General features: G+C 40.2%; 1 protein-coding gene across 4 annotated transcripts; it reads right to left on the reverse strand.

Annotated features, from left to right (window-relative positions):
• Nucleotides 1-3,508: 3,508 nt before the first annotated feature.
• On the reverse strand, nucleotides 3,509-89,331 carry Nfat5 (nuclear factor of activated T cells 5). Of its 4 annotated transcripts, XM_059264046.1 has the most exons (15): nucleotides 88,907-89,331; nucleotides 87,127-87,180; nucleotides 55,920-56,045; nucleotides 41,528-42,086; nucleotides 36,321-36,513; nucleotides 32,944-33,134; nucleotides 31,467-31,639; nucleotides 27,652-27,786; nucleotides 27,474-27,526; nucleotides 25,041-25,173; nucleotides 20,368-20,451; nucleotides 11,866-12,014; nucleotides 8,452-10,948; nucleotides 7,354-7,597; nucleotides 3,509-6,780 (listed from the first exon to the last, which is right to left on the reverse strand). In XM_059264046.1, the coding sequence occupies exons 1-14, from the start codon at nucleotides 88,977-88,979 to the stop codon at nucleotides 7,362-7,364; spliced, it is 4,656 nt and encodes a 1,551-aa protein (XP_059120029.1). In that variant the 5' UTR covers nucleotides 88,980-89,331; the 3' UTR covers nucleotides 3,509-6,780; nucleotides 7,354-7,361. The 4 variants fall into 4 exon arrangements, with proteins under 4 accessions (XP_059120029.1, XP_059120030.1, XP_059120031.1 ...); XM_059264047.1 differs by lacking the exon at nucleotides 87,127-87,180; XM_059264048.1 differs by lacking the exons at nucleotides 87,127-87,180; nucleotides 88,907-89,331 and adding an exon at nucleotides 42,536-42,597 and having other exon boundaries at nucleotides 55,920-56,028.
• Nucleotides 89,332-131,267: the final 41,936 nt, after the last annotated feature.

The raw sequence follows: 131,267 nt of genomic DNA on the forward strand, positions 1-131,267 counted from the left end.
CAGTGGAAGGAAGATTAATGATGGAAGTGCTGAATTATAAAGGAAAAATATGAATAAATATGCTTATTTGTTAGGATGCACACAACTGAGAAGGGAAAAATAGCCAAGTTATAAAATGCACTGTCTTGTTATTAAGTACTTCACCTGAAGCATGAGTTCCAAAGAGAACCATCACTCTACTGCAGCATTCAAATGCCAAGTAAGCTACTTGAAAAGAATCCTTATCAACTAAGAGAAGAAATCAGCTAAGAGGTGTTATGTTGGCCTGGCCAGCCATCTGATTTACTATCTCAGATACAAGAAAAATGATACGGAATGGTAATTCTGTTCTGAGAGCTGGTCCAGCCAGAGCAAAACCGTGGTCTGCTGGTAAAGTAAGAGGAAATGAAGAGAAAGCTTGTATTACACTGCCCACAATGTACCCATATTATGCATAAACAGGAAACTGTAGCACCCATCAATTATTTTAGCTAAGTAAATGTCACACCAATTAAAGAAATACAGAACATTGCACCTATATATTGAAATCAGTCAGTTAATGTAAACTTTTTAGTCAGTGGTAGGAAAATGCCAAACTAAGTTAAATTAATTATTAGCAACTACACTGTATATAAGACATATGCATTTCTTAGGCAGTACTGAGAATAAATTACCATTGTTGATAAATGATCACAGATTACTAAGTAAGGCTGAATATACATAAAGAAGGAATATCTAAGAGTGGGGAAGGAAAGTCTCTCACTTTCACTAGGCTCTGAAACTCAGGTGCATCGGACTCACCTGAAGGCTTGGGTCAGACAGACTGCTGGGCCCAACTTCAGATCTAATTCAGCAAGGTTGGGCTATTGCCCAAGAATGCACACCTCTAACTAGTTTCCTGCTCATACTGATGCTAGCTGCTGGGGTGGAGGACCATACCGGTTTACATAAACCACACAGATAGAAACTATACATTATAGCGTTCTTCTATAAGGACATAAAACACACAAGAAGGGGATGGTTCTAAGTAGCTCTCCAATACACTCATCAGCCAGTCAATCACTTTACCATTCTAAAACAATCTGCTACAATGTAGTCATTTCCTTACACTAAGTTTCCAAGTCTTAAAAGTCCTTTAGAAAATAGCAACTTCACACTTATTCCGAGTTACTTTAAAAAGCAGTCATCAAACACACCAAGCCAGCTATCCAAAATAAAAATGGATGCAGTACTCTGAATTTGGGATGATTAAAGTGCACAATAGGGTATTAAGAATATTGCATAAAAGTTTGCCATCTTCTGTCCAACGGTCACAAAAATACTGCCACGGGGAACATAGCTCCACGGCCCAGTGTTTAAGTTACCACTGTCCTTAGTTTATGGCTGATGGCCCTTTCTTCAGGTACCACCATTTGGTACGGAGCTAGAACAGCAACAAAATGGGCAAAACCAGGACACTCAATCCAACTGCATCTAACACTAAAGAAATTACCTTAGCTCTCTCAGGACTCAAATGACTTCTTCCTAATTTTTTTTCTGATACTAAGCTTTCCAAGGCCAATTAACTAAAGTTTAATAAAAAAAAAAAAAAAAAAAAAAAATCAACATTATCCCCAGGCCTTACAAAACCTATGTTTTAATGACTGCTTTTCACCCAGCTAATTTGGACCAGAGAAGATGCTATGAGTAGTGTCTTCATAACATTTAACAAACACTTGTGTGCATGGAATTTCGCACACAGCCAAATTTTCATTACTGTTCTAGTAAGACCCAGCTCTAATTTGTTGGGATGAGAAAATTAAGAGTTGATTCATGTAAGCCTCAACAGCATACACTTACTCTCCAAGCAATTTTGCCAAAGAACTTTCTCTGTTATTTTAGTCAAAGGAACTGACAAAGTTTTCTTCTATTGTGACCAAGAAATGGAGAAAAGAATGGCCAAATGAGAAAGTCTAGGTTGGGACCTGTTAAGACCAGTTGTTCATATATTTCTGGCAACAGTGGAAGGTGGAATTATAAGAAGGGTACACTGGCATGGTAAAAAGGCACTTTTCCATACACATGTAATCGCTATATAAAATACTAATGTAAAAAGTTGCCTGAAAGAACAAGAGCAGTAAAAACAGAATTTTATTAACATACAAGGCTTAGCATGGCATGAAAACAGAGCTCAAAAGTAATTAGGGCACCAAGACAATTTACTAATGATACTGTAGAGTCAATCTCCTGCACAGTTTAGCTCTAGTAACAAAAGCAGGCAGGCAGGGAAAGCTCTCAGTGTGTGTAATGGACCAGTGCTCATCCTCTTGCTAGTGTGTATACCCAGGTTCTTTTTCTCTCCCTTTTGGTGGTGCTGGGGATCAAATTCAGGACCTTGCACATGACCCCTGAACCACACCCCCAGGCCTGAGTTATTTCTCTAATACATATGCTGAATTAATTTTTCTTTTTCATTGAGTCCCTCCACATAACCAAAAGCATGCATCTATAAAAAGGAAATCTTGATTAGAGATAGAACCTATGCTTCAGATGCAGAGTAAAGCTGCAAGGTCTCCCATAACTTTTAACTAATTAAAAATCAGGAAACAGGGATACAGAAAATTTTACTAGAAAAATTCTCAGGCTAACCCTGGAGAATATGTACTACTATGCTGAGTTTAAGAATCAGTCAGTCATTTTTCACTGTGGTTCTTATTTGCTGATAGATTCCATTTTTCGCAAACAAACGTTGGCAATGGCTTAAAAAGGCCAAAGGGGCCCAGGTAAGGTGCTTCAATCCCTCCAGGCCCAGTACTTGGGCAGCGTAGTGCAACCTCATTGAAAACAAATATTGAAAATAAATAAAAACAAACATTCAAAAAGGTCAAAAGGAATTATTTTCATTCTAAATGGACATGTGCACAATTTCTTCCTTCTATTTTTTTCTGGGTAGATTAGCCAAAACTCTGGTAGGCAATAAACCTATGAGAATGAGATTCTAAACTATAACTTACAATATCATATAAAGGTGGGGAGCAAGGAAGGATGGGAGAATGGGAGGGAGGGAAAGAGGCCACTCATTAATACTGCTTTGATAATAAACAAAGCCCTTTAAACACTTGTTCTAAGGAGATGGAGTAGACATACCAAAATTGGCTAAATAACAAATAACATGATGTTAGAATTAGAAAAGCCTATAGCAAATCTTAGAAACAAATTATCTAAGCTGGGCAGTGGTGGCACACGCCTTTAAACCCAGCACTCAGGAGGCAGTGGCAGGCGGATCGCTTGAGTTCAAGGCCAGCCTGGTCTACAGAGTGAATTCTAGGACAGCCAGGCTACACAGAGAAACTCTGCCTCAAAATGAAACAAAACAAAATGAAACAAATTATCTAATTGTCTTCTCCCTGGTGTGGAATGACAATAAGAAATAACAAGCACACATACATGCATGCACGCATGCTCACCCACAGAAGAGAGAGAGAGAGAGAGATAAGCTCCAAGCATTTCTATGAGTTGCTGAAAGCAAGAACTGAATGTAACAAAGGAATAAAATGTAGTTCACAGTTTATTTAGGTCCTTCTGCCAGATATAAATTTAATAAATCCTGATTCCCAAGGTCTTTACTGGCTCACTGAGTCTTCCCACAGGCAGTTGTAACTGTAACAGGAACTGAGAAGCTGCATTCTTAGCACAAGTATCAACCACTGAGCTAACTCTTCAATAAGAAGACAAAGACTTCTTGTAACCAAATCATATATTCAGAACATTGTACTTAACACGGACCTTTAGGGGCAAGGAACATTTAACAATGTAAGAAAACAAATAAACTTCCATCATTACTGAACAGGAATATGGTAGCACAGCACAGCCCTTGTATAAATAACCACAGAAGTGATGAGACTAAAAATGAGGGGGTTTGCCTCCATCCACTCAAACCACTACAGTTCAGGTGATGTTCTGTTCTAAACTCAGACATTATAAAACAGAAATTGGTCCCAGTGACTTGGCATTGCCAATCAGCATTTTATAAGGATAAGCTTCTAGTACAGAACAAACAGAAGTCACCACACAAGCCAGACTTCTTGCTGCACTTCATCCATGGTGCGGTAGTAACATTCTAATTTGATCTTGGTGAACAATCAGATTTCCTGAGTCTCCTACATGATCTCAGAAAGTAACTCTAAAAACTCAGAAATAAATGTAGTTTTAAACACTGACTCCTGTCTCTTCTAAGACACGCTAGTGTCTGTTGTACATCTGAAAGCTGAAGCACTGAATTGTGTGGCTGACTCTTATCGTAACCTGAACTATGCTGGGTGACTCTTCCCTGTAGGGAGTGGGGGAGAAGGGAGACAATGAGGAAAATACTTTTGGTTTAGAGAATTTATAAAGTAGTTCTGGATATTAAAAGATGGGAAAATGTTATTAAAATTACAAACATGGTATTTTTAGTGTCTTTATAAATAAAAGGCATAGGATACAGAAAGCCAATTAATAACAACAACAATAATAAAATATTAAATATATAGTGAACAAAGACAGAGTGGCTCATTCTTGTCAAACACCATTTGACACTACCTCAATAAGATTCCTTGCTCTTTAACACCTTGCTGAGTGGAGATCCAGCAAACACACAGTCGTTGCCTTTAGCTCACTAGTAACATCAAGGAACTGCCTGATGGAATGGCTACAGATAAACAGGCCATTTGTTTCAAAAGGTACTTAAATACTCAATAAAGACATAACAAACCCCTCACTGTTATCAGACGCCACGTTGTGGTAGAACATCAGACAAACTCACAAATTTACCACAAAAATGTGTGGCAAAAAGAATAGTTTATATATGTATATATATATATATATATAAATTTCTATATTTATGCCAATGTACTCACTCAGTACAAATAGCAAAATAGTATACCATTTCCTAAATATAAAATATAGCTTTCCAAAAAAATGAAACACACATTAGATATAAACCATCCAAAACTTGAACGATTGAAAACTGTTTTCAAAATTAAATGACCAGAGTAGGTCTCTTTCTGGAAAGTTCCCTTCATATCGGCAAGAAGCCTGTACTACTGAAAACGTAATCCAATGCCTCTCAGAAAGAGAAAGGAAGGGTCAGGGCAGAGGAAGAAGAACAAAGAGAAAGCAAATGACAAGAACAATAGTCAAAGAACAAATGAAGATCACAAAAGGGGGAATCTGACCATATGAACAAACCAACACCACAGCTCCACACAGTTCAACAATTGTGTAGGACAGGGAGAGAAAAAATGGAAAGAAAACTAAGGCTAAGGAAAAGAAACTACAAACTGGCTAATTTTTAGACACTTAAAGTAAGTAAAAGAAACAAATAGGATACCAAAACATATCAACACACAGAAGCCACACATGTTGGCCTCATGCTGCATTGAAACTTTCCACATGCCAAAGATAAATGAGACATAAGCATGTGTCCAGATGTAGGTGGGAGTGAGAAGCAGGCACCACACAGGCGGCAAGAACACCCAAAACTCTACAACTAATGCTACAAATGCAAGTTCTGGAGTGTGTAATTTTGCTCTCTGTAGATGTAACGTAAGTTAACTCTTCTTTTTACATCAATGTGGTGACCCTGTAAAGCCTAAGGCTTGTGGGACCCATCGATTAAGTGACCACTTCGACTGTAAAGCACTGAGGTGACAAGTGAATTATCGTCACTGCAGCTCAGGGAGAAATAACAGTTCGAGAAATGTTTGTTTGCCTCATTTGTAAAGTGAAATTTTATACTGTTTTTCATTAGAGGGAAAAATTTGAAGACTTCAGAACAGCACCGTTCACGGAAGAAAAAAAATAAGAGAGAGAGAGAGAATTGTTTTTTTTTTCAGGAATCAATTCCCAATAATTCCTAAGAGTATTCCTGGCCCAGTGCTGCAGACTGCCAGGTCACTGGATCAATGTGGCTGCCTTCTCTAAACTACTACAGGGTCATAAAGCCAGGGGTATATTAACAGCTGTCTAAAACTGAAGAGGAAAACAATACAGATGCATATAAAATGGGAACACTAGCCTAACGCTGGGTTAGAGGAAAACAGACTCAAATGACTCTGTCAGTTTAAACTACTGAAGGTGAATATGAGAACATAATGTCATATATTACTCCCTTCATTTTCATAGAACAAAATATTTTTATGCAGTTATGGCTAAATCCCGTAGCATAAATACGGAGAACTAAAAACTCTCTACAAAATGACCTCAGTAATATTCCAGCTGTACCCAGTTTGAAAGCATGTCATCTGCATGTGTGTGATGAGGAGTCCTCTTATCTACAGAGTTCTCAATACAGCTTTTTTGTAAGTTATACCTTCCAGCTTCTCCATGAAAACTGAAAGAAACTCCTTCACTTTGGCCAACATCCACGCTTTTTACATCAACAAAATCACAGCCTTAGTCATTACTATACTTTACTTTGTCCTAAGCCATTACTTGACTAAAATAATGTAGGAAAAAAAATAAGAATGTAAGTAAACATGACAAATATGATTTTCTAATAGCAATAATAACTGAGAGGCCCAGCCTTGCATTTAAAAAACTAGGACAAAAGCAACAATTCTGTCAGCTGGAAAAATCAAACAGATTCTCAGTCATCACTGTTACTAGAAACAAAAAGCACATTGGTGGCGCATTACTGCAACAGGCAGCATGGGTGTGTTCTCACAGTCAGGAAATCTACCCATTTACTCCAATATAGTTTTCACAATAGTTCAATGATCTTCACAGAACCACAATTTCTCAGGACATCTTGGAATCATCATTACTTTCTTCATGGAATTTCTGGGGGGAAAAAAAATCACTATTTCACTAGGGAAGAAAGGCATTTGTGAAGTGTCTGTCACCTGAAATGACCCCAAAGGACACTGTACATATAGGGAAACTTATCTATCATCTTCAGTCTCTCTTACTTTTTTGGTGGTGCTGGGTATTGAACCTATGGTCTCAAGTATGCTAGGCACGTGCCCAACTTAGATATACCCAGCTTATTCTTATTCTATAGAATTTCCTCTGTCTTACTCTCTTTTCTCTATTATGATTGAGTCTAGGGCCTTGTGCTAGCTGGATATTCTAAAGCAAAGAAGCTTCCAGCCAGAAGGAATGGCCAGTATTTCCTACATAACCTAAGCTATCATTCAGAGTGATTTGCTCAAAGTAATGTCCTATTTTAAAAGGGTAGACTCGGGGTTGGGGAGTTAGCTCAGTGGTAGAGCGCTTGCCTAGCGCTCCTGGGTTCGTTCCTCAGCTCCAGGAAAAAAAAAAAAAAAAAGGGTAAAGTCTAAGCAGTGCTATTAACTCAAATCTGTTATGAACAAATTAATGCTTTTCACTAAGAAGCCAAAACGTAATACTTACGCATCTCATTAAAAGGAGCCGGTTAAATTGTTCCCTTGGCTTTGCAATGAAACAAGCAAATCAATCTTCTCCATGTTCTGACTGCTGTTCACAGAGGAGGCCAGTGGGGAAGTCTCTGGCATTTGCTGAGAAAGAAGTGTTGTCACAGAAGCCTGGCCCTCATTTTGTGTCTGGCCTGGCTGATTTATGGCCATCAGCTGATCTGGCAAGGTACCTGGTCCAGAGGTTAAAAGCTGACTGCAATCTGTAGAGACAATGAAATCAGAAACATCTGATTAGATAAGATTCATGAAAAAATACCTTTTCGTTGACAGAGGAAATTCACTCCTACGCTGATCTAGTACATTACTTAAGCCTAAGAAAATGGTTTTCACAAGATGACACTGGAGTTTATCTTGAGATTCCTCTAATTTATATAAAAATACTACTTAGGCTGGGTGTGGTGGAGCACACCTTTAATCTCAGCATTTGGGAAGCAGAGTAGGTAAACTTTTAGGTTCAAGGCCATCCTGGCCTACACAGCGAGTTCCAGCATAACCACAGCTACATAGTAAGAACCTAATTCTAAATAAATAAAAATAATACTACTTAGGTGTATCATCCAACTCCTATGTAATTACTTGACATAACGTGAAAAACGGGTGTCTACCTACTTCTTTTAAAAAAATTAATTGGCTGAGATATTATCTGTTCTTATTTCATTTTCCTTTCAATAGCTTAAAATGGCAAATGTATTTTTATACACCACTACATTTACCCCTCCTAATCTTTGTGAGATATAAAAAATTATCACCGTTTTTTGGTTTCTGTTTCTGAGACAAGGTCTCATGTATCCTAGGCTGTCCTCAAACACACTACCAAGCCAGATGATTTTGAATTACTGATCTTCCTGCCTCTACCTCTGAAAGGCTAGGACTACAGGCATGTACCATCATGACTAGTCTAAAATGATCACTTTTGAAAATATGGCAATTTAGGCCCATGAAGTCCTCAGTCTTCAGTTGGTGGAATTCTACTCTGCTCTTAAAATACTGTGCTTTGTGCTTCCTTATAATAATCTGAACATCTCAACTGAGTACTGAGAAATTTGTTTCTTACTATTTTGAATGCCAAATAAGAACATTCCCGAAGTCTGTTGAGATGAGCCAGGAGAATTCTGTAGTTGGTTCATTGTGCCTCCTGTAGTGTTGTGAAATAAAGTAGCCTGTGACTGGGGTGAAGAAGTGGCTCCTTGGATTCCAGGTATGTTGTTCTGAGGAGAATAAAGAGGAGACTGTTGCATGTCCTGTTGGTTTATACTGGTCTGCAGTGCTGACATGGATGCCGGAGAGAGGAAGAGTGTTACTTGCTGCTCTTGAGAACTAGGTGACCCTTGTACCAACTGGATCTGAGGAGAACTATGAAACAAGGAGGTCTGTGGTGACTCAGACTGTGTAGGACCTGGGTTCTGAAGTGAAGAAACCGTAGGCTGATTCTGAAATTGCATGGGCTGCTGCTCTTGGTTCATTGGGGCCATATTACTTTGCTGGTGAAAAATTGACTGGTTCTGCTGCTCCTGACTTGCCATTGGGTTTTGGTTTGGGCTAAATATCATGTTTGGTGGTGGCTGCTTCTGAGATGCCATTGTAGCCATGGCATTCTGATTACTGAATAAAATGCTCTGCTGCTGCTGCTGTTGTTGTTGCTGCTGCTGCTGCTGCTGCTGTTGCTGCTCCTGAGATGGAGAGTTACTCTGCATGCCAACGATTGAGCGCTGTGTTTGGAACATTGCTCCTTGCTGGCTTTGAGGCATTGGATTAGATGGAAGGGAGCCCAGGGCCACCTGAGGCTGAAATAAACCTTGCTGAGTGGATTGTGCCTGTTCTTGGGAAAGAATAGGGGTTGAGATGTGTGAGATTGGAGGCTGCTGTTGAAAAGCAGCTTGCTGCTCAGTGTTTGATGTTGACTGAAGTGGAGAAATTGAGTTCTGTGCTGCAAAAAATGAAATCTGTTCTTCTTGGGCTACTGTATTAGTTTGTAGATTATTCATAGAACTTTGGGAAAGAAATATGTTGGGTGATTGCTGGTCTTGTGGAACTGAAGAGCCTTGTAATACAGTGATGGTATTCTGTGAGTGAAACATTGAAGGCTGCAATTGTTCAGAGGACGCTGTGGAAGTCTGACTGTGGACAATAGGATTTGGACTGTGAAAAATTGAACCTTGAGTTTCCTGGGAAAGGTTCTGAGCATCAGCAATAGGATTTTGAGGATGAAAGAGTTGAGCCTGTGAATGAGAAGACTGCTGCAAAAAGTTCCCAGACTGAAGTGATATCATCTCGTTCCCTTGCTGGAACAAGCTATTCCCTTGTTGCTGGGTACCACTATTCTGAACACTCATTATATTTTTTGTAGATGAAAAGAGGTTTACTTGAGGTTGGCTGTCTCCACTGTGCTGCATTTGAACCATGGTCTGAAAGACACTGTTCTGAATTTGTTTCGCCTGTGCTCCAGTTTCTTCTCCATCTCCCGAACTTGGCGCCTGAAACATAGTGGAGCCAGGGGTTGTAACCTGTGGCGTGGTGGTTGTGGAAGTTTCATTTCCAGAAACTGCAGGGGAAGAAGAGAACAACTCACACTGCATTTGCATGTCCTCGTTGGTAGGCAGTGCACTCATCATGTGAGAAGGCTGCTGGTAAACTGGGGACTGCTGAAGGCTTCCATTTGCTGAAGCAGCTGAAGGAAATAGTTCAGCAGCTGCTTGGCAAATGCTCTGCTGCATCTCCATCACCATTGCAGCCGATGACTCCATCACTTGCTGTTGTTGCTGCTGCTGCTGCTGCTGCTGATTAGATAGTGTGTTTTCAGTCGGTTGATGGACACTGTCAGCCCTCCCAGGTAGTAAGTTATCTGGTCTGGTGTGAACTACAGGCTCTGTTGAGGAAAACATTCCAGGGCTTACACTACTTTGAATTTGACTGACTTGGAAAATGTCTGCATTAAGCTGTTCTTGAACATTCTCATTACCATCTGGAGCAGAAAACAGAACAGAAGATAACTGCTGTTGTGCCTCTAAAACCTGCTGGACCAAGTCAACACTTCCACTGCTGCCACCAGCAGTGCCCCCTGTAAAACTTCCTGCTTGCAGATGCTGAATGGTACTCTGAAGCTGGCTCACACTATTTGGCGGTGGAAAAATATTTGATGAGATCTGCTGCTGTAACGTCTGTGCTTGTTCTTGCAGCGGGGACTGCTGCTGCTGCTGCTGCTGCTGTGATGCCTCAGTCAACTGTGACAAATTAACCACTGTGCCATCTGACTGTAATGTATCTCTGGACTGAGCTTCTCTTGTCTGAAACTGTGTAGCCTGCTGCAGTAGTGCATCGTTGCTGGGCAGCTGACTAGAAGCAGAAACTGCTGGAAAAGTCCCAGGCTGTGAGATATCCTGTGTTTGGATAGTTGTCAGGGTCTCTGGGTTGTATGCCTTGGGCTGAAGCTGCTGCTGATTTTCATTTTCAGAAGGTAAGTGGGAAGATGATGGTGACGAAAAAGACGCGTTTCCTGCTATGTTAGGAATAGTTTCTAAAGCTTGCTGAGTCGAACCAACTGTCTTTGTAGTCTAAAAAAGAAAAAGTCACAAACAGTATGTACATATAAACATTAAGTAATCACAGTTATTACTTCAAAAATTATTTCTACGAATGCACACAGAATAAATTTTCTACTCTACGCTATCAACTAGAAGTTGGTGTTAAGACTGATTTTTTGTGAGATAATTAATGTCTGGCATTCAGTATCATAATCAGTTTTTGGTATGTTTAACAAAATTAAGAATAATAAGAGAACATTAATCCTATTAATCCTATGGTTTGTGTGTAATCAAGTTTAAAACACTTCCACATAGTGGATCATCAGTAACATTGCAATGGGGAAAAACAAGTGAAAGGAGGAATTAAAAAGATAGTAGAGAAGAAACCATAATCAAAATGTTTCTACCTCTGAAAATGCTAAAAATCAATCAATTTTTGGGGCAGGGTCTTTCTATGTAGCCAGGTTGGCCTTGAACTTACAGCCTTGGTTCCTTAGCCCCAAGACCAACTTACAATACCTTTATAAAAGTCCCTCATCTCACAAGTATTAATTCCTCCTCTTGTCAAAATGTGTATTGGAAGTTACTTTGCAAACAATTTTACTGACATATAAAGCATTTGCTCCGAAGAACAGAATTTATTAAGTATATCCAATGGGAAACAAATGTCAACGAAATAAGAAAGGTGTATATAGCAGTTTTCATATGTGAGATAAAGATATGGAGCACTGGGCTGGAGAGATGGCTCAGAGGTTAAGAGCACTGACTGCTCTTTCAGAGGTCCTGAGTTCAATTCCCAGCAACCACATGGTGACTCACAACCACTTATAATGAGATCTGGTGCCCTCTTCTGGCCTGTAGTCATACATGCTGTATACATAATAAATAAATCTAAAAAAAAAAAAAAAAAAAAAAAAAAAAAAGGAGCACTAATTAATATAACTCACCTGAAAAATAGGGGAAGATCTTTTCTCTGCTGTTACTTCCATTGGAGTAACATCTTCAGTCTTAATCATACTGCTTGACATGAGTGGAGTGATCAGGGCATTAGGAAGAATGTTTACTTTATCTAGGTTACATCCAGACGTTTTCATTGCTACACACATAAAAAAAATTGTAAATCATCAAAATAACCATAAAAACAATCTGTTTACTATAAGCCATTGTTTATATCTATTTTTTTCGTTTGAAGTAGTCTCTATACAGTCTAGACTGGCCTCAAACTTGTCATCTTCCTGCTTCAGCCCCCAAGAGCTCAAAGTATGGGTGTGCTGTATCACCATATCTGGCTTAAATGCCTATTATATTTACTTATTTACTTAAATGTCTATTTTTTGATGCTATAATGTATGATACATTTATCCCATTTTTGAGAGACTCTTGTGTAGTCTAGGCTGGCCTCAAACTAGATATGGAGTCTAGGATGACCTCAAACTTCTGATCCTCCTGCCTTTACTTGGCACTGCATGTATAGGTCACTATGTTTGATAAATGCAAAGCCAATTATTGAGCCCAGGGTTAATGCATCATAGGTAGGCACTCTGCCTCCTCTGCTATATCCCCACCCCTACCTGGCTTGAAGATCCTTGGTATGGGCTGAGAAGGCATGCCAGGTAATCAAACCTAGGGACACCTGCTAGCTAGAGAGCGCCACCACTCAAGAAATGCCCCTGATTGTAGGCTAAATAATAAACTGAAATGGTTCAACTATTAAGCTGTATCCCACAAGCCACATCTAAGTGTCCTGAGTTATACACAATGCAACAAGGATCACATTTAGCTTCTTTTAGCATACAGACTGGCAATCTCCAAGCGTTCCAACCTTGTAAAGGCTAAGACTATTGAAGTATCTCTCAAAAATTTAAGAAAATATAAAGTAATTTATAAATTTTTATTCACTGAATCAATGCTTTAGGAACTTGAACAATTCAAGGTGGTACATTACTAAATGCATTTCTCAACTACTTTTTACCTCTATCACCCTCCACTTCCAACAGCTATCCATTTACAGCTAGGAGAGGCAATTACTACCTTCTCACTCTGTTTTTACCACCACCCCCTCCCACCCCAACCCACCCCCGTCTTTTGATTCTTTCTTTTCACTTTTACTTGAGTTTGACATTGGTACTTTATGGAGGCTACTGTTATTGCTAATGGCAGTCTCTGAATTGATCATGCAGCGCTAAAGCCCAATCAACAAGTTTGAGACTCTGGAAAAGAAATACAGTTTTTTTGTTTGTTTGTTTGTTTTTTTCAAGACAGGGTTTCTCTGTGTAGCCCTGGCTGGCCTTGAACTCACAGAGATCTGACTGCTTCTGCCTCCAAGAGTGCTGGTACTAAAGCGTGCGCCACCACTAGCCCAGCAGAAATATTGATTATTAAGATGGGTTTTACTAATATGCAGCTCATGCTGATCTCAAACATTTCATCTTCCCTTCTCAGCCTCAGGGTGCTAGCATTACAGGTCACATGCCACTATGCCTAGCAGCTCACAAACTTCCAAATGTCATTATTTATATTTTTATTCAGTTTATTTTTCAATTTCCTTTTGATATCCCTGCTCTTAAAAAATATTTATTTTTACATAAGTGTATGAGTGTTCTGCCTGTTTGCGAGTATGTGTACCATGTACCCCTGAAGATCAGAGGAGGGCACTGGATCCTTGGGACCAGAGTTGTCATCTCTCTGGCTCCCTGCACTTATTATTTTTTTTTTTTTGAGACAGTCTCATGTTTCCCACGGTGGCTTAAACTCAAAGCCAAAGATCTGAACTTCTTTTTTTGTTTTGTTTTTTCGAGACAGGGTTTCTCTGTGTAGCTTTACGCCTTTCCTGGAATTCACGCTGTAGCCCAGGCTGGGCTCAAACTCACAAAGATCCGCCTGCCTCCACCTCCCGAGTGCTGGGATTAAAGGCGCCACCACCGCCCAGCTTGTTTTCGTTTTTGAGACAGGGTTTCCGTGTATAGCCCTGGCTGTACTGGAATTCACTTTCTTTATTAAAATTTTCTATTTTTACTCAGAATTACTTGTTGTATTAATTTAATGGTCTAACTTTTTGTTAGAGAGTTCCAATACTTATCTTAATATTCACATCACTTATCTTTTCTAATTTAAGTTGTGAGTTTTCTTGGTTCATAATATGACAAATGACTTAAAAAATTATTTCAAGGCCACTTTGGATTTTGTTAGGAGACCTGACTCCCTTAACTGACTTGAGCAGATTTAACTTGCTCAGTCAGGTTCTGGTTTACCTAAGTAACAGTGACAACTTAGTTCTATTTTGGGTTATCTGGTCTGGCCATTCCTAACTCTAGGTGCTGTCTACCTAGTGGAAGGTGCTTCCCTGGGCTATTGGTGTCTTTGGAGAAGTAAGGAAAGCATTTCTCCTGCATGTTTTCTTTCTTTTTTCTTTTCTTTCCTTTTAAAGCATAATTATGAGTTCTAGGTCAAAAACAGTATAACCTAAGTTTTCCCTGCTTCTCTCCTAAATACTACTAAATAGCTTATAAATAAGTTACCTATCATAAAAGTATTTGAAAAAGAAAGAAGTCATTGGAGTGACCAGGAACTTTGAAATGACTTATCTGCTCAACAAGCACACTAGGAAAGTTTAGGAGCCAAGTACCTCTACCACACATGCTGCAGCAACAGCAGAACCTGAAGGGGCCAGTAACCTAGTACCTCCACCTGTCAGCAGCACTGAGCTCACTGACAGTAGACCTCAGGAGAGCTAGTGTATACCAAGCTATGCATATGAAGCAGCAAGTCAGTCTGCCTTCCAGAAATGACAACAATGGATCCCAGTGCGTCCCTTGTGCCATGCCACACAAGAGCAAGGCAGTCCTCTCCATACTGATGATACATGCAAGCTCAGTATTTCCTTAACCTTAGGAAGCCCCAATGGCCGCTAGCACTCCACCCAAGTAGAACATCTAAGCTAGGAATCTTCTAATCCTCTACCTAGTGACAAAAGTCAGTGTCAGCTGACTAGAGCTGGGTGTGGCCCATGCTTTTAATCCCAGCACTTGGGAGGCAGAGGCAGGTGGATCTTTGTTGAGTTCTAGGCTGGCCTGGTCTACATAGTAAGTTCTAGGACAGCCAGGGCTATGTAGAGAGACCCTGTCTCAAAAAAACAAAAATGTCAGCTTGGTATCAGAAAGCCAACCAGACATGGGGTTCCATCCCAGTTTGTCACATGTACCCAGATGGAGCAGAGGCAACCCACATAGATGACTCTTACCCTAGCAACACCAGCAGTGATAGATTAGAAAGCCTTCTGTAACTGTGATACCAATCTATCTATCTCTCTATCTCTCTCTCTCTCTCACACAATTTTTTTTCAATTAAAAGGCTTCAATTATTACTAGTATTTTTCCTTTTCCCATTTCCAAAGTGCATGTACTGAGTTCTATAATATTCTAGGCACTATTCTATGTTCTGAGGGTCCAGTGATGATTAGGATAAAAAATGTCTCCATTTCCTGAAAATTTTATTTCAGTGAGGAATAAAAAACTCAAAACATAAAGTCTGTGTGTTACCTAATGCTAATGGCTAGTAAGGTATCTTTTAAAACAACTCAGAAAAGCTAGACGGTAGATAATAAAGACATACTTCATTATTCCCATAATGAGGTAAACTTGTGAAGAACATTGCTATTGTCATTTATATGAAACAACTTTAGAAAATCAAGAAAAATAATTTTTCTAAAAGTATGTTGCCAGCAAGTAGAATTCACATCAAATATAAATTTTATCTGAAGTATGAGTTAACCAATTCCAGAAGTCTGATGCCTCCATTGGCACCAGGCATGCAAGTGGTGTACATACATACATTCAGGCAAAATACTCATACATATAAATCTAAAAAAATATAAATAAGTATATATTTAAATAATAAGTATGAGTGGAGATTTACAAGAAAGCTGATGTGGTGGCATATGCTTGCAAACTAAGCTACTGGGAGGTTGGGGCAGAAAGATCACAAGTTTGAGGTTAGTTTGGGCTACAGAGCAAGACTCAAAATTATGAGGTGGTTGAATAGAGGCGCAGGCCTGTAATTACATTTAAGAGGCTGAGGCAGGGGGACTGTCATCAATTTTGGCCCACGTGAGCTATAATGTGAGACTCTGTCTCAAAATTCAAATCAAACCAGCCAGACAGTGGTGGTGTATACCTTTAATCCCAGCACTTGGGAGGCAGAGGCAAGGGGAATCTCTGTGAGTTCGAGGCTACCCTAGTCTACAAATCAAGTTCCAGGACAGCCAGGACTGTTATAGAGAAAAACCCTGTCTCAAAAAAGAAAAAAAAAAAAAAATTTTTTTTTTTCAAATTAAACCAAAATGCTGAGGACATCTTGCTTAAATTTCAACTTCTGTCATTTACTAATTTTCACTTAATCTTTCTTAGCCTTGGTTTATTTGCTTATATAAATGATATTGCTTTTTTGAGACAGGCTCTCTCTACAGATCTCTGGCTGTCTGAGAACTCGCTATGTAGACTAGACTGGCCTCCAACTCAAGAGACCTGCCTGCCTCTGCCTCCTAAGTGCTGGGATAAAAAAAAAAAAAAAGGTGTGTGCCACCATACCTGTATAAGTTTTTTGTTTTGTTTTGTTTTGTTTTTTAAAGGGATCAAAGCTAGGCCCGCATGTACATGAAAGGCCAGCACTTTACCACTGAGGCTAGATCTCCAGCCTTTCACCTACAAAATGAGATTGTACTAGATTATTTTCACAGTTCTTTCAAGCCTACACAATTACAACCAGTTAAAGAAAATTATATGCTCTCAACTCTTGTTTAAACTCATCACATTAACCACACCCTACAAGCAGGGTGATACAAAGATGACAGAAAGATATAAGGCAGAGATGAAAAATTTATTACATTAGTACTTTATCCCTTGGTCCTAAACATGACCCATTGAACAGTCTGTTTATACTCAAATCTACCTGCACTGAAAAACATCTAGAAATATTCTCAGGAGGAGCTGGCAAGAGGCTTGGTGGATAAACGCACTGATGGCTCTTTCAGAGGATGTGGATTTGATACTTATTAGCATCCACATTGCTGACAACAACAAGCTGCAGCTCCAGTCCTAGAAGACAGACACCTTCAGGCCTCCAAAGGCACCCCCTACATACATGGGGACTGGGGAAGAAGCCTACTTTAGAGAGCTTTCAATATGTAGCCACAGTATTATTTTTGAGGCTCAAGATCTAAACATTATTGCAAATCATGGCTATTTTTAAGAATGATCCTTAAAGGATTATTGCTGCAACAGGAATTTGTATCATTCAAGTATTGCTGATTAAATTTCCACTTAGCGGGCTGCAGAGATGGCTCAGAGGTTAAGAGCACTGCTTGTTCTTTCAAAGGTCCTGAGTTCAATTCCCAGCAACCACATGGTGGCTCACAACTATCTGTAATGAGATCTGGTGCCCTCTTCTGGCCTGCAGGGATATGTGCAGGCAGAATACTGTATACATAATAAATGAATCTTTAAACATAAATAAATAAATAAATTTCCACTTAGCATTCTGGCACAGTACTAAAGCTTTGATTTCAAGGAATCGTTAAATATAAGCTATTTGTTATGGAAAAGTCCTAGTTCTGAAGCTATTATTTTCTTTTAATATAGAACAGGAATTGCTACTTATTTTATGGTAACAAATTTATAGTTTAAATCTATAAGACAGTTTAGAAGTCAGTTTAGTTTACATCTTCATAAAATTATTTTACCCTACTTTTTTTTAAGCTTATTTATTTTTATTTTTTGTGTATTGGTGTTTTGCCATGAGTGTCAGGTTCTCTGGAACTGGAATTATAGATAGTTGTGAGCTGCCATGTTGGTGCTGGGAATTGAACTAGATCCTCTGAAAAGCAGTCAGTGCTCTTAACCACTGAGCCATCTCTCCAGCTCCTCTACTTTACTCTACTTTTAATTGATAAGGTTTTTATCAAAAATAAGGTCTGAATTGTCCGTTTCATATCCAGTTACTTATTTATTTATTCATTTATTTATTTATTTTTGGCTAGTAAGATTTATTTAAAGGACTAAATTTTTTACCACTAAAGACAAAACCAAACCATGGCTTTTTAAACATTCGATGCATGTCCTTTTATATGATATTCCATATAGGATGGGGTTGTGATCTACTGGACCTGACTCTCTATGAACACAGGATTAAGGGATGAACTAAAGTCAAGCACCATGGCTCACACTTGTAATCCCAACATGCTGGCGGCTGAGACAAGAGACTGCCAGGAGTTCCAGGCCAGCCTGGTTAACAGAGTGAGATTCTGCCTCAAAACAAACAGGACAGATTATAAACACACCTGATGTTCTTTAGTAATTAGAGTATTCATCTAACAAAGATGAATTAATTAATTTCTTTTTCCCTTTGGTTCTTTTTGAGACAGAGTTTCTCTGTAGCCCTGGCTATCCTCAGACTCAGAGACTCACCTGCCTCTGGGTGCTGGGTTGGGATTAAGGGCATATGCCACCACCGCCTGACTGAATTTATTTTAATGGCTGACACAGATCCTACAAGTAAATGCTCAATAAACAGTAGTTAAATGGGTCTCTTTAGTTGAGTCTGACAAGCTTCCCAGTCTATTTGCAAATGCATAGTTTTTTTACTAATCTACTCTGGAAAATGTTCGTGGTCACAATTACAACAGCAAGCTGTAAGGAACTGTTCTACATGTGAACACTCTGTTTTACTACAGAAAAGTTTCATTGTAACTGGTAAGATTTATCAAGCTCCTTATGTCCCTTTATATAATTTAATCCACATGAATTAAAAGGTAGAAAATTGAAGAAAAAAAAAAAGAATTACAGAACTGTGCCATAATGCAATCTGTACCTTCATAGGTAAAGGCATAAAAGCATCATCACAACATACTATAAATTGTGGAGCAGTAATCTGCCCTTCCACTTTGTAACAGACTTGACTTAAATCACTTTATATTCATGGTTTCCTTTGTCCTTGGGTTTTTTGAGACAGTTTTATTATGTAGGCTAGCAAGGCCTTGAGATCATGAAATTCCTGTCTCAGATACCCCAGCACTGGGACTGTGGGCATGTACCATCATACTTGTTTCTGTTGTTCTTTGTTTTACATTGATAGGGAAGGGCAGTGGTGGTTATTTGCCTTCAATCCAAGCACTGAGGAGGCAGAGGCAGGCGGATCTCTGAGTTGGAGTTGGAGTTCCAGGACAGCCAGGGCTGTTACAATCTCAAAAAACAAACAAACAAACAAACAAACAAAACTCTTAAGTTGGTAGGTCAGTAAATAAACATGTCAGAAGGAAATAATGGTTAGATCCAAGGCAACTTTTCATATACCTACAGTTCAGATTTCAGTATCAGTATCAGTATCAGTATCTTCCTTTAAGAAGAAAGATTCAAAATTGCTGCTTTACATTTTTTTTTTTTTTTTTTTTTGAGCAGGGGGGTGGGGCTAGGGTTTGAGACAAGGTATCTCTGTGTAACAGCTCTGGCTGTCCTGGAACTTGCTCTGCAAACCAGGCAGAGATCAGAGATCAGCCTGCCTCTACCCCTTGAGTACTGGGATCAAAGGTGTGCACCACTGCCAGCAGGCTTCTGTTTTACCTTTTTGTGTGATTTATACACATTACTTTTAAGAGGCTTGGGTTTTTTTTTTTCCCTATTTATGTATTTATCTGTGTGTATGTATGGGTACCCAAGTGCCATAGTATGTGTGAAGGTCAGAGGACAACATTTAAGAGTTGGTTCTCTTCTTTCACCATGTGTGTTTGGGGGATTTAACCCAAGTCATTGGCCTACTGGCAAGTGCCTTTATCCACTGAGCCATCCTGAAGGCCCTTAAGGGTTTTTCTTTTTCTTTTTTTTTTTTTATGTACATTGGTGTTTTGCCTACATGTATGTCTGTGTGAGGGAGTCTGATCCCTGGGAACAGGGATTAGACAGTTATGAACTGCCATGTGGGTGCTGGGAACGGAATCAGGTCCTCTGGAAGTAGAGTCAGTGCTCTAAAGGGCTGAACCATCTCTCCAGTCCCCTTTGAAGGTATTGTTTTTTGTTTTTTTCTAAACTGAAGAATTTAAAAACAAACTCCTCTACTCTAACATATTTGTTGTCATTTGATATAAGGTCTTGCTACATAGCCTATGGTGGTCTTGAACTTATGATTCCTTTGCCTCCCAAGTGTTAGGATTATAAACATGCACCATTATGTTTGGTCTATTATGTTTTGTTTTGTTTTTAAAGTATATCAATATGCTAAATGAAGGAAAATATCAAGTTGAAAAATAAGTCTCTGCATCAGTGAAGTTAAACATATTTATTTTATAATTTGGAAAACACCTTGCTAAGTACCGCAATACATCAGAGAAAACAAAGCACTAAGGTTTACCAGTGAACACATAGGATGGCCAAATTAATATCTGAGAAATATCAACTTGGTACCTTTCATGGCTTCTTCAAAAGAGCAAGGTCTTGCTGGACTAGATATCTCCTTTTTCACATTTACATTCAAAGCACCAGCTGCTGCTATTGAAAATAAAAGTCATATATTTATTTCAATTTATTGATCCTGGTAAAATACATATTCTAATACTCTTTAACTGGAATATTTTCCCAGCACATCACTGACTTATTTACTATAAATCCAAGGTTGAGGTAATTTTTTTTATTGCCAGCAGACTACCCTCTAAAATATACTCATCTCCAAGTAGATAGAACATATGATCACTTAACAAAACAGAAAAATTTAAGAATTCTTTTAACACTGTACATGTTGGTAACGCGAGATGAATGGAAGACTGACACCAAATATCAGACATTTAAAACTTAACACCTATATTAGAGCACTAGCAAGAAAAAAATTTATCATTTACCTATATGAAAAAACATTTGTCAATATTTAAAGTAAATTAAAATATGCAAGATGAACACACTACATCTCGTTACTAGCATTAACAGAGAACTCCAAGGCTACTATTAAATCTTCTGTAACAGCTTTTAATTTAATGCGCTGAAGAACAAAGGTCATTTCTAAATAATAATGTTGAACTGCAAATGAGTAGGTTTGGCTTCAAATGGTAATTATTCTATGTTTTATAGATTCCCTTCCACCTTTTTTTGAGACAAGGGTTCCTTTCCTAGTGGTGTGTTCTCTCCTCCCCACCCCCATCTCTTTTGGTTTTCCCAGACAGGATTTCTCTGTAGCTTTGGAGTCTATCCTAGAACTCACTCTGTAGACCAGACTGGCCTTGAACTCACAGAGATCCACCTGCCTCAGCCTCCTGAGTGCTGGGATTAAAGGGTGTGCCACCTCTGCCTGGCCTTCCCAGTGGTTCTCAACTTGTGGGTCACGACCTCACGGGGGTCACTTATCAGATATCCTGCATTCCAGATATTTATGATTCATAACAGTAGCAAAATTACAATTATTAAGTATCAAAGAAGTAATTTTATGGGGGGGGGGGGTCACCACCACCTGAGGAACTGTATTAAAGGACCAAAGCATTAGGAAGTTTGAGAACTACTGTCCTAGTTAAACCAGGAGGTCATGGATTTAGCTAGACTGGCTGGCTACCACCCCACAGATCTTCCTGCCTCCACCTCCCCAGTGCATATGGGTGCTGGGAACTGAACCTGGGATCTCCGCAAGAGCAACAAGTGCTCATATCCACTGTGCTGGCTAGTCTGATGTCAACTTGACACACAACCTAGAGTTATCTGAAAGAAGGGAACCTCAATTGAGAAGAGGCCTCCATAACATCCAGTTATAAGGCATGTTATTAATTAGTGACTGATGGGAGAGGCCCAGCCCATTGTGAGTAGTTCCATCCCTGGGCTGATGGTCCAAGAGAAACAAGTCAGTAAGAAGCACCCCTCCATGGCCTCTGCATCAGGTCCTGCCTCCAGGTTTCTGCCCTGTTTGAGTTCCTGTCCTGACTTCCTGACTTCCTTCAGTGATGAATAGTGACACTGAAGTATAAGCCAAATAAAACCCTTTCCTCCCCAACTTCTGTTTTGGTCATGGTGTTTTGTTGTAGCAATAGAAACCCTAACTAAAGAACCATCAACCCCTCTTCTCCAGCATGCACCGCTGTAGTCAGCTTTTTGTTGTGTGGGCCCTGGTCATGGAACTCAGGTCCTTACCTGTGTGCAGCAAGTACTTCACTGATTGAACCACCTCCCTAGCCCATATTTTTTTTTAATTCCCTTTCTTATATGGATGTGTGTGTTCAAGTATGTGTAGATACATGTGCACATGTGTGCCCATTTGTGTAAGAGGCCAGAGGTAAACCTCAGGTATCTGTCCCTAGGAACTACTGATTTTGTCTATTAAGACAGGGTCTCTCATTGGCCTGGAGCTTACTAATTAGGGTAGTTTGGCTGGCCAACAAGTCTCAGGGACTCTCCTATCTCCAACTCACTGGCTCTGGTACTTACAAAGTACCATCACAGCTGGAAAATGTGTTCAGGGAGCAGGGAGCAAACTCAGGGTTTCATGCCCAAGCACTTTAACACTACAGACTGAACTCTCAAACCTATTAAAAATGTTTTTAACGCAGAGGCAGAGACAGGTGGATCTCTGAGAATCCTGCCTTAAAAAATCAAAAGTTAAAAAAATTATTTATTTACTGTTTATATGCACGCATACACATGTACAACAGCACATATATGGAGGTCAAAGGACAACTTGTGGGAAGTGGTTCTCTTCTACCACATGGGTCTCAGGGACCGAAGTTGGGCTGCTAGGCCGTTACGCACTGAGCAAGCTTGCTGGACCCAGTTATTTTTATCTAAAACACATTCTAATTTCTATTTGTCAAGGCTTGTTTGTTTGGTTTTGAAGTACAGTATTCCTATGTCGCTCAGGTTGGACTCAACTGGCAATCTTAATGCATTATAGTCTCCTGAGTGCTGAGACTACAAACTGGAATCACACACCCTGGCTTTCAGTGCTTTAAGCATTTTTAAAAAAATTATTATTAGTGCCGGGCGGTGGTGTGGTGCACGCCTTGAATCCCAGCACTTGGGAGGCAGAGGCAGGCGGGTCTCTGTGATTTCGAGGCCAGCCTGGTCTACAGAGTGAGATACAGGACAGGCACCAAAACTACACAGAGAAACCCTGTCTCGGGGGGAAAAAAAATTATTATTAGTATGGGGGAGGTGGGCATGTCATGACTCTCAATTAATTTATTTTATATTTATAAACATATCCAAAATGAGATTTGAATTGGTTTACTTTTAATGAATTATTTCTCACAACAACATCAAAAGTTATTTCTAACTGAATAAAAAGACAAAATTGGGGACTGGAGAGATGGCTCACTGATTAAGAGCACTTGCTACTCTCATAGGGGACTCAAAGTCAGTTCCCAGAATCCACATGGCAGCTCCCAACTGACTATGTAACTCCAGTTCCAGGGGTCCCAACACCCAGGCCAGCAAGCTCCAATGATCTACTTGTCTTGTCTCCCCAGAGCTGGGATCACAAGAGTGTGTCCGGCTTTTTATGGGTTCTGGCAATCAATTCAGATCCCCATGCTCGCAAGGCAAGCACTTTACTGACTGAACTATCTCCTCAGCTCTGCTTTGATTTTTTTGGAGCAGGAGCTTTCTTTCTCTATCACTTTTCCTCACCTTCTATCTCACTGGGTCCCGAAGTATGTGGGAATAACATTATCAATAAAAACTGCAGATGCAGAACTACATTCTGAAATAGTACTCATTAGAACAAACTGAGCCAATAATAACTACAGCAGAAACTGAGCCCCCAGGCAATGCAACAAACCAGTAATTTTCATTTCCAAAAAGCTCTTCTCATTTCTATCAGAGGCTTTAATTCTTCAGGTAACTAAATAAAATAGGCAAATAACTCATAAGTCATGTTTCAGCTAAATATCGTCTATACTTTAAACATTTCAGTTGCTTTTGTGCTCTGATGTTGGAGCCTTCTAGGTTTCCTGGTGGCTATACTCAGCATGACAGCGTAAGAGGGTCTACACTTGGCTGTACCTAGCTAGAGGGAGGTCCTTTGCCCCTCCCCTTGGCACTGTTATAAAAAGCCCTTTGGAATAAAGCTCTGGGCCGGTGGATAAGGATCTAGGCCCACTTGAGGCTATCCTGAGTTTCTCTCCCCTCTTTATTTCTAACTAAGTCTCTTATCCCTCACTGCTCAAGAGTCTCTGGGATAAATAAACGTGGGGGTTGGTCTCCCACACTCTGATTTCTTCCCCCCTCTCCCCCCCTAGATCGGGATTCTCGGTTTCTGTAACTGTTCTGGCTATCCTGGAATGCACAGAGATCCACCTGCTGGGATTAAAGGCACATGCCACCCTGATTTCTAAACCATGAAGTGCTTAAAATTATATTTGAAACATTATTACGGGAGGTGGTGGCTCATGCCTTTAATCCTAACATTCGGAAGACAGAGGCAGACAGCCTGGTCTACATAGACTTCTAGGACAGCCAGGGCTGTTACACATAGAAACCCTGTCTCAAAAAACCAAACCAAACCAACCAACCAACCAACCAACCAAACAAACAAACAAAAAAACCCCACCAAAATATTTATCATCAGTCTGATAGTTTTTGTGTTGTTAATTATCATTTCAAGTTTCTCCTTTTCACCTTCTCAGAATGCACACTAGGACCAGAGGTATATAGTTTAGTGGTCAAGCATGTGATTAGGATACTAAGGCCCTGGAATCAAACCCAGTGTGATCAGGAGGAGAAAAAGAAAAGGCCTCATAATCCAGACAAACTAAAGTATTAGCAACTTCCAGTTGTGAGTTTCACCTTTTGCGTTTAAAAGACACTCAATGACTAGTGAGGGATCTTCACTAAGATGCAAGTTGTGACTAACTCTGGAGCACCTGAGCTCAAGCACTGTCAGCTCTTTCATTATTGAGAATAGGTAGAAATGATTCTAAGAGTAGCAGCAGTATCTTATAGCTGTATTTTTAGAAAATACTACCCAACTCCAAATCAAATTAGTAAAAATTCATACTTATAGTCCCCCCCCCCTTTTTTTTTCTTTTTGGTTGTCTGGACTTCAAACTTTTTCAAAGGACTAAAAATTAATTATTCATTTTAGTTTAGAATTTTTCATTTTGACATACCTGGGTCTGGAGTGTAAGTAAATGGCTGAACATCATGAGATCTTCCAGCATTGGTCACAACATATATTCCCACTGATACAGGCAAAGTTATATGTTGGTCATGATATGGGGGAACTTTCACAATAAGATGGTTCTAATTAAAGAAAAGTGTAAGAGTCAGAAAGGAAGCCAATGTTTAAAAGAAAAAAATAAGTATATTACCTGTTACCTGTACAGTTTTTAAAAGTTTGATTAGAAAAAAAATGCACTAGATTTTTACAGCCAGGTCTTTGCTATGGAGCTCAAAGTTGCCTCAATCTGTAGATCTTCCTGCTTCATTCAAAGCCTACATTCAGGGACTACAGGTATAGGCCACTACACCAAGCAAAAAATGATGATTTAAAGGTTGATAGGCACCATGTCATTCATCTTAATATTTCTTTCATGGTAAAGCCCAAATGTTTTACAACACATCACAAGGTCCCCGCTTGATCAACTTCATTTCATTCCTACTTTCCCAATGGCTTAATACACTATAGCTAATTGACCTTTTTTAAACTTAAATGTTGTCTATCCTTTTAATTATTAAACTCAGCTTTATCTCAGACTTGTTCTCTCCAACTGTAGCATTTTCATCTTCTCAGATGGCAAGTTCCATACCCATACTCAGGTCTTACATATAAACGCCACCTCCTCAGAAGTCTTCCCTTCCCTGCCCATTCTTTAGAAGCAGTATTCTTCCCCAACCCAATCACATTTATTTTCCTAACAGTACTTTTTAACTATCTCAAACAACAAAAGTAGAAGGTCCACAAAGATCTAGGGTGTTCTGCCCACAGTCTGTCAGGTAATAGTACCTACCATACACAAAATGCACTCATGTCATTTGAAACATCTTGCCAGCCTGGCCTGTAAGTCTTACTCCTCCCTGCTCAACCTCTAAATGCTGGGTCTTACAGGTGTGTGTGCGCCACCATGCCCAGCTCCAAAGTTCTGTTTATTTCAACACCTCTTTCTCTCTCTAATACTTCATTTTTGTTCTCCATTTAATATGAGTTATAGGTCAATTCTCTAGGATACCAGATCTTACTCTATTCTAAGAAAATGTTTCCCAGAAAGGCACTTATCTCTCTCTCTCTCTGAAAGAAATTTTTTTTTTAAAAAATGAGCAAAACCACAGAACCAATGACCTATCATTGTTATGATTTAGTTTGTTTATAAACTCATTTGCAGAAAGTCCAAGACAGGGCCGGGGAGATGACTCACCAGGTAAAAATGCTTGCTGAAAAAGCCTAATGACCTAGTTTGATCCTGGAACCCACAGAAATGTGGAAGGAACAGAGTTGTCCTCTGACTACCACATGCACAACCCCCCCCCCCATACAATAGTAAAACAACAATAAATTCACAACCCTCTAAAGACCGCTGCATTCCACCTGCCACACAAACCTGATAACCTGGATTTGATACCTGGATCATATGGAAGGACAGAGCCAAGTCCATAAATCTGTCCTGACTTACACACACACACTATATGCTATGCATGCTCCCATATACATCATATATATTTTTAAATGTAAATTTAATTATTGGGCTGAGGATGGACATGGCTCAATTGGTAGAGTGCTTGCCTAGCACACGTGAAGCCCTGGGTTCCACCCCCCGGTTCTGTAGAAACCAGGCATGTTTGTGATCCCAGCACTTGGGAAGCAGAGGCAGCAAAGTTCACGGTTATCCTCGGCTATATAGCGAGTTCACAACCAGCCTAGACTACATAAGGAAAAAAAAGGGTGGGTGGGTAACACCCCATTTCTCAGAAGGGAAGGAAAAATAAACAAATGGATGGAAGAGGAGGAGAGAAAAACGATACAAATGAGAGAGAAGAGGATGAGGAAAGGATGATAAAAGGGGAGAGAGGGAGGGTAAAGTGGAGAGAGAGTACTAAAATAAAGAGAGATTACATTAATCTAACCAGTATGTCAAAACCCAAAACACGTACATAGTGAGACCCTGTCTAAATTAGTAACAATAACAACAGAAAAACAAAACACGTTCACAGCACAAGAAAGTATTCTATGGATTAATAAGACTTCAATTACTAGTAAAACTAGGTACATAACAATTAAATTAGAACAAGGGGTTGAAGTGCCCTCAGAAAAAGCAGACTTTAGATCAAAGTTCACTTTTCCTTCAGGGACAATGAAATGAACTGACAAGTCTTCCATGGGTATCTATTACAAGCTTGGTATGGCAAGGATCCTACTTGATCCTGTCAATAGTGCTCTGGAGGACATTACTGCTGGTCATGGAGAGTGGGGGTTACCTGATTATGTGACAGAAGAAATAAAATGTCAGAACTGGAAAGAACCTCCAATAATTGAGTGAAGCTTTTCAAATAAAAATGAATTGCTCAGAATAAACAACAAAAATATTTAAAAAGTTTAAGTTATATACCTGATGAAACAATTCCATGTCTATTTCAGCTTCTGATTTCCAAGAGTTTTCATCTGATGGAAATAATAACAGTGATTTAAAATTTTTTGAACTTTCTCACTCTGTAGCTTTAGCTTTAACTGTATTTTTATAACAAGTGAAACATGGAACACTATCGACCAGTTATATGCCTACTTACCAGAAACATTTTCCTGAAAAATAACTTTAGTTCCTTTTAGAAAGTTCTTCCCAATTAAAAACACTTCTTCCTCTCCTTTTACTGAACAGCTATGCAAGCTTTTCTTTAAGATTTCAGGAACTCCTGCTGGCTGAGCTGTGGACATACACACATAAACACTCCATAAAAACAGCCATCAACACTTAATTCTTATCTACAAACAACTTATACCATGAATCCAGTTTTATTAATTGTTTCTGTTGATCACGAACTTTTTAATTACATTTTATTTATTTTAGACTGTGTGTTCACCTGTGTCTCTCTCTGTACATGCATGCATGTACACATGCCACAGTGGGTGGGTAGTCTGAGAACAACCTATACAGGAGTCAGTTCTTTACTTCTGCCATGTGGGTCCAGACTATCAAACTCAAGTTGTCAGGCTCAATTCCCAGCACCTACATGGCTCCAGTTCCAGGGGATCTGTTATCTTCTTCTGGCCTTTGTGGGCATCAGGCACAATGTGGTAAACAGATATGCAGGCAAAAACAGCCATTCACACTAAGTAAAAATCTATTTTTTAAAAAAGATTTATGTATTATTTATAGAGGTCCTCCTCCATATATACCTGCTGGCTAGAAGAGGGCACCAGATCTCATTATAGATGGTTGTCAGGCAACATGTAGTTGCAGGGAATTGAACTCACAACCTCTGGAAGAGCAGTCAGTGTTAACCTCTGAGCCATCTCACCAGTCCCTAAAAATCTATTTTTTAAAAAATTAGTGTGTTTGGGTTAGTGCCATGGCTCTGAAGACTTGATAAGAGTGCCAGAATCCACATGGCAGAAGCAGAGAATCCATTCCTACAAGCAGTCTTCTGACCTTGAGTGTGCACCGTGGCACACATACATCTAAACACATAATACATACATACATACATACATACATACATACACAAACATACAATAAATAATAGATGTAAAATTTGTGTGTTTGCTAAGTTAAAGAATAGCTGTGGTAATTATTTGACAAAATTAGTACAATAAAAACAAAACAAAACAAAAAACCCAAAAAGAAAACAGGTCATAATATCTATAATAAGCTAACAGGAAATTCAACAACACGTTTTTCTGTTTGAAGTCAAATATGAGTTATAAAAAAGCAATGCCAAGTCAGGCCTATAATCCCAGCACTTAAGAGACTGAGGTAAAGCTGGAAAGATGCTCAGTCGGTAAAGTGCCTACCACTCACATAAAAGCCAGTGAGGCAGCACATGCTGGAAGGTGGAGAAAGGAAGTTCCCTGGAACTCACTGGCCAGCCGCCCTAGACAAATCTATGAGCTTCCGGTTCTGTGAGAGGCCCAGTCTCAAAATAAGGTGGAGAGTGACTAAGGAAGACACAAGCTGTGCACATGCACATGTTCTTGTATCCACACTTGTCCATACCAACACAAACACATTCACACACACAAAACAAACAAACAAACAAACAGAGTCTGGATGATCTCCACACAGAGATAGGGTTTCTCTGTGTAGCCATGGTTAACCTGGAACTCTGTAGACCAGGTCGGCCTGAAACTCAAGAGATATACCTGCCTCTGCCTCCCGAGTGCTGGGATTATTGCCCCAGTATGAATGACCTTTAATTATAGGCCCCTTATCAAGATCCTACCCCCACCCCCCAAAAAGCCAAGGAAAATAATCCAAGTAATCCACAGTAAAAACCTCAAGAAATAATATTAAAAATTCTCAGAGCTGGAAAGATGGCTAAACAGTTAAAAGCACTAGCTGCTCTTGCATAGGTCTAGGTTTGGTTCCCAGTACCATATGGTGACTCATAATTGTAATTGCAGTTTATAGGGGATCTGATGTCCTCTTCTGACCTCCTCAGGCACCAGGCAGTAACATAATGTACAAACAAACATGCAGGCAAAACACATATGCACATAATATAAAATAAATTGATCTGTAATGATTAAACAAGGAAGAAATTTATCTATTGGTGTAATAATTAAAACTATAACAATAGTAAAAGCCACATAATACTATCATTGAACTTAAAGGCACACTTTCACATGTTTTCTGTTTTATTTTAATTTATTTTTTTGGTTTTTCTGTGTAGCCCTGGCTGTCCTGGAACTCTCTCTGTAGACCAGGCTGGTCTCAAACTCAGAGATCCGCCTGTCTCTGCCTCCTAAGTGCTGGGACTAAAGGCGTGTGCTGCACCACCACCACCACCACCACCACCACCACCACCACCACCACCACCACCACCACCACCACCCAGCTTCACTTGTTTTCGTTCTATACTAAAGTTAGAGGTAAGAGTTTCATTTCTCATTCACAAGCACTGTGCTGTACCACCACTACTTGTAACAAGAAATGTGACCTGCCATTATTTACAAAGTTTTTACAAAGCTTGTTTCACTTTAATGTTCTAACACATGGTAAAGATGCCTGGAAATCATGGAGGTTGGCAACTGCCTTCTGGCATCCTATTTAAGTGACTTATTAGGGGGACATTGCTGGGAAATATTTTAAAAACTACATTATCATTTATTTATTGTGTATCACAACTTGTGGGAGTCCTCTTGCCATGTGGGTTCCAGGGACCCGACTCATATCACAAGGCTTGACAACAAGTACTTTCACCTGCTGAGCCATCTTGACAGCCCTCAAATTACTTAAAACATTTTTTTAATTTACTTTAATTTTATGTGTAAGTCTGTGTACCACATGCATGCACTCACTGCCCATGGAGATGGAATGGGGCATCAGATTCCTGGGACTAGAATTACAGACAGTTGTGAGCTACCCTGTGGGTGTTAGAAATCAAATCAAGGTCTTCTGGAAGAGCAACCAGCACTCTTACCTTCTGAGCCATCTCTCCAGCCTTTTTACATTTTTTTTAAAGATTTATTTATTTTATGTATGAGTGCCCTACCTGCATGTATACCTTTATGCCAGAAAGGCATTAGATCCCACTAGAGACGGTTGTGAACCACCACATGGTTGCTAGGAATTGAACTCAGAACCTCTGGAAGAGCAGCCAGTCCTCACAGCCGCTGAGCCATCTCTCCAGCTCTTTTTAAGATCAGTATATATGATGATAACAGGAACCTATAAATAGCTAAGTACCTTTCCAATGTATTTTAATATTTTTATATTCTGAGATGGATTTCCAGTAGCTCAGGCTGTCCTTAACCTCACTAAGGAGCTAAGGATGACTTGCAATCTGAGACATATCTTGTCTTTCAGAACAGGCTGGCCTATACTTATGGCAGTCTTCTTGCTTCTACTCCTAGTTACTAGGATTACAGCTTGTGCCATATCCAGCTTACAACTGTTATTTTGGTTTTCTTTTGTTTTTTGGTCAAAGAGACAGTGACTTGTTATTTTCTCTGTCTGGATTTTTTAAAAAATATTTATTTATTATGTACACAGTGTTCTGCCAGTGTTCTGCCTGCATGTATCCCCGCATGCCAGAAGACTCCAGATCTCATTATAGAGGTTGTGAGCCACCATGTGGTTTGCTGGGAATTGAACCCGGGTCCTCTGGAAGAACAGCCAGGGAGTCCTAACCTCTGAGCAATCTCTCCAGCCCCTCCAGTCTAGATTTTAACTCCTGGGTTCAAGCTGTCTTCCTGTGTCAGCTTCCCAAATGGCTAGGAGCATAAGTGCTTGCCATTGTGTTCTCTTGACTACAGCTTTAAAATGTTTGAAGTTTGACATGTTCATGGGCTGAAGTATAAAACATTAAAATTTACAGATACCTGAAAAATTGACAAAACTTAAGAACTCTTCATGTATCTAGCATCTCCACATTTTCTTACTTACTACACAAAATGGGAGAAGAGGGTGTCTGCAATGTCAGAGTGGAGCCATCTTTCCTTGTGATATTAACTCGAAAAACCAATCTGGCACGAGTGCTCTTTTTCTTGGAACCAGCAATTCCTATTCTGGCTTCAACATCAGCATTCCTCAGCTTCAAGATTCCTACGCAGTCCACCCTAAAAACAGGGAAAAAAATGTACCAAGTGGCACTGTTATTGTCTAAATAGTACAATTTTTTGGGGGTGGAGGGGACAGTTTGAGACAGGATTTTTTTCTGTGTATCCCTGGCTGTCCTGGAATTAGGTCTGGCCCAGAACTCAGAGATCCTCCTGCCTCTGCCTCCTGAGTGCTGGGATTAAAAGTGAGTGGCACCACTGCCCAGCAATAGTACATTATAAAACAAGTTTCCTTTTTTAAAAAGGCTGATTCTTTGCTAATTCTTTGAATATGTAATAGTCATAAGGCCCCAAACTCACAAAATATGAAGGGATAAATTTTAAATATTCAAAGCTCTTAATCTTATCAATCTTCATTTTAAAATGGAAAAAACAGTAAAAAAAATAAAATTATTCTTTAAATGTGAACATAAGTAATGGCCTACAAGAGATTTATTCTGTGCTTTTAAGAAATATAGCCAGGCGGTGGTGGCGCATGCCTTTAGTCCCAGCATTCCAGAGGCAGAGGCAGAGACAGAAGCAGAGAGGCAGAGAGGCAGAGAGGCAGAGAGGCAGAGAGGCAGAGACAGAGGAAGAGGCAGAGGCAGAGGCAGAAGGAGTTCTCTGAGTTCCAGGCCAGCCAGGTCTACAGAGTGAGTTCCAGGAACAGCTAGGGCTACACAGAGAAACACTGTCTTGAAAAACCAAAGAGAAAGAGAGACCCTCAAAATCTTCTATTTTCTGGAACTAGAAATATTTTCTTGATTATCATAAAAGTATAATATATAATAAAATAAAAAATTTCGTAGGAGCTAGAAAGATGGCTGAGAGGTTAAGTTAAGAGCACTTGCTACTCTTACAGAGGACTTGGGTTTGGTTTCCAGCAGCCATATAGGTTGGCTCACAACTCTCTGTCATTCTAATTCCAGGAGACCCAACATCCTCTTCTCATCTCTGTGGGCAACTGCACACACATAATGCACATAAACTCACACAGGCATACACACATACCCATAATTTTAAAACTCTGCCAAGAGCCAGTCCCAGCCTGGACTACACAGTAGTTCCAGGACAGCCAGGGCTATGTAGACAGATCCTGTCTCCAAAAAGAATAAAACCAAAACTAAAACAAAAAACCTAACCAAACAAAAAAAAATAAAAAAAATAAAAATAAAAACTTGCCATGCATAGTGGCACGGCAGACTTCTGTGAGTTTGAGGCCAGCCTGGTCTGTATAGAGGGTTCCAGGCCAGTCAGTGTGACATACTACAACCTTACACAAGAAAAAAAAAAAAAAAAAAAAAAAAAAGGAAAAAAGTACTCACGCCAGCGTCATGTTGTTGCTAGGATCAAGGCCAACTTCTATAACAGTGGTACCTTCAATGTCCACTTCTTTGCAGGGAGTCGTATTTCGTCCAGTTACCCTACAGGCTTGATAAAATCCATGTGGTTTCACTCGACCAGAATCATTGCCCACAAACACCTGCAACACTACTGGTTCATTATGACCTTCCAGCTGGAACCAGATAACATGAAGAATAAGCACTAGTTAGCATTTCAAAGAAACTCATTATAAACTAAACATTCAAAATCAAATCCTGCCTGGGCACTGGTGGCGCATGCCTTTAACCCCAGCACTTGAGAGGCAGAGGCTGGCAGATCTTTGTGAGTTCAAGGCCAGTCTGGTCTACAGAGTAAGTTCCAGGACAGCTTGGGCTACACAGAGAAACCTTGTCTCAAAAATCAAAATCAAGCCAGGTGGTGGTGGCACATACCTTTAATCCCAGCACTCGGGAGGCAGAGGCAGGGGGATCTCTGTGAGTTCGAGGACAGCCTGGGCTACCAAGTGAGTTCTAGGAAAGGCACAAAGCTACACAGAGAAACCCTGTCTCAAAAAAAAAAAACCAAATCAAAATCAAATCCTATATTTAAAACTAGATGAAGAAACTGCACTTGGGAGGCAAAGGCAAGCAGATCTCTGTGAGTTCATCTAAAGAGCAGATTCCAAAGCTACACAGAGAAACCCTGTCTCGAAAAACAACAATAACAAAAAACTAGATGAAGAAATAATAAGAAAAATAGGTAAAATCTTTTTGGAGTACTGAAGACTGAACCCAGGTGCTCACCCCTGAGCCACACCCAGTCCAAAAATTTTCTAATAAAAGAACTGGAATCAGGCATGGTGGCACACACCTCTAATCACAGCAGAGACAGGTGGATCTCTGAGTTCCAGGACAGCCAGGACTATATAGACAGTCTTGTCTCAAAAAAATAAAGCTAGCAGAGGGAGCTGAAATAAAGGCCAGGCTCAAAACGAAAAATAAAGAAAAATATTGCAGTGGTTCTACAATAACCACATTTTAATTATTTTAGATGCCTAAGCTAAACCATCACATAATCTATTTGTATAAGTGAATGGGAATACATACACAATTGCTCAGATAGTATATCTACTACTCAGGATCTGCTACTACCACTAAATTGTGTTAATGGCAACATCTTCATCACCAAATGAGAATATATATGATAAATTTTTACTACTTAAGCAGTTAAGGAGAAAAGTATTTGAAATGCAGCCACACAAATGACAGGAAAATGAAGTTCATTTTCAAAGACTGGACCATGAAATCCCGGGCCAGAACATCTATGGTCAGCTATATGGTCACTATCGACCTCTAGCAAAACTCTCATAAATAAATGACAGTTCATATATAGAAGTTTTATAGTAAAAACACTGAAGCTGTTGATAAAGTATGCAAGAAGAAATTACAAAAATGTCACATCTTTATATCTCATTATATGAGCATCTCTGGGCAGTGACTATCATTATCAGGGAAATAATTAAAGAAATGAGGAAGTGTGTATCCATTCTGATCTCCTTTTACAGATGGATTATGTAATTATTTAGTAGAGAACAGAGAACATGTCAAGTTTTTTGGGTTTTTTGTTTGTTTGTTTTTGGAGTGTCTGTTGAGTGAGTGAGTAAATGAACTGTTTAGGGCAGTCAGTTCATTCCCTATCATAGTGAGGCAATAACACATGTAGCTGTGTAAGTACTTAGACCAAGCAGAACCTAAAGATAGATAATCAGATTAAGAATACTGACAAAACAATTAAAATATCCAGCTAAACACACACAAAGAAAACCTTGAATTTCCTTCTTGCCTGTTATGTGTCCTGGACTTGAGGGATTGGTCACAGATCGATTAGAGCGGTAACACTGGTATAAACAAATGATCATAGACAAGTTTCCTAATCCTGAGTCTTAATCATGATTTCATTCAAATATAAAATGAATGACAGTTCATGTTTTCAACGATAATATTCTTTATAATAAATATACCAAGTGATAAAATTTTACTTAAGTCAAAGTTCTTAAAAGCTAATGCTGACAACTTTAAAAATCTTTTTTTTTTTTTTTTTTTTGAGACAGGTAGTCCTGGCTGGCCTGGAACTCTCTATGGAGATATGCTTGTCTCTGACTCTTAAATGCTGGAATTAAAAGCATGTGCTATTAGGGGCTGGAGAGATGGCTCAGAGATTAATTTTGTGGAATATTAGTTTAAGATGTGTTGTATTTGTTTATGCTGTGGAATTCTTTTAATGATACAAAGATGTGCTGCATTTTTATGTTGCATTTGCTTAACTCTGTGAAGCTTTGTTACTATGCCTGTCTAAAACACATAACTGGTCTAATAAAGAGCTGAATGGCCAATCGCTAAGCAGGAGAGGGACAGGTGGGGCTGGCAGGCAGAGAGAATGAATAAAACAGAAGAGAGGAGAGAGGAACAAGGAAAGGAGAAGAGGACGACAGAGGCTAGCCACACAGCCAGCAACAGAGTAAGAAGGAAAGAGAGGTATATAGAATTGAGAAAGGTAAAAGCCCAGAGGCAAAAGGTATACAGGATAATTTAAATTAAGAAAAGCAGACAAGAAACAAGCCAGTCTAAGGCTGAGCACTCATAAGTGTATTTATCTGGGAGCTGGGTAGTGGGCCCCCAAAGGGGAAAGAATTAAAAAAACAAAACAAAAACAAAAAAATCCCACCAACTACAGTTAAGAGTACTCGCTGTTCTACTGCTCATCCAGAGGTCCTTAGTTCAATTTCCAGCACCGACATGATGGCTCACAACCATCTATAATAACAGGATCTGATGCTCTCTTCTGGCATGCATTTGTACATGTGGACAGAACACTCATATATTAAGGGGAAAAAAAAAAGCTATAAATAAAATCATGTTCCATCATGTCTGGTTAAGTTCTTAGTAATTTCTACTATGTTTCTTTGCATTCACTTTAAAATTTCTTCTTGAGTCGGGCGGTGGTGGCGCACGCCTTTAGTCCCAGCACTCGGGAGGCAGAGCCAGGCGGATCTCTGAGTTCGAGGCCAGCCTGGGCTACCAAGTGAGTTCCAGGAAAGGCGCAAAGCTACACAGAGAAACCCTGTCTCGAAAAACCAAAATAAATAAATAAATAAATAAAAATTGAAGGAAATTCATCACATACACATGCATTATTTTTACAATTATTTGATGGCTGTGTGTAGGGAGCATGTATGTGGGCATGTGTGTGCCATGGCATGGGTGTGTGGAGGTCAGGACAACTATGTAGAGCCAGTTCTCTTTGGGTTCTGGGAATAAACCTTTACCCGAGAAGCCATCTCATCAGTCAGTCTCCACACATTACTAAATAAAATGAGTACCTTCACTGTCGGAAAGCCTTGCTGTGTTCTGTCTTTTACTGAGCCTCGGCTGCCCTCTGTCAGGTACCGAGCTCGGTGCTGGGTTTCAGGCTGTACAACTATCTTCAGTTCCTTCCCCTCACTTTTAACCGGATACTGTCCACACAACATAGGGCTCTTCTTTACTCCAGTTCCCTTTTGGTTGTCCAATGTTCTGAGAAAACCAAAGCACAACATGGGAAGAAAACATCAAAAACAGTTTTCTACAAAAGCTGTCAATAAAGGAAGAAACAGAAAGATGAAAACACTGAAAATAACTGCTTAGATTATTGATAAAATAGAACACAGCCTAAAAGAAGAAACATCCTATATAACCAAAGTATCTTTAAAATACTTTTGAACCAAGTATAACTATATGCCATGAAAAAGAAAGCTGGACAGGGAAAAGAAATAAAAATAGTTGGGTGGAAGAAGGAAAACAATGCAATAATTTATGAAGTTTTCACACTGCAATTCAGTTAAAATAAAATGTAAAAATCACTTGAGTCTTATATGAAGCTAAAAGACCATGATCACATTTTAATCAGACTTGCAAAGCAAAAGAAAAAAAGAGAATGGCAAGAACTACTTACTAAGCCAGCACACAAAAGGCCTAAAGATCCAACAATGAAAGTATATGTAGTATATCCTTTTGGATTTCTTTCTCAAAGTAAGAAATTTATAATGAAAACAAAATCAGTGGCTCGATTTTTACTGGGAAATGAAGTTTACTTTAAATAATAAGTGTGATTTTTTTTCCAGATTATTTTTATCTGTGACTGGTTAAATGAAAAAAGCTCAATAAAAATCTTATAATCTGAGCTCTATAGCAAAGGTAATTGTACTTAGTTTAACTGTGGAAGCTTTTGAGTTTTTTGGAGACAGGGTCTCATATACCCCAGGCAGTCTTCAAGCTGCTGTCTAGCTGAGGATGGATGGCCTTATAGTGTCACCCCACCTACCTCGGCACATGCCTGGCTCTAAGACTATGTTTTAAGCATTTGTTTATAATATCCAAAATTGTTTATAATATCCAAAATCTATAAAATAGCTAATGTAATACAAATACCTGATGAAAATATGCAGAATAAAATCATACCCCCCCCCCAACAACATGAAATAGATTTAAAATTATCCATTTTTGTTCTTGAAAAGTCAGGCCTATCAAGCTTTTTTACTCACAACAAAGTAACTGGATCCTCAGAAGAATACCATGATTTTTAGAAGAACAGCTTTAAACCTGGCTCTAAACTTTACCGATACAGATGTAACCAAGCTGTTGCCGCAATAAGAACGACTCCCTAGAAAAGGGCCAGAAGTGTGGCGGAAAGGGTAACACTGACACAGAATTCAGTAGTACTGACAGGGCAAGTTCACATGAGATGTTTGCTGATGAAGGCAAACAGGAAGAAAAGAAAAAAAGACAAGGAAAGCAAAGAGGAAAAGGAGCTTCTATAATAGAAAATGGGCAAGACCAGACCCTAATGCCATTTACCTAAGTCTGACACGATTGAGTCAAAGATTACCTGTATGTGTGAGTCACTTTAAAGGCCCTAGAGGAATGAATCTATGAACAAAAGTACTAGGCTGAAGCTGGAACAATTTGTGACAAATAATGTGTTTGTTTTTTTAGAGTTCTGAATGAATCCAAATGTTTGGTTTGAAGAGTGTACAATTTCTTAAACATGAGATTCTATAATGATCTCTTTGTATTCATCTTATTACCAAAGAGGTGAAAAAGATATATTGAAACTATGCAAAAATCTCTCTCATATGTGTGTGTGTGTGTATACATATACATATATATACATACATACATAAGAACTAAAATAAATTATAGCATAGTGATAATAGCAGTTTACATGAGTGACTAGATTATGGGTTATTTACTTACTTTCTTGTATTTTTCAAATATTTATAGTTCATATGTATTAGTCATAATAGAAAATGAAAAATTTTAGATTCAAGTACTAAAAAAACTTGAATGATATGACAACTAATTTTGTCAGGTGTGCTTTTTATATTTATACTAGTCAAGCTAGCATTTTGAAAGTAAATGAAAATGATTCCTATAATACAAGTATCTTGTTTGGAATGAACATCTGTTGAATAAGTTGATATAAATGCTAAAAAATATGTATCTGATACATATATGATATATATGTATCAAATATCAAATATATATTTATATACACACACTAAAAAGATCACAAAGAATTAAATAATATCTAAAAAACTGAAAATAGTTCTGCTTTTTTTTATTTTTTTGAGAAAGAGCTCTTATCACACAGCCCAAATGGCCTTGAACTCACTATAAGCCAGGCTTGTCAACCTCTCACAAGCCCATGGCCTCAGCCTCCCATGTGCTGAGCTTACACAAATTTACCACCTACCATGCCTATTCTTGCAACTATGTTCTAAAATTCCCTAGGTTTAAATGTAAAAATGGAAAACATGTATATTTACATCTACAGACATGTAAAACAATGAAAACATCAACTACTTCTTAGAAAAGCAGCAATTCAATTTATAAATTGTTAAGGTAAAACAGTTTAGAAAAAGGAAGCAAGTAGCAATTCATTACATGGGGAGTGGTTGATTGATTTTTGCAGGGCTGGGCATCAAAGCCAGGGCTTTCCTCATTTTAGGAAGGGACTCCATCACTGGAGTCTTACATCTAAACGACAACCTACCATAGACAATGTGATGTGGCATGTTCTACTTAGAATGACATTCAGGTTCTGTGCTAGATATTCTTTCAGGTTGTCTATGTCATCAAAATAATTTTTACTACAAAACGGCCTAATATGACTTTCATATCCACATGATATCACATCTAAACTTATAGAACTTTAGAAGAAACAGGGCTGCTAAGTCTCCGGACATTAGCTGAAGAATTTAAGAATGATACAGTCAGCAATATTTACATATAAGCAGCTTTTTAAAAAAGATGTTTCCTTAATAAGCTCTAACTTTTTAGTTGTAAAAGTAACTGTTTTTCTGTCCATCAGTTATCAAGACTTCTGGCATCATGAAGATAAATGAACTGCTATATGCAACACACTCATTTAATAAATATTTAGCTTTATATAAACTTCAAATTATGTCACCTCATATTGAAGACTATATTACTTATCTCTCAAAACATTTCAAAATTTCATGTTTCTAACATCTTTCTCATCATTGGAAAAAAAAACCCAGGCAATTAGCTAGAACTACAGATTAAGAATGGTTGTCCGTGTATTTTACATTTGGTTTCATCCTTTCCTCAATATATTTCTCATAAATTCAAATTTTAAACTTCTTCATCATTTCCATATACTATTGTCAAATAATTTTCCATTACCTAAGAAGATGGGCATTTCTTCTGCTGCTTGATGGAGTTTCTGCTTCATGAATTATTTCATGAAAGTTTTGTCTTGACCAATGTCATTATACTTTCCCTGGTAACCTCAAATCATTTCTAAGATATATCTATCATACAAAAGCAGAAGCAGAAAAGATGTAGGTCAAGAAATCTTTTCAATCAGCAACAGTAAATCACTGTTTGACTTTGACTATCCGTAAGTCAAAATTTTACTGTTCTTAACTGGAAACTTTAATAACTATTTCATTACAAATAGAAAAATATCTTTCTCTGAAACTTTATTAAGACCTTTTCCACCGCAGCCCAAAAAGCACACATTTATTGACATCCACACACCTTTCAGATCTGTACTATCAGTCACACTTCCTTAGAGGACTTGGGGTGTTCATTGTGTTTCAGAGCCTTAACCTACATTTTATAGTTGAATAAATTACTCCTTTTTCAATTTCTGGACTATTAAACTGTGACATATTAGGAAAGGCTGTATATCATGTTTTCTTTTGGAAATTGCCTAATGTAGACTTTTTGAAACTGTAAAGCATTTAAATTATTTAACTATATCATTCTAAAGGAATTTATTTATTTATTTAAATAAAAGTATAAAGGAAAAAAAGTAGGCTAATTTTTTTCAAATTAATTTTTAGGTTAGAAATATAAGGAAATGAGTTTCATTATGGCATTTCAAACTTGTGAGTATAGACTTAACTAATTCTTGCTTAAATGACTGCTACTAATTTTAAAATGTACCTAGGGGATCATTTATGGACATATTTAATATTTATTATGGCCAATATATTACTGAGTTGGATTTTTAATGTAACAGATCAAAGATGTCATCATGGAGTACACCAATCTAAGCTTTTTTCTGGGCAACAAGTGAGAATTGCAAGCGATCCTGGGTTACCTAAAGAACCATATTCTACCTCCTTAAAAACTAATTCTCAAAATCTAATGAGTTAAATTTTACTGAATATACTGTAGAAAATTTACTTTCAAAAGTCCAGCAACTAAATATTACAATTACAATACTAAAGGAATCCTAAACTAAATCATGTTAATCTGTATTATAGCATGGAATATTCTGTAACATAACCATTGAAATGGATTTGGTGAGTAGTATACCAAGGGCACAGATGGAACAGAAAGCTTGAATATGCACCCACGATCCTGTTTCATCATCCTTCAAGTAAGAAACAGAATCAGAGGGGGGCGGGGAACGGGGGGATTAAAAAGAATAACAATTTTTAAAAAAATTCCTAAACTGGAACTATGTATCAAAGGAAAAAAAAATTCAAACAAAGGAACCTATATGAGAATAGAGTCATCTTTGTTTTTTTCTTGTTTTCATCAAATAAAGATGAAAAACAAAAATAAAACATAAAATTCTTTAAAAAAATATAATGGAATGAACCATATGAAATAAACTGCTAAAAGAACAAATTAACTTCTGGAGAACATTTAAGTGTTTTAGCTAGCATTACCATACTATTACTTATTTCTGCAGGTAAATATATTTTTAAATCCTTTTAAAATAAGTCCATTTGAAGTTTAAAAGTTATTTCAAAACAGATTATCTTTTCTACTACACCTACTACTAAACATACCCATAATAAAATTCCTTTGCTATAATCTACTTTGCTATTTTAAAATTATTTTTCTAGTAAAATTTGATTTTAAGTTGAAAATTTCATGTACTTCAAGGATAAAATTAGCATTTTTGCTTTATATGCAAATTTGAACTGAGAATTAAGAAAATTTGGGAATGATTTACGTTTTTGCTTTGCATAATGGTGATAGAACTTTAAAAAATGTGGATACCAACCCATTTCCAGCTTTTGAGTTGCCTTTGTTGTCCGTGGTAAGCTGAGAAAGCACATAGTGAGGTGCTTTGGCACTGTCGGCATCAAATATATCCATATTAGATTCTTCACAATCTCGTCGTTTGACCCCCGGCCTCTGCTTTGGATTTCGTTTTCGTGATTTACGAGGTACCTCAGTGTTATCATTGTAGGAACTGGTGCTCATGTTACTGAAGTTGGAGGGGGAATCCTCCATCCACATACTGCAGCTCTGCTCAGATTCCAATCCACACCCCTCATCCTGGCAGGACATCCGACTGTTATCCAGCAAGTCCTCAGGTGGTGGTGAGATGTACAAAACTGTGTGCCTCTTCGGGGTTGATGGATGCTGCTGAACTGTGTTACCGGTTAACTGCTTTTCACTTACCCCTCTGTTACTTACCCCCACGGCTGAGGAGCAGCTCTCCACTTGCATAGCCTTGCTGTCGGTGACTGAGGTAGAATAAATGGTAGGGCTGGAAGAGGTGGTAAAGGAGCTGCAAGCACCGCCCATGGAGGAAGAGGAGGGAGCTGAAGAAGCATCTGCAGTGTACAATCCAAGAGTAAATACACTATACATGTTTTCACCTATGCTGGCTAGCAGTCCCAATGAAAATGTGATTTGTGAACTGATTGTTTTCCCCAAAACAAATAATTGGAATTTGGTTAAGTTTTAGAATATAAATGCTTTAAGCAATACAAAGCCTAAGAAATACAATTTTTAAAAAATGCCGAAATAGCATTTTTACTTTTGTTATAATTGATAAATTTTTAAAAATCTAATTTAGTGTTTTAAGCTGTAAAGCAAGAATAAAGCTTTTATTGCCTCAGCTGAATGTTCTGTTGAATTTTAATCATTTAAAAGTAATATAGAAAACCCCAATATGAAATATATGTTTGTGGTCCACATTCAATGCCAATTAAATAATTCATTATAGAATTTGAAAAGTGGGACTGTGCTTAGCCACAAAATATTAAAATAAGTTTCTAACCTATGAAGCAGAGAACTACAGGTCATTTTTAATGCAGACACTCCCTGCTTCAGAGGCAAATCCTGGAATAAAAATATGAGAAAATAAATGAGAAAAGAGCTGCTGATTATTCCAGATACCAATTATAAAATGAAAAATAAATAGAGGAAAAAAAAAAAGATAATCAACTGAACTGGAGGCAAAATGGAACTGGTACCATCACCATAACTTATTGCAAAATCCATGAGAATAAAGGTGAGAAAGGTTTAATGGGAACATGCTTGGTTGTAGAAGATAAACAGGTTGGTCACTGAGAATCTCAAAGTTGGAAACAGCACATCAAAATCATGAGTAACAAAAAACATCCATCCTTCAAGAATGAATAAAAAGCAGAAAAAGGTGGCTACTAGATGGACTTTTCTTATAAAGTCTAATGTGCTCAAAAATTAGTTTCTTTCTATTAGCTCTCTTTTAAAAAAGTCTGCTAACTGTGTATGGTAGTGAATAGCAAATCTTACTGTCTAAAGCCTAACAAAAAATAAAGCATGAAAATTTATAGAACACAAGAATTCCTATAAAAATATCTCAAATCATTTATCAAGTATGCATTGCAAAATTTAAGTAAGTCTCTGCAGAACAGACTGTGCGTCAATTAGCAGTAGCACTGAGAACACTACTACTCTAGCCCTTAAAAGCATAAACTCAGACATATTAACACTGCTTAAACTGGAGGTTACCTGTAATTCAAATTACTAATTTATTGTGTACAAGATATAATTGTACACATAAATAAAAAATCGGTAATGTGCCTAAATTTAATTTGTGTCTACAACCATTTATGCCACAGTTTTAAAACGGCACAATAAAAATTCAAATGTGATGCACCATTATTTAAATATACCATTATTGAAATCACCCATTGTCAATTATAGAGCTAAAATGTAAGAAAGTCAGCGCTTAGATAATAAAAAGCTGTGCTACTAAATTAATTGAACCCAATTGAAAGCATGTATCAAAACATGTAAATTACTTGAAAGAATGACAACCACCCCGAATTTTTCATTGTTGTCAAGGATGAAGAGCACAGTCATGTTAGCTATCTGTAATGTGATTTACGTAATGCCACACTCAAAAATTTTCTCCCAACTACCATAAGTCAAAGAACCTGAAGGAGTTGATGATACCAGTTCCACTTTTTAGTTTGTATCCTGTCAAATGCAGTAGCTGAAATTAGAAAATTCAGTCACTTTTAAACTGCATTCCAATTTAAAGAAAAATTTATCAATTTTGTATCATGCATTAATGCAATGTTTTCTTGGTAAATAAATATTCTTAAAGATCTGTAAAAACTACAAAATCTAGATGCTAATGTCAATGACAGTTTAGGAGCCGATTTGTAGCCACTTTGGGTTTAAATACAGTTTTTTCTTTTCCTTTTTTTTTCCTTTGGAAAATACTATGGTGCTCATTTTGGACCAAATAGAAAAGATATATCTAATGTTCCTTCATCTGTTCCAACTATTGGCTATAATGAAACTAAAATTTGTTTGTATGTGTCTATATTCTTGACTTTCAGAGAAATTCTTTAACAGCATGCACTATTTGCAGTGGATCACACAAAGCATGTAACATGAATGCTGTGAACTTGTACTTTTCTAAAGCACTTACTCCAGCCCTCCTTTCTGAGTCTAACTATCATGCGCACAAGAATGCAGAATATGAGCATCTCAGAGATCCCTGCCAAGGACAGAGGGAAAGCATATGTGCAAGGCCATAATGAAGTCAACCGCAAATTATATAATTCTGATATATGTGTTTTGTTTTTGTTTTTTGTTTTTGTTTTTGTTTTTTGAGACAGGGTTTCTCTGTGTAGCTTTGCGCCTTTCCTGGAACTCACTTGGTAGCCCAGGCCGACCTCGAACTCAGAGAGATCGGCCTGGCTCTGCCTCCCGAGTGCTGGGATTAAAGGCGTGCGCCACCACCACCCGGCGTGTTTTGTTTTTTGATCCAAGGTTCCTGGCATACAGCTCCAGAAACCTCCTAAGTTGAATAGAGCAATAATAAGTATCTGTGGTTAAAATTTTGGCCTTTTGCTTCAGAATGATAAAGATGGGTGTTTTGTTTTGTTTTTGTTTTTTAAACAGCGTCTCTCGTTTTCTGGTTTTAATTTATAACAAGCATCTTTCAACTGCCTGAGACTGTATTAATAAGGTAGTTTGGGGGAAGTTGCTAAATAACACAAGATGGGAGGAGGGGCTGGTTGCCACAAGAATAAATTATGTCCTCAAGTCAAAGGGTTAGTGCTCACAGCACCATCCTCCCACTTACAGAGCCTGGAGATTAGGGAAATAAACACCAAAAATTTAGTCCATCATATCTATATAATGAAGTCTCTTCAAAAATTGTTTCTATATAAAAATTCAAACAGACTTAATTCAGGTATCCAGGAAAGGGAACAAGAACATACCATGTTCCAAGAAAGAGGCACAGTCAAATTCCCACTGGAGACTGAGGCTTCTATATCTTGTCCTATGCATCACCTCATTGGTCTATTCATTTCTGTGCTTTAAAATACTCTTTTTAAGATTTATTTACTATGTATACAGTGCTCTGCCTGCACATACGCCTGCATGCCTGAAGAGGGCACCAGATCCCATTATATGGGAACCGAACTCAGGACCTCTGAAAGAGCAGCCAGTGCTCCCAACCTCTGAGCCATCTCTCCAGCCCCCTAAAATATTCTTTATAATGAATTAGAAAATGTGTTTCCTGAGTTCTCTTGAGTTGCTGTACTAGAAAATTAATTGAATTCAAAAAGGGGATCATGGAAAGTTCAATTATAAGCAGTCAGATGAATACTGAATTCTATTAAGTTAAACTGGCAAACAAGTTGGGTTGGAGATTTAAAAAGGATTTAGTTATTTAAAATGTAAAATCCTTAGATTGTATAGGTACATGAGCAGTACCTGATATAGGTAAACTACTGAGAGTTTAGAGATAACTACTTGCCCTTTACCTAGAGAGTACTACAACAGTCTTTCCTAAAAATATAATGTAATTACTTATATATTACTTATTTACATGTTAACTAAATTTACCATGAAAAAATTCTTAATATTATTTCATTAAAATATAAAGATAAAAACAATGATAACAAGGACATTTTAGATTTCTAAACACTAACCTGTCAATTTCAAGCATTACTAGAACAGTAATACAAAATATTCCTGGGAATACTATAAATATTCTTAAGTTACCTTTAAAGACCTTTCAGGCAATGATATAATCATTAAAAAACTTAATTGGGGGGCTGGAGAGATGGCTCAGAGGTTAAGAGCACTGGCTGTTCTTCCAGGGGTCCTGAGTTCAACTCCCAGCAACCACATGGTGGCTCACAACCATCTGTAATGGGATCTAACGCCCTCTTCAGGCATGCAGGCAGAACACTGTACACATAATAAATAAATAAATCTTTTTTAAAAAAAAAAAGATTTACTAAAAAAAAAACTTAATTGGCATTCTATAGAACTGAAGTGATAAGAAAATTCTGCTTGTTTATATATGCATATTTTTTTCCATTCTGTTTTTTTCATTTTTGGGGGGCATGATTTGTTTGAAGCAGAGTCTTTCTATGTATCTCTGGCTGGCCTGGAATCAGAGACCTGCCTGCTCCCGCCTTTTCAGTGCTGGGATTAAAGGAATGTGTCACCATGCTCAGCTGTTTTGTTTTTTTTGAGGCAGGGTCTTGCTATGTAGCCCACGTGGGCCTTGTATTCACAGCACTCTTCTTGCTGCATCCTCCTGAGTGCTGAAACTGCAGGTGTGCACTACCATCCTGGCCTTGTACACTCATTTTTATTTGTAAGTTTCTATGAATAGAATATGGTAACTACTTCCCTGACCTGTTTTCAGTACAAAGACCCTATTTTTATGTTAGAATGTTCAGTCTTTTTTAAATTGCTGCTTATTAAAAATACAGAACCCCCCAAAAAAAGTTTTAATAAATGCTTTTATCTCTTTTTAAAATGATTTATTTTTGTTCTGTGTTGGGTTTATGTGTACAGGTGTTTTGCCTGTCTGAATGAAATTGTACCATGTGCTTGCAGTGCCCACAGAGGTCAGAAGAGGGCACTGGGCTGCGTCACATTGTAGTTATAGACTGTTGTGAGCCACCATGTGAGTGCTTAGGACTCAAACCCTGGTCCCCAGAAAAGCACTCTGCTTTTATTGTCTTATAGAGCAAAATAGTTACAATGTATTTCCATGATTAATTATACAATTTTATTTGTTCCTTGAGTTGCTTACCCATCTTTTATAACCATGGAAGTTTTTCCTAAACTTATTTACTCATCTAAGTAGTATGTGAATACATCTTTATTTTCTTTTGTGAAATAACTGTTTTTGAACTTAGCTTCATTTATATAAGCTAACTATTTTTCCACAAAACTTTCTGTGACCACAGAGAATATTACAAATAGGAAATATCCACAGAAAAACTGACAATCTACAACTTACTAGTGAAAATGTATTACCTCAGAAGAATATATTAATTTTAAATTTTAAAAATGAAGGGAATCAGCCGGGCAGTAGGGGCATACGCCTTTAATCCCAGCACTTGGGAGGCACAGGCAGAGGCAGGTGAATCTATGTGAGTTCGAGGCTAGCCTGGTCTACAAAGCCAGTTCCAGAACAGCCAGGTTTGTTACACAGAGAAACCCTGCCTCAAAAAAATCAAATAAATAAATAAATAAATAAATAAATAAATAAATAAATAAATAAATAAAGAAAGAAAGAAAGAAAGAAAGAAAGAAAGAAAGAAAGAAAGAAAGAAAATGAAGGGAACCTGGGCATAGTGCTTTTAATTCCAGAACTTGGGAGGCAGAGGTAGGTAAACCTCTGTGAGTACAAGAACAGCCAAGCAAGGAAAGCCAAGGCTATGCAGAATGACTCTGTCTCAAAAAAACAAAAAACAAACCAAACAAAAAAGGAAACATCAGCCAGCAGTGGTGGCACACACCTTTAATCCCAGCACTCAGGAGGCAGAGCCAGGTGGCTCTCTGTGAGTTCGAGGCCAGCCTGGTCTACAGAGTGAGATCCAGGACAGGTGCCAAAGCTACACGGGGGGTGGGGGGGGTGGGGGGGGGGGTGGGGGGGTGGGGGTGCACATCAACATCATGTCTCTAGTGTCCAATAAGTTCTATTCTATTCTTTGCAAATTAAATGTCACCTATGATGATGAACTTGAACTGTCCATATGGCTCATTTTTCTTATTGTTATATTTCTATATTTACTTATTGTACGTGCGCGCGCGCACGTGTGTGTGTGTGTGTGTGTGCGTGTGTGTGTGTGTGTGTGTGTGTGTGTGTGTGTGTATGCTCACATTTCATTGCACACATGTAGAGGTCAGATGACAAACTGTGTGAGTCAGGTTCTCTTTGTCTGCCATGTGAGTTCCAGGGATCCAACTCAAGTTGTCAGGTATGGTAGCAAGTGTCTCTACTCACTGACCCATCTCACTGGCCCTCTTTAGCTTCTTTGAATTGATGGAGGGAGTTAAGAGCACAGCTTAGTAGCAGAGCAATGCCTACCACTCATGAGGCCCTGGCTTCACTTCCCATTATAAAGAGAATGTCGACAAATCACTAAAGGTCACTATGAATGTTCAAAGTACCTGGGATAAAAAGATTGTCAGATAAATATGCCAGAATATACAAATATCTAATTTGTTAAGAAAAATAAAAACTAGATTTTAAGTTTTATCATATACAGAAACCTATGTGTTATTTTATATATCCCTTGCTTAAACACTTTAAAATGAAGAACTCAGTTCTAGATGGTGTAAGTTATTTAACAACCATATTAGTGCTTAAAATGATATTATATTTTATCTGATCTAATAATACTTACAGAGAGCTCTGAAACCAGAACTATTCTTTAAGATCCTCAAAACAAATAAACATGTTTCACTAATTTAAAATGCATTCCATAAGTGATATCTAAGACCCTGAGTTCAGATCTGATCCTAGCAATTAAGTATGCACATATATTTGTACATTTTCAATTATCTATGCAAATTAGTTGAATTTTCTAAAATGTCCCTACAAAGGCCATGAACTTTTTGTAGTGTGCTATGTGAGCCAATAGTGGAACAGAGAAGGAGGCAACTACTACCTACTCAAAAATATTCCTGAAAACCAACACAGCCACTTGGTACACACTTTCTGATCTATTACACACCGATGAAACTTAGTTATTTTTGATGAGGAGCATTATTTGTCTTACTGGTAAATATCTTGTCTCATAAAAGTCACCAGATATAAGGACATACATATTTTCAGATCAAAGAAGAAAGACACAAGGTTTGTGTTGCCAATAAACTGAAACACAGAAGACACAAAGTGGCTGCAAACCTGCTTTTCAACACCTTACATGCCAACCTTCATTTTCTACTTTTCTTCTTATTATAATATTAATGTAAAGTTTAACACTTTACAAACAGATTTAGTTTCAATCAGTATCAATCCACTATTTAGAGAAAAAAAAAAAAAGGAAAGAAGAAAGAATGAAAGAAGTAAGACTTATGAAGAAGTCTGAAAACGAGACCGACCTATACCCTGGGTGAGACTGGATGGGTTAAGTGTCTCTGGTACTATTTGTCTTCACTACTGACAGACACTGTCACACAACCCACCACACGAAGCCTGTCTTTGAATGGCGAAGCTAGAATGCAAGTTAAGTGCATTAATAGAAAACAACCAGCATCCCAGCACATAAAATAAGCAATCCAGATTACTTCCCAAAAACCAAAAAATTGTAGGACTGATCAATTTACATGTTTAAAACAGTTTCAACTTCCCACATGTACTTTTCCCACCCAAAGTAAGTTTACATGCTATAATAATATTTTAGGACAAACTTAAAAAATTAACATCAGATAAATGCATGTAAAGAAAACTTTGGTTAACTCATATTCACCAATTTATTTTTCTGTTTATAAATGCAATCTAATCCATAAGCCAGAATGCTCTCTTTTATGTGGTTGTTTTAAACTTTTAGGCTGTGCCTTTACCCAAACATTCTTAAGAAGTAGGAGCCAGGCAGTGGTGGTGCACAACTTTAGTCCTAGCTCTTGGGAGGCGGAGGCAGGAGGATCTCTGTGAGTTCAAAACCTGGTCTACATACTGAGTTTCAGGACATCCAAGACTGTTACACAGAGAAACTTTGTCTTGGGGGTGGGGCGGAGAAGAAATAGGAGGAGACATATTCTAAACAAAGCATTTAAGGCTATATATAACAAAGATCCTACCTCAAAACAAAACAACAACATACCAACTATCTTTAATTTCTTTGTCACACCAAATGGCCACATACTTTCTTACAGCACCCTCTAAAAGTTACCAACTGGGGATGGTAGCCCATGCCTATAATCCCAGAATTTTAGAGGCTGAGGAAGGAGGACTGCTATGAGTTAAATGCCAGCCTGGACTACATACCCTGAATCCAGATACGCTGACAATACACTGTAATCCCAGGACTTGGAGGGTCAGAGAGGATCAGGAATTTGAGATCATCCTCTGCTACAAAGCTCAAGTTTATCTGAGACCTTCTCTCAAATAAATAAAAACACTAGGCCATCAGATGGCTTGGACAGGTTAAGGCACTTGCTGCCAAGCCTAAGGATCTGAGTTTGATCCTGGACCTACAAAATGAAAGAACTGACTCTGAAAAATTGTCCTCAAACCTTCACATGCACACCACAGAAAGTGCATTCCTCAATAAACAAATAAATAAGCCTGGCGTGGTGGCACACACCTTTAATCCCAGCACTCGAGAGGCAGAGGCAGGCAGATCTCTGTGAGTTCGAGGCCAGCCTGGTCTACAGAGCGAGATCCAGGATAGGCACCAAAACTACACAGAGAAACCCTGTCTCAAAAAAAAAAAAAAAAAAAAGGAATACATAAATAAATATTATAGAACAAAAAAATTACCAAACAAAATAAACAAACCCAAACCAAACCAAAGTAGAACAGAATAAAAATCCTACACTGAATGGAAATATACAACAGAGACTGTGTACGTATGATGTATTGTGTGTGTGTGGGGGGGGGGTGTTCACTTATGTGGGAGTATATGGAGACCAGCCAGGATAATCTTCCTCAATCACCTCTCCACTTTATTTTCTTTGAGACTTGTTTTATGGTTATTTTTGCTTGTTTTTTTTTTTTTTTTTGTTTTGATTTTTTAAAAAACTAAACCTGAAGCTTGCCATTTTGACTAAGCTGGATGGAGCCTTTGAGAGATAGATCCATCTGTCTTTGCATACACATACACCCCACCCCAGTCAAGGTTACAGAAATGTACCAATGCAACAAGTTTTACATAGAGTCTGCAAATCTGAACTAAGGTCTTCAAGCACTATTAAATACCGTCTCCCTAGGCCTCAACAGAAATTCTATTGTACAAGCTTTATGACTGTAGCTACCTATACATGTTTTAAAAAGCTGCCTTGTGCGGTTCGTGTTCGTGGAGTTGTATCCATGCCAGTGGATGCCCACACGCTCCAGGAGAGAATTTGACATCACTGCTGCCATTGTTGCTGTTATAGCAACAACGCTGCTACAGTTTCTGGGATTACCATCTCATAATTGGTTACTACAGCTAGCACAGTGGAGACCCTGGCAGCAAAAGTAGCTACCACAGTTAATTAATTTTTAATTCTATTGGGCATGACAAATTTAATTCAATAGTTATATACATTTCGATTGGCTTTGAAAACTATAAATTTATAAACTCAAGATCCATTTGCTTTTGGGATACCATCTTACAAGGACTCCAATTTGCAATAAGGCTTGTTAAGGAAGGGAATGGCTCAGTTGCCTTTAGCCTACTGGCTATGGGTGGTTAGGACTTCTGTTGGTCTTTTCTGTGTCGAACACACAGATTGCAAGCCCAGCGCCACTTTGAGATCTTTGGCAGCAGTTAACTCTGCAACTCACACACGATTGAGCCTGTATGATAATGAGTATTCAGAGACAGGTAATGCCTGGGGGGCACTCACCAACCTAAGACAGAGTGCCTGTGTGGCCAGGGCAGGCGTCTCTATGACGGCTAACATGACCTGCTGACGTCCCACACAACCTAAGTCAGAAGTTCATTTTCTAGTAAAAGGGGGACCTGTAGGGCCCTGGCCCCCAGTTTTGGGTAACTGTTGCCTTGCTTGCTGACCTTGACCTTGATATCCTCCCTATGCTAATTCCATGCCGGGTTCCACCCTCCTGAATGCTTAAGGGAAGTTCCTTGTCTGTGTATCCTGCATAACCGGCCTTAACAGTTTAGATGCAAGATTGTAAAACATCGGTAGCCCTCTGGGGTTCTCCCATTGTGCTGTAAGCCTGTATTTAAGACCTCCTCCCTCCTTCAATAAACGGCATTCGGCAAAAAATAAAAATAAAATAAAAAAGCTGCCTTGTGGATTAGTGTACTGAGGCTATACTGCTTCTAAAAAAGGCAAACTAGCAACCCCAGAATCTGGAAGGTAGAGGCAGGTGGAAGAGGATCTGGATTTCCAGGCTAGGCTTGTCTATATAGGGAATTGGAGATTCAAAATAAATACTAACAATGAAACTAATGAATTATACAGTAATTATTAATTTCTTTCACTGAATTATAAAACCTATAGTTTTATCAATTCTTGGTATCTTTTTGTTGCTGTTTTGTTTTGGTTTTGAGACAGTCATCCTAAGTAGCTCAGGCTGGCCTCAAACTTGGCAGCCATCCTTGCCTCTAGAAAGATTTTTAACTCAAATTCTTGAGCTAAACAATGAATTGCACACTGGACGTAGTAGCACATACCTATAATCCCAGCACCCTAGAGGTAAAGGCAGGGGGAACCCCAGAGTTTGAAGACAATGTGTTCTAAATATAAACTAAGAAATATAATGCCCATCAAATATCCCCCAAATGAAAATAGACAAATTAATATGCCTCCCCCCCCCCCCTGAACTACTGATTTCCCCCCATTTCTCAAATGATGGTATTATAGGTATACTACCTGGTTTCTTTTTTCTTTCATTTTGTTTATTTTGATTGATTGATTGTGCATTGGGGTTTTGCCTGCATGTATGTCTGTATGAAGATGTCAAATCCCCTGGAACTGAAGTTATAGACAGTTGTGAACTGCCATGTGGGTGCTGGGAATTGAACCCAGGTCCTTTAGAAGAGCAGTCAGTGCTCTTAACCACTGGGCCATCTCTCCAGCTACTACCTGGTTTCTTAAATTGAGATAATAAAGGTTAATATTGATTTCCATGAAAGATTTACTATTATAAACAAATCTCAAGATTAAAAACTCTAAATGTATAATTAAAAATAATATTCGGTTGCTATAACTTTTATTTCTCTTGGTCAACTCATTTTGCTAATACTATTAATTCACTGACTTTTTTTTAAAAAAAGAAAATAGCCTCTGTCATAACTACTTTTTTATAAAATTTGCAACACTGTCTAAAGTTTTCATTTCTGAATCTATCTTTTATTGACATATAGAACTTCAAATTCTTAACTACTTTCCCAAGAGAATTCTTAAAAACAAGCAGGTGAACAAATTTCAAACTAATGAAAGGTTCTGACCTTGTCTTCATATAGGAGAGGACCTGTGCCTCCTGTCCTCATCTTCCCACATCCTAACCCTGGGTCTCACAAAGCAAAAAGATACTACTGATGAGAGCATGTAAAGAAGTAATAGTACAAAGACCAAATCCTAACAATTTAAAAGGGGCTGAGAAACATCCTTTTACCCAGGATTCTGGATTCTGGATCAGCAGCATCACATTTATTTAAACCCTCAGTAATAAGTGAGGAGAAAGAAAAATAAATCTGCATTGGTGAATCTGAGAAACACATTTTTAATAATTAATAAAGAATGTCATGAACACACATATTCCCGGTCTCTAAAATTTTTTAAAATTTAAGCTGATTTAAAATTTGTGAAACACAAACCTTTATGGCAGAACTAGAAGTCTGTTCCCACCAGGCCCTCATACCTGATAGCAGCCAATCCAGCTCCTTCAAAACTCTGAAGAATTAACTATATCAAGAGTCATCATTTTTATGCATTTCACATGTAAACAGCAAATGCTACAGATTTTTGTTTTTAAAAAACATCAGATATTTAAATTAATGTGCATTTTCCTAGCTATCAAGCTTCTGGCCAAAAGGACATTGAGTAACTTGGTAATATATTCTCCGATTTTCTCTTTGATAGTTGTATCACCAAGGCTATCAATCTGATAAATAAAATTGTGACTCCAATGATGTCACATAATACATATTGATGTCCCTACAATTACTACTCTGTAATTGAAACTCTTATCTGTAACAGTATATAATAAAGAAGTCTTTTAATAAGACATCAGAAAATAAACTATATTGGTTACTAAAAAAAGTACATATGCAAATTAAAAGATCATTAATTACTTGGATTTAGATCACAGAAACTTTCTGTGAGAAGAAAACTTTCAACGTTACCTTTTTATTCTCTTTACCATTTTTATAATGCCAATGATTTCAAGATAGTAAGAATTTACTGGGATGGAGATATGTTTTGGTGATAGAGCACCTGCCTATCATGCATGAGGCCTTGAGTTTAATCCCCAGGTCCACAAATGTAAATACATTTATGTACATATATATGTATATACAGATAGCTTTAGAATATTTCCTTTGGTCAAATCTTTTATCTTCATGTTTCAACTCAGAGCTTTTAATCTAATTTACCTGGAAAGACTTTCTCAACTATACAGGAGGTGAAATTTTTCATTAGTAACCCCAAATCAAGGGCTTTAAATATTTATTCATAAGAATTTCTAAAACATGTGGCTATTTAAAGGAAAGTGTTCTTTTTCTAAACTTAGCTATCTTTTTTTCAGCTTTTAAAAGGAACTGGATCTACTGAAAACAGATGTTAAAAAGCACAGAAGAAACAGACTTGTAGTTCTATGCAAATTCAAAATGTCCTTATAAAAACAATTTCAAGACACAAAAGAAATCAGTTAGTCAATTTCTACATGTGGATTTAAAGTGAAACAATACTTCTTTAAAATATTTTCTATTTTGTTTTATGATTCAATCTTTAAAAACTAGATTTAAAGCTCCAAATTAAAAAAAAAATATTCAGAGCCACTTTAGAATCTGGTAGATATGAGAGATCATCTTACCAAATTGATCACTAAAAAGCTCACTAATTCACAGTTAAATCCACAGAAACTGTTAGAAAATGTCTGGCCACACATGAACAGTGAAGAGGGCCAATATTTCCTTATCATGTTTAAAGTTTTCCTTCCCTCAACCAAGAATGCTTCATACTGCACTGTTTGGTTTGAGAAAGGTTGGTACATAAGGCTAATGGTATATAAGTTAATGCATATATGAAATTAAACACTTGCTGCTAGAACACAGTACCAATACTGTCATTTGGACTCAGCCTTCCCTTTTGATTTCTCCTTGTGAATGTTTTGATGGACTTTAAATACTATTTTAAAAGATGACATGTATCACAAGGCAAGAAATCTCTATAGGACAGATAAAACTTCAGAAAAGAAGACATAATGTATTCATTTTTCTAAAGCAAATACATTTAGCAACCTATAATCCCAACTTTTTAAAGTACTATAGTTGGGCAAGCTAATATGGAAATCATTCATACTAATTTATTACTAATCAAGACTTTTTTCCTATTAGATTAACTCATTTTTTATTGTAATTCAAAGTAGAAGTCTGAACCAATTTAACTGTAGTTACAAAGTGTATGATTTGAGAGCTGAGTAAGAATAAACTTGATAAATTTCAAACATTTTTAATGCTTTTCACTGGTACAGGAGAATGTATTTAAATAAAAGATTGTATTCAATTTTGCAATTATTTTCCATAAATTTAAAATAAATCAGACCATATGTATATTTAAGTATAGGAAAAAGGTTATAGTTATATCCTTATAAACAGAAAAGAGACTTCAGAACTTGAGTCCTTTTTCAGATCATATAACATTTTTCCCTTTGGGCAAGTCTTTAAAAATATTTGTTAAATAAAAGGTCAAATATAATTAGCTTGATATTTAACCTTTGTATGTGCACTCAACAAAGTCATTTTAAACTGTTTCCCATATTTGAAGACAAGGTCCATTTTAGGAGATAGCATTCAAATGTGCCAAATTTAAGATTTTATATATATTTAAAAAAAAAAAAAAAAACCTCACTGAAAATCTTTCCATTTAAAGGGTATAGTCTTCAAACTCTTCTAAAACAAACCCTCAAATCATACTCTTTTTGATATGAACTTTGCCAATACTGTTCATGTTGGCCAGATAATACCCTAGTTTTTGTTAATGAAGTAAAATGAAATGCATACCAGCAGCAACTACAGCTGGAGGAGGCGAGCCTGCCTCACCACCACTTGTCTGACTCATTGATGCTACAGAAGTTTCTCTAGGTGGAGGTAACTGTAACTCCTTTGGGAGAAGATCATAGACAGATTCTGTAGGGAGGAAAAAAATTGAAGGAAGGTCAGTCAATATTACCTAATTACATGTACATGAAAAATAAGTATCTTTTCACTTTTGAGAATTATATATTCACAAAAAACAACTGTATCATGAAGGTTGTGAACAGTTATTAGCAAGTATTTGTTCTTCTAGTATATAATTTTATTAAAAACTGAAGAATGAATTTTTCATTGGTTCTTTGATTTTGGTTTTTACTTTTATTCTTTGTTCAAGACAGTCTCTTATATTTAAAAATAAGAAATATATTTTTCAAATTAGCTAAAACTAAAATCATAATCCAAAAACTCACAAAGGTTTACAAACACAAACACATCAATTTAAATGCAAAGGCAAGGTGAAATCCACCTACAATCCTAATACAAGCAGTCAAGGCAGGACCACAGGTTTGAGGCCAACCTGACTCAAAGTTAGTTCTAGACTAGCCTGGGCTATATAGGAAGATGCTATCTCCAAAAATAAAACAAAAACTACCCCCCTCAAAGAATGTTTCTGAGCTGGGCAGTGGTGAAGCACACCTTTAATCCCAGTACTAAGAAGGCAGGGACAAGTGGATCTCTGAGTTCGAGGCCAGTCTGGTCTACGGAGCAAGTTCCAGGACAGCCAGGGATACTTACACAAAGAAACCCTGTTTTGCAAAACAAAAACAAAAACAAACAAAAAAGTGTTTCTGAGAGAAAATGACCCCTCCAATATTGCAGACCAAACCCAGGGCCCTCAGGCATGCTGGGCAAGCACTTTTACCACTAGCCCCCTGCTAAGACTTCTTTTACAGAAGTAAAAACACTATAGGGAGGTGGGTGGTAGTGGCGAACGCCTTTAATTCCAGAACTTGGGAGCCTGGTCTATCTACAGAGTGAGTTCCAGAACAGGTTCAAAAGCTACTCAGAGAAACCCTGTCTCAAAAAAACAACAATACTATAGGGGACTGTGTGGAATGTCAGAGGTTTTTTTTCACGATGCTAAAAATGTTCTATAATTAGATTAAGGTGATGATATTCTGTAAATATACTAACAACTATTAATTTTATTATTATAAATGTACTCTTAAGTAGTGTTGCTTAGAAAGGGAACTAGAGGCTCACACCTTTACATTTAACACAGAAGCAAAAGGCAGGTAGATCTGTTAGTTGAGGCCAGCCTGGTCTATGGATCAAACTCCCAGCTAGACAAGGCTACACAGTGAGAGGCTGTCTCAAAAACAAAACAAAACAAAACAAAATTAAACCAGAAAGAAAAGGAGCCTGGCTTAAGTAATGTCAGGTGTATGCTTAAGTAATTTTAAGTATTTTCGAAGCCCAAGGCAGGAGGAATATTTAGGCCAGCTTGAGCTACACAGTTAAGTTCCAGGCTGGCCTGGACTATAGAGTAAAATCTTGAGTAAAAATCTAGAGTAAAATTCTCTCCTAATGGAAGAGTTTTTCAAGATGAATATGCTACAAAAGTTGTGGAAAACAGTACAGTTGTTGGGATCAAATGTAAAGGCAGTGTTATGGTTTTTTGTTTTGTTTTGTTTTTTTAAGATTTATTATATACACAGTATTCTGCCTGCAGGCCAGAAGAGGGCACCAGATCTCATCATAGATGGTTTTGAGCCACCATGTGGTTGCTGGGAACTGGACTCAGGACCTCTGGAAGAACAGCCAGTACTTTTAACCTTTGAGCTATCTCTCCAGCCCCAGTGTTATGTTTGAGGTAAAAAAATTAGTCCTTTCTAAACTTTATGAAGAAGGCTCCAATAAATGACTTCTTGTTGATTGACATGTTAGAATGACAGTCACAGATCTGTTGGCAGTAGTTCATTCATTAGCAGACAGAGTAAGAAGAGAAGCATCCAACTTTGGCTATAACACTCCTCTTAAAACATCTTGCAGAGTGGCCATGTACACACTTACAGACTCTAAGGTGCTGTTAAAACTTTTTGGCTGCAGTTTCAAGTTAGGATCTTACAGTGTAAAAGATGATGCACAGCTCTGTATGTATTGACCCAATATTTCATATATTTATTAGGGCTATACCATTAAAGCCAGAAAGCTGCAAAGAAATAAACAGAAAAGCTTCAGATGAAAGAAATGACTTGCTGTGGAGTAGTTAAAAACTGCAAAATATTTTAAGGATAAAGCTTTTGAACTAAAGCTCAGCTGGGTTGGAGAAATGAACTAAAGGAAGACATGAAATTGTTCTAAAAGATATAAGGGAGGAAGCAGAGAAACAGGCTGAGGAATCTTTGAAGGAAGAAGATGAATCAGATGATGACAATATGTAACATTTTCTTCACCATCTCTTCTGTTTTACGTTTCTGTGACAGCTCCATATGACTAGCACCATGGACCATATATACCCACTGACCAATTTACCATAAATTTTTGTCTCATACACACATACACAAAAGTGGAGAAGCACAAGTGAGAATTATGTAAGAACAAGTACGGCTCCTAAAAATGTTCCTAATAAACTTCATGGACAAAACTGGCTTCTGTTTGTGAGAAGCAAATTATGAAGGCCAAGCAAACAAGTTTTTTTTTTGTTTTGTTTTGTTTTTGCTTGTTTGTTTTTGGTTCTCCTCAAGATTAGGAAAATGCTACATGCACAGTTATGCTTAACTTAGTAATTTTTAAGAGAGAGGGGGGGAGGGGAGGGGAGGGGAGGAGAAAGGGAGGGAAGGGGAAAGGGAGGGGAGGGGAGGGGAGGGGAGGGGAGGGGAGGGGAGGGGAGGGGAGGAGAGGAGAGGAGAGGAGAGGAGAGGAGAGGAGAGGAGAGGAGAGGAGAGGAGAGGAGAGGAGAGGAGAGGAGAGGAGAGGAGAGGAGAGAAAGAAGAAGGGAGAGAAAGAAGGAGGCAGGAGGTGGTAGCACATTTAATCCCAGCACTCAGAAGGCAGGGTCTGGAGCTGTAAAAATGACAGCTGTCAAGGGCTAAGCAATCTCCCTATCTTGACATACCCAGAACTCAGCTTCTGCCAAGGGCTAAGGCATTCTAACTTCCTAAGCCTATAGAAGCACTGTAGCTTACACTTTGTAGGGCTAAGGATCTTACCAGAGGTCTGCACAGGAGCTGAAACACTAGAGGGCGCCAAATGCTACTGCACTGGCCTGCCTGTGGCTACTTCACTGCTGTCAAACAGATTTCTTCCTATCAAGGTAGGACAAAAGGTCCCCACAGTCTGACAACTGGGACAAGGGCACAAAGAAAGAAAATCAGCAGAATGGAAAGAAGATTCAGAAGACTAAGAATTTGCTGTAAGGGCCCAGACCAATCGGAAAAGGATAAAGAATGAAATCAGCATTTTTAGGTACTCAAAACAAATTAATGTCTCTAGGTACAAAGACAACAATGTCAAAAAATTAGCTGGGCGGCGGTGGCGCATGACCTCAGCACTCAGGAGGCAGAAGCAGGTAGATCTCTGTGAGTTCCAGACCAGCCTGATCTACAGAGCTAGTTCCAGGACAACCAGTGCTATTACACAGAGAAACCCTGTCTCGAAAAGAAAAAAAAAAAAAAAAAGAAAGATAGATAGATTTTAAAATATGTGATGAAACAAAGGAGGAATGGTGATAAAATCTAGGACAGTAGAGTTTTCCTCTGATAAGAAACTTGGAGATAGGACAAGGAACAAACAAACAAACAAACAAACAAACAAAAAACTAGATCAGACAATGGATTCATGGGTATTTTTTTAAGGAGATCATCACTGAATAGACACACACAATAAAAGGTGGTATTATTGAATGAGGCACAGCTAACAGAGCAGATGTAGTTTAAATAGGAACATCTGGGGGGCTGGAGAGATGGCTCAGAGGTTAAGAGCACTGACTGCTTTTCCAGAGGTCCTGAGTTCAATTCCCAGCAACCACATGGTGGCTCACAACCACCCACAATTAGATCTGGTGCCCTCTTCTGGCCTGCAAAGACACATGCAGGCAGAACACTGTATACATAATAAATAAAATAAATCTTTAAAAAAAAAAAATAGGAACATCTGTTCCTAAGAACTACATTATTATTAGTTTTTGGATTATTAGTCTCCACTTCACCTTTATTGACTTGAGAACGGGAATTCAATTGCTTTGGGATTAGACTAAACACCAAAACTGTCAGAAAGTTCACTTCCTTTATAACACTTCTCAAGAATCTCTGATTTACTTTCAGGTAATCAAGCTGAACACAAATAATATTGACTTATGCCTATGAAGAAATGAAAAAGAAAAAAAAAGCTTCTGTGTGGTGTTTCTTGGCCAGGAGAGCATGCACATGTACATGTGCATACACACAAGTATTTTTGTTTAATTATCACGCAAGTAACTAAATAAAACTACTTGTGGTAACAATGATTTCAAGAAATTTGCAGTCAAATGGATGGAACTAGAAAATATCATCCTGAGTGAGGTAACCCAGACTCAGAAGGACAAACATAGTATGTACTCACTCATAAATGGATACCAGATGTGAAGGAAGGGATGGCCAGACTGTAACCTACAGCTCCCGAGAGGCTAGCTAACAGGGAAAGACCCTAGGAGGGACACATGGATGACCCAGTGAAGGAGAAGGGGATGAGATCTACATGAGCGGACTGGGGGTGTGGGGGGGGGGTGGTGACAAAGGGCAAGGAGTGGGGAATGAGAACATAAGGAAATGGGAGGGTCGAGCTGGAACAGGGAACAGGCTCAAACTGTTTGGGAGGCACCCAGGCAGGGGGATCAGGATCTGTCCCTGGTGCATGGGCAGGCTTTTGGGAATCCAGGACCTGTGGTATGGCGCCTTGTGCAGCCTTGGTACAGTGGGAAGGGGCTTGGACCTCCCTAGGCTCAGTGTGCCGTCTGCTAACTCCCCATGGGAGACCTTGATTTGGGGGATGTGGGGATGTGGGGTGGCTTGGGAGGGAGGGCTGGGAGATGGGAGGAGGGAGGTGGTGGGATCTGTGGGTGGTATGTAGAGTGAGTAGAAAATTTCTTAATAAAGAAAAATGGAAAAAAATACTTGTGGTAAAAAACGATGAAAAAGGAGGGAAAGCTCTGTGAATTGGGTGTCAGCCTTGTCTATATAGTAAGTTCAGGACAGCCAGGGCTACACAGTGAGACCCTTGTGTAGCTCTGGCTACCCTGGAACTCCTATGTAGACCAGGCTGGCCTTGAACTCAAGAGATCCATCTGCCTCTGCCTCCAGAGTGCTGGAATTAATGGTGTCCATTAACATCCTGAGCAAAGATGACATTTTGTGTTGAGAATGCTTTAAAAATACAACAATGAGAGATGGCTCCAATGGTTAAAGAGCTCTGGCTGCTCTTACAGGGGCCAGGGTTCAATTCCCAGAATCCACATGGTAGTTCACAACAGACTATAACTCCAGTTCCAGGGATCCAATGCCCTCTTCTGGCCTCTGTAAGAACCAGGGACACATGTGGTACATAGACACACATGGCAGGCAAAATACCATACACATAAAAAAATCTTAAAAGGCGTGAATTAATGCCCCAAACAAGTACTATTACACAAGTAATAAAAGTTCCCTTGATTATCAGGTATAGACACTGTCTATAGTCATGCTATCTCCAAAGCCCAATCATCAGGTATTGACACAAACTGAAAACTCCCCTTGTAAACACTTTCATCTTGTTTTAAATATGAAAACAAAAACAAGATCCAACAGCCGTGTAAATATGACTACCATATGGCATAGAAAGTTTCCTTAATGCACCCCCTCCAAAAAGGCTTGGGAAATATTTGCCTTATTCTTCCCCTCCTCTGTTCACTGCCTCAATAAGCACGTGAAATCCCAAGGTTTCACATCAGACACTCTACAACGAAGTCCTGACATCTCCAGTGTGCCAACTCAGTTCTGCACTGAGGAGACAGCATTCTTTTTGTTTAAAAAACAAAAAACAGGCCGGCGGTGGTGGCGCACGCCTTTAATCCCAGCACTGGGAGGCAGAGCCAGGCGGATCTCTGTGAGTTTGAGGCCAGCCTGGGCTACCAAGTGAGTTCCAGGAAAAGGCGCAAAGCTACACAGAGAAACCCTGTCTTGAAAAACCAAAAAAAAAAAAAAAACAAAAAACAAAAAACAAAAACACTTCAGCCTTGACAGTCATCATGCTTGGCATCTCCGCTGGAAAAATGTACTGGCTGCAGGTCCACTGGATATTTTGTTTCTGAAAGATTATAGAGTTCCAAGAGTAACTGGTAGGCAATCCTCTGTTTTAACATATTTTTCTGTTTTGAAGTGTAAGCCAACTTACTCATTTGCTATCAAATATGTATTTATTCAAATTATTTTCCAGATTGTATTGTTTTCCCCAAACATATTAGTGTTTTAAGTTATTTAGGTAATATTCACTGTACATATTATACCAACTAGGGGAAAAAGGAAACTAAAGATTTCCATAGACAGTATTCAATTATTTAATTATCTGTTATTTTAGGACAGGGGATGTAGCCAGTTGGTAGAGTAATTGCCTAGTGTACAGTCAATGCCCAAGGCAGCATAAACCTGGCCTAGTGACACACTCCTGTAATTCCAGCACTCTGGAAGTAGAAACAGAAATTCAGCAGTTTCAAGGTCATCCTTGGCTACACAGGGAGTTCAAAGCCAGCCTGGACTAGGAAACTATGTCCAAAAAAGACCACCCCAAAAAAAAAAAAAAAAAAAAAAAAAAAAAAAAACCTACACTTTAAATTTCCTGTTATTTTGTATGGGGGGGGATGTTATAGTACATTAAAAAAAAAAAAAAGTAGGGCTTCAAGATGGTTCTGTTGGTAAATATACTACTTGCCCACCAAGCCTGGTGACCTGAGTTTGATCCTTGAAACCAACACAAAGGTGGAAAGAGATTGCTTACTCCACAGTTTTCCTCTGGCTTCCACATTGGCATTGTTACACACACACACACACACACACACACACACACACACACACACACACTCATATGCACACATCACGTACCACAAAATAAATTTTAAAAAAATGTAAACAGATAAGAATAGGAGAAGCAACAGGGGAATAAAATCATAGAAAGGAACTTTAAGAACACAGAACCAGACTGAAGAGATGGCTCAGTGGTTAAGAGCACTGATTGCTCTTCCAGAAGACTGGGGGTTCAATTTCCAGTATCCACATGACAGCTCACAATTGTCTGTAACTCCTGTTCCAGGGGATCTGACACCCTCACACAGACATACACGCAGGCAAAATATGAATGCATATAAAGTAAATAAATAAATTTAGAAAAAAAGAATATAGAACCAAGCTGGGGTGTAGTGGCACATGCCTTTAATTCCAACACTTGGGAGGCAGGGGCAGGCAGATCTCTGTGAGTTCAAGTCCAGCCTGGTCTACATAGTGAGTTCCAGGACAGCCATACTTACTACATAGTGAGACCCTGTCTTGAAGGGTGGCAGGGAAAGCCCTAAAACCCCTATACAAAACAAAACAAACAACAACAACAACAACAAAAATAAAGAACCAAGAGCTGAGTGTGGGGGCATACTCCTCTAATCTCAGCACTCAGGAGGCAGAGGCAGGTGGATCTCTGTCTGTGAGTTTGAATTTAGCCTGGATCTGGAGTTTTGATGATTGTGAGCTACCATGTTGATGCTGAGAACCAAACTAAGTGCCCTGCAATAGCTGCAAATGATCTTAACCACTAAGCCACCTCTCCAGTTTGTTTTTCATATCTTAAAAAAAAAAAAAAACCAAAAAACTAAACAATAACAAACTAAAACATTAGAATTCCCAACCCTTGGGAATTAAAATCCAAAGTGACTTTATTTTCCCCTTATACTTAAAAAAATTATTTCAAATAAGTTTTACTTATGTGTGCATGTATACCTGTGGATAATGTGGAGGCCAAAAAAGAGCACCAGATACCCTAGAGGTGGAGTTATAAGAGATTGTGAGCCATCTGACAAGGGTGCTAGGACCCAAACTCTGGTCCTCGAAAGAACAGCAAGTGCTCTTAACTACTGAGCCATCGCTCCAGGCCCATTTTTTTCCTTTATATTTTCATGAAAAAAAAAATTAACTAAGCCTTTTTTTTCAGATTTATTTATTTATTTAATGTATATAGGTGTTTTGTCTGCACAGCAGAAGAGGGCATTGGATTCCATGGAACTACAGTTATATTTGGTTGTGAGCCACAGTGTGGGTGCTGGGAATTTAACTTGGGTCTAGTCTGTGCTCTTAATTGCTGAGCCATCTCTCTGGCCGTGTGTGGGTGTGTGTGTGTGTGTGTGTGTGTGTGTGTGTGTGTGTGTAAGTCGGAGGTTGATATTGAAAGCCCTCCTTGATCCCTCAACACTGTACATCTTTTTACTGGGATTTTATTTGTTTTTGTATTTATTATTTATCTGTTCTGAGGATTAAAACCAAGGTCTTGAGCATTATGCTAGACAGGTGTTCCACTGCTGATCTACACCCTCAGTCGAGGATGATGTTTTTGAGGTCTATTCATGTTGTAGGATGTATTTAGTATTTAATTTCTTTTTGTAGTTGAATAATTGTTTCATCATCATGTGGACATTACCATTTGTATTTTGATGGCATTTGAGTGCCTCTCTTTTGGCTATTGTAAATAATGCTGCTATTCATAAGCTTCGAACACGTGTGTACACATATTTGAGGGTAGATCGAAGCAGTACCAGGAACTGAATCTAGTGCCTAGCACCTATTAGACCAAGTGCTCTACACCACTGAGCCACTGAGCTATATCCCTAACCATTCTATTTTTGAGATGGGGTCTTATTTTTTCCAGGCTGGCCTTGAATTTATTTATGCTGTAGCCTAGGCAGGCCTTGAACTTGTGATCTTCCTGTTTGGGCTCCTTAGCACATGGCATTTTAGGCCTGAATCACCAGGCCTGGCTAATTTGAGTACCAAATTTTAATATTCTTAAGTATAAAAAGTTTTTTTTATACAGGGTGTCAGATAATCTAGTATGAAACTGTCCATGTGGCCAGATATGACGCTGAACTACTGATCCTCCTGCCTCTACCTCCCAAATTCTGGGATTATGGATCTGAGCCACCACACTTGCTTTTTAATTTAAAAAAAAAAAAAAAAAAAAAAGCCTTTACTGAATTCTTCAAAATTCTTCATGAACCTGCTAAGTCTATGAAAGTTTAATTCCTTTTTTTAAAAAAAACAGGAAGCATTTTTGTTCTTGTGTTGAAGATGATGGAAGTACTTATGACTATCACAGGTAGTTTCTTTTAAAATTTACCTGTGGCATAAGGTGTTTAATCAAGAAAATTGAGACCATTCATTGTTCTGGTCTCTAAGCATCAAAAGTTTCATTAGGAAAGAAATCTTTTGTCTTTCTTTCTGATCCCACCCCACCCCACCCACACACACATTATTAAAAATAAATGAACTGCAACCCAAGCCCAGAATGAGCTTCATAGCTTCCTAATAAAAACTTAAACATTAGGCCTGACGGTGGTGGTGCACACCTTTGGTCCCAGTACTCCGGAGACAGAGAGAGGCAGGAGAATGTTTGTGATTTTGAGGCCAGTCTGATGTACAGAGAGAGTTCCAGAATGGCCAGGGCGGTTACACAGAGAAACCCTGCCTTGGGGGGGAAAAAAAAAAACAAAAAACCTTAAACATTTAATCATGAACATTTTCTCCTATCATTAAATATTCTTTGAACAAATGATGTTTATTTAGTTTTGCTTGAGGAAGGGTCTGGTTACATATGTAGATCACACTGGCCTTAAACTCTGTTGCCTTAGCCTCAGTAATGTGGGATTACAGATGTATCACTACACCCAATTAAATACATTAATAATAATCATAGTATTTAATCTATGAAGGTTTATTAAACAAAAGATGATAATAATGAAGATTCCCTTAAGATAGAGAAGTAAGTCAACTATACCGCGAAGAATTTTAATTAGCTAAATGGAATTATTATTATTATTATTATTATTATTACCATTATGAGTGTATACATGAAGTGTGCAAGAGTGTGCACAAGCCACATTGCCCATGTGGAGGTCAGAGGACAACTCTGTAGTGCCAGTTCTCTCCTTCCACCTTTCTATGGGTCCCCACAGGTCAAATTCAGACTGCCAGGATTGTTTAGAAAATGCCCTTCCTGCTGCTGAGCTATCTTGTGAGCCCAACAAACCTTTTTTGTTTGTTTTGTTTTGTTTGTTTGTTTTTCAAGACAAGGTTTCTCTGTGTAGCTTTGGAGCCTGTCCTGGAACTCACTTTGTAGACCAGGCTGGCCTCAAACTCGCAGCCAAGTGCTGGAATTAAAGGAGCATGCCATCAAGCCCACTCCAACAAAACTTTTTAAAACAGCTATCTTAGTTATAAACACTCTCCCAATGAAATAGGAATCATGCTTAGATTTAGATGTTTAGATTTATACAACTAAAGAAAGTATAGATGAAGAATTTGAATTCAAATTTGTTCTGACTCCACAAAGTCTAAGAATGAACCTACAACACTATATTACAAAATGATCTGGGTGTGGTCTTACCTAATAACATACAAGTTATCTTATTTATGTATTCTACTCTCTATTCTCAAAGACACAAACCTACACCATTCACTGGGAAATACAACAGCAGAAGAAATTTAGAAACACAAGACAAAAAGTGTTCAGGAACAGTGATCATGATATACAAACTCTTGTATGATCAGCAGCATTACTCCTCACAGAAAATAACCACACTGTGTTCATTACAGTGATCTATAAGTTGTATTAAAAATGAATTAACAGTCCATTATGAAAGGATTGGCTAATTGAGTAAATCTTGTTATTTAAACAATATAATACTTTGTAGCCATTGTAAATTGTAACAGATCTACATTTAATAGCAGCAATAAGCTGCTACAACAGGATGTATTCTAGAATTCTATTCATGAGGCAACATATAAATGGAATAGAGGTATATACATGAAAGAATCATCATGAACTTATTAATGGTGGCCACTATCCAATTACAGCAGAATTTCATGTTGATTTATTCTTGTTTTGTACTTTCCCATATTTTAAAACACAGTGTAATATTGTATGTTTACAAATATATGTGTATTTATATGTGCATATTTAAATTCTGACAGATCAAACATAAGGCAGCATCATCAGAGAAAAGTACAAAATCAGTGGTAAGAGGGTACTGTAGATATACTTGTTATTCTCAACAAGTGCAAGCTGAGGCAAGAGTACTACCATGATTCTGAAACCACCTTAGCCTACAGTGGGAAAACTGTAAAAAAAGAGATGGAAGCCAGGTGGTGATAGCACATGCCTGGATGGATGGATGGATGGATGGATGGATGGATGGGACAGGGGATGAAAGGAAAGGCAGGCTAGAAATGCAGATCAGTTGAGAGGGTTTGTTTATCATGCGCAAAGCCTGGGTTCAATCCAAAAAAAAAAAAAAAAAAAAAAAAAAACCCTAAACTGGGCTAAACCTAAACTGAGATTATAAGGGTGGGCTAATCTCAGCATTGTGGAGGTAAAGAACAAGGATCATAAATTCAAGGTCATGAGATCATGTTTCGAAAAAGCAAAGCAACACAAAAACCAGTCCTACCACCACCACCAAAAAGAAGGAAAGAAAGCAGAGAAAGGTAGGGAGAAAGGGAATAACTAAGAAAAAGATAAAATGTGAACTTGTATCCTGAAACACTCCTATACTCTGCCCATATTGTTTTTCATCCAGTTAATAATGCCCGATCCATGGGGTCGGGGATTTAGCTCAGTGGTAGAGCACTTGCCTAGCAAGTGCAAGGCCCTGAGTTCAGTCCTCAACTCTGGAAAAAAAAAAAAAAAAAAAAAGAAAAAAAAGAAAAATAATGCCCGATCCTGGAAAAACTAACCACTCCTCTTCAACATTCCTAAACCCATAGCTTCAAGGTTGTAATGCAGAAAAATCAAAGCTTCCAGACTAGTACCTCTATGAATTCATGTCCTTCCTCCAAGCATCCTAGAAGCCTTTTATTAAAGGTACTGTCATCCTGTCAGCTTTCCCAGCAATTCCTTACAATGGTTCTTTGAAAGCCCTGTCACTCATGGAAAAATCAGACCACAGGTCACGTTTTCAGACTTCCTTATTTTCATCTCTTTCCCTTTATTATCTAGCTAGCTGGCAATTTTTGAGAGAAATTCTCAGTGTATCCTTGGTTTGCCTTAACTCACTTCATAGACCAGGCTGCCTCGAACTCACAGAGATCCATCTATCTCAGTGGGATTAAAGGTGAGCATACACATGCATGACTATTATCTGTCCCTTTAAATTCAAGAGAAGCACCAACTCTTAAATCCCAAATCTGTTTTTCCCTTGGGTGCCAAAACTTTCTTATATTTGTTTATCTGTTTGCTTTGTTTGTGGCACTGAGTGTTGAATTTAGCATCTTGTACACACTAGGCAAGTGGTCTACCACCAAGATACATTCCCAGATCTCTTTTTCTTTCTTTCTTTTTTCTTTTGACAAAGTCTTACTTTATCCCAGGTTGGCCTTGAACTAATTCTGTAGACTAGGTAACTCTTAAATTTGAGAACCTCATGCCTTGAACTCCAGAGTAGCTGGGACTGTAACAGTCCTGTGCAACTAGACCTCCCCCTCCTTTTTGTCATTCATTCCTTTCATCAACTCCTCCACACCAAAGATTCCTACTGATGTTGCTATTGCATTTTTCTACCTTCCCTTAGGGGCTTCTTGTCATAACTCTTCACAAATGCTTTTAGCAGTTAAGTTGTCTGTACTATCTGCCACTACTTCCTCTTCTCACATTTATCACTTAACTAACTAGGCTTTTGTTCATAATGCTGCAATCAATTCCCAATTGACTTATTTCTCACCTCTGACATAGAGTACTACTACTACTTTCAGAAATGTATTGGTAGCTAATGGTGTTTGCCACCTAGCCTGAAGACTGACTGGAATTTGATCCCCAGAACTCACACAGTAGAAAGAGAAAACAATTTTTTTTTAACCCCAGAACTCACACAGTAGAAAGAGAAAACTGATTTTTTTTTTTTTTTAAACAAGTTGTCTTCTACCTCCACATCTGTGCCATGGCATGCTTTCTCCCAAATATAACTTAAAAATATTTGTATGGTCGGGCGGTGGTGGCGAACATATTTAATCCCAGCACTCAAGAGACAGAGGTAGGCAGAACTCTGTGAGTTCAAGGCCAGCCTGGCCTACAAAGCACCTGCACACACATGTGGACATACATTCACACAGATACACAGACATAAATAATAATAATAATAATGATAATAATAATAATAAATCTTTTTTAAAAAAGTGTCCTTGGATGTGGTGGCCTGTACCCTTAATCCCAGCACTTAGGAGGCAGAGGCAGGTGGATCTCCAAGTCTGAGGCTAGCCTGGTCTATAGAGTGAGTTCCAGGACAGCCAGAGCTAAACAGGTTAACCCTGTCTCAAAGTCCCCTCCCCTCCAAAAAAGAAAAGTGTCTTTGGGGTTAGAGAGATAGTACACATTGCTCTTCCAGAAGACTGAAATTTGGTTCCCAGAACCTATTACTCCAGGTCCAGGAGGATCTAGCATCTCTGACCTCTGCAGACATACACACATGTGCACATATCCCCAGACACAAATAAAATTTAAAAAATTAAATTTTAACAACAAAAAAAGATTTAAAATGCTGGGTATGGTAGCACACACCTTTAGTCTCAGCACTAGGGAGGCAGAGGCAGGTGGATCTCTGAGTTCAAGGACAGACAGGTCTACCTGGAGAGTTCCAGGACAGCCAGGGCTATACAAAGAAACCCTGTCTTAAGTAACCAAAAAAGAAAAAAAAAATCAAATCTTAAGTGGAAAAAAGACAGAGCTGTTAATTATATTTCCCCCCGGAATCAAATTTGATCTGAGTATCATCTAAAAAGTTATTAGATGACTTTTGGCTTGAGATTAAAACAATTTCCAACAATTTTGACATGGCACTAAACTCACTTCTGTCATTTTGTACTATTTATTTATGCCAAGCTATATTCTCAGCACTGAGGTTTACAAAATCAAAATATCAGTCAGCTCTGAAAAACACTGAATATGGCTCTACACCTGTGGTATCAAACATTTAGCCAAGATTTAACTTTTATGTAAAGACAATCACATTCATCTCATAAGCAAATTTGCTTTTGTCCTTAATAAACAGTAAAATTTCACATATATATATCAAACAATTATTTTAGAATAAGCCTATTTATTGATTTATTAACCGTAAATGTTAGATCTGTGTATTAACTTAATATACCTATGGTACGTGGGGTCATGTAAAAAAAAACTCCTCAGGCCTGAAAAGAGGTTATGAGTAGAAAAGTTTTATAAGTCCTGATCTAAACAATCCTACTTGTTAATGCAAAATAACTTCTCAAAACAAAATCAACTCATTTGACAGATACACTAGAAACCAAATAGTTATAATTCCAACTCTTGGCAGTTTCAACTAACAAGTGATAAATTTCTGTGAACTTGTTAAAGCAGTCAAGTACAAAGAGGTTAAAGATCACTAGGAAGACTGAAGTAAATTCAGTAGTTCATTAATTATAGCTAAAATCAGCATCAAGAGGGGGAAAACAGCTCTAATAAGAGACAAGGTTACAACAAAAATTTCTAGGCCAGCAAGCCTGACAACCTCAGTTTGATCCCCAGATGTCACATAAAAGAAGGAAAGAACTGATTTCAAAAAGTTGTCCTCTGATTTCCACAGTGTGCCTCCCAACATTATGCACATAAAATAATAGTAACAACAACAACTACTACTACTATATTAAGTAAATTCCAGTACTACTACTACTACTACTATTACTACTATATTAAGTAAATTCCAGTAAGCATGTATTCTTTTTCAGGGCATTTTGTTTATAACAAAGTCTCATACAACTCAGACTGGTCTCAAACTGACGATAACGAACCCTTGGTTTTCCTGTCCCAGCTGGGAATATAGGCATGCACCATTAAGCCTGGAAAGCTTATGCTCTTTCACTGTACAAAATGGAGTATTTTGGGGACTGGAAAGATGGCTCAGTAACTAAGAGCACTTGTTGTTCTTCCAGAAGTAGGTTCAATTCCTAGCACTTACATGGCAGCTCATAACCATCTGTAATTCCAGTTCCAGAGATCTGAAGCCTTCTGGCTTCTGCACGTACTGTATGTGCATGGTGCACAGGCTTACATGCAGGCAAAACAACCATACATGTAGTAGTAGTAGTACTAGTAGTACTACTACTACTACTGCTACTACTACTACTACTAATAATAATCTGTTGTTGTTTTCAAGACAGGGTTTTTCTCTCTGTAGTCCTATCTGTCCTGGAACTCACTTTGTAGACCAACCAGGCTGGCTTCAAACTCAAGAAATCCGCCTGCTTCTGCCTCCCAGAGTGCTGGGATTAAAGTTGTACATCACCACCAGCCCAGCTAATAATAATTTTAATGGTGTATTTTCTTCCAATAATGAATTTATATCAGTTTACCATCTTTCCTCCTTATCTCTCTCATACTATAAACCAACCAGTTTTAGGACCAAACCAATCTTAACTTGAATTCTCTGAGTTACTGGTGGCACAGGCCTCTGTATTTCTGGACACTCTGGGGGTAGAAACAGGAGTACTCAAGTTCAAGGCCTGACTGGGTTACACAGTGAGTTCTAGAAGAGCCTGGACAATATAGTGAGGCTATCTCAAAGTAACAAGTAAAAGAAAAGGAAAGGTGGCATCTAAGCCAGAGGTCAAGCACTAGCAACAGTTCCCAGGAACTGTGCCCACAATACAAGTGGTGAATTCAAGTTATTCATTTGGCAAATGTCATTTCATTTCAGCTCCCCCTTCAGATATTTTATTGTAACACGGGAAGAAAGGACTAGGAAAAGGTCACATTTTTAAAAAGTTGACCAATAAAATAAAATTCTAACCTCTGTTCATTAACCCATGCATTCATATTTAGGAAGTGCATGCACACCCACACACAATGTTCAAATTATATCAAAACTCAAGAATTAGTTTGGTTTGGAAAAAAAAAAACCAACTAGAAAAATATATATTTAAACCTGGAATTTTCTTTTCCTTTTTGTTTTTTTGTTTTGAGACAGGTCAGGCTCCCTGGAAACTCACTGTTAGGCCAAGCTGGCCTTAAACTTTCAATCCTACTGTTTCAGTCTCCTGAGTAGCTATATACACATATGCCACCAGATCTAGCCATTTATAAATTTAAATTAAGGAGAATTAAATACAGTTAAGTACACATGTAAAACTGCTCTCCCCCACTGTTTATGAAAGTAGAACTGGAAACACCCTAAATGTAAAGGCCGTCAATGCAAGAGTGATAAATGGCGGCAGTGGCGGCCCATGCCTTTAATCCCAGCACTTGGGAGGCAGAGCCAGGAGGATCTCTGTGAGTTAGAGGTCAGCCTGGTCTACAAAGCAAGATCCAGGAAGGCACCAAAACTACACAGAGAAACCTTGTCTTGAAAAACAAAAACAAAAACAAAAACAACCCAGAAAAGCAAAACAAAAAAAAAGAATGATAAATAAATAATCAAACACATCATGACACAATGCAGTTGTTAGAAACAGAGATTTGGACCACATCAAATGTCTACACTGTAACATACTGTTTAGTGAATCAGGCTATAAACAGTGTAAGAGCATTAAAAAAAAAAAAAAAAAAAACTAGAGTTGGAAAGATGACTCAGAGGTTAAGAGTACTTGAACCACATACAGCTCTTCCAGGGGATCAACTCTGGTTCCAATGTAACTCCAGCCCCAGGGGATCTGACATCTTCTGGCCTCCAATGACACCTGCACAAACATGCATATACCTCCACACACACACGTACAAAAAAAACTCCACCCCCCACACAAATAATGATTAAATATAAACTAAATCTTCTTTAAAAAATTCTATTTAGTAGGACTAGAAAGATGGCTTAGTGGTTAAGAGCACTGGCTTCTCTTCCAGAGGACCCAGGTTCAATTCCCAGTACCCTATGGCAGCTCACAACCGTCTATAACTCCAGTTCTAAGGGATCCAACACACTCACACAGATATACATGCAGGCAAAATGCCAATGCACATGAAATAAAGTAAGATTTTTTTTTTTAAGAAATCCTATTTAGCTAAACACAGCATAGCTTATGTGCCATCTCAGCACTTGGGAAGCAGTGGCAGGAGGATCACTACAAGTTCAAAGTCAACCTGGTCTACACAGTTACAAACCAGCTAGGACAACAAAAAATATAAAACAAGAAGCCAGTGGTGGCACATGCCTTTAAAGCTAGATAGAAGCAGGTGGAATTCTGTGAATTCAAGACCAGCCTGGTGTATAGAGTTCTAGGACAGCCAGGCTATAAAAAAAACCCTGTCTCGGAAAACCAAAACAAACAAACAAACAAACAAAAAAAGAATACTACTTATATAAGATATACACAGAAAATATATGTGAGAAAAGATTTTTACTTTTTTCTTAGAATTTTCATATTGTTTAAAGATTGTTTTGTTTTGTATTGAGACAGGGTCTCATTATGCAGCACTGGTTGGCCTAGAATTTGCTTTGTAGACCAGGCTGGCCTCAAGTTCAGAGATCTGCCTGCCTCTGTCTCTCAAGTGCTAGGATTAAAGGTATATGCCAGTAGCCAGGCGGTGGTGGTGCACGCCTTTAATCTCAGCACTCAGGAGGCAGAGGCAGGCAGATCTCTGTGAGTTCAAGGCCAACCTGGGCTACAGAGTGAGTTCTAGGAAAGGCGCAAAGCTACACAGAAAAACCCTGTCTCGAAAAACAAAACAAAACAAAACCAAAAAGGTATATGCCAGCATGCTCAGCACATATAAAGGTTTATAATCTTACTTTTAGAAGAAAAAATACAGCTAAGTTATGCTCCATTTATGACTTAGAGGATGTTCAAACGTACAAAGAAAAAAGCTTATAGAATTCAGTTATTTAAGAATAAAAACCAGTATATAGCTATTAATGATCAGAAATAAGAGAAAGATATAAAATGAGCTATCTTAGATAAAAAAAGTTAACAGTAGTTATTTCTATGTGATAGGATTACATATTTTCTCTTTTACATTTTATGCTTTATGATTTTAACAATGGCTTTTCTGCAATAAAACAAAATGCAAAAAAACTCAAGAAACTGAAGCAGGAGGGCAGTTCAAAAAACAAAACAAGACTGGAGATACAGCTCAGTGGCAGACTGCCTGCTTAGCATGCATAAGGCCCTAGGTTCAGTCCCCAGTACCAAGAAACAAAAACAAGTTCAATTCCTAGCAACCTTCCAGGGCACCCCCCTCCAACCAAAAAAAAAGAAAAACACTTTTTAAGACTGAGAATATAGCTAAATGGTAGATAGAGCACTTGCCTAGCACCTCTAAGATGCTAGGTTCAATTCCAAGCATGCACACACACAGCATTTAAAAGTTTAATTCGTTAAAACCTGAAAAATAAGCTTCAAATTTTTGAAAGAATTTTCTGTAAAAAATATTAACCCAGGTCTAGAGAGGTGGCTCAGTGGTTAAGAGCACTGGCTGCTCTTCCAGAGGACCTGGGTTCAATTCCCAGCACCCACATGGCAGCTTACAACTGTCTGTAATTTCAGTTCTGGGGACCTGACACCCTCACACCGACATACATGTAGGCAAAATAACAATGCATATAAAATAAAAACAAATAAATTATAAAAAGTGTGGTGGTGGCACATGCCTTTAATCCCAGCACTCAGAGGCAGAGGCAGGAAGATCTCTGTGAGTTCCAGGCCAGCCTGCTCTATAGGGCAAGTTCTAGGACAGCCAGGGCTACACAGAGAAACCCTGTCTTGAAAACAAACAAAGAATAACATATCCTAAAACAAACAAAAAGACTCTATTTTCCTCTGAATAGATTCAACTTTTCTTCAAAATTCTCAGAGCAAAATAGATTTTCAAAAAATATTCATAGGTATTAGCACAATGTACAAACAAAATTTCACAATATCAGACATAGTAGCACATGCTATAATCTTAGTACTCAGGAGGCTAAAGCAGGACAACGAGTTAAGAGGCCAGCCTGAGCTAAAAAGTGAGGACCTGTCTCCGGAAAAAAAAAAATTCATATAAACCCTCATATAAAATTATCTCATATAAACAAAAATTACTTTAATGTTTATATAAAACAAGCATTAAATCACCCAACAGTGCCCTTTAACCAAGCCCTTCAATGAATATAATTATATCAATTTAACATAACAATTATCCAAGGTCTTCATTAACCCCATCATGTCTAATTAATGATACAAATATAAGTACAAGAACATCTTTTGAGACTCAGTAGAGCTTAAAGTTTCCATAGCTACAGAAGTATAACTCACTTGACTAATGTAGATTTTTTTTTCTTTCTGGCTCACTGCCACAATTCTCTGACATTTACTAAATAACTGCAATCCTCCTGCTATTATTAAATATAAACATTTGCTTTCTACAAATCAACAAAATGAATCAACCATGCAATAGTGAAAAATATTATTTCATCCCATCTAAATGAAACTAATATACCCACTCATAAATTTTTCATGAAGTCATCTATCTGGCTTCTCAAATTTTAGTTTTGATTATTATGAATACAGCATAGTAGCCAAAGCTCATGCCTGCAATACCAGGAATTAGAAGGCAAAGGCAAGAGGATTGAAGTTTAAAGTCATCCTCAGTTACACAGTGAATTTGAGATCAGCCTGAAGCTACCTGAAACCCTGTCTGTCTCAAAGAGAAAGAGAGAATCAGTATGTCTCACTTAAATTTTAAAAATTATTAACATTTTTGTGGTAAAATATATATCAAATTTATACCATCTTAGCCATTTTTAAGTACATAATTCAATGGCAGTAAGTAATTAGTAATAATATACAAGCATAACTTTTAGCCATACGTTGTCTCTTTTTCTTTGGCTTATTTCACTTTGTATGTTTTTTGTTTGTTTTGGTTTTCTGAGACAGGGTCTCATGCAGCCAAGCCTGGCCCCAACTCACTATGTAGCCAAGGCTGACCTTGAACTTCTGATCCTCCAGCTTCTACCTTTTAAGTGCTGGGTTTATAGGCATATTCCAAGACTGGCTTACTTTCTATGTTTTGAAAATTATTACACAATGTGGGAAGTATCAAAATTTCACTTCAGTTTTAGGGTGAATAATACTCCACTGTTCTCACACATAACATACTTTGTTTAGCCGTCACATGTATTCATGGAGATTAGTTATTTCCATCTTTATTTTTTAATTTTGAGCCAGTCTCAATATGTAGTCCAGGTTGGCTTCAAATTCACAATTTTCTAGCCTGCTGAAATTACAGGTGTGTGCTACCTTCCCAGGCCTGTGTGAGTGAATGAAGAAGGGGCTTGTGTAAGCTTGGCAGGCACTGAGCTGCATTCCCATCCTTTCCATCTTTTGACTATTGTAAAGAACGTTGCTAGCATACAAGTATCTGTTCTAAATCGCTGCTTTCATATCTAACTATGAGTGGAATAGATGGATTGTGTGAGAATTATTATGCTTAACCTGTTGAACTGCCTGTTGTACATAGCAGCTACACCATTCTACATTTCCACAGTCAATGTATTTAACATTCTACAATCAATACTTTATTATTAGATCTAATCTTTTACAATAAAAAACCCACATACATAAACCCTATTGTTTTTATCATACTATTTCAACCTTTCCTGTATCTGTTATTCTTGTATGTGTACTAATATAATTCATATACTACACAAAAGTCACCTAAAGTGAATAATGGCTTTTAATATAGTCCAAGTTTTTATAGCCATTACTATAAATTATAAAACACTTTTATCACCCCTAAAAGACTCCCCTATCTTTTCTGAACTATTTATGCCCCTATTCCTCACTCCCAACCCTTAGGAAACACTAATCTACATGTCTCTAGACTTACCTAACTTTTGTACAGTATTATGAATGGGACTATATAATAGTCTTTTGTGATTAACATGTTTTCAAGTCCACATTATAGTGAGTTCTTTATTTCTTTTTATGGTCAAATATTGTGTGGATATTCTAAATTTTGCTTACCCATTTATCCATCAATTTACAGACATCTGGGTTTTTCTATACATTTTAGGCTATTTATGAGTAATGCTGCTATAAACATGTGTGTGGACATATGTACTTATTTCCCTTGGGTACATATCTAACACCACAATTTCTAGATAATAGGGTAATTCCATGTGTTTTACTTTTTTTTTTTTTCCTTTCTTTTTTTGGTTTTTCGAGACAGGGTTTCTCTGTGTAGCTTTGTGCCTTTCCTGGAACTCTCTTTGGAGACCAGGCTGGCCTCGAACTCACAGAGATCCACCTGGCTCTGCCTCCTGAGTGCTGGGATTAAAGGGGTACGCCACCACCAGCCGGCATGTTTTACTTTTTAAAGACTTATTCTTGCTGGCGGTGGTGGCACACGCCTTTAATCCCAGCACTCAGGAGGCAGAGCCAGGTGGATCTCTGTGAGTTCGATGCCAGCCTGGGCTATCAAGTGAGTTCCAGGAAAGGCTCAAAGCTACATAGAGAAACCCTGTCTCAAAAAAACAAAACAAAAACAAACAAACAAACAAAAAAAGACCATTTTTATTTCATGTGTATGAGTGTTTTACCTACATGTATATCTGCATCACATGTGTGCCTGATGCTCTTGGAGGCCAGAGGAGGGTGTCAGATGCCCTGAACTGGAATTGCAGATACCAGTAAACTGCCATGTGGGTCCTGGGAAAGGAACCCATGTCCTCTGGAAGAGCAGCCAGTGCTCTCAATCACTGAGCCATCTCTCCAGCACCCACGTTTTAACTTTCACGATTTTACATTCCCAGCAGTAGTAGTATATTGATCTCCACATGATCGTAAAAAGTATCTTTTTGTTGTTGCTGTCCTTTTGTTTCTTTGAGACAGGGTCTTACTATGTTACCCAGGCTGGTTTAAAACTCCTGAGCTCAAGGGATCTTCCTACCTCAGCCTCCTGTGTAACTGGGACTACAAGTATGTACCACAATGTTTGGCTCATCTTTTTGATCACGGCCATCCTAGCAAGTAAGAGAAGAATCTCTGGTGGTTTTAATTATATTTCCCAATGTTAATGATGAACATCTTACATGTATTTATTAAGTGACATATAATTTTATTGTATGTTTTTATGCTAAAAGTTATGCTTAGTAATATTTATGAAATTTTTTTTAAAATGCACATGTCCTTAAAATATAATTTACTAGCATTAAAGTCAGGGTGTCCTTAAATAAAGGTACATTTACTAGAACAAGAAGGATTTTGCTGCCTTAATATATAGTAATAGTTGTCCTAATCAATGAAACAAAGTAGTAGACTTTACTCACTCTGCACTGATAAATGTTTATCTCATTTGCCTGACATTTTTTTTTAAAGGATTCATTCCTATGGTGCAGCTCAGTGGTAGAGTATATGCCAAACATGCAAGCATGAGGACTCTGGTTCAATACGGAGCAACACAAAAAACACCAAGTGGGCTGGAGAGGTGGCTCAGAGGTTAAGAGCACTGCTTGCTCTTCCAAAGGTCCTGAGTTCAATTCCCAGCAACCACATGGTGGCTCACAACCATCTGTAATGAGATCTGGTGCCCTCTTCTGGCCTGCAGAGATAAGTGCAGACAGAACACTCTACATAATAAATAAATAAATTTTAAAAAGATTACATTAAAAAAAAAAAAAAAAAACACCAAGTAAAGGCGGTCGTGGTGTCCCACACCTTTAATCCAGGCACTCGGGAGTCAGAGACAGGCAGATCTCAGTGAGTTCAAGGCCAGCCTGGTCTATAGAGCGAGTTCCAGGACATCCAGAGCTACACAGAGAAACTCTGTCTTGAAAAACCAAAAAAAAAAAAAAAAACAAAAACAAAAAAATCAAGTAAGTTCCTTCAGGTTACTCTCTTACTTCCAGACATGTATGCTGTGGCACATGCCAGCCCACATGCATACACAATTAATTAATGTAAAAAAGAAACAACATATTCCAAGACTTCTCATCACTACCCCATGTACATGACTGTGAAGAATAGCAATTTATTAGCTTAAGCCTACATTTGGTTTATAGCCTCTGTCATAGGACACACGTAAACATGTCCTATCTTATTAATTTGTAGAGATGACTGTAATGAAAACTTTAAACATACTTGTATAATAAAGTCTCTATGGTCAAGCATGGTAGTGCATGCCTTTAATCCCAGTACTTGGGAGGCAGAGGCAGTTAGATCTTAGTGAGAGCAAGGCTAGCCTAGCCCAATAAGAACCAGAACAGCAAGAGCTATGTAGAGAGACTCTGTCTCAAAATAAATAAAGCCTCTATCAACAAACTTGTTTTCTCATAATATTAAAAAATCATTTTAATCTAACATCCTAACTAGTAATGTAGAATTTAGTATGTAAGAATATTGACTAAAATTTGATTTTATTCAAAATCAACATTTTCTACATACAGTTAGGCAAAAGACTGTACTCAATTGTAAGGGACCAAAGAACTCATATTCTATGCTGGAGTTGGTGCAAAGCACACCTAGCTTTCACAAGGCCCTGAGTTTGATCCCCAGCACCACATAAAAGTAGCTTTGGGGGCATAGGTCTGTAATCCCAGTACTTGGGAGATAAGACAGGAGAATCAGAATTAGTTCAAGGCAAACCTTCTGGACTATAAGACTCCTGTTTCAAACAAAACCCCTTCATACTGTTTTAAATTTATGAAAAGAAGCAATTTAGTAACTCCAAAGTAAGTACCCTGAGTGTTTTTAGTGAAGAAAAGTACTGTGATTTCCCTCAGGTAGGATCTCAGGGCCACACTAAAATATTCTAATTCCTAACACAGAACTTTCAGGAAGTTCAGGAAACAAAATCAACCCCAGCAAGATAAAGACTAATTCCTGAGGTTCCTATTGTAACCCATCTCTTCTCAATTTCATTTTGTCTCTGAAACATACCAGCAGAAATAAGAAGCAGCAGAAGCAGATTCTATGATGTCATAAAAGTACTGCCAAAGAAATCAAGTGCCCTGGGTCAGCAAGAATAACTAACAGCTTGATGATGTGAGTCCCATCTCTGGAACCCATGGTGGAAAAAGAACCAACTCCAGAAAGTTGTCCCCTAACCTCACAAGTATGGTGAGCAATACATCCACATCTCACTTCATACACATAGACAATAATAAACAAAATTAAAACTGAGAGAGAGAAAACTCTGGCTTCTGCTTATTTCTTTTCCTTCTTTCCACTTCTAAGCATTATTATCAGCCAAGACAGAGTTTAACCTATAACATGCTACAACTACCTCTTAAAGATACTCTCTGTACTGGCTGGTTTTGTGTGTCAACTTGACACAAGCTAGAGTAATTAGAGGAAGGAGCCTCAGTTGCGGAAATGTCTCCATGAGATCCAGCTATAAGGCATTTTCTCATTAAGTGATCAATGGAGGAGGGCCCAGCCCATGGTGGGTAGTGCCATCCCTGAGCTGGTGGTCCTGGGTTCTATAAGAAAGCAGACTGGGGGCTGGAGAGATGGCTCAGTGGTTAAGAGCACTGGCTGCTTTTCCAGAGGACTTGAACTTCCAGAGTTCAATTACCAGCACCCACACAGCAGCTCATAATTGTCTGTAACTCCAGTTCTAGGATAGTGTACACACTCATGCAGGCAAAACACCAATGCACACAAATAAAATTAAAAAAAAGAAAAAAAGAAAAAAGAAAAAAGCAGACTGAGCAAGTCATGGGAAATGAGCCAGTAAGCAGTTCCTCTCCATGGCCTCTGCATCACCTCCTGCCTCCAGGATCCTGCCTTCTTTGAGTTCCTGTCCTGATTTCCTTCAGTGATGAACAGCAATGCTAATAACCTTTTCCTCTCCAACTTGCTTTTTGGCCATAGTGTTTCGTTGCAGCATTAGAAAACCCTAACTAAGACACTCACCTAAGACAACAAATGATTTGCTAATTGTGAACATTAAAATATTCCCCCAAAGTGGACATGAGCTCCTATCCCTAACCAAGAAGCTATCTTCAACTGACAACCACAAAAAAAACAAAAATCATCAATGGAGTCTCACTGAGTATGAAAAAAATTATTTTCAATAAATAAAATAAGCCAGGAGGTAGTGGCACATGCCTTTAATCCCTGCACTTGGGAGGCAAAGGCAAGCAGATCTCTGGGTTTGAAGCTACCCTAGTCTACAGAATCAGTTTCAGGACAGCCAGGGCTACATACAGAGAAACCCTGCCCCGCTCCCCCCAAAACCAAAATAAATAAATATTGCTGCAAGAGGATATTATGTTTCTACTGATTTCTATTGTGTAACAAGTTGAATTTCTTTCACTGCCTTATGGATGCTTCCTAAAGAATACTATTATTGTTGTAATTCCCACACTGGATAATTATAGCACTTGGGAGATAGAAACAAGAGGACAGGGAGTTCAAAGCCATCCTCTAAGAGACCAGCATTGGCTACCAAAAAAAAAACCAAAAACAAAAACAAAAACAAAAAACAAATAAACAAAAAATCTTTCTCTAAAAACAAATGGGTAACAACAAAATACATGACAGCAAATCATTGGGAGAATGAATTAACAAGAAGCTGTCATGAACTAGTCAAGACTTCTGACATGTTTTAATGTCATTATTTTCATAATGATGATATTTACAGTCTTTAGGTATGACCCAGATCAATAGAAACTAAATAAAAACTCAAAACAAAAAAAGAATCCAATAGTTTTTTGTTTTGTTTTCTGGGGTTTTTTGTTTATTTTTTTTTTTTCCTCTCTCTTTTTTTCAAGACAGTATTTCTCTGCATAGCTCTGGCTGTCCTGGAACTCAATCTCTAGACCAAGCTGGCTTCGAACTTAAGAGATCTGCCTGCCTCTGCCTAAATGCTGGGATTAAAGGCATGAGCAACCACCACACTTTGACCTTTTTCTTAGTCTGTTTACTTTCATTTCTTAGGTGTCTGTTTGTACTGAACATTGGACCTAGAATCTTGAAAATACTGTACTAACGCTGTAATTCCCAGATCATCTGTCAGACTTATTTTCAGACAATGTCTCATGAAGTTACTCAGACTGGCCTTGTCATCCTCTGGCCTCAGCCTCTACCACTACCAGTTCTGGCGATTAGTTTTGTTTGGCAAACAAAATAAACCAAAACAAATGTTTTTCAGTAGAGAATGTCTAAGAAATGGTGACTTTTTCCTCCAAATGATTCTCAGCTTTAGTAATGGAATTTGTACATAACTAGAAATCATGTTATTTTTTAATACATATATATATTAATTATCTGGAATTTATTACCTAAGATGATCAACATTGTAAGTAGTAACATTCTTACAGATCTTTGGAAGGCATATTTTGGTTTTGACTGATAATTGTATCTATCTTTAATGTAAACTCAGGATTATACTAATGTAGTGCTACTTCCTGCTTCTTTTCACTTAACATAAAATACATATGTATTATATACATTACACACACACACACACACACACACACACACACACACACACACACACACGAATGCTAGTATTCACCAATTAAGAGCACTTCTGGCTCTTGCATCGGACAGGGGTTTGATTACCAGCACCCACAGTTCCAGGAGATCTCACACGCCCTATGGTCTACTGGGCACTGTACGTACATGGTGGACATGCATGTAAGCAAGATATTGACACTCATAAAATAAATCCTTTAAAAACAAAAATACAATTTTTTAAAAGATTTATATATATTTTAAATTTATGTGTATATATGCCATTATGTGAGGGAACCCTTTGAGGCCAAAAGAGAACACTGGATCTCCTGCAGTTGAGGTCATTTTAATACTTGTGCATTATTGTATTAATTAGTTAAGACCTTGTACCTATTGTCAGGCAATCATCATATTAATTAAAATCATGGTAGCAAGAAGGCTCAGCATTGTCTTAATAGGCAAGCTAAAATCAAACTCTGCTGAATGGCAAGGGTATTCTTTTAATCTATTTATCAAGTTTAATAATTCCCAATTTCAGGTTTTATAACTTGTTTTCTTAAAAACTTAAATTGGCTGCACATGGTGGGGAACACCTGTAATCCAAGCACTGAGAGGCTGAGGCAGAAGGACTGAAAGTTTGAAACAGGGAGAAGGAAGAGGAGTAGCAGCTGCAACAGCATGACTCTATACCTTATTATGTGACTCTAGGCAAGTCACTAAAAGTCCATATGCCTCCATTTCCTCATCTCTAAAGTGGGATAATTGCTATTTAACATCTCAGGGTTATACAAATTCTGTGAGTCCACTGATCCACGAGGATGCAGTAGCTAGCAACAGCTCTAATCCCAGCACTCCAAAGCATGGGACAGGAAGATCAAAAGTTCAAGCTGTGAGACCCTGCCTCAAAAAAAGAAAGAAGGCTGGGAGAAGATGGCTCAGTGATTAACTAAGAGCACTGGCTGTTCTTCCAGAGAACCTGGGTTCAATTCCCAGCAACAATATGGTGGCTCACAACCATCTGTAACTCCAGTTCTAGGGGATACAACTCCCTCTTCTGGCTGCCTTGTGCACTATATACATGCAGGCAAAACACCCATGCACATAAAATAAAGACAAACATCTCAAAAAAAAAAAAAAAAAAAAACCGGCCTTTATTTAATTCCAGCACTTGGGAGGCAGAGCCAGGCAGACCTCTGTGAGTTCGAGGCCAGCCTGGGCTACAGAGCAAGATCCAGGACAGGTACCAAAACTACACAGAGAAACCCTGTCTTGAAAAACAACAACAAAAAAAAAAAAAAAAGAAAAAGAAAAAAAGAAAGAAAGAAAAAGAAAAAAGAAACACACACACACACACAAAACCACAACCCAACAACCCAAAAAACAATTAGAAAGAGAAATGAATGAACATGAACAAATTCCGTGGCTGGGGAAATGACTCTGTGGGAAAAGTACTTTCTATGTAAACATGAAGACCTAAGTTCATTCAGAGCCCTAGCACCCATAAGAAAAGTTACCTGTGCCTGTAATCCCAGCACCAGAGAGGCACAAACAGAAGGATCCTTGGGGGCTTGCTGGCAGTCAGTCTAGCCAAATTAGTTAATTCCAGGCTCAGTGAGAAACTTCAACAGAAAGGCAGGGATAGACTGAGGAACCTCTGGGCTCTACACAGAGGTACACACATGCATACACACATACATGCACACACAAAAAAATAATTCAGTGAATCATGGGGCCTGTAAGGTAGCTCAGCAGGTAAAGTAAAGGCACTTGCCAACAAGCCTGTCAACTTAAGTATGATCCCCAGGACCACATGGTGGAAAGCAAGAACTGATTCCTGAAAAATGTCGTCCGACCTCCACGTGTACTATGGCACATGTTTTTAAAGAATTCAGTGGCAAGCTCTTGACATACAGCCCTCTGCGGAGATTTATGTTCAATAATTTTTCCCACTCTGTGTGTGTGTGTGTGTGTGTGTGTGTGCGCGTGCGCGCGCATGTAAAATTTCACATCCTGTAGCCAGGAACTCACTAGCTTTGTTTCCATCTCTGCGCCCCCTCCTGCCTCACCCACCTCACCTGCTGGGACTGCAATTTTGACACATATTACAAGATACTGATACACCAGAAGCATTAGTCTCCTAATATACTTCATCTTGCAAAGATGGCAAAGGAAAATCAAAAGAATGAAGAAATGAACTAGAATATACTCTTCTTAGAATAAAACAGAGTATTTAAAAAATTAACACAAAGCCATATATTGATGGCACACGCCTTTATGCCCAGCACTCAGGAGGCAGAGGCAGGCGGATCTCTCTGAGTTCCAGGCCAGGCTGGTCTACAGAGTGAGTTCCAGAACACTTAGGGCTGTTATACAGAGAAACTCTGTCTCGAAAAACCCAAAACAAAACAAAACAATACAAACAAACAAAAAACACTTCTACACAACTTAAATCCAGCACTTGGGAGACAGAAGATGTGAGTTTGAGGCTAGCATGGTCTACATATTGAGTTCCAGGACAGCCAGGGCTACATAGTTAAATTCTGTCTCTCTTCTTCAGACTGTAGTTTAAAAAACATCTTCACACTAATACACACACACTTGTGCGATTCTTATAGGTACAATGTAAGAGAACCTTTTATATGCTCTAAATTATATTGTTCAAACAATATAGCTGGTGCTAAAGTTAAAAAACTAACTTTTAGGGGATTGCAAAGATGGCTCAGAAAAGCACTGGCTGCTCTTCCAGAGGACCCAAGTTTGATTCCTAGCACATACATGACAGTTCGCAACCATCTGTAACTCCAGTCTCTGGAGATCCAGCGCTCTTTTCTGGTCTCTGTGAGCAGAAGGCACACACATGCTACACAGACATACAGGCAGGCAAAACACCCATACACATAAAAATAATCAAACAACAACAACAAAAAATAAACAAGAAAGAAAATCCTTAACATTTATAAAATATATCCTTAAATAATTAACACACTTCCCCTGTCTTTCTCCTACCTGATAATCTCTCTAATTACGATACTCCTTGCTAGGGCTATATAGCTCAGAACATTTGTCTCTCACTCTTGACCCTGGTTAAATCCCCAGTACTGTTGTGCATTGTGGCACACCCTTTAATTTCAGCACTCAAATCAGAAGCAGGCAGAACTAAGTTTCAGGCCAGTCTGGTCTAAATACGGAGATGTTCCAGAACAATGAAGAGCTACATAGTAAGACTTGTCCCAAAAAACAAAAAAATTAAAAAAAAATCCCCAGTACTGTCCAATAATAAAATAATTAATAAAGCCCAACACTATAACTAGACACTTTAATACACATTAGTTAACTAAGGAGATACCTATATTTTATAGAAGGAATAATAAAGTTTAGAATAGTGAAATCACTTGCCCCAGGTCACAGAGCTGAAGAAGTTGCTAAACTGGTATTTAAACCTAAGCTCAATTACAACACTCACTTCCCCCATTGTATCTACAGGATTACCTACCTCTAAGAGAGGAAAAACCTATATTCAAGACATAACAGAAATATCCAAGGCCCTTTTCAAAAAGATCATAAATACTGGTTACTGGATACATATATTTATTTCACAGTGGCACGTGGCTTTGGGTAAGGAGTACTGACGACAACACAGAAAGGATTGTTTCTGCTGTTGCTGACCTTCCCCCCCCCCCAAGTCTCTTACTTTCAGTTTGTTTCCCATTTCTAAATAATGGAGAAATAATTAATATCCTTGCTATCTAAAACAAGACTCTAAAATTCAAAGATGCTAAGTGTAAAGTCTTAAAAAAAAAAAGAAAAAAGGTTTTTAAAGTAAAATAATCGTCATCTGTTTAAGGTACATATCCTATTAACTTTTTCCAGAACATTCTATGGGCTTTTTTCTCCAAGCATAGTTTAATTATCTTGATTACTTAGCTTTTTTCATCCTTAGATACGATGATATAGAAATCACATCGATAATTGGTAAATAAATTATATAACATTTTGTGCCAGGCGGTGGTGGCGCACGCCTTTAATCCCAGCACTCGGGAGGCAGAGCCAGGAGGATCTCTATGAGTTCGAGGCCAGCCTGGTCTACAGAGATCCAGGACGGGCTCCAAAACTACACAGATACATCCTGTCTCAAAAAACAAAAACAAACAACAAAAAAATTACATATCATTTTGAAATGCACAACATCCAAAAGTTTTCAATTTGGAACTTTCAAAATGTGTTTGGTGTCACTGCTGTATTTATTAATTTACCATCTTTATGTTTGAACCTTTTCAAATTCAGTTTGTGTTACAAGAAAAATTAACTGACATTCTAAAGTAGAACACCCAACACATAGTTTTAAATGATTATGAGGGATTTCCCCAAGGCCTCTCAAAGCAGATACAATGGCCTAGCCTACAAGCACTTCAAGTCCAACAACGAAATCCACTGAAACATTTAGCTGCTCTAAAAGAAGGATCAGGCTCCTTAGCAAAAAACTACATTGTGTGAGTCTGCAAAGTTTCCCACTTTTCCATTTCAACTCCATCTCAGAGAAAGCCTTTGCATACTGACACAATATGCTGTAAAAACGGCACTTTGCTGACCTTCCAATAGTCCAGCTCTATGAAAATTCTGTGATGGGTGTAACTTCAGAGAATCTGAAAAACACAAAAAGCATTAAGTACTTTTTATGCTGAATGAGAAAAAAATGCCAAGGATAGCATACATCTCTTATATAACTATTATGTATTTTTAAGAGCTTAAGCCCATATTAGTTTAGTTTATTTCCTGCAAAAGGAAGGTTGGGTTGCTTCTACACTGGTCTCTAAGCTAAACTTAGATTTTGATAAAGCATTTGTTTCATGGAAAATTATCTGACGATTACTGCCCAAATGGTTTTACTGTCTTGACTATTTTTAGCATCCAATTGTACCTCAGCCCTATTCTAAGGAACACCTCTTGATCTTTTCTTTTCCTTCTGACACTTCAAACTACAATATTTCTAAGCTATTTCAGGTAATATCTGAGAACCATCCTACAGGATAGTGTCTGCCAACTAAAGTCAGAGCAACAGACAATGGCCTAACAGTTACTAAATAGGGCTCTGTGTACAAACTCAATAGTCTATAAAGTCAGCAGCACCTTCCAGGGTAAACCACATCCCTCTGATTCAATTAAACAATATGAATGCACTAATGTCAAGTTTAAGTCCCCTCCTGTCCCCTACACCCAAGAAATGAAACTATCCAGTGGATTTGTAAAACTAAAAACAGAAGAAATGCTGGATTTCTCGGGGAAAGGGTTCACCGTGGTATATGTTTTAAAATATAAATGAATCGTTAAGAACTTTTGCCCCCTCCCACTGGTATTAAGTGGTGATGAGTGCAAATGTGGGTATTTTGGGTTTAATACCCGTTGCAAAGGGAACCTGTTCCGACACATTCTTGTGGTGTCCAGTGTAGGAATTTAACCCCAGCAGAGATCACCTCAAGTGTTAATGTTTTAGATGCTGGGAATCCCCTGAAGGCCTTGGCCAAAAAATAGTTTTAAATGAGAAGCTCTGTTCATTGCCTCCTCTCTGCAAGAAGCCCTTGAACAGCCAAGAAGAGAAATTTCTCAAAGGGCAAGACTGCCCGAGCCTGGTACTCCAGGGAGAGGAACACAAGTAATCCAGAGAGGGCATCCCTATCTTTGTAAAAGAAGTAGTTAGAATGCCATGGAGATGAAGAGAGAGGAAAAAAAGAAAATTCGGGCCTTTTCCAGGCAAGAAGATGACGAGGAAAGGAAGAACGCCTGGTCGAGGGGGGCCGTCCCGACATGGGGAGGGAGTGGACTAGGCCGGAGGGGGGGGAGGATAGGACGACCGCGCACAAACAAGCCGAAAGAGGGAGGAAAAAAATGGTGACCCTGGGCTCGGAAGCCGCTTGGGGCCACGCAGCCCGGCGTGGGGCAACTTTGCCGGGGAGGAGAGTCCGGCAGACAGGAGCCCCGGCGTCCCGAGCCCCTGGCGGCCCCAGCACGGGGACCAGTGGGCTGATTCCCGAGCCGGGGGAGGACTGGGCCGGCAGCCCGCCCAGGGTGGCGGAGCCGGGAGCGGCCGAGCGCCGTCAGGTTGCGAACCTCGGGGGGCCGCAGGGGACTCGGGGGGTGCGGGGAGCGGGGAGCGCACAACCAGAGTCCCCCGCCGCCCCGCGCCGCGCCGGGGAGGGGCCGCCGCTCTGCAGCTCCGAAACCACCCCCGGCCCGCCCGCCGGGGCGCCCCACGGCCGGCCGGGGAGCCTGGAGAGGGGCAGGCCAGGCTGAGCCGGGGTTCCGACGGGGACCCCCCGGGACTCGGCGCGCCCGCGCTCCCCGCCCCCACGCCCCACCCCCCATCTGACTCACCTCGCGAGTACAGGGACTTGGGCGATTCCAGGTCTAGGTCCGCGCTGAGCAAGGAGATGAAGTCCGAGGGCATCGCAGCTCGACCCAGCCCGGCCCGAGGGCAGCGGGAGGGGGGGAGCGGCGGTGGCGGCGGCACCTCCTCCCCGGGACCGCGGGCACCGAACCGGGGGCGGCGAGGCGAGGGCGGCAGCCGCTGCCTCCTCCTCCTCCTCCTCCTCCTCCTCCTCCTCGAGGGCAGTCACTTCCCAACCCGGCCGAGCGACGAGAAGGGCGGCGTGGTGGAGAGCGGCTCTGCGGAGTAGAGAACTGACGCCCGGTGAGTCCAGGGAGAAGACGGCTCGGGCGGCGAAGCGGAGAGGGAGAGCCAAAGGGTCCGTTCCGGGCTTCTCCTCAGCGCACACTGACGGCCGCCGCCACCGCCGCCGCCGCTGACAGGAATCTGAGCCCCGCCCCCTCGTGGGGCACTGCGCACGCGCGGAGGGGGGACGCCAGCAGCCCGGAAGAGCCGAGAGGCCGCCGGAGGGCGGGCAGGCGCGCCGCGGAACAGCATCAACAAGGGCCTCGCTTCCTGCCGTCGCTCCCGCGGCTGCTGCTGATCCCGGGCTGGGAAAGGGCCCCGCCAGCCGGGAGGGAGGGAGGGAGGGAGGAGGGAGGGAGGCGGCCTGGCTTCTGGGGCCCCGAGAAGGGAAGAGATTTCTGCCACGACCTGGTGGCGGCGAGCCTGAGGCGGCCGGCCCTGCCCCGTGGTGTACGCAGGAGGACACCGACCCTGGGGAACCTCGATGTCTGCAAGCAGGGGAAAGACCTCCAGAGACTTGCTGCGACCCAGGCCGGCAGGCTTGAGCTCGCACCGGGGAATGGAGTTCCAGGGCTTGGACAGCAACCCAGCCCTTCGGGGTTTTTTCATAGCAGTTTCTGCAGTGAGCTGGCCAAAGGACTATAAGACTCATTTTTAATTAAGAAAGGGCAGATCGTACTCTAACCACCACCACCACCACCCCAGGTTACCGAGTTTTTGGAGGGTTTTTCCGTTTGCTTATGGATTTTTTGTTCTTGTTCATGTTGTTGTGGGTTTTTTGTTTTGTTTTTTTTTTTTTTTTTGGCCCTCCCTGGCCTGGAGGAGTTCACTATGTAGACCAGGCTGGCCTCAGACTCACAGAGCTGTGCTTGCCTCTGCCAGGCATACGCCACCATGTCCGGCTATTCGTTATTTTCATTAAAATAATTCCCCCAGGTTACCCACACCATATTTATAGCGACTGCATTTATTTATTTAGATACATGGTATTGCTATGTAGGTCTAGGTGGCCTGGAGCTCACTATGTAGATTTAGGCTGGCCTCAAATTGAGGGCGGTCCTCCTGATTCGGCCTTCCGAATGCTTGTATCACCGGAGAGTACCACGACACCCGGCTTTGATCTTTTTAATTTTATTTATAATGATGTCTCTGATAGTGAACGCCCAAATCTATTCAAGAGTGGAAAATAAAAGACAGTTTGAAAATTGGATCCTGTGAGTCCACCTGGCTGTTAGAGAAGCAAACCTCAAAGCCTGTTTTTCCAAACAGGTTTTCACTTTTCATTGTTCATTCAAGTGAGGATGGAGGGTAAACATGTAAATGAGGGGTTTTGGCTAGTCTGTTCATGGGGGCTAAAAGTTTCCGTTGCAAAAACAAATCCTCACCTACACCACAGACTGTTTCCTGACTCTAATAGACATCTGGGAAATTTTTAATCAAGTTACTAAAATATCAAATGGAGCACAGGGTGCACATCGTGGGAACTAATTTTTAATTTTGTGTGGAGTATTGATGCCAGCAGCCACATGGGCAAGGTTTTTGAGGTATTCAAGATGGTTCAGTTTGTGTCTCTGTGTCTACAAAGCTAGTCACAAATCCTAAAACCCTGCGGATTTTAAATGTGTAAATCCTTAACAAAGCTTTGCCCGCTGTGAATTCGGCCATTTCATCAGGCCTTGGAATGCTGCTGGTATGGGGGAAGACTCTCCCAGCAAAGGAGGCCCCAGTGCAGGTATCTCTGGAGAGGGCCTTTACAGAGCGTCACCTACAGACCTCGGATTTACATTTGTGTCATCAGAAACTGCCTATCCTTTCATCTCAGCATCTGATGATAGAGGTTGCCCAATTTTCTTCAGTGAATTCTTAGTGATAATTAATCAACCCTGTGAGCATTTTCCTCTGTCAGAGGGAAGAAAGATTTTCAGAGCCACCCCCGAGATACAGCAGAGCAAACAGGAAACTACCCTCAAACTTCTATGGCCACTGCCCTCTGTTGTAACAAGTCCCAAGGGAAGTCCCTTGTAACTTCTGAGAGCCCCACTCATTTGATAAGAAGATTCAGACCTCCTATTGCCCAACAGGCTGAGGCCAATTGAAATCCTATAGCTTTGAGTTGGAGTAAAGCATTGGTTGGTGGCCTAGCCCTTCCATTAGTCACTACATAATATATGAAGAGGAAACTGCAATGCACCAGGCCGAGCTGCAGTACTGAGAAAGTGGGGTGAATCACTGAGCGCGTATTCCTTTCGCCAAACCTATGAGACTGAGACACACGTAGGGTATAGGAAATCCCCTTTCTGGCCCTAATTAACAAGTCAAGAAGTGCCCAGGCCTCTTCCCTTTCTTCAGCTCTCCTCTGTCCTTTATTGGCTTTTTTCCATTGTGCTCCCTAGTTTATCAAATTTCCTCTGATTAGAGAAAAGCAAAATGAAGAGGGATCCCCAAAATGTGACTTGGCTTTAACAGTTAGTTCTCTAGACTGGGATTCCACAGGTCCAGGACCCACCACCCCAGCAGGCCCTGCACTTAATAGTGTGTGTGTGTGTGTGTGTGTGTGTGTGTGTGTGTGTGTGTGTGTGTATACATATATGTAATTTTTGAGACAGCATCTCTCTGTAGCCTAGGTTGGCCTGCTATTCAGTATGCAGATCAGGTTGTCCTCAAACATCCAATGATCCTCCTGTCTTAGCCTCCAAGTGCTGAGATTATAAGCATGAGCCACCATGAACAGCAAGCATTCGTTATAACTAAATGAATGCAGATACATTCGTAAAAAAACTATTTCAATTGAATTTTTTTTTTAATTTTTTGAAACAGGGTTTCTCTGTGTGTAGTTCTGGCTGTCCTGGAACTTGTTCTGTAGACCAGGCTGGCCTGGAACTCACAGAGATCTGCCTGCCTCTGCCTCCTGAATGCAAAGATTGAAGGTGAGTGCCACCACCACCTGGCTCAATTGAATTTTTTTTTTTTAATGCCGAATGCCGTTTATTGAAGGAGGGAAGAGGTCTTAAATACAGGCTTACAGCACAATGGGAGAACCCCGGAGGGCAGAAGTTCGCTACCGATGTTTTACAGTCTTGTATCTAAGCTGTTAACGCCCATTATGCAGGATACACAGACAATCAATTGAATTTTTAAAATGTATTTATTATTATTGTATGGGTATGTGCATGTAGGTGGGCAAGTGTGCCATGATGCATGTTTTGAGTCAGAGGACAACTTCGTGAACTGAGTTCTCTCCTTCCACCTTTATGGAGTTCTGAGGATCATTGAGCATCTTACCAGCCTGAAAAACTATTTAGTAGGAGAATTTTTGTGTCGATGCTTTGTAGCAACGTAGAAACCTAGATTCATGCCAAGTGTGGCTCACACCTATAATGCAAACACTTACTAAGCTGGAGCAAGAGGATCAGTACAAACCTGGGGTTCTATTTGGACTATAGTTTGAGACCTTCTCTCAAACAACAACAAAAGCAAAAAACAAAAAAAAACCCTAGAATTTCATTTTATTCTTTTCCTTTTTTTTTTTTTTTTTTTTGGTTTTTCGAGACAGGGTTTCTCTGTGTAGCTTTACGCCTTTCCTGGATCTCGCTCTGTAGACCAGGCTGGTCTCGAACTCACAAAGATCCACCTGCCTCTGCCTCCCAAGTGCTGGGATTAAAGGCATGCGCCACCACCACCCGGCTCATTTTATTCTTTTCAACTTCAGTGACTTAATTCAAATGAGCCAATAGCGGTGACTCATGCCTGAATCTTAACACTAAGGAATGCTTAGCAAGAATATTGACAAGTTCTGGACGGACATGGTGGCACACACCATTAATTCCACTTGGGAGGGAGAGGCAGGAGGATCTCTGTGAGTTCAAGGCTAGCCTGGTCTACAAAGCAAGTTCCAGGACAGACAGGACTCTGTTACACAGAGAAGCCCTGTCTCAGAAAAAAAAAAAAAGAATATTGACAAGTTTTCAAAGCTGACTTGGGCTATGTAGTGAGTTCAAGGCCAGCTTGACTACGTAGAGAGACTCTGTCTCAAAAAACAACAAAACAAAAGACTACCGTAGCTCAGGAAAGTGTTTGCCTAGAATGGACTAGAATGGACGAAGCCCTAGTTTCAATTGTCCTGTATACACTGAGATGACGTGCACTTGTGCACCTACGACCCAAGTAGAGGCAAGAAGAACAGAAGTTGAAGATCTCCTTGGTTGTATACCCAATATGACCCTAGCCTGGGTTACAGGACACCCTGCTTCAAAAAAAATAAGTAAATAAATAGTGAACTGTAGCGGGGATACATGCCTGTGACCCCAACATTCAAGAGGTGGAAGAAGGGGAATCAGAAGTACATGGGATCCTCTATCAAAAAGAAGAAAACAAAAAACCAGGTAGATGTGGAAGTGTGTGCTGTCATCCCAGTGCTTGGGAAATAAGCAGAAGTTCAAGACCATCCTGAGCCACATGAAACCTTGTTTCAAAACAACAAAATCAAAAGCAGTTGGGTGTGATAGTATGTGCCTTTGATCCCTATACCTGAGAGGCAAGGCAGGCAGATCTCTGTGAGTTCCAGGCCAGCTGAGGCTACATATTGAGACCTCATCTCAAAAAAAAAAAAAAAAAAATTTGATCATTGTATCCTTCGTAAATTATATTTCTCATGGTATTTCCCTGTGTGTTCACTAATGTCTCGGTTGTGTTCCCTTTTATCTGGAATTCATATAATGACATATTTTAGACACAACCCACAACCTGTACTTCTTCATAAAATAGTGAAGACAAACAAGAACAACAAAAATTAAATCATTTAAACATCTAAAACTTGGAAATTGCTGCTTCTTGTCAAAAATCACAATGGGTTCATGGAACAAAATGTACAGATATGGTAGTATGTGTAATTCTTTTATATTACTTCCCAATCGTATATCATATTCCCTAGTCATTTGATAATTTCACACCCAGATTCAACTACAAGATTGCACAGATTACATAAGAGAGTGGCAGTTTTTAGATCAGCAGTGCATTCTTTAACCCCTCCTGGACCTGCTTAGGCACTTCTGTGAACTGTGTAGCTGGATCTACTGTAAATGAAAGAGGTTCAAATATCAACCACTGAAAAGAAATTAAATAAACTCCTACAGAACAGAGGAATGTGTTGTCACAAGATCTACAGAATCATTGCCCTTGTAATACAATTAAGGCTGTTAAAATGATTTTAGTCACACATATATTGTAAGAAACCTGCTAAACAAATGCAAAACCTGAAAGGAAATTTTCCAGAGCAATTTAGGTAATAAAACAAAGAAAGTTTGGACTACAGATTATTTTTGCCCCACCTTGGGTGAGCTCCTTTATAATAATAAAAGAGAATTGATAGTGGTGGGAAATAAATGACCTCATTGTGCTGAAATTCTAATTAAATTATATTTGGTTATATTTATATATCAGTATCCACACTGAAAGCATGTTCTAGCAAATATTCCTGAAGGCAAAATTAGACTGTATACTATTTGCATCAGATATAGACTATTCCCTTTTCTTCCAAAGTGCCTACATCTTATGATAACCAAACATTTAATTCTATAAAATACTTCTGTATGTTGTTATGAGATTGTCCCGGTCACTTTAGATCTGAAGTCTTACAATCATCAATCAAGTCTCTCAAGGTTTTGCAGGGATGTCCTGCCTTTTGACATTGGGACACAAGGTTGTCATCTATGACATTGACGTTCAGAGGTAGGAAATAGATGACTGAGTGAGTAAAATGCTTGCTGTGACAAGCATGTGGACTTGAGTTCAGATCCTCAACACCCTCACTGAAGACTGGACGCTATGATGAGTAACCCAAGTGCTGAGTGGCAGAGACAGAAAGATCTGCAGAACACACTGCCCAACCAGTCTAGCAAGAAGGGTGAGCTCTAACATCAAAGAGAGACCCTGTCTCAAAAAAATAAGGTGGAGGGCAGCATAAGTCTCCAAATGTCAATCTCTGGCCTACACACACACACACACACACACACACACACACACACACAGACTGAATCCCATTTGTAAAAGCAAACAGCCTTTATTTTCAAGCTCAGAGCTTAGACTCTCCATCTGTCCGACACAGCAGTGAGAGCAGAGAGCCCAGAGCCCAGGCAGGGTGAGGTTTTTATTATAGAGGTTGGGGTAAAGGGATCTCCAGGGTTCAAGACCCTGATTGACTGACATTTGTCTAGGGGTATAGGGAATGTCTGGAATGTCAGGTATTTCCTCTTAGACACAGGCCCACTGGGTGGGGTCAGCTTATGGCTTTTCCTGGGTCCAGGTGTTGCTTGCCAGAAGCTGTGTCTGGGCCTCTAAGCCTGTCATGGCAGCTGCGTGGTCAATCGGTTTTGGGTCCCCACACGCACACACAATATACCATGCACACATAAACATAAACATCATCATAATAATAAAATTTGCTAGATGTGGTGGCACAAGTCTTTATTCCCAGCATTCAAGAGGCAGATGGTCTCTGTGAGTTTAAGGCTAGCCTGTTCTACATAGGGAGTCCTAACCAAGCCAAGGCTATATACAGTGAGACCCTGTGTATATAACAAATAAACAAAAAATAGTAATAATTTTTAAAAGTTCACACTTGAAACCTATGTGGGTTAGTTACCCAAAAAAAAGCAAAAAAAGTTTTATAGTGTTTTAAGTAATTTTATAATTGTGTTAGTTGTCTTCACAGCTGTCTTTGCTCATGATGCCCTGTGACCTTGGGTCAGACTTGCCTGGTAGGGAGAGAAATTCTGATTCTGGAGATCCATTCAATTAGCTTGACTCTGAAAGACAAGTGAGCAGTAAGAAAAAAGTCAAATGCTCAAGAAATACAAAAGAGGGATTAGGAGGGAGAAATTTTAATAAGAAAACAGAAACTCATGGGCTCATTAAACTAAGAAAGGAAATAATGTCTTTAAATTCTCCCAGCTCTAGGCCAAACATATGCAGATTGCAAGCAAGTTCTTCTCCCTAGTGGCTTTGAAAAAGGCCTTTTCCACCTTTAGTTACTTATCAAATCTAGCTAGTACCCTCCTCTCAGCAGGGACATTAGTGTGACCAAGCTTATGAACTGGTAGAGGATTTACAATTCCCCCATTACTCTAGCTCTTCATACCATGAGTTTTACCCAGAGGTCCACTGGTTTACTTTAAGGCATTTGTCAGCTCTCTAAACTGGCATGTAAAATTTTGCAAGCCTGGGACAAACAGCTAACTGAGGTGCCTACTTAACAAATGAAAACAGACCTTGCCACCAGGTTCTCCCAGCATCCCTCAGTCCCTACCTGGTACAGGGTATGGCTGGCATACCCTGCCCCCTACTCTAAAAACTCCAGCCCAGGGGCTGGCTGCTCTTACCCCAGCGGTTCTTCCCTATATAATCCAGCCATTTTGGCTACACCGGTCCTTTTTACCCTTTGCCCTCCGGGCCTCTTGATCTCCTGTTCTCCTATCTCTCCCTTCCCCACTCTCCTCAATAGCCGGGTTCAGGCTTCTGTTCGTTCTGGACTCTCTCAGATGTCTCTGCCTCTGGCTATGCTCTCCCTTTTATCTACAATAAACCTCGTTCTCCACCGTAACTAACAGCAGTCATGTCTCCTTTTATTTCTTTTTTTTTTTTTCCTTTTCATTCAGTACCTACATGTATCCTACCCTTGGGAAACAAACAAAGGTTAAAAGTTTAGCCTTAATAAGTTTTCTGCAAGAAAGATATATAATCCAGAAAATATGAAAAAAAAAATTCCTCTACCTGAAGCAAATCCATTCTCTCTGTTCCACAAATGGATGCCAGGGGTGGGAGATAACAAAGATCTAAGATATGAACTCAGCCTTGTCATTTACCCTGCAAACAAACCCGTGCACTGTGATAAGTACTAGGCAAGAAATCCTTAGTGGCATCTACAATAAACTGTCTATTTGCTTTTCTGTCCACTTGATAGAGGGATAAAGAAAGGAATGCCGCCGTCTCCACACACCACATTCTTTCTTCTCCCACTCTTCAGTGCAACAGCAGCTTCCTAAGGTTGAAAGAAGCTAGATATTTGCAGGGCGAAGTCCCAGCACACTCATGTTGATAATGTCATGCACCAGAGCTATGATGTCTTGATGCAAATATTCCAAGAAATACCTGAGCTTCATTGGACTTTGTCAGTGGATGGTCAAAAAAACAACAAGTGTCTTTTTTTTCCCCAGCTTTACCGAGGATTATGGCTAGATGCTCAGGTTAAGGATGCAATGATAAAATAGTTGAATTGGTCATCCACAACTAAGCCCCAACTTAAGGGCTAAGTTGAAGTTACTGGATAAACTAGGCTGACTTTAGAAATAACATATTCTGCCAGAGAGGCATTTGTTTCAGCTGAATAAAAAATTTAGAAAACTGGGACTGCCCCAAACATGGGAAGAGACTCACAAGAGATCTGTAAATAGTCTTAAATTTTCATTATAAAACATGAAACTTGGAATATTTATTTATTCATTCACTTTCTCTGCCTATAAAAATTCCCTTTGAACTCAAAGTCCAGCTAGGGTAAAATGGCCTATGTAAATTCATCTTGAACACTTCAACATTTTAAAACATTTTATTTGTTTGTTTGCTTTGGTTTGTTTAAGACAGGATGTCTCTATATAACCCTGGCTGTCCTGGAACTCACTGTAGAGATCAGGCTGGCCTCAAACTTAACAGAGCTCCACCTGCCTCTGCTTCCCAAATACTAGGATTAAGGACATGTGCCACCACACTCAGCCATTTTATTTGTGTGTGTGTGTGTGTGTGTGTGTATGTGTGTGTGTGTGTGCTCACCCCCACATACTTGCACATGCCCACATGCTCTGGCACAAGAGAACAATTTTGTAGTCAGTTCTTTTCTTTGACCTTCATATGGCTTCTGCAGATTGAACTCAAGCAGTCAGGCTTGTGTGGCAAGCACCTTTACCTGTTACACACACACACACACACACACACACACACACACTTTTTTTTTTTTTTTTTTAGAAAAAGTCTTATTATAGCCCAGGCTGGCCTCAAACTTGACAAAATCCTCTTTCTCAACTCAGCCTCCAAAACGCTGGAATTACAGGTGTAAGCTACCAGGTCTGGCTTCCAAGAATGTTAATTATTCTGTCTGATGGATTTCTGTAACACTGTGCTCAAATTGCCAGCATAGCAGCATGCATACATACACCCTTCAGATGGGGAGAATAGATAAAACATGGGTCTGGAGGGTAGAGGGGTTTAGTGGAAGAGTTTACGAGTTCCACTTAGTGGAAGTGCCTAGCATATCCGAAGCCCTGGGATCAACTCAGCACCAAAAATAAATAAATAAATAAATGAATAAATAAATAAACAGATGAATAAATGACAGACAATCCTTTCCTTAAATAGCTTATAATTGATGGTGAGCACATGGTTTCAGAACCCAGAGAAAATGAAATAAGTCCTCTAGTAGCCATCTGTTGACATTTTGGTCAGAGTTTAATATTGGGGCCGGGGGATATAGCTCAATTGGTAGAGTGCTGGCCCAGTTTCCACAGAACCTTAGGCTCTCTCCACAGCAACCTAGAACTGGGTAAAGTGGTCAGGCCTGAAAGCCCATCCGAAGTTCGGGGTCCTCCATGATGAGTTGGTTGAACTTGAGGCCGGCCTGCCAGCCTATGATATATGAGAACCCTGTTGGTGGGGGGGGGGGAGGAAAAAGAAAGAATTTCTATTGGGTAAGAGATTTCCAGCTGGAAGAAGGCAAGTGAGAGAAAAATGCTGAGGAGAAGGCCTTGAACACAATGCCAAGGACTTTGTTCCTTATCCTAGAAGCACTCACTGGGAAGCCTGAAGGTTTTTCAAGAGGACAATGGCTGACCACAGTTACTTTTTTTTTTTTTTTTTTTTTTTTTTGAGACAGTGTTTCTCTATGTAGCCATGGCTATCCTGGAACTCACTCTGTAGACCAGGCTGGCCTCGAACTCACAGAGATCCACTTGGCTCTGCCTCCCGAGTGCTGGGATCAAAGGTGTACGCCACCACCGCCCCACCCTAATTACATTTTTAAAAAGTAATAGTGGCAACAGTGTGAGGGAAGACCCAGTAGTTTCAGGCTTGAAATGAGCCAATGGGGTCCTAGAGGAGAGAGGGGGAGAAATGAGAACAGGAAATTCTGTATACAAGACATTATAGAAGCAGCATTGGAAGAAAAATCAATAGTACCTGGCAACATGCTGAGCGTGAGGGAGAGAGGAAAGTCTGATAAACTAAAGGTTCTCTTCGATGGACTCCATTAGCTTCACCTACACCCCCTAGTCCCCCAAAAAAGCAGAGGAGCAAACAACAGGGAAGGTGAATCATTCAAGAGACTTTCTACTGTTATCTGGGATGATAAAGACCAAACAGAAAATTAGTGATCTTGGACCTTCTCCTCACTAGTAGGAAATCCAAGTAAATATCACTCAGGAAAAGAATAGGTTGATAAGAAAGAATACATGCCGACATGCATACCCAGTGTTCACCCCAGGCCTGCTCAAGCATTAATGTTTAAGCCATTCCACGCCCATTTTTTTTAATAACTGAATGGGGAAGAAGTTCAGGAATTCCAAAGACCAATACTTCTTATGAAAAGTGGGGGTGGAGACAGTAGGAGGAAAGCAGGGCTTCGGTGGCTTCAGAGAGGATCGATGAGCGTGCCAACCCTTGAGGGAGGACTTAGGTAATAATGAACCCAGGGTTGGCTCTGTAAGCCTGGACCAAGGTGCAGTGCATATAGAAAAAAGGTACAAAATCAGCTAAGAAACTCTGACCTTAGCCCTGAGCAGCTGAAGTAAAGTCATAGGGAATGAACAGACCATCTATATGAGCTGTGTCTCTATTTAACACTGTTTTTTGTTTTGAGACAGAATCTTGTGTAGCACAGGCTGGCCTCAAATTCACTATGTAGCCAAGGATGACCTTGAATAGATCTTCCTGCCTTTACCTCCCAAGTCCTTGAATGACAGGCACCCAGTTTATGTGGGTGTTCTGAACCCACAGCCTTGTGGATGATAAGTAAACACTCTACCAGCTGAACTACACCACCAGCCAGACAGCTTTTTTATACAGAGGGATATGAAAAAGAAAGAATTCTGAGGGGAACGATTAGGCTTACTGTATGTGAGGCCTGGAGTCAATCTCAGACCAAAGGAAAAAAGAAAGGGAGAAAAAATAAAACAGACCCATGGAGAGAGTTACACCAATAATCTCCCTCTAGAACAGTGTCTCAACCTTCCTAACACTGCGACACTTAGATCCAGTTCCTCCTGTTGTGGTGACCCTAACCATAAAATTATTTTTGTCACTACTTCATAACTGTAGTTGTGCTACTGTTATGAATGGTAATGTAAATATCTGTGTTTTCCAATGGTCTTATAGAGTCAGTCGACCTCCAAGGGGGTCATGACCTATAGGTTGAGAATTGTCACTCTAGAAGGAAGAGAAAGATGTAACCTGCATCTTTTTTCAAAAGCAGGTCAACCTTAAATCCCAAAGCAGTCTTGGCTTTCAGTGTTGGGACCATCTTTATTCAGTTTTAGTTCCTTCTAGGCAGATTTTTTTTCTGTTACATTCATGTTTCAGAAACTAAAGCTTACTGTTTTAATTTTTTTAGATGTTCTAGAACACATAATCATTTATAGGACCCAAAGAAATACAAGACCATCCCACACTGGCTGGGACTAACATGGTTAGCCAACGTGACCCATACTAACTTTGCTTCAGAGTAATGGCAAACCATATCATTAACCTTGCAAATTTGTCTGTTCCCATCATGCACCTGATACCATGCCACATCAGGTAAGCCCCATATAAAAAGAGAAAGGAGGATTAAACTTTGTTCCAGGAAAATCCCAACCACTTCTGGAATTTCCCTCTTTTTCTATACCTTAACTCATGGGTCATCCCCTCTCTGTTACAGTATGCCATAAAGCTGAGGTGCCCAGCATGCACAACACAGCTCTCCCTAGAGGACCCTGTGCTTACCCATGGAGTAGGAACTTTTGTTTTTATAGGGTTTTTATTTTCAGGGAAAGGTTGAGACAGGCTCTCCTGTAGTCCTGGCTAGCCTCCTGAGGTAGTCAAGCATAACCTGAACTGTTGATCTTTCTGCCTTTACTTCCTAAGAGCTGAGGTTACAGGTATGTTCACCATGATGGGTCAGAAAAATCTTAACTCGATACAGTCTGCCCGTAGGTTTATGGAACTTGATCGGGTCAGTCTCTCCTCTATGAAATAAGCAGGTTAGATTATTGGGCAGGGACTATGTTTGGCTGTTAATGACAAACACCAGTGGTTCATAGGTTTGTCTTTTTCTTGTCCAAGTCTGGAATCAGGTTATTCTGTTCTCCCCATTTCCTTGCCAACTAACTTCCGGTTTTGTTTAGAGCTTCAGATACAACCCACACACACCCAACCATCCCTTTTTAAATGGAAGGACTCAATCCTGGCCAAAGAGACCTAAGTTGAGGCCACCGTGTAGAGCCGTCCCATTTGTCCATTGTCCTTTCTGCTTCCTCTTGTCTAGACTGCAGAATCAAGTAGAGGCTGGTCTCACAGCCCCGCCACCATCAGAGACATAGGTGTTCTCCTGTCCAACCATTAGAAACTGCCCTCTTTTCACAAGAAGATAGCTCTTGCCTCTAGGCCCTGCCATCTGCAGGGATGGTTGGGTGTGTGTGGGTTGTATCTGAAGCTCTAAACAAAACTGGAAGTTAGTTGGCAAGGAAATGGGGAGAATAGGTGTTGGATAGATAGTTATAATATCAGCCAAAGAAGGCACCTTCCTTTATTCTCTCTCTCTCTCTCTCTCTCTCTCTCTCTCTCTCTCTCTCTCTCTCTCTCTGAGTTGAACCAAGACCATGCAGACATTAGGCAAGTGCTCTACCATTAAACTACACCTCCTAACTCCCCAACAGGCTTCCTCAAATTCATAGAGATCTAACTTCCGGTCCCTCTCACCCTCACTACTGGGATCAATCGTGTACACCACCCTGCCTGGCTTAAAATCTTTTTTGTCCTTTCATGTGTATGTGCGTGTGTGGTATGCAAGCATGTGTATATGCATGTTTGCATATGTGTAGGCTCACATGTGTGTGTTTGCAGCTGCAGCTGCACATACTTATGGTGGCCCAACACTGACATCTGGAATCTTCCTTGATGGCTCTTCCCCCTTGTTCTTTCAATTAAATCCAGAGCCTACAAACATGACTACTTTCACTAACTAGCTTGCTGGAGGGAGAGGAAAGGGTAAGAGAGGATCTCTGTTTCCACCTTCCTAGACTGCAATTACAGGCAAGCTGCCATGTGTACCTGGTCTTTATGTGGGTTCTGAGGATTTGAACTCTGGTCCTCCTGCTTTCGATGCAGATTATTTTAACTGCTGAGCCATCACCCCAGCCTCTTTCTGAAATTAAAAAAAAAAAAAATTATGTGTGTGGGTATTTGGCTTGAGTGCATATTTCTGTATGTCACATGTGTGCCTTGTGCCCTTAGAAGCTGTAAGATGACATCAGAGCTCCTGGAACTGGAGTTATAGAAAAGGCTGCAAGGCACTCTGGAAGAGGAGCTGTGCTCTAACACTCAGGCATCTCTCCAGGCGCCCTCCCCCTTTCTTTTATTTGTTTGTTTATTTATTTATTTATTGTGCATTGGTGTTTTGCCTGCATGTATGTCTGTGTGAGGATGCCAGATCCCCTGGAACTGGAGTTACAGACAGTTGTGAGCTGCTATGTGGTGGCTGGGAATTGAACCAGGGTCCTCTGGAAGAGCAGCCAGTGCTCTTCACTGCTGAGCCATCTCTCCAGCCCTATTTCTTTTTTTTTGAGACAAGATCTCTCTATGTAGTCCTGGCTATACCGGAGCTTACTATGTAGTCCAGGCTGGCCTCGAACTGACAGAGGTCCTCTTGCCTCTGTCTCCCTAGTGCTAGGATTAAAAGAGTGCCATCATGCCTGTCTCCTTTCTATCCTTAATAAAAAAAGAGTTATTTTATTTTATGTGTATAAATGTTTTTGCTTACATGTATATATGTGTACCATGTGCATGCCTGGTACCCTTGGAGGTTAGATGACAGGATCAGATCCCTTGGAACTGGAGTTACAGATAGTTGTGAGTCACCCACCATGTGAGTGCTAGGATCAGATCCCAGGGCCTCTAGAAGAACAAGTGCACTTAACCACTGAGCCATCTCTCCAGCCCCTAAATTTTTTATCATTATTTTATGTGTATGGTTGTTTTGCCTACATATTATGTCTCCTTTCATTCTTTCTTTTTCTTTTCTTTTTTTAAAGATTTATTTATTTATTATGCATACAGAAGAAGGTGCCAGATCTCATGACAGATGGTTGTGAGCCACCATGTAGGTGCTGGGAATTGAACTCAGGACCTCTGGAAGAGCAGTCAGTGCTCTTAACCTCTGAGCCATCTCTCCAGCCCCTTTTTCTTTTTTAAAAAATAATTTATTATTTTTATTTTATGTGTATTGGTGTTTGTCTGCATGTATGTCTGTGTGAACCTGTTAGATCTCCTGGAACTTGAGTTATATACAGACAGTTGTGAACTGCAGAGAATTGAACTCAGGTCCTCTGGAAGAGCAGCCAGTGCTCTTAACCTCTGAGCCATCTCTCCAGCCCCTTTTTCTTTTTTAAAAAATAATTTATTATTTTTATTTTATGTGTATTGGTGTTTGTCTGCATGTATGTCTGTGTGAACCTGTTAGATCTCCTGGAACTTGAGTTATATACAGACAGCTGTGAACTGCAGAGAATTGAACTCAGGTCCTCTGGAAGAGCAGCCAGTGCTCTTAACCACTGCGCCATCTCTCCAACTCCTTTTTCTATTTTGGTTTTTCAAGACAGGGTTTCTTTGTGTACCAGTCCTGGCTGTCTTGTAACTCACTTTGTAGACCAGGCTAGCCTCAAACTCACTGAGATCCACCTGCTTCTGCCTCCCAAGCGCTGGGATTAAAAGTGTGGGCCACCACCGCCTGGCCTCCCTTTTCTGTTTTTTTGTTTTTTTTGGTTTTTCGAGACAGGGTTTCTCTGTGTAGCTTTGCGCCTTTTCTGGAACTCACTTGGTACCCCAGGCTGGCCTTGAACTCACAAAGATCTACCTGCCTCTGCCTCCCGAGTGCTGGGATTAAAGGCGTGCGCCACCACCGCTCGGCCCCTTTTCTGTTTTAAAGATTACTGCATTTTCATTTATTTTGTGTGTGACTGAGTCTGTGCGGATGAGTGACATCAGAGGACAATTTTGTGGTAGTCAGTTTTCTCCATTCACCACATGGGTCTCGAACTCAGGTTGTCAGGTTTGACTGCGGCACCATTACCTTGCTAAACCATCTTCCCGGCCACGGGCTCCTTTCTTAAATTTTAAAGTTCCAATCTTCAGGAAGTTTATTCTCATCAACCCTATACATTCTGGTTCCTTCTCTGAGTGAAATAAGTTGCTTGGCTTCTGAGGTGATTTCATATCCTTGTTTCATCTCTCCTGACTGAGCTGTAAATTGTCAAGAGCAGAGCCGGACACCGCACAGTGCTGGATTTGTAATGAGCAATCGATAACGTGTGAATAATGAATGAATGAATGATTGAAATCCGAGTTTCTGTTTCTTCCCTCCCCTCAGAGCCCTGTCTTCATGTGTCTGTATTAACAGACTGCCCTCAGAGTCAATACCAAGGCAATTTGTGTCCTAGGTAGCTGACTGCAGAAAACCTTTTCTTTTCCACCTTCAAATCCTCTCCACCGTTACACTTTGCACACTGCCCAGCTGAGTCCACTCTGGCTGCTTCCTTTCCCATTTTAGTGGATTAAAAAGTCTTACCGTCAGGAAGTTCTTCTATGTCTAAATTAAATTCTGGACACAACCATTTTCTCTTCCTTGCTCCCTCAGTTGACAGAGTGCAGCAGGGAACATGTTTACCAATGCTTTAGGAAAGTAGGAGGGAGGCTTGGTGGGAAGAAGAGGTTCAGAGGGAGTGGAAGGGGGGATCAGAGAGAGGAATGGGGGTGATCATATTTATTATATATGTGTATGAAATTGTTAAATAATAAATTCTTAAGAATTGAAGAGTGGCCGGGCGGTGGTGGTGCACGCCTTTAATCCCAGCACTCGGGAGGCAGAGCCAGGCAGATCTCTGTGAGTTCGAGGCCAGCCTGGGCTACCAAGTGAGTTCTAGGAAAGGCACAAAGCTACAAAGAGAAACCCTGTCTCGAAAAACCAAAAAAAAAAAAAAAAAGAAGTCACTGCCTTGGTGGATCTCTGTGAGTTCGAGGCCAGCCTGGTTTACATAGTGAGTTCTAGGACAGCTAGAGCTACACAGTGAGACCCTGTCTCAAAAACCAAACAAATGAAAAAAGTCACTGCTGTTGCAATATATATACACTCCCTTTATATACGCTCCTCAGTAAGATTTACTTTGATGACTAATACATACATCAGATGAAATAGAAAAGCTAGAGAGCTGGGCCCAATGGCATAAACCTGTGATCCCAGCTACTCAAGATGATGAGGCAGGAGACTGGAAGTTCAAGGCCAGCCTGGGTGTCTTAGTTGGGGTTCTATTGCTGTGAAGGGACAACATGACTGCAGCAACTTTTACAAAGGAAATCATTTAATTGGGGTGGCTTGATTACAGTTCAGAGGTTCAGTCCATTATCATCATGGTGGGACCTGGTGGCGTGCAGGCAGACGTGGTGCTGGAGAAGGAGCTGGGAGTTCTACATCTGGATCTACAGGCAGCAGGAAGAGACTGAGACACACTGGCTAGGTTTGAGCACTTGAGACCTCAAAGCTAGTGACACACTTCTCCACCATGCCTACTCCAGCAAGGCCACACCTCCTAATAGTCCATGCCCTATGGCCTTTGGGGGGCCGTATTTATTCAAACCACCACACTGGGCAACTTAGGAGATCCATATCTCAAAACAAAATTCAAAAGAGGACTTGGGATACAGCTCAGTTTATAGTGTTTGCCTGGCATGTACAAAGCTTGATCCCCCAAACCATATACCCAAGTATGGTGGCCCAGGCTTGTAATCTTAGCATTGTGAGGTGAAGGCAGGAGGATCATTAGTTCAAGGCTATTCTCCCACACATAGTGAATCTGAGGCCAGCCTGGGATACATGAGACCTTAGTAATAATAGTAATAGTGATGATGATGATGATGATGATGATGATGATGATGATGATGATTAGGACATAGGCCAATGATAGAGCACTTACCCAGCATGTATGGGGCCATGGGTTCAATCCCAGTACCACACACATACACAAAGGAGATGGGAAAGCCAGGCTTAATCTTAATGTTACTTGCCTGTAATCCTAGCAATCAAAAGGCAGAGGCAAGAGAGTCTGTACAAGTGTGAAGCCAGTCTGATCTACAAGACAAGTTCTGGGCCATTCAGGGCCACACAAGGAGACCCAAGCTCAGTAAGACAGCACATGCAGTGGCAGGAAGGGAAGCAAGCTCACAAGAGCACTTTGCCACTGTTGGGACCTAAAATGCATTAGGCTCGCAGGTTCCAAGGCTTACTCAGCAGAACTCAGCGTTAAAAATGTGTTTCCATAGCATAGCACGACACCTGGAAATTGGAGCTCTCTGCAGAACCTTGCAGGAACGCTGATGTCAAAACTTAAAAATCACAGGACATAGAACGTCATGCTAATTTAGATGCGATCCTACCTCTCAGCGATTGGCACAGCCCAGCACGGGATGTCCAAGAGGATGTCAGCAGAGCACAGTTCATCAGCAAGAAAGTCTGACCCGTCAAGTACTGCTTGGTTTGAAACTGCTACCAGAGCGAAGCCAGCAAGTAGGGTCCACAATGAGACCCCGTCTCACAAAGCAAAACCAGCAGCCACAAGCGCACGTGGAAAAGGTAAAGCATCTGTGTCTTGCGCCTCTGCCTTTCTCCCCCCCCTCCCTCCCTCCCTCCCTCCCTCGCTCCCTCCCTCCCTCGCTCCCGGCCTCTCTCTCCCCTCTCTCAGGACTGAGGACCAACCTCCGCCCTTGTCCTCAAACTTTGGAAATATGTTACTACTCAGCTACATCCCCTGAGTTACTCCTCCCAACCCAAAGTCACTCAATCACTCTGAAATTCAACCCCCTCCTCTGAGATGTGGTTTTGATAACAGCACTTTCTGTCTTAAGGAGGAAAAATGAGCTACATTGTGAGGAAACACTTGGTAAAGTGTACTGCCGTGACACAGAGGTTCCCAGGAGTTGCTGCTACCGTTGATGAAGTATTGAAAATCCCAGCCTTTCCTCACACCCACATTATCACAAAGATTGGAAAGCACAGCTGCAATCCTAAATAGAAGAATTTAACGATGTGGAGGCTGGGAGTGTGGCTCAGATGGTGGAGTGCTTGCCTGGCAATGCAGAAGGCCCTGGGTTCAATCCTTAGCTTACATAAAACCAGGCGTGATTTAAATAATAATGCTAGTACTTGGTGGTGGTGTAGGCAAAGCCATCCTGCACTACATGGTGGCTTAGAGGGCAGCCTTGGATGCGTGGGACCCTGTCTCAAAACATACACACATATAGACATGAATGCATGCATCTATTCATACAGACATCAGACATACGTACATTTTATAATAAAAATAACTTTATGATTTAAAGGCCAGGTGTGGTGGTATACACCTGTTTCTCCAGCACTCAGAAGGAAGAAACAGAACCGGTGTAAGTTTAAGGTCAGCCTTATCTGGGCGTGCAACAAGTTCCAGGCCAGTGAAAGCTTTCTGGCCACAGTTCTTAACATATGGACTGCAACCCCTTTGGGAGTCAAACAACCCTTTCACAGAGATTGCCTAAGATCATCAGAAAACACAGATATTTACATTACGGTTCGTAAGAGTAGCGAAATTACAGTTATGAAAATAACTTTATGGTTGGGGGGTCACCACAGCATGAGGAACTGTGTTCGAGGGCGCAGCATAGAAGGTTGAGAACCTCTGCTTTATAGGGAGACCCTTGTGCCAGCAATGTAAAACCAAACTGAACAGAACAGAATTTAGTGATCTGAGAGCATTTTAAAAAACAAACAAAAAACCTACCATCAAATAGCAATCCTATAGGAACAAAGGCTTGGGGTTGGGATTTAGCTCAGTGGTAGAGTGCTTACCCAGCAAGCGCAAGGTCCTGGGTTCGGTCCTCAGCTCCTAAGGGGGAAGAAAAAAGATAAAATAACAAAAAAGAAACAAAGGCTTGAATTATTCTGGAAGATCGTCCTAGGATTGAGGTGAGAGGAGACAGATTCTGTGTACTTCCCTTGTCATACAGTATCTTTTCATACGTGAGACTTGGTGTGGACTGCGTGAGGACCACTGCTGTGTGAGGACCACTGCTGCGTGAGGACCATTGCTGCGTGAGGACCATTGCTGCGTGAGGACCACTGCTGCGTGAGGACCAAAGTTCCAGCATTTCTACTTTGCCAATCACAATTCTCCAGCACCCTTCTACTTTCTTTCTTTTTTTTCTCCCCCCCCCTTTTTTTTTTTTTTTTTTTTGTTTTTTCAAGACACTGGCTGTCCTGGAACTCACTCTGTAGACCAGGCTGGCCTAGAACTCACAGAGATCCGCCTGCCTCTGCTTCCTGAGTGCTGGGATTAAAGGCTTGCGCCACCACCTCCTGGCTTACTTTCACTGTTAACGATTCTCACTGTTACGCCTTTCCCTTTGGGAAATTTTGTGTGGGTTTTTGGTGAAGGATGAAATGTGTACAATGGTAGCCTCTCTAAACAAAATAACTCTTTGGAAAAAAACCCCCGCCACTGTGGAACCATATAGTGTGATAACTCTGCCTACTCCCACACAAGTTAACACCAAGCTACTAGAAAATTTAGATAAGTAACACATATTTGATATTTGATAGTCAAGATTTACAAATTTCTAAGGTCTACTGAGGTTCACAGTGGTATTTGTCTAGTTTCGTCTTTGCTCACTTTAAGCTTTAGCTATTTGGATAAACTGAGTCATATAAGAAACTGCAATATTCTATAATGGAATGTCTGACACCCCCAAGAAAGTCCTTTTCCCAAGGTCAGGCCTTTAGACAAGTCCCCATTTCCTCAGGGGCTTGAAGAATGTTCCTGCTTGCTAAAAAGGAGACAAATTCTTATCTCTGGCAAGAGGAACTTGTGGCCCTTCCAATAACCTATGAATGGTGCCCATCGTCAAGGTCAATGCTAGATTCCTCAACCCCTGACCTCAAGCGGCACCCCAGCTCATGCGCCTCCTTTCTCCCATTTACTCCTATGTGCAGCTGTAGAGTTTAAAAGGTGTATTCTTTTTCCAATAAATGGGCTGGCAGCCATTCGGATTCATCCTCAGATCTGAGACTGGGACTTGAACCCCTGCTGAAGCAGGTCTCTGGCAGAGATTTAAAGTGTCCTGAGCTTTAAAAATAAGTCAGGTTGGATTTTTTTTGGACCTCTTTCCCCCCCCCCCCAAAGGACAGTATCTCACTATGTAGCCTTGGCTGGCCTAGAACTCATCATGTAGACCAGACCAACCTGGAACTCACAGAGATCCACCTACCTCTGCCTCCCAACTGCTGGGATTAAAGGTGAGCACCACCACGGTGTTACATTATCATCGTAAGTGTAAATGGATATATGAACAAAGTTTCAACAGCAGTCAGGAGGTAGGAGTGGGAAGGTCAAGAGTTCAAGGCCAGCCTGGGCTGTACAGTGAGACCCTGTCTCAGGAACTCAAGGGCAGAAGATGGGGCTCAGTGATAAAATGCTTGCCTAGCATGCCAAGGCCCCAAGAGGTAGAGGTGGTAGTGGAGGTGGAGGAGGAGGCGGCGGTGGTGGCGGCAGCAGATATCTGAATAACGGTATATTCTGTCAGGGCTGGCCATACAGCTCACTGGGCAAAGGCACTTAGCTACCAAGCTTAATAACCTGTGTTCCATCCCCAGGACCACACGGTGGGAAAAAAGAATTAACTCCTTCAAGTTGTTCTCTGGCCTCTACAGAGTACACACACATGCACACAAAATAAATAAACAAATAAAATAATAAAAGTATTTCTTAAAAAAAAAAATAAAAAAATAAGCTGAGTGTGGTGGCGCATGCCTTTAATTCCAGCACTGAGGAAGCAGAGGCAGGCAGATCTCTGAGTTTGGGGGCAGCTTGGGCTACACAGAGAAATCCTGTCTAGGAAAAAAAAAAAGGGAACAGTGTTAGCCAGGTGTGGTGTGCACTCTTGTAATCCCAGCACTGGGGAGAAGCAAGAAAATCAGCAGTTCAAAGTCATCCTCTGCTACATGGTGAGTTCGAGGCCAGCCTGGGAAATTTGAGACCCTGTCTCAAAAAGGGGGAAAAAGAGTATTGTTAAGCCTGGCGATGTTGACTGATCACTGAGAATTTGCCTGGTAAGTCAGGTCCCAGATGTCTAGCATCACACACACTATGTAGCCCTGGCTGGTCTAGAACTCTAGACCAAGCTGGCCTCAAATTTTCAGAAACAATTGCCTCCCAAGTGCTGGGATTACAGGTATGAGCCACTGTGCCTGGCTCTAATATGTATTTTAGAATCATAAAATCAACCTCCCTACCCAGTTAGATAACTGTTACATGTGAGGGAGAAAGAGAGGAGAGAAAATTTGTAATCATGTCGACCAGTACAAAAAGAAAGTACTGTGTAATACTAGCTGTGGTTTTGAAACTAAGCAACTAGGAACAAAAGTTCCCTTTTTTTAAAAATTTATTAAAAATTTTGTGTGCATTGGTGTTTTGCTTGCATGTATGTTGTGTGAGGGTGTCAGATTCTCTGGAACTGGAGTTACATACAGGCACTTGTGAGCTGCCATGTGGGTGCTGGGAATTGAACCTGGTCCTCTGGAAGAGCAGTCAGTGTTCTTAACCACTGAGCCATCTCTCCAGCCCCCACAAGAATTTCTGAACCTAATAGAAATTTAATTAAGATAGAGTTAGCTGCAAACAGCTTAATTTCCTTCCTTGCATGAACGTGAGCCATCTCTAACAAGTAGGGCAGCTCCAAGATCCTCATTACCCCAGATTTGTCCTATCTTGATTTCCTTCCCTTTAAGGTCAAGGGTCACTTCCAATTATGTCAGTTTACCCAGACTTTAGAGATGCAGCCACACCTACTAACCGTGAGGGACACAGAACAAGATTGATATTTCGGACAGCCACACAATCAGCTAACAATTTGGACCTCTCAGGGCTGGAGAGATGGCTCAGTGGTTACTGAGTATGCACTGCTCTTCCAGAGGACCTGAGTTTAATTCCTAACTCCAGCTCTTGGGGATCAGACACCGTCTTCTGATTTCTACAGGCACTGCATTCACGGGCACAGACCACCGCCTCCACAATTTAAAAATAATAAAATATTTCTAAAGCCTTGATTTCTACTTTACTATAAGGAGACCAGAACAGAGGCTAGGAGGCAACCACCTACCAAAAATCTACAGCAGATCTGCAAAAGCATCGAGTAGAAGAAGACATTTTAAAAGATTTCATTACAGTAAGAAGATAAGCCAAGGATGGTGGGTCACACCTGTAATCTTTAATCTTGGCAAATGGAAGGCCTTGGTAAGATCATTGTTAAGTATGAGGCCAGCTGGGGCCACACAGTGAGTTCCAGGCCAACCTAAGGTAGTTAGTGAGACCCTATCTGAAGAGTGGGGGAAAAACCCCAAAACCTCCAGCACTTCACAGGCAGAGGCAGGCAGATCTTTGTGACTTTGAGGCCAGACTGGTCTGCATAGCATGTTCCAGGACAGCCAGGGCTACATAGTGAGACCTTGTATCAAAACAAACAAACAAAAATAGATAATAAAGGAAAAAGTTGGGTATGGTGCTGCACACCTATAATTCTAGTACTTGGGGCAGAGGCATGAAGTTCAGTAGTTCAAAGTTATCCTTGGCTATACAGTGAGTTTGAGACCAGTCTAGGAACCCATTAAGTATTGTCATAGAGGTTCTAGTAAATACAATAAGGAAAAAAAAATAGAAGGCTGAAAATGAGAAACTAGGAAAGCACTGGGTCCAAAGAGAGCTATACAGTGCAGTGACAGCGTACTTGCTTAGAATGTGTAAGGCTCCGGGTTCAATCTTCATTGCCTTGGGAAGGATAAAGAAAGAACACGTGCTTGTTATTTGTAATTGAAATTTTTGTTTGCATAGGAAACCCAAGAAAAACGTTAAAATAACCCAACAACTTGCTGTTAAGGAACACATCCACAAACTCTGCAGTGCTGGTGGAGAAGAGCGTGATCACACAGGCTGGAAGCCTGATAAACCTAGGCAGCGCCCATGGCAAACAACAGGAGACAGACAAGACTTCAAAGAAATCTGTTCTTCAAAGAGAAACACTGCTGAAGAACTTGGAAAGATTGAAGATTAAAATGGAGACTATAGAGGCTGGAGAGACGGCTCGGTGGTTAAGAGCACTAGCTGCTCTTCCAGAGGATCTGGGTTCGATGTAGACAACAACCATCTGTAACTCCAGTTCCAGAGGTCCGAATGCCCGATTCTGACCCTGCAAGCATGTGATGCACAGACATGCATGAAGGCAAAAATACCCATACACATAAAATAAAAATCATAATAAAAACAACCTGGAGACTCTAGTATGTCCATAAATAGGATTTAGTATTATAAAGGTAGTTTACAAATTCACTATCACACCAATAAAATTTCCAAAGAAGAAGCCAAGTGGGGTGGCACAAACCTTTAATCCCAGCATTTGGGAGAGAGAAGAAGGAAGATCTCTGAATTCAAGGCTAGCCTGATCTAGATAGAGAAGTAGCAGCCAAGCCAGCCAGGGCTGTGTTGTGAGACTCTGTGCTTTCTCCCCCGCAAAAAATTCTGAGAATTTTTCGTTTGTTTTATTTATTTATTTAAAGATTTATTTTATTTGTATTTTATGTATATGTTTACCTGCATGTCTATATGTGTACCGTGTGTATGCCTGATGCCCTAGGAAACCAAAAAGTGGTGGAATCAGAGTTATAGATAGTTGTGAACTGTGTAAAAGCAAGTTCTCTTAACCACTGAGCCGTCTCTCCAGACCATTTGTGTGTGTGTGTGTATGTGTAGCTTAAGAGTCACTCTCCTACCATGTGAATCCTGGAGATCAAACTCAATTGGTCAGGCTTTGTGACAAGTTCCTTTTCTCGACAAGCCTTCTTGAAGTCCCCATGTTGGCATTGAACTCACCTTGATTTTCTCGCCTTCACCTCCCAAATGCTGAGGTTAAAGGCATTTAACACCACACCCGGCTCCCAAGGGGACTTAAAAACATAAAAAAAAAAAATCATTAGTATTGGTGTTTTGCTGGATGTATGTATGTGCACTACATGCCTGGTGCCTGTGGAGGCCAAAAGCAGATGTCAGATCCCCTGGAAATGGAGTTACAGATGGTTGTGAGCCACCATATGGGTGTTTGGAATTGAACCCAGAGTCCTCTGGAAGAAGGGTGGTGGGTGCTCTTAGCCGCTGAGCCATCTCTTCAGGCCCCAAGGGTACTTTTTATAGCTCTTGATAACTAATCCTAAATTTCATATGAATTGACCAAAATAGCCATAAAAACCTCTGAGGGGGTGGGGCGGGGAAAGGAACTTCATCCATCAGATAAATGTACTCATCATATAGTCTTATTTCTTTTAATGTGCTGTTTGTTGAGGGACAAATAGCCCAAGGAGCAGATGTGCCAGAAACAGCTTTAAATACGCATGGGAACTTATCATAAAACAGAAACAGCACTATAAATCAATGGGGAAAGATGAAAAATTCAGTGGTTCTCAAACTATTAGCTATTTAAACAACAAATTAAATCACATTAAATGAATTAGTTTCTTACTTGTAGATAAAAAGAAATCCAACTTAGAAAAATACTTTGAATGAGTCCGGCAGTGGTGGCGCACACCCTTGATCCCAGCACTCAGGAGGCAGAGGCAGGTGGATCTCTGTGAGCTCAAGGCCAGCCTGGTCTACAGAGTGAGTTCCAGGACAACAAGAGCTGTTATACAAAGAAACACTGTTTCAGAAAAAAAAAAAGACAAATCATTTTTATTTTTACAGTTTTTATTTAGTGTGTGTATGCATATTTGGGCATGCGCACAGCACATGTGTGAAGGTCAGAGGACAACTTGTACACATTGGTTCTCTTTACTGTGTGGATCCCTGGAATTGAACTCAGGTCATCAGACCTGTACAGTGAGTGCCTTTACCAGATGAATCAATTTGCTGATCCAGAGTCATTTTTCAAAAAAGAAAAGTTGGACTGGAGAGACAGCTTACCATATAATATTTCATAATACTAGCATATAATATAATCATAGCTTAGCATAGAATATTTCCTGATCTTCCAGAGGACCCAAGTTTGGTTCCCAGCACTCAAGTAAGATGGCTCACAGCCACCTGAACTCCGGCTCCAGCGGATCTGATTTCCTCTTCAGGCCTCGGAATACACCTGTATATATGCGGCATACACACACACACACACACACACACACACACACACACACACAAATAAATAAAAAAAAATTAGTCTTTTTTTAAAAGGACAAACAGATCTTCACATAGTGTCATGAATGTGTAATCTCTTCTACTTGGAAGTCTGAGACTGGAGGACCATCAAGTTCAAGACTAGCCTAGAAAAACAGGAATATGGTATGATCCTGTCTCAAAAACAGCAATAATAAAAAAAACGGGGAAAGGAGATCAAATATAAACTTTCATATATATATACGTATTTAAGATTTATTTATTATTTTATGTGTATGGTTATTTCGCCTGCAAGTATGGTCTGTGTATAGTGTGCATGCCTGGGGCCCAAGGAGGTCAAAAGAGGATATCAGATTTCCTGGAACTTGAGTTACATGTGGTTGTGAGCCACCATGTGGGTTCTGTAAACTGAACTCAGGTCCTCTAGAAAAGAAGCAAACGTTCTTCACTGCTGAGCTAACTCTCCAACCCGGTTCATACATTCTTGATGCTAGAAGAATTGTAAGTTGGGAATTTTGCATGTGACTACTACACCAAGAACTAAAGAAAAGAACTAAAGAAAACATCTTTTCCTAAAAGTTTGGAAATAGCTGGGAAATTTGGAAATGCCTCTCCCTTTGACCTAGCAGGTCTGTTTCTAGGTCTGAGGAACTCTCACCCATGCATACAAGATGACACACTTCTTGACTCACATGATGTATAATCTAGAAACTGGAAAATGGAGCAAGATGTCATCACTTAAGACCCTGAGTCCATTTGTACCTGTGGTAGCTTGTTGCAATTGTCAAATGGATTGAATTAGTGCACCTGTGGCGTGAACGAGGCAACCTTAGGGTGTATCCGTGAAGGCTTTGTCAGAGAGGATTGATGAAGGGGAAAAACTAGCCTGAATGTAAAAGGCACCATTTGACATTTGGGGGCCCGGACAGACTAGAGAGGGGAAGCGAAGAAAATGCTGAGTGTCCATGTTTCCCTTTACTCTGCTTCTCAGCCCACTGAGATGTGAACAAGCAGCCTGATACTCCTGCTGCCGAGCTCCAAACTGAACCCAGGGTGTGCTAACCCACGGTGATGGATTGTACCCTCAAAGCCCGGGCCAAACAAGCCATCCTTTATGTCGATTCTCGTCAGGTCTTAGTCACAGCTACAGGAAAGTCCCTAATACAATGCCTAAAATGTGACCTACTTTCCAGAAGCCCAGAGCCCTATACAGATAAAACTATGTCTTAAATCTGTTTGAGATGATTTTGCTGTCATTTGTAACTTTACTGAGTCTGGCCTGTTAGATCTAGACATTATCGTCGCGTTAATCTAAATCCATACCCTTTCCCTTTCCCTTTCCCTTCCCCTTCCCCTTCCCCTTCCCCTTCCCCTTTTCCTTTCCTTTCCTTTCCTTTCCTTTCCTTTCCTTTCCTTTCCTTTCCTTTCCTTTCCTTTCCTTTCCTTTCCTTTCCTTTCCTTTCCCTTCCCCTTCCCCTTCCCCTTCCCCTTTCCTTTCCTTTCCTTTCCTTTTTTCTTTCCTTTCCTTCCTTCCTTTCTTTCTCTCTATCTTTTCAGCTCCAGGCTTTAAAACCTGGGCTGGCCTCTACACCAAGCTATGCTCCCAGGCCTCCCAGTTTGTTTGGCTGTTTGTTAAGGAAAAGGACACAGCCATTGAGCAGAGCCTATGTGTTTGTACTCCAGGCCCTAGAGGCCAGTTAAACCACAGCATCCAACACTTCTGACCCGTGGACGAAGCATTTCATATAAGTTGGTGGATCAAAGCACACAACTCGGCAAGTGAAAGGAATTAAATCAAATACTTAAGATAGAAGTATTTTATGTACATACTAAGGCTCACACTCATGCTAATCAGCTTTAAGTGAAATTTTTTCCTTTTTTTTTTTTGTTTGTTTTGTTTTTCGAGACAGAGTTTCTCTCTGTAGCTTTAGAGCCTGTCCTGGATCTTGCTCTATAGCCCAGGCTGGCCTCAAACTCATAGAGATCCGCCTGGCTCTGCCTCCTGAGTGCTGGGATTAAAGCCATGCACCACCGACGCCCAGCTCTTTTTTTTTTTTAAGAGAAGAAATATTTCAATTATACCAAAAAGAGATGTCATTTTCCCTACTATCCAGGTTTAAAGAAATATCCCATTTTCATACTTTTGCTTTTTATTTACTTTTAACTATAGTGAGAGAGAGAGAGAGAGAGAGAGAGAGAGAGAGACAGAGAGAATCCATTATGTGGATACCTGAGATCAAAATCAGGTCATCATGATGACAGCAAGTACTTATCCTCACCGAGTCATCTCGCTGGCCCCACAGTTTTTCACACTTTTAGAAAGAAATGAGGTGCCGGGCTGTGGTGGCAAATGCCTTTAATCCCAGCACTCGGGAGGCAGAGCCAGGTGGATCTCTGTGAGTTTGAGGCCAGCCTGGTCTACATAGCGAGATCCAGGACTGGCACCAAAACTACACAGAGAAAGCCTGTCTTGAAAAACCAAAAAAAAAGAAAAAAAGAAAAAGAAAGAAAGAAATGAGGCATTTGGACTGGAGTGCTGGCTGCTCTTGCAGAGGACCCAGGTTCAATTCTCAATCCACATGGTGGCTCACAACTTCTGTAATTCCAGTTCCAGGTGATCCAATGTCCTCTTCTGGCCTCTGCTGGCACCAGGCACACACGTAGTGCACAGACTTGCATGCAGGCAGACACTCATGCACATTAAATTAAATTAATTTAAAAAGAACCCACATTTGTACATGACATTGAAGTCTTGGTAACCTTCCTTTTTTCCTTCTTCATTCCCCATATTAACTGTTATTCTGAAGTTAGAGTATGTCATGTCCTGTTTGTTTTAAAGCTTCTATTATATATAATATTTACATAGATATATACACATATACATAAACATACATGTATATGCAAATTCAAAAATAAGGGTTTCTCTGTGTAGCCCTGGCTGTCCTGGAACTCACTCTGTAGACCAGGCTGGTCATGAACTCAGAGATACACTTCCTCTTTTTCTTTCTTTCTTTCTTTCTTTCTTTCTTTCTTTCTTTCTTTCTTTCTTTCTTCCTTCCTTCCTTCCTTTCTCTCTCTCTCTCCCTTTCTTTCTTTCTTTCTTTTGAAGCAAAGTATCATGTAGCTCAAGGTTGGTATATACTTATCTAAAAATAACTCTGAAATTTTTTAAGATTTATTTATTTTATGTGTATGAATGTTTTGCTTACATGTATGTAGGACCACCTATGTGCATGGTGCCCCAAAAGGTCAGAAGATGGCATCAGATCCCCTGGACCCGGAGTTACAAATGGTTATGATCCTCCAAATGGGTGCTGGGAACTGAACCTAGGTCCTCTGCAAGAGCAACAAATGCTCTTAACCACTGAGCCATCTTCGCAGCCCCACTTTGAACTTCTTTGTGTGTATGTGGGGGGTACACACCCAGCACATGCTCTTGGGAGGGGCACAGAGCACCTTAAAAATGTTCCCCTCTTCCTGCTCTATTATTTTGAGAAAGGGTTCTTCCCTGACTGATTGCTACCCTGGCTGCCCAGCAAGCCCCAGGAATCCACCTACCTCTGCCTCCCAGCACTAGGAACACAAATGTGCAGGGCTGCGCCAACTTTACCCACGGGATCTGGGGATCTGGACTCGGTCCTCATATTCAAGTGCCAAGCACTTTCCCCATTGAGTGATCACCCCAGGCCCTATTATTTATCTATTCAGTGAAAAGTTAAAAAGCTTCTCTTCCTGCTATCTAACAGTGCAGCATTACGGACTCTGCTCACCCCATCATGAAGCACGATGCCGGAACTTATTCCTCCTCATCACTAACCTCTCCCGTCTCCATCCTGCTGTCCTCTTTTGATTTCTGTGAATGTCATTCTACTCCCTTCTCCTATGAGATCGATTGTTTTAGATCCCACCAATGGGTGACATCATATGCTATTTGTCTTTCTGTGTCTGGATCAATTCACCTATGCATGGTAAGTCAAAGGTTAACAGGAGCTCCCCAAACTCATTTGACCATTAAACATCTTTCCCACTGATTCATGTTCAGCTATTGACATCTACTGAGAGCTGAGTATGGTGTCACTTGCCTGTGATCCCACTGGAAAGGAGAGGCAGGAAGATCAGGGATTAAGTCTAACTGTGACTACATTGCAATTGTGAGGTCAGCTTGGGCAACATGAGTCTCGGTCTGCCATGGCCAATCTCGGTTGTCAACTTGATGACATTTGGAAGTAACTAAAACCTAATCAGCTGTGCAAACCTCTGAGGTATTTTTTCTTGGTTGACTTATTTGAGGTAGGAGACTCTCTCTAAATCTGGATCATCTGAGGTCAGAAGGTTCACCCCACATCTGGGCCACACCTTTGGTGGCAGCCCACATAAAAGGAAGCAGAAGAAGGGAGCCTGTGCTTCTCTGTCTACATGTCCTCACTCTCACTGACAAGTTCATCTATCCTATTACTGAGTCAATCCTTTGCTCTGCTAGAACTTCCTTCTTCCTGATTCCAACATGGACTGAGAACTGACAACTCTCTAGGACCTTACTTACCAGGACTTCAGCACCAGACTGGGACTGCTGAGACATCCAGCCTCATGGACTGAAAAAGTACCAGATCCTTGGCCTTTCTGTCAGGAGATAGCAATTGTTGGACTATGCAGACCACAGTCTATAAGCCACACTAATGAATCCCGTGTGTGTGTGTGTGTGTGTGTGTGTGTGTGTGTGTGTGTGCGTGTGTGTGTGTGTGTGCATTTTTGCTTACTTATTAGTAAGAACCCTGACTATTACACCACCTGAGAAACAAAGAAGACAGGCAAGATGGCTCAGTTCATAAAATTGCTGATGACCTGAGATCAGTCCTCAAACCCCACATGACAGAAGGAGAGAACTGACTTTCACAAGTTGTCCTCTGACTTCCACATGCATATGCACAATGATTGATTAATTAATTTTAAAATCAAACAAGTCAAATAAAAGAATAATTGTTAAGGATATAATGACAGTACAGTTGCTCTTAGTTTCTTTGTGCTTACAATATGCCAGCCCCCCAGGAAAGGCACTTTATTATCTTACTTCATTTTCACAATGAGTGAGAGAGACAGAGAGATAAAGACAGACAGGCATACAGAAACACACAGTCATACACACACACACACACACACACACACACACACACAGATCTGCATCATAAATACAACAAAAGCGGGCTCAAAGGGGCCAGCCAGGCTTGTGACTCCAGGTCACATAAGTAGTTAGAACCAGAGTCCTACCACCGGGTCCCAAGGTCTCAGTGGGAGGGAGGGAGGCACAGAAAGAGTTCCTAGTGTTCATATCATCATGATCTCTCACTTAATAATCTCATCCCGTGTGTGAGATTCACACGTACTATTCTCGTTTTGTGTGAGCCACCACACTTGACCGATCTTCCAATAGAAAGCAGTGGGGTAGTGACAGTATACTACACATCTAAGCACCACTATCCATCACTATCCATCCATCTCACTGTGTAGCTCTGGCTGTCCTGGAACTCACGATGTAGACCAGGTTAGCCTTAACTCACAGAAATCCACCTGCCTCTGCCTCCCAAGAGCTGAGATTAATGGCAGGTGCCACCATTCCCTGTACTAAATAGATGATGGAAGAGCCTTCGTCACCCTAATGAGACTCTCCCACCCTGACAAATGAGCTAGAATCCTCTCATGAGCTTCAGATCATGTGGCCATGAGTCATGGCCAGGATGTCAAGTCTATTGTGTCTTTTAATCCCAAGAAATAGAATATATGTTTACCTGCACGTGTTCACAGTCTTACGTACCGAGTTGTAGTTCCTGCTCAAAGACAATGGGCATACGAAAAATTCAAAATGAGGCAGTTACTGGAATTAGATGGGGGTCCCCTTACAGTCTGTGGTGTCGTTCATTGAGTTGATAAAGTTGGGCAAGAGCAGGTGTGAATGGGTAACATGACCCCAAATCAGTCACGTGGGGGAAGTGACAATGAGTGTGTGTGACATGGAAACCTTTCTACTTTTGTAGCCATCTGAGTGAGAGAAGGTTTGGGTTTCCAAGGCTGCTGACAGGTTTATTTTAATGGAATTGAATAACTGGAGTTTTCCACTGGCCGGAATCCTTGATTCACTTCGTTACTCAGAGGATTAAAAGAAAATCTGATCTGATGCTTTATGACGTTTTCTCTTCCCAGGACCCAGAGAGGGAACATCAGGGAACACGTGACTCTGGATAGTCCCCGTTTCCGCTGTGCCTGAAGGTGGCCTAGACGAGGTCATTGCTAAGAGCTTAAAGTTAGCCTCTATTGTTCCAGAAGCATTGCGTTTTAACACTGTGGGAAGAAACCTTAGAAATCACTGGATCTCACTCCTTTAACAGGTGGACAGATTAGGGCACAATTTCAGCAGGAAATGATGAAATTAAAGTTACCTGTACGCCATGACAAGCAATCTTCTCGAGAGAAGCTGAGTGGGAGCTTAAAGAGCAGGGACGGTCACCGAGACATTGTTTTTGATAGGAACATTTCAAAAAACCCATTGGAACAATCACAGGAGGACGGTTAATTAAAGCATGAAAGCAACCATGCAGAATACCTCTATATAGTAGACAAAAATGAAAACCGGGTTGCACAGTCTATGTATGTATATGAAAACTTCCGGTATTGTTTTATTGTTTTTATATGGGTCAGTGCATGGGGTATGATATTGAATGTAAAATTCTTCTAAAAATTTACATTGCTCTTACATGTACTCACTACTAGCCACTGGCTATTACAGTATGCTAAGTGCTCTCTCTCTCTCTCTCTCTCTCTCTCTCTCTCTCTCTCTGTGTGTGTGTGTGTGTGTGTGTGTGTGTGTACATGGACAGACTGGGCAAGTGTAATTTCTCAGCTCTATTCCAAATAAATGCCGTTCCTATGGCAGACACTGTGAGAAACCAGCAGTCAGTGTTGACAGTGTTGAACCTGTCCTCATAAGCCTCAAGATCCTCAACAGAATTTCTCACACTGTAGACATTCTGTGTGTCTTTTTTTACACTCACTATTCATTTATTTATTGTATGTTGATATGCATGTGCGTGTACATGAGTATGCTCATGCCATCGTACTAGAGTTGAGGTCAGAGGACAGCTGTGGGAGTTAGATTTCTCTTTCCACCATGTGGATCCCAGGGATCAAGTTCAAATTGATGAGTTTGGCTGCTAGTTGCTAGTGCCTTTATCTACCGAGCCATCCATCTCCCCAGCACTCAAAACTATGGATGTTATTTTATTTATTTATTTATTTATTTTTGTGTTTTGAGACAGGGTTTCTCTGTATAACAGCCCTGGCTATCCTGAGACTTACTTTGTACAGCAGGCTGGTCTCAAACTCAGAGATTCGCCTGCCTCTGCCTCCTAAATGCTGGTATTAGAGGCATGCGTCACCACACCTGGCCTATTTTATTATTATTACTATTATTATTATTATTATTATTTTCTTTTTTCATAGCTGAGGACCGAACCCAGGGCCTTAGCAAGTGCTCTACCACTGAGCTAAATTCCCAGCCTCTATTCTATTGTTTTTAATTGTGTATTGTAGTGTGTGTGTATGTGTGTGTATGTGTGTGTGTGTGTGTGTGTGTGTGTGTGTACACTAGCACAGGTGCCCACAGAAGAAGATATAGGATCCCCAGGAGCTGTAGTTACAGATGGTTGTGAGCCACCGAATATGGGTGCTGGGAACTGAACCTGGGTGCTCTGTAGGAGCAGTGCATGCTAAGCTCTGAGCCATCCCTCTAGCTCTGACTATGGACACTTTGGATGGACAGTTTTGTTGTGAAATGTCCTATGCACTGTAGGCCTTTGAGCAGCACCTCTGATCTCTACACACTACGTGCCAACGCCACCCCCCTCACTCTACTGTGACAACCAAAAACTGTGTTCACACAGGGTTAGAGATTCCCAGAAGCACAAAACTGGCCTCATTGAGAACCACCAGGAATGACAGACATTAATGAAATGATAGTAAGTATTTCAAAAGAGACAAATACTCTCCCCTGTAAATGAAACATGAAGGTTATTTGAAAACACATACAGGGACCTCACATGATTGTTCTAGGGCAGATGAGGAATGCTTCCCTGAGGATGAGACAACATAATCTCTGTTAGCCAAACCCGGGCAGAACCTGCCTGCCTCCGACAGAATTCTGAATAAACAGGTCCAGGTCAATAGTCCCGGGGAAAGGAAGTCAGATGTCAGGTTCCTTTTGGGAAACAAAGGTGGGCTGAGGGGGATGTTGTTTGTGCAGTTTTGGTGCTGGAGACTGAACCCAAGACCTCACATACACTAAGGTCATGACCTCGCTGTGCCGCAGCCCCGACCACGGTAGACTGGGTTTTGCAGGGTAATTACCCATTTCAGACCCTGCTATCCAAAGCTCACTCAAGTGGCACAGCTTGGGCAAGGTGCCATGAACTTCAGACTAAAACAGCCAGTTAAACTCAGAACCCAGCCTCAGATCCTATCTTCTGCCGCAGAGGTCTGTAGGTCATAAGTAACAGAGGACAAGAATGAGGACCTGCCACTTGTCATTTCTTAAAGAATTTGGATAAAGCCCTCCCCCTGCCTCCCTCTAAGCCTGTAACACAGACGAATGCTAGCAAGGAGGAATGGAAAAGACCTTCAAGATCCCCAAATACCTCCATCCCCAGTGGCCCCGGTAGCCAGGAGTTCCCAGTTGGAAGGTGTGGTTAGATTTTTAGCTGTTCCTTTCCTTAATGAGGCCAATGGGGACTTGTTGGTGCTATGGTATCAGTTTTAATATTTTGAGAATTCTGTTTTTAAAGTCACCTTTGCACACTGGCTTATCGTCCTCACCTTTTCCTCTCTGAAAAACAGTGGGACCGGGCTGTGAGAGAGATCTCCTGCCCTGGCCACTGGTTGTTACTGTTTCGTTGTTTGAGACAGGGTCTCGTGTAGAAGATCATGACTTTCATTCTCTAATGCTTCTGCCTCCACATCTCCAACGCTAGGATACAGGCATGAGCCGCCGTGCCTGGCTTACCCGCTTCTTTTTACCAACAAGGTTATGGAGTTCCAAGTATCATGTTGAAAGTTGCACAGCCATATAAATCAGGGTCTTCCTCAAACTTCTGATTTATTCTTTTACCTACTTGGGAGCAAAATGCTACATGGTATATTATTTGATATATTACATATACTCATACATCTGTATCACAAATATATCCCAATGCAATATGGTACACTGGAAAAAAATGGCATTAGTAGAAAGAACCAATGGCATTTGCAATTAAATTAGTAGTGTACTACATTGATTTCTTAGTATAGCTATGTTTGTTTGTTGTTGTTATTGTTACTGTTGCTGTTTGATTGGTTGGTTTCTGGGTAGCTCAAGCTGGTCTTGAATTTGAAATCCTTCTTCCTCAGCCTCCCTAGTGCTGGGATGGTAATCACACTTTATTGTGTTCAGCTGCTTTCTCTTCCTTCCTTCCTTCCTTCCTTCCTTCCTTCCTTCCTTCCTTCCTTCCTTCCTTCCTTTCTTGTGTGTGTGTGTGTGTGTGTGTGTGTGTGTGTGTGTGTGTGTGTGTGTTTGGAGACAGGGTTTCTCTGTATAACAGCTCTGGCTGTTCTGGAACTCGCTCTGTAGACCAGGCTGGCCTTGAACTCACAAAGATCTGCCTGTCTCTGCCTCCTGAGTGCTAGGACTAAATGGTGCACCACCATCCCCCCGGCTCAGCTGGTTTTGTAGTTTTGACAAATGTTATGTAAATTATTAACATAGAGGATCTGTATAAAGGATGTGTGTGTGTGTGTGTGTGTGTGTGTGTGTGTGTGTTATTTTGTATTTCCTCTGCTCTACAGTAAAGTCACTGTTTTTAAAAAGGCACATTAAAATCAATTCCAGGGGCTGAAGAGAAGATAGCCCAGTGGTTAAGAGCACTTGCCACTCTTGCTGAGGAGCCAGGCTCAGTCCCCAGCCCCCACATAGCAGCTCACAAACATCTGTAACTTGAGTTCCAGGGAATCTGGCATGCTCTTCTGGCTTCCTTGGGCACCAGGCACGTAATACACACACAAACACACAGGCGAAACATTCATATACATAAAATAAAAAACAATAAATATTTTAAAAGAAAAATACAAAGAAATAAGAAGTGCTTATAAGGGCTCAAGAAGTGGCTCAGTGGTTAGGAGCATTTACTGTTTGCTCTTCCAGAGGACCAAAATTGGTTCCTAGCACCCATGGTTGGAAAGCTTATAACCACCTGGAACTGTAGCTCAACAGAATCTCACTTCCTCTTCTGGTTTCTAAGTCTACCTGTACACATCTCACATCTCACACATCCACACACATTTGACACACACATATACACACACACAGCACACACACATACACATCTCTCACACACACACATCTCACACACACACACTTTTTTTTTTTTTAAAAGGGAGGATATATTGGGACAGCTCTCTGCTGTGGGATGGTCTGTATGTCAAGTGTGTTGCTGATTGGTCAGTAAATAAATCACTGATTGGCCAGTGTCTAGGCAGGAAGTATAGGTGGGACAAGGAGGAGAATAAAGCTGGGAAGTGGAAGGCTGAGTCAGAGAGACACTGGCAGCCGCCACAATGACAAACAGCATGTGAAGATGCCGGTAAGCCATGAGCCATGTGGCAAGGTATAGATTAATAGAAATGGATTAATTTAAGTTGTAAGAACAGTTAGCAAGAAGCCTGCCACGGCCATACAGTTTGTAACCAATATAAGTCTCTGTGTTTACTTGGTCGGGTCTGAGCAGCTGTGAGACTGGCAGGTGAGAGAGATTTGCCCTGACCGTTGGCCAGGCAGGAAAACTCTAGCAACAGCTCTCTCTATATATAGCACTGGCTGGCCTAGAACTCTCTATGTAGACCAAGCTAGCCTCCAACTCAGAGATTCTCCTGCCTCTACCTCTTCAGTGCTGGGATTAAAGGAGTGTGCCACCATACCTAGCTTAAATTAAAAAAAAAAAAAATTAGAGGAGTTAAAATCTCTCCTTTCTGGTGACTAGAGAGATGGCTTAGCAGTTAAGAGCACTGGTTGTTCTTCCAGAGGTCCTGAGTTCGATTCCCAGCATCCGCATGGAGGCTCACAACCATCTATAGTGGGATCTGATGCCCTCTTCTGGTGTGCAGTTGTCCTTGAAGACAAAACACCCATATATACAAAATAAATAAACAAATACATAAACCTTACCCCCCCGCCCCCCAAAAATCTACTTTCTGCTTTGCTATTCTGCCCCTAAATTCAAACCTCGTTTAATAGCTGTGTGTCTTTTTCTAGAATCTATGTTTATTCAAACATACCAAGTTTTAAAATACTGTGTCTTGGGCCAACAAGAAGGCTCAGTGGGTAAAGGTAAAGAAAGGTGCTTGCTGCCGAGTCTGATGGCCTGTGTTTGATCCCAGAGACCCAAGGGAGGAAGGAGAGAACTGACTCCTGCAAGTTCTTCTCTGACCTTCATAGCCATACGTGCCATGACACAGGTATGCCCGCACACATACACACAAATAAGTACATAAATAAATACAATAAAAAAATCTAAAGTATATTGTGCCTCATTAAACCCTTCCAACAATGGTATGAAAACGGCATTACAACCAAATGTGGAAACTGAGTCTCAGAGAGGTTTCCCGGAGAGTAAGCAGTCCAAGAATCACAGTTAGGAAACAGTAAGTCCGCGCTGTTCCCAGGATGCCCCAGGCTTAGGAGGCAGGAGAGGAGAGGCTGGCATGTGCTGTCTGTGCCCTACACATTAGATACTTGCGGAGGGGCTGTGTCTAGGGTGGGGAGTGGGGATGGGGGGCACCTTTACTTGGCACAAGGCTCCCACAGACTAGCATCAGCCTTCCTATTTCCCTCTATTCTCTGCCAAGAGGAAAGCGGTGCAGGCAGTGACCACGATTGCTTAGAAAATAATAAATGTTGTCCCACATGTGTTTTATGTTGCCATTGGCATCGGATGGGAGGGACATATTCTGTAGATACCAGGAAACCCAGGGGTGTGCCGCGCTGCACACGTAGAGGTCAGAGGACAACTTGCAGAAGTCAGTTCTCTCCTTCTATCACGTGGGTTCCCGGAATTGGGCTCAAGTCATCAGGCTTGGTGGCAAGCGCCTTTACCTGCTGAGCCATCCTTCCGTCCCTGGTATTTTGTCAAATATTATAGCAAACCCATATGATGGGCACACATACTGAGTCCTCCGAATTCAGCCGATAGAAAATTCATAAAATACACTCAGACCTCTTCTCAAAGCCATGTGACCCACTTGCCGGGAATGGAATTTTCACACCTTAAATGGTGGAAGTGAATTTTTGGGGAAGGGTGCTACGTGAATCATGAAGCTGGTTACTACTCATAGGGCTTTGAATAGGAGGAAATGAGAACAATATTTTCACCTCGGGCGGGTTGGCAGTTCAGAATATTGGGCCCTGTTGTGACCTTCTCAACTGAACTACACCCCCCTCCCCCGCCCCAGACAAAAACAAACAGACAAAAAAATCTCAACAAAACCCCCACCTCCAGTTCCACCGGTAGAGTAGTGCCCTGGATACTCGTGCTTTTCCGTGGAGGAGAGGAAACCCACACTATTAACCTATGCGGGAGCCGCGCTCTACATCCTGACTTCTATGTGCTCTTCTTTGACCTTCACATTGCTGAGGGATGCGCTCATCCCCATCTTCCAGTCCAGGAAACTGAGCCCCCCAAAGAGGGCTGCTGCACCCAAATGCCACAAACAAATGATTATCAATTCAGACCCTCTGCATTTGACTTCACAGCTGCTTTAAAGAAGCAGTGCAAACAAACCATTTATTTTAATGTCAAAAAAGAAAACAAAAACCCAACCTCCACCAAGCCGTTCCATAGCATGTGCTATCCATGCACATAGTGGTTCATAGTCTGAGACCAGCTGGTAAAACAGATCAAGGTCGTTCCCAGAATGCACATAAGTTCTGGACACAGGTTTCTAAGCTCAAAGAGGATGAACTAAAATGACATGTCCAAGTACAGCTTCCATTTTTTTGCGTGTTAGTTTCTGGTTGTGTTTTGGTTTTTTGCTTGTTTGTTGAGACAGGGTCTCAAGTAGTCCAGGCTGGCCTCAAACTGCCTATATAGCCAAGGATGTCCTTGAACTCCTGATCTTGCCTCCACCTCTGATAAGATGGGATTACAATTATGAGGCCAGACCTGGCTCAGAACCCACATTTTAAGCTTGATAACATGTATTTCATTCACAACTAAGTTTCTCAAATATTTGCCCCATTCGTTCTTTCGTAAAAATTGTAATGTCAGCTGAAGTAAAATTTAAGGTTTCTGTTCTCAGAGTTTGATTATGAAGAATTTCATACACAGTCAAGATGAAGGAACTCTGTGGGGTAAACTCACATACACCCACCCTCTAAGTTCCCCTATTGCTATTTCACCACACTGGGGCCAAGGAGATGGCTCAGTGGGTAAAATCCCTTGTAGCATAAGCCTGACAACCTGAGTTCCCTACCCCCTCAAAACCAGATGTGGAGCACACTCCAAAATATTGTCCTCTAACACACACACACACACAGATACACAGACACACACACAGACACATACACACACACTTTATTGCATTGCTTAAATATTTTTTAATTATTTGTTTATTACTATTATTGTTTATATGGTGTGGTGGAGGTGGGCTTGCACCACAGTGTGTGTTTGAAGGTCAGAAGACAACTTCATAGATCCAGTTCTCTTCCACCTTTATGTGGGTTCTGGACTGCACACCTTCATACGCTGAGCCATCTCTCCAGGCCGGCTTCAATCTTTTTATTGTTTTCTAATATGTGCCAGGAATCTTCTCGGTTAATCTCACTTAATCCTTCAAAACTCCTCTTTGAAGTTGGTAGCGTCGTCAACCCATTTAAAGGGGACGAAACTGAAGACTAAAAGACTGGGATGAGAGACAAGTGTCTGCAAAGCCACCGCTCCAGAAGGTCACCCTAAGCCAAATTCAGTGGAATCTGACCAGTTCTGTTTATGTTGGCGGTTTCTTTTCTGAATCTGAGGAGTTTCCAGGTGTAAAATTCAGTTTAAAAAGGCTTCGGGTTGAGCAAGAAAGAATTTGTTCTTTCTGATTCCAAAGATAGATCTTCATCTGGGAGAAAGAAAAAGCCCAAGGAGGAGAGAGAGAGAGAGAGAGAGAGAGAGAGAGAGGGAGGGAGGGAGGGAGGGAGGGAGGGAGTAATGTTCATTGTATTGCTATTAAAATGAAAGCTAGGCATAATAGCTCATGCCTGTAATTCCAGCACTCAAGAGGCTGAGGCAGGAGGATTTGGGAGAGTTCTAGGCCAGTCAGGGTCTCACAGAAAGACCCTGTGCCAAAACAAGCAAACAAACAAACAAACAAACAACTCAGCAGGGCTGGAGAGATGGCTCAGTGGTTCAAACTACCGGCTTCTCTTCCAGAGGACTCAGGTTCCATTCCCAGCACCCCATGGCAGCTGTAACTCCAGGCTCAGGAGATCTACGTACAGACATACATGCAGGCAAAACACCCAAACACACAAAATCAAAAAAAGGTTAAATTTTTAAAAAACAAACAAACAAATGTTAAAAACGTGAGTTAAGTTGGGAACAATGTAAATGCATAAAATTTGACAAGTAATAGATGGTATATGATGTAAATTTCAAAATTATCTTTCCTTTGCCTCAGAAATAGTTGTCAACCTAGCACAGGGAATATATGTGCAGTCTAAGATAATATAATAAGTACTTAGGAATGTGTTACTAAGACTTTATCTAATTCTGCTTGGCGTAAGAAAATAATAGATTAGCTAAAGGAATCAACTCCAAGAGAAAGGCAGGCGACCTCACTACATTTTATTAATTGTATGTGTGTATGTGCGTGGGTACACACATGTCACGGTATGGAGATCAGAGGACAACTTTGGGAGTCTGTTCCCTCCTTTCACTATGTGGGTTCAGGTGGAATTCAGGCTGTCAGCCTTCATGGCAGATGTTTTCACCTGGTGAGCATCTTGTTGGCCCAAGAAAAGGATCTCTGAGAGTATCACTGCTTGAGCCATGTGCTCTGCACATTTGGTGCATTCTTGAAAAGCCTAATATAAAACCCCCACCCCAAATCACCAGGTGTGATAGCACATGCCTATAATCCTATCACTTGAGAGGCAGAGGCAAGAGGGTCAGGAGTTCAAGGCCAGCCCCAGCTATGGAACAAGTTTAAAGCTAGCCTGGGCTATATCTTGCCTCAAAAAAGAAAGAAACAAACTAAACAACAAAAATCACCAGTGCCCACACTTATTGAGTGCCTACTGTATATAGACACTGGAGCCTTGATGGTGGAGGGAATGGATTCCTAACTGTGGGCAGTGCATTCCGTATGGGAAGGGATTGCCTGGTCTCTTCCCTGGCCAGCATCAAATAACAAGTTTAGAAAAGACCAGGTCCCAGCATTTAGCAAGCCAAGGTAGGAGATTACTATAAATACAGGGACAACCTGAGCTACACACATATCAAGAACTTGGCCAGCCAGGAGTATACAGCAAAACCCACCTCAAGCACCATACAAGAAAGCATCCCATAGCTGGACGGTGGTGGTGCACTCCTTTAATCCCAGCACTCAGGAGGCAGAGGCAGGCAAATCTCTGTGAGTTTGAGGCCAGCCTGGTCTACAGAGTGAGTTCCAAGACAGCCAGGGCTGTTACACAGAGAGACCCTGTTTTGAAAATCAAAAAAAAAAAAAAAAAAAAGAAAGAAAGAAAGCATCCCCGGTATCTTCTACTTAAAGCAGTGGTTCCCAGCTGGAGGGGGTGCTCCCCATGCATAACATTTGGCAATACCTGCAGTTTTGAATGCCAAAGATGCTATTGGCATCTGGTAGATAGAGGTCAAGGATGCTGATAAATATCGTCCAAAGCATAGAACAACAAAAAATTACCCGGCTTGAATACTAAGAGTGCTGGTCCTGAGCAATCTTGACATTAGACTCGTGGGACTCTTTCTTGGAAGTCTGAAAGAAGCAACCTGGAAAGGAAACCATGTCTAAGGAGGGGGCTGCAGCCCGGAGGTAGCATGCTGCAGAGAGGGGAGGGCTTACCTGCATGATTACGGATGTTGTTAGGCAAAATTATGGAGAGAGAAAAGTCCCAATTTCCTGAGGCTCCTGCAAAAGTTAATTTGTAAATTGTTTCCTTGGCATATCTTGGCTCCTCTCCCTGCCTCCCTACAGAAGGAGACCATATGGTAAAAATGAAAGACTCTGGGGCTAAAATCAGATCTGGGCCGAGTCCCAGCTTTGCAGGAATTAATTTTTTTTTTTTCCTTTGAGACAGGGTCTCATGTATCCCAGGCTGGCCTCAAACTCACTGTGTAGCCAGGATGACCTTGATTTTCTGATTCTCCTGCTTCTACTTCCCAGTGCTGAGATTACAAGCATGCATGGCCACACCTGGTTTTATGAAGTGCTGGCAATCGAACCCAGGGCTTTGTGCATGCTAGGCTAC

Source organism: Peromyscus eremicus, chromosome 5, assembly GCF_949786415.1.
Source record: "Peromyscus eremicus chromosome 5, PerEre_H2_v1, whole genome shotgun sequence".
In the NCBI taxonomy this organism is placed as follows: domain Eukaryota; kingdom Metazoa; phylum Chordata; class Mammalia; order Rodentia; family Cricetidae; genus Peromyscus; species Peromyscus eremicus.

Bases quoted from the DNA above. Each gene is read 5' to 3' on its own strand.
- Nfat5 (XM_059264046.1), bottom strand. From the start codon at position 88,979: ATGCCCTCGGACTTCATCTCCTTGCTCAGCGCGGACCTAGACCTGGAA. The intron at 31,640-32,943 runs GTGAGTACTTTT...CCCTGTTTTTAG, and splicing joins AGCAACAACATGACGCTGGC to GGTGGACTGCGTAGGAATCT. The intron at 12,015-20,367 runs GTACCAAGTTGA...TTATGTGTGTAG, and splicing joins TTTTGAAGAAGCCATGAAAG to CAATGAAAACGTCTGGATGT.